At 48.8% G+C, this 122978-nt stretch overlaps 1 protein-coding gene and 1 non-coding gene across 6 annotated transcripts; both read right to left on the bottom strand.

The window, feature by feature from the left end:
- Positions 1 to 13736: 13736 nt before the first annotated feature.
- Positions 13737 to 101397, bottom strand: trc (Serine/threonine-protein kinase tricornered). 5 transcript variants are annotated; one of them, XM_077661170.1, is made up of 10 exons: positions 101035 to 101397; positions 45432 to 45677; positions 44794 to 45000; positions 37930 to 38053; positions 34248 to 34402; positions 30455 to 30557; positions 27244 to 27305; positions 23830 to 23947; positions 22202 to 22513; positions 13737 to 18667 (listed from the first exon to the last, which is right to left on the bottom strand). In XM_077661170.1, the coding sequence occupies exons 2-10, from the start codon at positions 45618 to 45620 to the stop codon at positions 18534 to 18536; spliced, it is 1404 nt and encodes a 467-aa protein (XP_077517296.1). In that variant the 5' UTR covers positions 45621 to 45677; positions 101035 to 101397; the 3' UTR covers positions 13737 to 18533. The 5 variants fall into 5 exon arrangements, with proteins under 5 accessions (XP_077517296.1, XP_077517293.1, XP_077517297.1 ...); XM_077661167.1 differs by lacking the exon at positions 101035 to 101397 and adding an exon at positions 61791 to 61942; XM_077661171.1 differs by lacking the exon at positions 101035 to 101397 and adding an exon at positions 54853 to 55067.
- A 5906-nt stretch (positions 101398 to 107303) lies between these two features.
- LOC144130749 (U2 spliceosomal RNA) lies at positions 107304 to 107492 on the bottom strand. Its single transcript, XR_013314190.1, has one exon. It is a non-coding gene; the product is annotated as a U2 spliceosomal RNA (small nuclear RNA).
- Positions 107493 to 122978: the final 15486 nt, after the last annotated feature.

Below are 122978 nucleotides of genomic sequence, written 5' to 3'. Positions count from 1 at the left end.
CTGCGCTGAATTCTTGGCTGCGAGGTTTGGTGAGTGCGGGACTTTCTTCTTCTGAGTTTTGCCAGGCTTTTGTTAGTGTCAGAAACAGAGCTGGTAATTGTGGTTGTCGTTGCTGCCGGGTTAGTTTGCGGCAAGACAATAGTAGGCAGTAGAGAAAGCAGCATTCGGAGCAGCCATGGATTTGAAGTCGTTGCGCAAACCGAAATTGCTGGAGCTTGCAAGAGAGTTGGGTCTGGATGTCTCAGACGAACTCAGAAAACCAGAACTGCTAAGGGCTATTCTTGAGTTGGAGGTTGAGGATGACGAGCTGTCGGAATGCCTTGAGACCATTGAGGAGAGGGAGCAAAAAGAGAAAGACGAGCGCGAACGTAAAGAGCAAAAAGAGAAAGACGAGCGCGAACGTCAAGAACAAAAAGATAGAGAGAAAGAAAAGCGCGACCGTCAACACGCTTTGGAAATGAAGCGTCTCGAGGTAGAGATGGAACGCGCTTGTAATGGAAGTCAGGCACACGGTGCAGGAGAACGAGTATCGTTCAAAATGACTGACCTGATGCGGCCGTTTAAGCTTGGAGAGGACATTGGTTTGTTCCTGGTTAACTTTGAGCGAACGTGCGAGAAGCAGGGGTTCTCTCGGGAAACGTGGCCACAGCGCTTGCTCACTTCGTTACCCGGCGAGGCGGCCGACGTAGTCGCTCGCTTGAAGAGAGAGGAGGCAGAGGATTTCGACCAAGTGAAATCGAGTCTGCTAAAAAAGTACAAGCTGTCAGCGGAGGCGTTCCGTCGGAAGTTTCGGGAAAATGAAAAAGGCAGAAGTGAGTCATATACAGAGTTTGCCTACAGGCTTATGTCAAACATGCAGGAGTGGCTCAAAGAAGAGAAAGCGTTTGGTGACCACGAGAAAATTCTGCAGTGTTCCGGGCTGGAACAGTTTTATAGTCGGTTACCTGAGAACGTGCGGTACTGGGTCTTGGATAGGCCAGACGTTAGTACAGTGGCTAAAGCCGCCGAGCTAGCCGAGGAGTTAGTGACGCGTCGGGCTCGCGGAGCTAAGCACGGTCAAAAGGGTGAATTTGGCTCCAAGTCTGAGAGGCTGAAGTTCACACCCATGAGAGCAAGGGGGGACACACGTAGTGCGGATGCGAGTGAAAGCAGTCCGACCGAACGTAAGGAGACGGCGGCAGCCGAAGCCGAACGCAGAAAGCGGTTCGAGACGAGGCAAGCGCGCGTGTGTTATACGTGCCAGAAGCCGGGTCACTTTTCGGCGCAGTGTCCAGAAACAAAAACAAAAGGCGTGTTTTTGTCATTATGCAGCACTGACGAGAACATGAAGCTTCTCGAGCCTTACATGCGAGACTTCCTCGTGAACGGGAAAGAGTGCCGAGTGCTTCGTGATTCCGCAGCTACAATGGATGTAGTTCACCCACGTAGAACCCGATATGTTCACGGGCGAGTGCGCATGGATCAAGCAAGCCGTGGAAGCTCATAGCGTGTGTCTGCCCGTAGCAGAAGTGCTTATTGAAGGACCTTTCGGAGCAATTGAGACGGAGGCCGCAGTGTCATCTATGCTGCCCCGCCAGTACCCGTACCTATTTTCGAACAGGTCCGATCACCTCCTGCGCGAGAAGGGGCTTTTGTTTGGTGAGGCTAGCGTTCAGGCCTTAACCAGATCGAGAGTTCGGGAGCTCGCTGCAAAGGCGGTAGTTGCAGGGCCGACGTTGTCGAACAATGAAAAAGGGTCGGAGGCGCAGCAAGCTGATATGCAGAGCACGGCCGAACTGAATAAAATTGAGCCTGTAGCGTTGAAGGCACCAGGTACTGGAGAGGAAATGCCCGTCACGGGAAAGTTAGAAGAGCTATCTGCAGATTTGCTCATCGCGCCTACGTCAGAAGGACTTAATAGGTTGCTAAAAGTCAGCCGGTCGGCTTTGATAGCCGAGCAAAAAAAGGATGGCAGCCTAGAAAACATGCGCTGCAATGTCAAGGAAGGTATCGCCAAGAAAAATGCTCGTTTTGTGGAAAGAGGTGGGGTCCTGTACCGGAAGTATCTAGACCGCAGGGGAGTGGAGTTCGATCAGCTGATCGTGCCTCAGTGCTACCGTCAGGATCTGTTGCGCTTGTCGCATGGCGGTTCGTGGTCCGGACACCTAGGAGTTAAGAAGACTAAGGACCGTCTCTTGCAAGAGTACTATTGGCTAGGGTGTTTTCGTGACGCAGAACACTTTGTGAGGACATGTGACACCTGTCAGAGGGTTGGCAAACCAGGGGACAAATCGAGGGCGCCGTTGAAGTTGGTACCTATCATTACGGAGCCTTTTAGACGGCTCGTTATGGATACAGTGGGACCTCTGCCGGTAACAGCCACGGGGTACAGACACATTTTGACTGTGATCTGCCCAGCGACAAAGTTCCCTGAAGCAGTGCCGCTTAAAGAACTCAGCTCAGTTGAGATAGTCAATGCACTACTGTCCACATTTGCACGAGTTGGTTTTCCTGCGGAAATCCAGTCAGATCAGGGCACAGTGTTTACTAGCGCTTTGACGACAGCCTTTCTCGAAAGGTGTGGGGTAAAGCTGTTACACAGCTCAGTGTACCACCCACAGTCGAATTCCATTGAGAAGCTCCATTCCGTCATGAAGCGCGTGTTGAGAGCATTGTGTTTTGAACAACAAAGTGATTGGGAGCTGTGTCTGCCTGGGGTGATGTTTGCATTAAGGACCGCGCCGCATGCGGCTACGGGGTTTTCGCCAGCTGAGCTGGTGTACGGTCGCTCGCTGCGGTCTCCGCTTCGCATGCTTCGAGATTCGTGGGAAGGCAGGGGCGACGACCCAGTCGTGGTCGAGTACGTGCTCAGGCTCCTCGAACGCTTAAGAAGGGCACAGGAGTTGTCAGGTGAAGCAATATGGCCAAGGCCCAGCAGAGGGCCAAGGTTTATTATGATCGGACAGCCAGGGCCCGTCGTTTTGAGGTGGGCGTGAGGTAATCATATTGCGCACATCGCTAAAAAACACTCGACGTGCAGTGGGAGGGCCCAGCACGGATTGTTCAAAAACTGTCGGACGTTAACTACGTGGTGAGTCTGCCAGGAAAACGGAAAGCACAGCAAGTTTACCACTGTAATCTGCTCAAACCCTATAGACAACGGGAAGCAGTGGTGTGTATGATGGTAAACGTTCCCGAAGAGCTTCCGGTCGAGCTTCCGGGACTAGGCTCAGTGACGAACAGGGAAGACACCGATCAGGTCATTAGTGACTTAATCAGTAAAGCACCGCTGTCGCCTGAGCAGAAAACCGAACTACACCAACTCTTACAAGAGTTTCAAGGTCAGTTCTCTGAGAGGCCTGGTAGGACTTCTGTCCTTACTCATGAAATAGAACTTACCTCCCCAGAGCCAGTACGATCCAAGGCGTACCGGGTGTCACCCCGCCAGCGCGATATTATGGAGGCTGAGGTAAAGAAAATGCTACAGCTCGGTGTTATTGAGGCGGGTGAGAGTGATTATACCTCCCCTTTAATTTTATATGATGTACCGGGCAAGGAACCTCGTCCTTGCGTCGACTACCACAGGCTTAATTCCATCACTAAGGATCAAATTTATCCGATCCCTAACATCGAGGAGCGCCTTGAGAAAGTTAGTAGCGCTCAGTTTATTTCCACCCTAGATCTTGTCAGGGGTTATTGGCAGGTTCCACTTACAGAAGAGGCTCGTAGGTATGCGGCGTTCATTTCACCAATGGGAACATTCCGTCCTAAAGTTTTGAGTTTTGGTTTGAAGAACGCGTCATACTGCTTTTCAAGTCTCATGGACAAAGTGTTGCGGGGACAGGAAGAATTCGCTTTACCGTATTTAGACGACGTAGCGATATTCTCCGCATCCTGGTCTGAGCATATGGCACACTGGTGGGCAGTGCTAACCCGCCTGCGCGAAGCGGGCTTGACAGTCAAGGCTCCCAAGTGCCAATTAGCACAGGCCGAGGTTGTCTACCTCGGTCACGTGATTGGACAGGGTCGTCGCCGCCCCTCTGAAATAAAGGTGGCCGCTGTGCGAGACTTCCCGCAACCGCGCACGAAGACCGATATTCGGTCGTTCTTAGGTGTCGCCGGCTACTGTCAGAGGTACATCCCCAGGTATGGCTCCCCTGACGTATGCTCTAAGAAAAACAGAGCCCCAAACAGTCGTCTGGGGCGAGACAAAGGAAAGAGCTTTTAGCGCCCTAAAGAGCGCCCTAACAAGCCGGCCTGTGCTACGATCGCCAGACTACACAAAAGGGTTCGTTGTTCAGTGCGATGCTAGTGAGCGAGGCATGGGCGTTGTACTGTGCCAACGGGAAAATGGAGAAGTGGAACACCCCGTCCTGTATGCTAGTCGTAAGCTACCTGTCGTGAGCAGGCGTACAGCGCCACCGAGAAAGAGTGTGCGTGTCTCGTGTGGGCCGTTCAGAAATTTTGATGCTACCTAGCCGGCTCGAGGTTTATCATTGAGACGGATCACTGCCCTCTCCAATGGCTGCAGACCATCTCTCCCAAAAATGGCCGCCTCCTGCGCTGGAGCCTCGCTTTGACACAATATTCCTTTGAGGTGCGTTACAAAAAAGGGAGTCTCAACGGTAACGCCGATGGCTTAAGTCGAGGCCCCTAACGTAGGAATCCGCCTCAAAGTTGTTTGTTACTGATGTTTTCTTCCTGAGGCAGGATTTTTAACATATTGCTTTTGTTTAGTGTTTCTAAGTGATGACGTGCTTTCTAGTGCAATTTTCCCATTTGTGGACGCGTTCTGAGTGCTGCTTGACTACTGTAAGGAACTAGGCAGTAGTATAAAAGGGGAAAGAGCCTGGCAGAGCTTAGTGAGGGTTGTGTCGTGCTTGCTGACTGAGCGGTTGCGTTTCGGCGTAGTTCTAACGCTTGCTGGGAACGAGAACAAAAATGGCAACTCTCCCGAAGTCACTTTGCAGTGTCCTGTGTGAACCTGAACCTGAGAACGAGGCCTTCTCTGTGCGCTGCGCTCAAGCAACGCCGAGGGACGACCGATTTCGATTACGAGCATCATCGAGCGACATCCCTCCGGACAGCGGATGCAGTCCCCTGACCATCGGGATCTCCTTCTCCCGGCGGGGCGGTCTGTTACGTTTCGCCTACGATGCGCGGTATAGCCGGCGCGGATGCAACGGACGCCGGGGCTTCGTTCAAAGTGGCGGTCATTTTGGCCCGTTCAGTGCTGCCGCAACGCCTCCCGCCAAGCGCGTCCAGGCAGGTTTCAATGCCACGTGTCTTCGTGTGTGCGTGTGTGTGTGTGTGTGTGCATGTTGGTGCCCACGCTTGTCAAAGCGCGGCAGCCGGTGAGAGGAGCTCCCCAACTGGGAGGCGAGGAGGTCTGACCGGCGCCGGCCCGGCGGACGCGTCACGTCACGTCTCAACATGTCCGTGCGTCGCCGTCTCGTGCGCCTCATCCCGAGCCGTTCCTTCTTGCCCTCGACTCCGAGGGTATAAAGGCAGCTGCCCCGGACGCCAAAGGGGGACTTCGATTTCTTCCGTCGAGTAACGTGGTCGCCCTGACCGGCTGCTCTTTTGCGATGCTAGAATAAACAAGTTGTTCTGTTGGCAGTCGACTCATCCTTTGCCAGGACCTTCGGATGTTTCCAGCTGTGCCCCAGGCCGCCAGGCCGACGCTACCCTTGGGGCTTGCGACCCATTTGCAACAGAGGGTGTTAAGGCACAAGGCTGACCGACGTCTGACTGTATGATAGTAATTGGCCTGGGATTCACCACGGCTTCTACCTCGGTTAACGCTGTCGGTAGCTCATTTAGACTGGCCTTCACAAAATCTTCCTTAGTGGAAGGTTTATGGTTCTCACCAGGCGCTCCCACCTGCCGCCCCACCACGGGGCGTTAGGCACAATGAACTTCCACATTACACCGGTGTTACAAAGGTGTCCAGCTACAACCTCGTTCAACCGCAGATGATGTAAACGGTGGAGATCGCAAGAGGTCTTCTTAAATGCCTTGGCATTGCCCGAGTAAATGACATTAGGTAGACCCCTTCGGGCGACGAAACGGCGAAAACACATCAGAAATGCCTCAGCGGACATGTTAGATATCAATTCCAAATGAACGGCCCGGGATGCGGCACATGTGAGCAGCGCAATGTAGCACTTGGTTTCTGCGCTGGGCACCCACACAAAAAAAGTGCTCCCGCGATGTCAATGTCGATGACCTCGAAGGGGTTCGTTGAAGCAAGACTGAGACTCGGGATAGGCGGAGCGGGAGCGCTGCCTGCTCTGTTCGTCAAACGTTGGCATAAAAAACAGGTCCGGGTCACCCGCCTCACTAATGTTCTCGCGCTCTCGTAGCTGGGTCAAAGTATCGTGGACGCCACCGTGCAGCACCTGGCAATGTGCTCTAATCGTGAGCAGCTCCGAAAAGTGATGAGGTGATAAAAGGATGGCAGTGTTTGCGCTCATATATTGAGGTTAAGCGTGACAGACGTCTACCAACTCGAAGGACATCTATGCTGTCCAAGAAGGGGTTGAGATCCTAGATACAGAACTTCTTGTAGAATAGAGCTCTCTCGGGCAAGCTGCTGATCTCTGCATGGGAGGCTCCTTTTTGAACGCATATGTCCCAGTGTCGCTCGGCGTATAAGAGCTCTTCGGCTCTCAACGGACCAGTTTCTGTAATTCTGTGTCGACATCGGTTGAGAAATCGAAATATCCACGCCATGACCTTGAGGAGGTGCTGTATCGTACTACAACGTTGGCCATCAATCACCTAACTCAGAACCTCCACGAGAGCAGCAGTATGAACCACAAGCATCTCAGTCTGACGCATTCTTCACTGTCGACAGAGCCAGTCGGTTGCAACAGCGTCTGTTGGTCCTTGAAGCCACTCAGGTCCGTGCCACCATATGGGGCCGGACAAGATCTTTTCAATGCACACTCCACGAGATAGGAGTTCTGCAGGATTGTCCGGTCGGGGACAATGTTCCCATTGCGATGGTTTGGTCCGTTCTCTAATTTCTGTTGCCCTGTTGCGGATAAATGGCTTCCACGTGACTGCATCGCCTCGTATCCCGGTGAAAGAGATTGTAGAGTTCGTCCACATGTGGTAGTAAACCTTGAAACTCGGATAGCTGCTGCATACATGGTTGAGCAACTACCAGTGCTCCCAGCAGCTCTGAGCGAGGCAAGGTCGTCCTCTTAAGTGGGGCCACACGGGACTTCGTGAGAAGCAAGCTTGCTTCTCTGGGAGTGGTCGTCATAATGTAGATCACTGCACCATATGCTAGTGGGCTTGCATCACAAAATATGTGTACTTCTAGTACGCTAGTACCTTTGCGTCCGCCACCGATGTACCGCGGGATTGAAAGTGCTTGCATTTTCGGCAGCTGCCGGACCCACTCATGCCATTTGTTCTGAAGGTCTTCAGGGAAATCCTCATCCCACACGACACCACGTGACCAGAGTTTTTGGAGGAATATTCGTATGGAAATAGTAAAAGGGCTAAGAAAACCCATGCGGTCGAAAATTCTTGAAGCTGCTAATAGGACGAACCGCTTTGTGTCCGACGTTGTTTTAAGAAAGTCCAGCAGACATGATATTGCAAAGCTGAAGTTGTCTCGTTCGGGATGCCAAGCAATGCTGAGAAATTTGACGTCTCTCGGAGGACGACCATGACTTAATTGCCAGCTGAGTGTTGTTCCTGCTCCAAGTCTTTTATTAACCGGTGCGATCGAGTTCGTAGTCCATTTCCGAAGGGTCATGCCCGCTTCTTTCATAAGGTCTTTCGCCTCATGACACAGTTGGAGAGCTTCTTCGAGACTTATGAGATCATGGACATAAAACAATTCGGCAAGGATTTTGGCAGTCTCAGCTTTTTCGATGGGTGCTTGTTTCAAGTAGTGAAAAATGGTGGCAGGTAGTAAAAACGCACTACAAGTTGCTCCAAACCGCACGCGTGTCATTCTCCACCCCTGCATGTAATTTTCAGAATACTTGCAAATGGCGCCTTCTCTGAACCAAAGGAAGAGAAATGCATCTCGATCTCCCTCTCGAATGGAGATCTGTAGAAAAGCCTTTTCAATGTCGGTTTTCAAAGGATGCGCTGTGTTCGAAAGCGCAGAAGGATCTTCACTAGGTTTTGATACAAATTGTCCCCCTTTTCAAGACAGTCATTAAGAGAACTGCATCATTTGGCATGTGAAGGCGCATCAAATACTACCCTTACCTTTATAGTCAGGGCGTGTTCTCTGAGAACTTCGTGCGGCATGTAGTAAAGCTTTGCGGGGTTTGTAGCAAGGCTGTCAATCACTTCTGCATGCTTGTCGTAAATATCGAGCAGGTGACCATTGCTCGAAAGGCGACATAAGAGCTTCTTATGTCTCGTGACTGCTATGTCTCGCTTGTCGAAAAGCTCGGGTGCCTGCTTCAACGGTAGTACGACTTTATATTTTCCATCGCACAGTCGGATATTTCGTTCAAATTCTCGCATGGTCGCACTAGTTTATTCACACTTTACATCAGGATCCAAGATTCCCAAGCTTTCAAGTTCCCAAAAAGAGCAGAGCCAATCGTCGCTTCCTGCTGCGTTCTATCGCAGCACACAAACCATCAACCGTGACGCCCCTCGCTCTGCTCTCAAGCACGTTGCAATTCCTTGGAAAGTTCATCCGAGCTTAGACTCTAAAGCTATTAGTGACACAGTCGTGTCACATCTGCAGACTGGGCCAGTCATAACAGTCCATATCTGGCATGAGCCAATATGTACGCTCACACCATCTCGCGTGACGATGTTTGGATGTAGCAGCTCGTCTGCGACGGTCTTGCCAATCTGCTTAAACGATGCTACAAAGGACGAATCCGTGGGCGTCCCTTTGGCAAATTTGAGGGATCTCAATGGCGCGTAAATTGATTCCAGTTTCTTAAAGCTAGCTTTTGAAACAGTTCTACAATGCGTCGCTTCTTAGCCCTGGTTGGAGATGACTGCAAACGTATTAAGGGCGATGGTGATATATAGCCCACAGGCTTCAACTGCAAATGTCTCGACAACGCTTCAGTGACGAATGCGCGTTGACTGCCACCATGGAATATTCCTCCAATATAGCGGCATGCGTTTCCACCCACTGCCCCCACCCCCAGAAAAAAAAATCGCCCGAGCAAAAAAAAAAATTGGTCCAATAGGGCATTCTAATTTGCTCCAATTGCAATCAAATGAACTCACTATGTCAGCCAATTGGACTCATGAATCCAATTGTGTAGCCCAATTGGTTACCTTATTTAGTGGGGCAAGTCAATTGGTTCTACGGTTTCTAATAGATCATGCAATGAGGTCCAACTGGCACTTCTGATTGGAAGTCAATGATTCCCAGGTGAAAATGTCCAAATGGGATTCTTAATGCTTCCATTTCAGATGGTTTATTGGCCCATTCCCTGTAGCAACTGGGACCCGTATAGCTGCCCGTGCTAGTACGAACATTTCTTTGGGTAAACCCTTTTAGTGCCCTAGCACTAGAGCTTCCACTGAATCGTTGCCTGTGCTGCTCCTCTGCGACCTTAAAGAACTGTGTGGCTGGTGCCTGAGGGGCAAGTGGCCCATCTAGGCCACGTGACTTTGTGACGTCATCACTACCTGTCCATCAGGTTGTGAGAAAACCGCCCACCGTGGCAGTTCAATTAGTGATTAGTCGTGAGGGGTTGCTCGAGAAGAGCAACGTGGGTCTCACAAGCCCCACCAGTGACAGCATCCGCCATCGCAGGGCAGTGGCGCATCGCTTAACCGCTGCACCACTGAGCAAGGAGTGGTATGAGGACTCCCAGGGATCTATGAATGCAAAATATAATAATGACCAATTCCGCATATTTGGGCATTAAAACTCGTTAAGCCACTTGTCCCCTTCAGTTTTAGTGCACTAACACGAAGGCCCCCACTCTACTATTTCGACGATCTTTGCTGATGCCTGCTTGACCTTAAAAACCGAGCCTCGACCCGAAACCGAAGTGAAAACCAAACTGCTATAGAGTGCACCTAATTTGCATTTGGCCTAACCACACTAACCACACTAAATCGTCCGTCATTTTTTGTAATGTCCTTCGTGTTCCTAACCTTTCTGAAAAGCTACAAACGAGTGTTAAAGCAAGAGTCGCTGAATGTTAAGCACACTCTGAAAATTAAGGTAACACACATATAGAAGCTACCTTAAAATGTGACACCCTGCAGTACCACGCAGATCTGCATATAGTGATTGTGAACACACAGGTTTAAAGCTTGCAAACACCAACAAGAACAAAGCACTGGAATAGACACAACTCAAGATTATAAGCGGTAACTTGTACACTCAAGTTCAAAACTATTACCATAGTTACATACTTATATACTCCCTCATTAGGCGTGTCTACATGTGTTAGTGCAGAATGGTCAACAGCAAAGGTTTCTACATACATTCTGGTAATATTTATGCAGGAGATTTAGCTAAACTTTTTTTGTTGAAGAACATCATTACAACAGAAGCAATGGAAAAAGCTTTCAATTGAATAACAAAAAGCTGGAACCAGCAGAACTCATTTCAGAACCAGAGGAACCCAAGACCAAACCAGTTGATGCACTATGGGACCATAAAAGCCAACAGAAAGCCAGTAGGCTTCCTTCTGGGACCAGTATAGATCCCAGCAGAAAACCGGTTGGTACCATACAGTGGCCATTTCAACCAGCAGCAAACCAAAAGGTTTCCTTCTGGAACCAGTAAGTCCCAGCACAAAACAGACTGGTGACCTGCTGGGACCAGCAACAAACTAAGCTTTCTTCTGGGGCCGGTATATAGATTCCAGCAGAAAACCGGTTGGTGCCATACAGCAGCCATTTCAACCATCAGCAAACTAGAAAGCTTCCTAGCTTCTGGGACCAGTAGGTACCAACACAAAACCAACTGGTGACCTGCTGGGACCACCAACAAACCAAAAGGCTTCCTTCTGGGACCAGTACAGATCCCAGCAGAAAGCCAGTTGGTGCCATACAGCGGCCATTTCAACCAGCAGAAAACAAGAAGGCCTCCTTCTGGGACCAGCAGGTCCCGGCACAAAACCAACTTGTGACCTGCTGGGACCAGCAACAAACCAGAAGGCTTCCATGAGGGACGAGCATAGATCCCAGCAGAGAACCGATTGGTGCCATACAGCGACCATTTCAACCAGCAGCGTTACACTAATTCAGGATTGGTAGGCAGAAGTCGTGATGGCACTCCACAGTCAACCAATGAGAGGGAGACGCCACTCACCAGTTGTCAAGGCGGATAACGGATGAGAGGTTGGCGTGGTGCCAGCCCCGCAGCAGTCAGTGTGTGGAAAGTTTCTGCTGCTATCTGGGTGGCGCGTCGAGTCACGTGACAGGGTGCGTGGTGTGGCTGTGGGGTGTTAGGAGTGGGGCTTCTGTCCTGATAGCAGGCCACCGGTGTTGGGGGATTGCGCTTCGATCCCACCGCTGCCACCAGTTGTTAGGTGTGGGGCTTCTCTCCCGTAGCAGGCCACCGGTGTTGGGGGATTGCGCTTCGATCCCACCGCTGCCACCAGTTGTTAGGAGTGGGCCCCTGGTTCGCCTGTGCCGTCTCTCGCCAAGGTCGGTGTCCCCAGGTTCCGGATCGGGAGACTGCTGTTGTGGGGGTGACGAAGAGATGAGAGGGCCTTCGAGGTGAAGAAGAGACTGAAAGGGTTTATTTACATTTTTACATAGTTCGAAAGAGTGAATCGGGAGCTGGCTGATCACACGCCAGATCGCTGCTTAAATAGGGTCCGCTGTCCCCAGGTCCCTATAGTTGGGGAATTTAGTTCATTAAAAATGCGTCGAATCACTGTGATGTAGATCACGTGTCCAGTCTTTAGGGTCCGCCTTCCAGGACGCCCCCAACAACACTCTTGCCACTTCTGGCAAGTTATGGTCCGCGCTGTCCAGGCAGCAGTGATGAATAGCCCCAAGCGGGTCCCAAGCAGGGTCAAAGGTCAGCCACCTACACTTCACAGCGGTAGCGTGGGAACTATAGGTTGCCACTGCAGTTTGCAGAAGGTTCCACGTGTAGCGTGGGAACTAAAGGTTGCCACTGAAGTTTGCAGAAGGTTCCACGTAAAAGGAAAAGCACTTAGTCTAAGACGAGGTTGTTTTTGAAGCACGAGGACTCCGGCGACGTTGGCTTAGTCAAACATGGCCGCATTTGCCACGGCTCATTTGCAACCCCGCCGCTCGCAGGCTCCCCCCGTCGCCCCCTCCGGGAGAAAGACGACATGTTTCGGGTAGGTCCGGCGTTGAGAACAAACGACAGGTTCACCAAAGCTGTTCTCAGACAGCGGCGGGCCGTTTCACCCCGCAAGGGGGGAGGGGAAGGTCCTTTGTAGACACCACCACCTTCACTCGTGGCGCTGCAACCACGTCGACGGCCCTTTGAAGCCTCTGTCGATTGATGCTTCTCAGTGGATTGAATATTCTTGGCATGTTGGCGTCTCCAAACGTAACAGGGGGTAGAGGCAGGGTGCCTCAGTGCGCGCGCCCTCGAGCGCATCGAGGCACCCTAGGTAGAGGATCGGCGAAGGAGCGCTGCTCAGTCGTGTCAGCAGTCCGTTTGCCAACAAAGAAACTCCAAGATTGATGCGTGCGTAGCATGTACTCACACTGCCGAACCACCGAGTGTGCACGATCAGTTGCGATTAGAAAACCTCGTGAAAGGGTTGCACACCTGGAAGAGAAGGAATTTCCAAGCAAAAAGCGCAAAGGAGCCGGTCGCAGCATGAAACGCCTCTGCTTATCCACATCTCTGAGCACGCGCGGCAGCCAAGCGGTTCGTAAACATGGGCGCCGCAGCAGCAACCTCATTGACGCAACATCACGGGTGAACTGTGTATAATAATTATGCCAATTCTTTGTAGCGTGTGTTAGAGCCCCTACCGCTTTGCTTACGCGCATGATAAATTTCAAACAGCTCTAGCGCATCTTTTGAAATCTGCAGCGCTGCACCAAGGTAGTCTATTAGGCAAATCAGCAATGCATATGTGAAAAAAAATTCCCCCGATTTACCCGGTCAAGTTTAATAAGACTTCGGTGCTCTAGCATGTTTGCCCTTGTTTAGCTTTGCTTTATCTTCGTTTTGCTTTCTAAAGCTTGAAAATTCGAGTTGCATCAAGATGTTTTTGCGGTCATTACTCGGCTTTCGTCTTGCGTTAAGCTGCCCAAGCTGCGAGTTGCGATTCGAGTTGCCGTCCCCTCTGTTCGGCACTTGTACACTCCTCCTGACTGCACATTCCTCCGGCGACTTCATCATTTGTCTCTTCTTTCTCGCTCTTCATCTGCTTCTGCATCCTGTTTAGCAAGGTAATACTGCCTTCGCTGCTCCGCTTCGGCTTGGTTGACTCGCGTTGGTGCTCTTCTTTTGCGTTGCTGTTCAGCTCGCCGTGCACGTCATTCGGCCTCAAAATCTGTCGAAGGGCCAGCTTCATACATGATTTACTATTTGCTGCACTGCACGTTCCTCCGGCGAGTTCATCTTTTGCCTCTTGCGTCATCTGCATGTCGACACTTTTCTGACCTTACCCAAGTTACTCCAAGACTGTCACGACGCTCCTCTGAGCTTACCCGAGGCTTCACCCATAGACAGGATGGCTTTTCCGCTAGAGAGGCATCTTGTGCTAGCGCACCAAAAAAAAGGGGAGAAGGAGGGCCAGCTTGGCCCCCAACAAAGGATATCAACAATGACAACCACAACAATGGCAGCCTTCTTCCATGAATGATCTTTATTGTCATTTTTTTCTCCTAAACTAGAACGCTATGTAGCAATCATAATTTTAAAAATCAACTATACTTGTAGTTTTGAAGACAACCGGTACTGTAAAGGGAAAGTTCAATGCGCTGCTACAAAAGCAACGCTACCTTGCAGAAACGCATAGTGTCACAGCAAACCAGTTACATCGACTGCTGCTTCTAACGATAGGCAACGGACAAAAAAAATCTCTTCAGGGATAAGGTACTGTACACAACACCACACAAAATAAAGGAACAAGTAACATGCTTTACAAAGTAGTATACAAAAAAAGTTGAAGTAAACACAGTCTATGCGCTATGCAAAAATTCATAACACCAAAAACAAAAAAAGAATTAAACAGTGCAGCTGAAGTTTTCAGCCACAGGGAACAAGTTGAACGCTATAACGCGCTAAAATCAATACGACTCGGCACAGCCAAAGAAAAATTTACACATTCACAGAGACATTCAACACCACTCAACGTTGTGTGCCAGCGGACACTCAATCAACAATGCTGCAAGTACCACACGGCAGCAGCGCCTAGAAGACAGTAGATGCAATTGTTAAGAGCAATGGAATTAGTTCACATGTCGAGCAACATTTGCCAAGGAGTTCTTACATACCAGAGTTAATTTCATTTTGAGATTATATTTATGGCCAACCTGCAATCCAGTTCAATGTTTTCATGAGTAAGTGGCTTTGAAGCCATAGGGCTCACTTTGCTATGTTGTTTCTATGTTGCTATGTAGAAAAGTGGTTTAAAAAAGCCCATCCAGATAGACTGCCATTCCCTGCAATCATATATGCATATCTATTAGCCATCACACTGCAGATCTGCAATCAGCTGTAGCCTCAGCAACAAGTCACAGGAGCAAGGAAGGGATCTGCTCATACTGCAGAACTATGCAGCACTGCTCATTAGGCAACCGTCTATGCACACATGAAAGGAAACATTTGCAAGTACGTTAAAAACCATCAAAAGAAAAAAAAAAAGATGCGTATTTGCAAGGTATACCTAAACACAAAGCTACATTCAAACACACTACTTTAGAGAAGCACAAAAAAAGAGGAAATCATGAACATGGTTAACGGGAGCACAATCAATAAATAATACCACCACAGAGGGAAAACGTACATTGCAACCACAACCAGCAGGTGTTGCAGCAAAGGGACAACATATGTACAACTCTTCCATGCACCCAGCGGCAGTTTATTAACGCTTCAAAAACTTTGGTTGATGAAAGGAATATTCGAAAGCAGCCAGGGCATCGGAAAGTCCACAGTGGCTCATCAACTTCCAGAAGTGCATGTCCTAAAACAGCTCTGGCTATCTCAGTCAGCAGTGAATGTGGTCAGTCTCACCACAGCCTACCACATGCAAAATACAAAGGCCACTGCAAGGCTTGAAGCCACTTTGAAATTCCTGCAGGGCCCGCAACATTACGAGCATCACCATGCCACAACACTCCCTGGCATCATTATTGTGCCTTTCAAGCCACTGCCAACCCTTGATGACCATATAATAAAGGAAAGTGAGGGAAGTCTGTACAGACTAGTAACCGCAAATCTACTGCTGCTAATTTGGATGTCTTTTATGCAAACAGGCAAGACTAATATCAGTGCCCTAAGAACATTTTCAAGGTAGCTTTAAAAAGCCTGTTCCTGTCTATCATTCACATAGTTTGTAGGCCATGTGAAGTTTCTGCAAGTGCTCAACGTAAATCAAATGAGTTCCTAACAACGCTGCCTTGGCTTCTGCAATGCAATCCATGTATGAGCTGCATAACTGTTCGGGCTGATCAAGCTAATATTTCCGCAAATTTATTCTATAATTCATGCAGAAATGGACATCACTGGACTGAAGTCTTCGTGATGATAGCCAAAGTAACAACGAAGAGGCGAGTCCAGCCTTGCAAAGTTACACTTGCAAAAGCAGCTGAGTTGAAGGTAAACAACTACCCAGAAACAATACTTTGAAGCTCTCTGAAACTACAATTATTCTAGTAAGCACTGCACCTTTGAGGCTTTAGTATTGAATGACCTAATGAAATTATCAGCAGCTACCAAGTTGAGCTTGGTGAAAGCAGCAAATATCCAAGCTACCACTACCCTAATCCATGCTCTCCTGCAAAGTTGACTTCAATTGGCAAGGGATCTAGGCTTTAACTCGGAGGCAAAGAGTGGCTGGCTCAAGCACCAGCCAACCACTGCCTGAAATATTTTATTTTTACTCCCACCTCTTCTCTTCTTTGCCTGAAACACGAACAGAAAAATGGCATCGTTAGCAGGACATGGTAACCACAGTCTGTGGCAGGCAGCACATGTCATTGCTTCTGCCTGCAGACGTGCCCAAAGCACAACTCACCAAAAAGTATGCCGTGCTGTGATTCAGCAAACAGGAAGAACCCAAAAGGGCTCACAAGAAAGATTCTTATCCCCTCCTGAAAAATTACTAAGTTTGATAGTCTGCACCATCTACCAGAAGCAAAATTTTCCTCCGTTCCAAAAAAAAAATAGGCAGCACCGGTACATAAACAAGTGCTGACCCACAAAAGATTTGCATGCAAGATTTCATAAACCTAATATGAAGGAATGAAGTGGTTCTCTCCGTTCGGAAAGAGCATCTCTCAGAGATGCTAAGCATCTCTCTTAGCTTAGCATCTCGCGGAAGAACCAAGAAGCAGGAATGAAGTGGCATAGCCAGTGCAAGATACAAACACATGGCCATAGCAATGATTGTACAGCCATCACACAACAGAAGCTGCAGAAAGCTGATAACATCACTCTAGATAAGTGCCTTTCCCCAAGCAGTGCTTGTGATATCCAAGCATTGACTTCTGAGCCTGGCATGCACTTAAAAATTGGTAGACAGGAATAAGAATACCTTCACTGCACTATGCTCAGCTGATGATGGCGTGAAATACTTGGTGTTAGTGTGCAATGGCCATACAAGAAAAACGTAGCTATCACACCTTGCCACACTGGCAATTTCAGATGGAGCACTGTTTCTGTGGTAAAAACTTAACTCATGAGAGGGCATGCTATGTCATGTATGATAAGGCTGCTACAAAGCAATATAAGTATATTACACTATGAAAGGTACTGATACATTCCAGTGCAAAGCATTCCTAATGCAGCACGTAGACTTTTCTGTCTTCAAGCACATAACTTGAAAATGGTGCATGCCGATCTTGAAAGTTCCAAGAAATGAGGTTAACCCGGAATGAAGCCTGTGGACTTTCAAGGATAAAAAAGCATCAGGACTGGCTCAAGAAATCTTGAGTTGGCCTGCTGACTTTCAATGCTGACTGCTGACTTCAATGAACGCCTCCCTTTCTGCTGCTAAACACGACAAAAACTAGAAATCGGGACATGCTCTGTCATAATGTGACTCACAGCTAATCACCAAAAGACACCCAGAGCGGAACGCTGGACGCCTCCATAATGTCCAGCCAAGACTACTTACATGGCAAATGTGTCATTGTCATCAACCGATGCATGCCGATGTCAACACAGGCTCTTCACAGCAACATAAAAAGGCAGCACCAGGCAAGAGTAGGCTTCAAACGAAAGAGGCATGGCAAAACGCGTTCAAGACACCACCACTGCTCAGGAAAACAATGGGCCTGTTGGTACAACTAAATGAGGAAAACGTGGCACAAGAGAGTGGCAAGGTATTCACCACACCATTTACAATGTAAGAGAATCTGCTGGCAACACTCCACTTCAATTTCTAACAGCCTCTAAAGAGACATCCCTTCCCTCCATCACCTGCCCTGACCAATAAAGCAGCTGATGACGACATTAAAAAGAGCATGGGTACCCACTGCTCGCACTCAGTCCACCCGCGAGCTCACTGAAGTGAAATAACCTTAGCACAGGGGCACGCGAGAAAGCTTATTGCACTTTGTGACAGGCACCGCATGTGCGGTCGGGCAGTGCACTGCGTGTGGACAGACCGTTCACCTCATTTTCTGCGGACATTTGTTCACCAACTTTCTAGCTGCCGCCTTGCAGTTCCTGCATCTGTAAACGACAGGGGGATGCAGAAGTGCATGCAAACAAAGCACCTCTAGCACTAACAGCGCCGCAGAAACACCTTGCCAGCAAAGCTAAAGGAATGCAGGAGTGTGCATGGCTGAGTCGAGAGATCGTGCAGTTTTACTGCGCTTCGGTCCACACCAGATGCGCAGCTGGGCTAGTTCAGCTCCCAACCCTAGTCCTTTCCCTGCCACTCTTTCATTAGTTAAACGTGCCTGCTTTTCAGAACATTTCTTCCTAGGAATATGCATTTTCCCTTTCACTAGCGCCTTCGCCTAGACATTGGTGTCACAGGCTAGCCCTGGACATGTGCATCTGCCAACTTCCTACATCTGCCACTACGGGACTCCTTTTCGTAGAACTTACACACCCTAGTCAACACATTTGAGTGGCCAACACCTACAGTATCACCCTGCCTAACACACACACATACACGCATACACACACACACATGCATAGACGACTTACACGAGTGTGTCCCAGACCACAGCGGACCAGACCACCTCCACAGAGTGACGCTCGCACAGCACACAAACGCATTCTTCTGCGCCCCAACAAACAGATCCACGAGCGGCAAGCAAAACAAGATGGCGACGACACACGCAGGAGCAATAGCACTTGCACGCCGCAGAAAAGGTCTGGGATTCGTGCAGTGCACACGTCACACACCGCTCTTCTTCGAGTGTTCGTGCACGTTGCTCAGCCCGTCGTCGCACGGCTGCACCGGTCAGCACTTCTTGGGAGGCTTGACGCCACGCTGTGTGAGCCCTTCGAAGCGCTTGAATGTGTAGTTGATGAAGACCCAGTCCTTGTAGCCGGCTTCCGTGTGCTCCTTGTTGGGCGTTGCAGGAGGAGCACACGCTGCGCACAAGGAGGCAATAAAAAAGTTACCAGTTATTAACCGTGATAATATGGATTTCATCCAAAGCTCCGGTTTTGCAAAATGCTGGTGCATGTTGGAGTGTTTAGTGAGTTTTGAGTAGAGGTGCATGGTCGCAGTGTGTCACGCACGGTTGTTCATCTATCGATACAAGGCACTAGTGTCTGGCACAACAGGCACGATGAGAGAAACGGGCAGGGGGGAAAACAAATCAGTTTAATGCACTGCACCTGTCGCCTTTTTTCTCTTCCTTTCCCCTCGCACTCTTTCATATTAATACGCCGACAACAACGATGACAAGTGGCCAGGAAATGTACCCTCAACAGCTGACGTCGTAAAACAGTGTTTGGATGCATACTTGATGCGCAGAGCTCCACATAGCTCCGTGTGTTGTAAAACTGTGGCACAGTGCCGGCATGCGGGTACCATGCACACTAAAGTACCCCTAATTTAGCGTAATCGGAAAAAAACAACAAAAGACGTAGAGAATTCTGTGAAGTGGGGCTAACAATCGGAACTATCCAAGGTAAAAAAAATGCTATTAGCACATAGGCAGCTCTAAATGTTGTTCAAGTGAATGGCCAGCTAGGCCACCAGCCAGTTACCTATAATTAGCTTCCCTTGGAATTCACTCGGCTACCCTGACAGACTGTCAGTTATCTGTCCTCTGTGTTACACGCACCATGCAACTCCATTTTCTCCTCTTTGGTTTGGTTCAGTTTATGGGGATTTAAGGTCCCAAAGCGGCTCAGGTTATGAGGGACACTGTAGTGGATAATTTCGACCACCTGGGGTTCTTTAACATGCACCGACATCATAAAATACATGGGCCTCTAGCATATCGCCTCCATCGAAACGTACCTGCCCATGGCCTTCCTCCTCTTCATTTAAGAGCAATACCACTAACTACAGTTTATTCTCTAACATAGCACGTTGCTCTTTCTGTTCTTTTTTTCCTTTTATGCTGCCCCTGCCATCTTCTTTTACACAGCTCACTGCATAGTCCTCAATTTAGTTTCACGCCTTCTTTCTAGGCCTCCAAGTCTTTGTCTCCAAAGGAGAGTACTGCCAGGATACAACTGTTATGTACTTTTCTTTTGAGAGATGCTGGTAACCTACCGTAAAATTCCGAACAAGCGCCCCAACCCATGCAAGGGCCCCCCGAACTTCACTGTTAATTTCACATTTCCGCGCCACTCCGGGAAAGTGCCCCCCCACCACCCCAACCCCCGTCCGCTCCTTGCCGTTATCACGCACCGATCCCAGGCGACATTGGCGTGCCCCATCCAGTTCAAGAATCCAATCCAATTCAATACTGCTTTTCAAGCCATTCGCATGCCCGTTCGTCATGCACCATTTGTCTTGTTTTGGCGTTGTCAAGTCGGCAATACACTCGTGCACAGTGGTGAAGAAACTTGAGGTCATACAATGGCATTGGGAAAACGGAAGGAACATTCACCAAACGTCTCGAGACTTCAAGTTCGACCGGAAACAGATATGGGAATGGGACAAGAATTTTGAGAAGTTGCTACAGCAAAACAACAAGAAAGCAATACTTAGAAGAAAGTTGAGTAACAGGGCACCGGTGTTTAGTGAACGCATGGACGATGTGCTCTTCAAGTTCTTTGAGCGGGAAGGAACAGCAGGATGTTTTAAATCCATGTGCAATGCGCTTTTTTTTTCTGACGGGAAAATGTCGCCGCCATCTTGAATTTCAGCACCGTTCCGGGATAGCGCCCCCCTCTACTTTGCCAGTAATTTCAACATGCGAGGGCGGGGGCGCTTGGTCAGAATTTTACGGTTGTGCTCACAACTTGAAACAGCTTACAAAATGTGCTCCAAAAAACGAGAACAAAACAGAAAAAAAATGATGCATTAAATAAAATTTTCTTGGTGACATTTGCCTCTTTTAGTATTTTCTTTTGCCTTGCCCAGCCTTTGATGTAACAAAATTTAAATGCACACTGCCTGAGAACAGGTGGACTTCCCCGTACGTAAAGCAGCTGCTATAGATGACAATGACTGCATTGAGCGTGAACACCGAAAGATTTAAACAAATTAGTGCAGTACACTCCCTGTGAATTTGAAAGGACCATGAAAATCTGTTTGACTTATCAGAAGTTCATCTTAAAACAGGCGTGCCCCCAGAAAGGACATGTATGCATGCAAGGAGTGTCTAAATACACTTTACATGAAAACAGGGAATACAATGGTCTCGCAGCGGGAGGATAATTGCAAATGGAATATTTTCTGCACTGTGCACGAAGTGAGCTCAAAATTTAGGGCATGGAACAAGCTCACATCCTCCTGTTTCAAAAAGGCACCACTAGTCTGGTTTTTCCTTTCACCATTTCTTTTTCTCTCTCTTCCACAGCAACCCATATTTATGCCCCATTTCTGATTTTCGCTTTCTCTCCAGCTCTCCCAAGGTGCCCAACTGAAGGTCATTTTTTTTTTTGTCTTGCTCCTTGCGCAGGATGACTGTTAGTACCAACTCTACAAGCAGGTGCACCATCCGCCTCTCCATCTACAGCAGCACAGATGTCTGGCCACCTCTGCACAGCGATAATGTGTGTTGTGACATCGCTTTGACTCCCAACTGTTGAAGCCAAGTTAATGAGGGTGTACTGCGTGCACCATCCTTCGGTGGCAACACGTGACATGTAACGCGAGTCCGAGGACAGGACCTCGTGAAATCAAAACAAAGCATGCAGGCAGAAACAAAGGTCCCCTGTCCTACGTGCACCAGCAAAAAACCATCCCCCCACGAAAGTGCACCCCTACAAGAGGTGCACGTAAACTATTTGGTGCAGGTGCAATTTCTTGTGAGGAAGCATTTTATTACTCTTCTAGCAGTATAGTCCTAGTTCATCTGGTGAAAAAGCCACGGTCCATGTGCATGAGTGAAGCCTCCACCCCACACCCCGCTGGCTATGCACCCACCAATAAAAATGTTTCTAAATTGAACCCATGGCCCCCCGGATAGTGCTGATGACCACCGAGTTTTATTGCTGGGTTTCCCCCAGCCCTACACTCCAGAAAGCCTCCACCCACTACAGCCCACCTTCCTGCCCGCTCCCCATTACCCACCTCCACCCACCAGAAGCCCATACAGCAGCGGAATGAAAGAGCAAAGGAGAAATCAAATTCAAAGATGCAATCGGAATGCAATCAATGTAGAAGCGAAATGTCCAACCAGTGCTGCTATGCAAATCTGTCGCATGACGTCATGCAATCGCATATGCATTTTTGTTCTTTCCTTGGCAGTGCTGCATGAATTCTCCGTGGGTAGTGTTGCAATGGGTTGTTATGTTTTGCAGTTGCTGCAAAAGTTTCTATTACCCCAACGCCATGTGAAAGAGTTTGCCTCAAGCGGATTTTTTTTCTTTTCATTAAATTCCATGGCAAACCAACTAAACGTTTTCACAATGTTCAACTTAGCCAAGCATTCCTCATAACTGACACAGCCCAGCAGCACGGTGGGCAAGCGCGAGCAAGGTTGAGAAGACACCCACGGATCTTGAGGTCCACGTCGGGGAAGTCGTCGAAGTTGGAGGTGTCATCGATGCTCTTGACCTCCATGGGGATGGCAGCGGGCCGCTCGCGGATGTGCTCCCAGTCTACCCCGCGAAAGAAGGGCTGTGCCTGAATCTGGGCCAGGCCCCCCTGAGCCCCAACGCGCCTGTCCGCCTCTGAGCAGAAGCCCTGGACGAGTGCCCGCGCATCTTCCGAGATGGGCACCTCGGGGGGAAACACCAGGGTCTCGCGCCACGACATCACCTTCCGGTACGTCTCCTGGGGCGTCTCCGAGCAGAAGGGCGGGTAGCCTGCACACATGCACAGGAGGGCATGGAACACTCGGCCCATCATCTAAGCCACCAAACTAAGGAAGCAGTTTTCTTCTGCATAGAACGTGTAGCTGGAGATGCTACAGAAAGATCCGTAACCAGATATTCATCCAAACATGATGTCGCAGAAAATCCTGTACAGTCTTCAATCAAATAGAATCTGGGTTTTTCAATCACTACTCAGGACACACCGGCAGCCACGCTACAGATACCATGGCATTAGTCAGGCACTTCAAATGTAGACAAATGTTGGATCTACTGCTTTCACTCATGAAAAAGGAAGAGCCACAAGCAGACACAGCGGAAACACGCAGACACAGAGAAATACACAGAGAGCACCCAAGAAAGTTGTGACCCTAATTCCAACAAACAAGTGGCTCAGCATTTTCCCCATGAATAGAGCTTGTTTTTTTTTTTCCCCCATGAACTACAGTGCCTCTTTCTCTCTTCCTTCTTTCATTCTGTCCTTTATCCCTTCTCTCATAGCACAAATGAGGTGTCCACCAAGAAGTGAGCCAGTTCATCCACCTTTCCTTTCTCTCAAAAACAAATCTTTGAGGAAACTACTGCCTCTTTCCTCATAACCAATTCTCTTAGCCTTTCCTTTTCATGCATCTCCCTTTCCCATGCCTAGGACATTGTCATGTGAACACATGCAGTCTGCTAGGCTTTTTTCCCATATAATGGCTGTCCCCATAAAAAAAAATTGACATCCTCCATCCTCATTAAGTGCTGTTCGCTGTTTGTGCAGTAAAGCCCCCTTACATGAGATGCCTTATGTGTAGAAGCTCCAGTGCTACTGCATCACACACTGAAAGAAGTCATGGAGACCCTTGTAATTATGGAGCAGTTCTGCTTGACACTCCTGATAGTGTGCACGAATTCAAGCATTTGATGAAACTGCCAAAAAAAATCATCACTGTCGCACAGTTTTTGTCCTAAAAGCACACGATCCCTGTCTTGGTTCTCTCCAAATGAATTTTACGTTCAAGCGATCAGTTTTTGGCACTTTTGGCAGGCCATTCAATATTTTGACATTAGTTTAAATCGGACGTTTTTTCCACTCCCTTGAAGTCTGAATTGACAACATTTTACTGTAAATGCTCAAACTGAATATGAATCGGATTACAAAAATATACAGTTGTATTCAGAGCCCCGAGTGTCCACAAAACCCAAGGTGCTGAAACAACAATCCCGAGCCCACAGAGCAGTAGTCTCACAAGGCACACCAACCCATTACTACTGGTACCCTCGTTGACAGCACCAACTGCTGAGTATCTGAAGGAGAGACATACCAATGAGCATCTCATACATGATGACACCCAGGGACCACCAGTCACAGGAGCTGCTGTAGCCCGTCTGGAGGAACACCTCGGGTGCAATGTAGTCGGGTGTGCCGACTGTGGAGTATGCCTGCACACACATTGGCACGCCAGCAACATCACACGCTCTGCTGTGTGCACAGCATACATGCATGCACGAAAGGAGATGACGGTCCTACCCCACTCTATCTCTATTGCAGGGCTAAAATCACAGAGCCCACCACACAGACATTCTGTTCCAGTCCAAATGGGCGCTTCTGGGAAGTGCCAAACCCTACTGTAAACCAGACAGAACCGACAAAAGAGGAGCAAATAGGCGCCGATACCACGACTACATATCAGTGAAAAGAAAGTAAAACATTTGCCGCCAGACGTCAGGATTTTGATATTATCGTCCTAGCAAAAGACAGCACACCATTCATAGCATGCCTAAATTCCAAGATAAACTACATGGCACATATTTATTTATTTTGGGCAAAGGAGTCCAGTACTGCAATTAAACGCAGCATGTACAGCAAGTTCCGTATTTATCCCTTCAGGCTGTAAAAAATTATGCTGCGTAAGCTACTGGCATATTTGGGCTCAAACACTGATGTCACGGCAACTTATGAGGGTCTATGTTTTTATCTAATATCGGAACATGCCTGGATTGTCCGGAAATGGCGAAAAACTGTAGTCGGCTGTGACATAACTTTTCTTCAGGCGAGCACAGCAGCCGATTTGAGAGGCTGCACAATCTGGGGAACTGGGAGACCCATCCCCCCTGCAAGCAAGGTCACTGGTTGCCTCGCAGTTCACCAGGGAGCAGCCGCTCAAATCAGTAGCTCCGCTCGCCTCGACAAAAATTATACCGCAGCCGACTGCAGTTTTTTGCCAATTCTGGACAATCTAGGCAAGTTCCAATGTTAAATTGCTTACCAAAAAAAAATTAGACCCTCATAAGCTACCTCGACGTCGGATATTTCGAATTATTGGCAATTTCAAACACACACATTATCCTCTTGAAAATCCTGTGTAAAAGTACAGGCTGCTCTCCTAAATAAAAAAAAATTTGACATCTTATGATAAGCGGTGGCTAGTTCCAAAGCATCCTCCCGCTTCTGCTTCGATGCGTGGCAGGTTAGGCCTAGCAATGCCTAGCAAGCCCTGCGCTGCCAGCCCGCACATCGGTGCGAGAAACGCATCATTAGCATGGGTGCATAACATTCTTGCTTCTAAGCTGCAGATAACCTCATAACCTGCCATATTTTATGTATCGAATTTTCACTATACTGAACTATTTTGAGATCCTCTTCGAGATCAATATATCCGGGTTTGACTGTAGTTTGAGCAAAGAATTTTTTAAAACCTAGACCGACAAATATGGAATGCGCTGCATTAAGCAAACCTTAATATCATTCCGCATGAGCAAGTTGAAGCACACATGAGCAAGCTGTTAAGAGGGCATTTATGCATAACTCCACTGGTAATATACAATGGATGCTACAGTCACCAATCTAACTTTTGGACAAATTTTTGGACAGAAAAATTTTGACCGCACTGAATTTTTTGAAAATTTAACATGGTGCCATCACACACTCTGTAAAGCCAATGTATAACTGCAACTGAAATTTCAGATTAATCGCAGCTGACCACACAATTTTTCAGGCCTAACTAGCATTTCCTCCTACACCACCACCAAAAGCCAAGTTGCCATTTTGTTTGTACAGTGGAAACACAATAATTCAAACATCAAGGGAAACAAACAACTGGCTTGAATAAAGAAGTGTTAGAACTAAAGGGAGGTGCTTTAATTGCAGGCCTGACATTTTCCACTGATTGGCATACAGTGACTGTGTTTCACATACGTGCATGCATAACACTAACAGCCAACCCTCCAGATTATTACATATTATCGCAAGCTCATATTGTTGCTGGGCATTCTACACTGCACGAGCTCAGATAGTACGGTATATCTTTGCAGAACTGCCCTGAGCCCAGTCTTTTCATCCCAAATATGCGTAGGGGAACCAACAAGGTGCTTGGGAGGCAGACAGCTGTGCCGAGACAGCGAGCACAGGAACTATTCTCTTCCAGGCAAGGACCACGTACCCATAGCAAAATGTTTCAAAGTCCAGAGTCTTTTATCATGACACTATAAGTTAGATATAAGCAGTTTGTCACTACTGCTGCCAGCATGTTGGTCCACATCTGTGCCAAAATGTGCATTGCGCTCAGGAGTGTTACACTGTGGGGTTGTTTTTTGCCCATGAAGAAAAGCATACTCTCCAAAAGTTGTTTACAATTTTTTTTTTTTCATACTGGATGATGTGTTGGTCCCTAAGCTGCAGGGCAGTGGTCATCTTCAGCGGTAGGTATACAAGTGTGATCACCTGGAGATTAGAAACATGCATGCGGTGCAGTTGTCTGCTACTAACAACACCTTATGTTTCTTGGTCCACTGGTCCAGCTCTTGCAGCCAGTAGCGAAACATTTCAGAAGCTATCCGTGCCTTCTGATTTGCATGGTAGTCGACAGGACTATAAAAACATCTTGGTTTGAGTGCCTCCCCGATGACAAGAAGAAAAAGACACTCCGTGCCCCTCAAGTTGGCCACTAACGCACGGTCACACGCACCTTATTCCTCTTCCCGCAGTGCAAGGGTCCCCCCTTGAAGGTAATCGTCTTGTCAGGCAGCACTTTAAAAAACAGTGCGTCTCATCCGTGTTGCAAACATAGTTTGGGTCATAAGCTGCAATGTGTTCCTAAGGTTTGACATCCTGTCAGCCCTTGACGACTTTTTCATCCACAGCACCTCTCTCTCCGCACACGGTCTTGCATACCAGACCATGTCTTTCCATAAAGAACGCAAGCCAGCCCTCCAACGTTTTAAAGGAATCAGTGTTCATGCAGAAGGCATAGCTTTCTGCTTGCTCACAAATTAAATGGCGCAAGTAGTGGGAGCTACACATCCTGAGCAGCACCAATCCAGTGGAACAACGCTTCTTCCAGTTTAAGGTGTGCTGCGGTTCGCATAAACTTGTGAGCTGCATGAAACTTTTCGTTTTCGAAACCTTCCAAAATTTGCCCCTGATTTTTACAGAAGTTCCCGCGGTCAAACCAGGGTCAAACGTCAAACCGGCGCATCATCTCCTCATGGGAGATGCCCTCCTTCAGTGCCTTCAGGGTTTGCAAAACCTTAGTCCCCAAGTTTTTGGCCATGTACATAACCCGCTTAGCAGACATTGCCATCACTACAGCACCGCATGCATGCACGCAGGGACAATGCAACACCAATGACAATGTGCTGCTTACATCTTTTGTTCTCTCAATTACTGCACCAATGTTTTCCCACAACACAGCAATTCACTGCTGACTCGAAAAATAATGCATGAAGGCCAGACATACCAGCTGCCGCCGGTTCTTTTTCCAACTCTCTGCTCGCCGTTTGGAGTCCATTGGATTTGATGCTGCAAGCAAGAATGAGAACAATTACCTCTTGGCAGTTGCCAGTTATGTCACTACTGTGACAGGGGCACAATATGTATCCAAGCCATGGACCTGAGACAGCTGAGCATTCTGGGAGCATTAATGATAAAACACATTGAGATAAAATTCATGGAACTAATGAAAGAATTCTTCATCATAAAACAATGCCACAGAAAAACTATGGTTTCCTGAACCAAACAATGCATAAAAGAAAGAGAAAGTGGTGTTCGGCACATCGTTTCTTTGATGCTGCCACCCTGACATGAACGCGTGCCTCCAGCATGCTGCAAGTAATGCACCGTTGGAAACCACTGTAGTCAGCTTATCTGCACAGTGCAATCTCTCCACCAAAGGAACATTGTGGAAACTTCAAGAAGAACTTGGGTGCAGCAGTAAAATCATCATCATCAGCCTAACTACAGTAAAACTTCATTAATTCGGACTTGTAGGGAGTGGGAAAGTCCAAATTACCAAGTGTCGAAGTGTCGAGGGGATAGTACCCTCGTTGTATTGTAAAGCCAATCCCTGCATTGTCACGCTGCCCACGCTAGCAGGTTCATGAGAATCAGCTGACAACATTGACTGTAAAAGTCATTTTTTTAATTGTATCAGACTATAGGACATCATTACGAGCCTGCCCCTGAATTCTAATTTTAAAAAAAAATGATGGTCAATTTGCGCAGTTAGGCGAAATGTGAATTAAGTGTGTTAGCACATTGGTTTTCACTTCGGTTCCAGTGTTCACGTTCAGAGTTCACGGGTGGAAGTCGCTGGGTAGCGATATTAAGTTAATGCCCATACAGTCAAACCCACTTATAACATTATTGAAGTGGCATGCAAATACCATTGTTATAACCGATAATTGTTATAACAGGGTTTTGCCGATAAAAAGTAAAGATGACAGACTTTAGTCAGACTTTAGAGCATTTAATGACAGGAAAGACCTCAGAGTCGCTTTGGGACGTTAAACCTCCATTAACCGACAGGAAAGACCTGCAGGAGGTTGGTCGTTATAATGCCTGCAAAAGCTCGTTAATTTGAACATCAGGGGACCGGGAGAAATGTTAGAATTATTTATTATCCTGAAAAAGACAACAAGAACCACATGCATCGTGGTATATTTATCTGGTGAAAGACTGGACAACAGCTGGAGGTGACAGCTGCCATGGTCGCCTCGTCGGTGAGGTCTTCATTTCTCATGACTGCATCGTCAGTGTGAAAGAATTCTTCGACTCGACATGCCGCAATCATCACTGATTACCAAAGCACCGTCATCACTGCACCGGCAGGAGTTTCGCGCGCCTCCATGTCACTGGCAACGCGCCCGCTTCCAGAAGCAATTCTTGACTGGAAATCCAAGAAGCTTGCAGAACCGAGGGAACGATGACAGCAAACGGGAAAAACCATGCTAGCAATGCACGTGCACTGGACCGACTGATTGAGAGTATGCATGGCGCATGTGGCTGGCGCAGCAACCCAACAGTGCCAGCAGCTCGCCTGACGAAGTAACGCCTGCCCTTGGAGCAAGCGTAATCCACAATGTTACCGAAAAACAGGAGAAGATGAGACAGCACATGGGCTCTCGCCTTTCTCGCTGCCAGTCGTCGCGCAGAATGGAAAAAAAGAAAAAACACACTGGCTCGTTTTCTGCGAGCAGCTCACCCCACAGAAACGTTAATAATGGACAGCTCCACCAAGGCTCCCTACTTTCTTCTCTGCCTGGTTGCAAGGGGGAACGCATCCATTGTTTCTCCTTCCTGCGTCACCGCGATATGCAAGGAACCTTGGTGTGCCTGGCATCCTCAACTGCATGTCACGGATTCTCTCACTTTCTCTGTGTCGCTGCACTGGCTCGGTCCGTCGGTCGGCTCCATTCACGCGCGCTTTTGCACTCTAAGCGCCATTTGGCTGCTATGGTTGCAGTGTCTCCATGCTTTTGTTTGTTTCAAGGTTGACTTTCACTGACCAGATTGAATTGTTATAACCGATTATGTGCTATGACAGCATTCCTATAAGCAGTTTATTTTACCATACAACAACACATGGTAAAGTTGACAGTGCCGCGATTGACCATTGTTACGTCCAATATGTTGTTCTAACCGATATTGCTATAAGAGAGTTTTGACTGTAGTATATGCGAAATTGATCAATCTCTATTTTACATTCACACATCCCTGGGAGTCCTCATACCACTCCCAGTGCAGTGGCACAGCGGTTAAGCAATGCGCCACTGCCCTGCGATGATATGGCAGGTGCTGCCATCGATGAGACTTTTGCTCTTCCCAAGCAACCTCTTGTGATTAACTGCCACCTGCCATGGTAGGCAGGCTGCGAGGTATGTGTGTGTGTGTATATACACACGCATGCATGCACACATACATGCATGCACGAATGTGCGCACACACGCTTGGGCATGTTGCCCACAATCTGTTGACAAACTAACAGACAGACAAGCACACAATGGCTAAATGTGGGGAATGCCCACTATAAGTGCTAACGCACTAACAGGTGGCAGCACCATCAGCAAAACTTGCAAACTGCCACTTTGTAATGTACGGCAGCACTCACCATCATCATTGCCAGTGGCATCAAGCAAGGTGTTGTTCATTGCATATGGCCTCGAGTGGCCATATGCAAAGTTGGACATCATCTCGGGACAAAAGGAGCAGAACTGCTACGCTCGCGCGCTTTTTTGCACGTTCACAAACACATTGGCACTACATTTATGCAATTTTACTCCTTGGATTTTGAGACAAAATTTAGTTTTGCTGCTTCAAAAAACAGTCGAAGTAAGAACTAGAGAAAAGTCATTAGTTGTGGCAGCAATTTCCACGCATCTTTTAATCTACAGGACATCACACAATTGAACACAGACCAAACTCCAAGCACATCAGACACTCAAAAGCAGTTAACGAGGGCCACAGAGTCAAAACACTTGCCGCATACAAGCTCGTGCCCACAAGAAAAAAATGAGCAGTGACAAAACTTGAATTGAAGGCAAAGAAAACAGAATGGCAGATGATTGATAGGGCTTGAGTCTCATTTGTTCCAGCACACATAGTTATGGTGATTCTTAGTACCAAATACCCTACTGTGCTATGCCTCAGGAAGCACAGGAGGGGGCACTCACTGAAATCCGATGGCTTGGCTTGTGAGAGGTCCCGGTAGAATTCCGTCCGGTGAGATTTTTTCAGGCCCGTGCACAGCCCAAAGTCCGAGAGCTTTATGTGCCCCTGGAATACACATGCAGGCAACAGAGCGAACAATGAATCCCATGCATCACGACCACGAGGCAGGCACGTGTGCCTGGCACTGCAAACTTCGCACTGTGAGCTGCAATGAGAGCATTTTGCATACCAGGGTACCTTCCAATAAAAAAGATGGCAGGCCTCCACCCCACTGGAGCCTACTGATGTGGCAGCATCTTGAGCAAGATCACTAGGTGTTCTGTGATGCAATCCAAAGCAGGCAAATGAGGCTGCCAACGTGGATACGAGAACCTACAGACTGTTCTGTAATTAAACGCGCACCACAGAATGCTTCTCTCAGCTAAACAGGTGAATTGTTTGAGCTCAACTTTCGCACAGAAATGACATTTGATCGGCGGAATTATTTTATGCTACATTTTTTTGCAGTACTCGCTTGAATCAATGAAAAATGTAAGATATTCGCATCGGCTATGGCAACAACAAAGCGAAAAAAGCCCTATCTCAACGATTGGACCAGCGGCGCCATCTCATTTGTCAGCCATGGAGATTCTGCAAAAAGAAGAGGGGTGGGGATGTTTTGCGAGAGGTTTGAAGATGCTGTTTCAACTGCTTTATGAATTTGCTTGACTATAACTGCACTAAAATTCAAGTCATTCATGAAAAAGCGTCTTCAAACCTCTCGAAGAAAAAAAAAAACACCCTTACCTCCCTTTTTGCCGAATCTCCAAGGGCAACAAACGAGATGACACCCCTGGTGCAATCGCTGAAAAAGCAGCCTTTTTCATTTTGTCATCGCTGCAGACGATATGAATACCGTCCAATCCCACTTCAACAAAATTCACGGGAACCGCGAAAAATTTCGTTGAAGTGGAAGCTTCTTGTCATGAAATCGGCCCGCAACATTGACAAATTGGACCGGATAGTTCGTGAACACCATTTATTTTACAAAAATTTGTCAATTTTGATCTTTCGCCATTTCAAAATCGGTGTCGTGGTGATTTTCATGGCACTCTGAAAATCTTGAAATCGCGTACTAAACGCACCTGCTACATTTGCTATCAAGACTAATATTTTTTTCCAAAAGCATTTTAAAAGCACCCTTGCTTTCGTCATGCGAGAACCCGTACTTTGACCACGCTGCCTGGAGGCATTTCAGCATGGAGTTAGCACGCGTGCACCCGTGCGCTGCGCGTTGAGTAGCGGTCACATTCACGTCGAAATCTATCTTTTAGACGACGTGCCAGAAATGCAGTTGCTCCGATTCTTCGAAGACATTTTACGTTTACAGAGTGTCGTTCTGTTGAGACATCCGCCAAGATCCACCGACACTCGCAGTGGCTGTATTCTGTCAGTGCCAGAGTGCACCACACCCAAAATGCAAAACTATCATGATGCTCACTGGCGGTGCAAAAGTGAGACAAGAGTGGCCAAGCCGGTGTCAGGCTTCTTGCAACGATGTGCCACCCACCGGCACACTGGGCAACAGTGGATCGTTGCACACCGCTTGCTAAGCCTAACGCTTAGACCTAACGTGCTCCGCAAAGAAACCTCGAAAAAAGCGCTCTGGAACTAGCCACCAGTTATATAATGTTTAACATTTTCACCGATTTTCGTTGACATGATTGCTTCAGACTGAAATGAACGCTGTAGAACTCATTTCCGTTACGCCTTCATCAGCAGAGCAAGTGAAAAAGTCAAAAGCTGCCTTGCACCAATGACCGCAGTTCACAAGCGTGGAGTCTGGGCCGTCGGAAAAATCATTGCAGGCAGTCGTGCGTCACATCGCATCTTTATGTGTACATGACTGCACATTAATTCCAATTCTCCATCGAATGTCAGCTACGCTATTGAAAGTGCAAACTGTCTACGGCAGCCGTGTTTGGCGAAGCCTAAAACGAAATAGAGGCATGTGTGGAAGTGCGAAAAAAATATCAGTTGCTCACTCGGAAAAATTTCGTTGACGTGAAACCTCGCTCCGAAAATTGTTCGTTGTGGGGAAAAATAATTGCATTGCCTTGTATGGTATGCTGACAGGGAATCGGAAATACTTCATTGTGGCGGAAATTTCGCTGTCGCGGCATTCACTGTAGCGGGATTTTACTGTATCTGACATTTTTGATTGATTCAGGCAAGTACCCCAAACAAATGTAGCACAAAGCAATTCTGCCGACCAAATACTATTTCTGTACGAAATTTGAGCTCGAAGCTCAGAGAAGCATTCTACGGTGCGTGTTTAATTGTGGAATACCCTGTATTTGTGATCAAAAATGAAAGCACCTTCTTTTCTTGATGTTATCACAGTGGCAAGAAGTACACACAGTGTGCCAAGATTCCTCGCATTCTAGAAAACCACTGACAAATCAATGATAACCCCATCCAATACAAGAAAAGCTCATTAATTCTACCTCTTTTAATTCGGAAATCCGGGTAGTTCAAATATCTGGCACAGTGTCAGCCAATGCCCATTGTAAGCCCATGGAGTTGGACGCTCATTAATTCGGGTGCTTTAAGTCTCACTGGTTAATGCAAACGGCTACCCAAAGGGAAGCCACATCCAGGTAACACTGATATGGCAGGCAACCATCAAAATAGCCCTACATGTTACAAGCTTGCCCGCTCACCTCTTATGTGTGTGCAACAGCAGGCTTGACCAAAAACCTGCAGCCCCATCTCCAACAATGCAGGACAGCTTAGTTTCGCAGCAGCCATCAGCTACACGAGTCTCAAAACCACAACTCATGCTCAAAACCACAATCCAAAACTCCACTACGTCGATCCCGTATATATATATCTCCCCGTCCTGCAGGCGTCGAACTCGAGCCACTTAGTTCCAACATTAGTGTAAAATTTGTGGGCCAACCGTACGCTGTAGAATGTTCTGGATGGTATCATAAGATTCAGCATTTCGTACAGCATAAACTTACTAGTGAAGTTAGAACCTAGCTCGTGGCAGGGACTCAAACCGGTGACCTATGTGCCCCCAATTCCACGTCTTTACGAATCTTCATATGAACATTGTGGCTCAACCGCTTGTCACAGAGTGTTCGGCGCTGTGTTTCCCCTACTGCAAAACATATCCTAATGTGGCTTTTCTCGCTGCATTAGCTTGTTGGTTTTGTATATCATCAAGGCACTTTTGGTCCTTTGCGGATAAATGTGAGTTCAGCAGCCAACAAAGTGTCCTCGTCACGCTCACCTATTCCTTCTGTAATCAAAAGTGACATTATTCTGCAGGTTGCAAACATACGTGCAATTAACTGTGCAAATGACCATAGTGCTGCTATCTGTGGAGCGTATGGTGAATGCTAGACCGTCGAGTTGTGGTGCCATTCCACGGATGGTTTAGGATCCATGCAGTACACACGATGCCAAGACTCTTTTGCGCACTTGGAACATGCGGGGTGGAAGCTGAGAATGCATTTCCACACTGAAAGTTGGTGCATCATTATCAATTTTATAGTTAGATACAACTCAAGAACAAAGTGGCAGATGCCCCTCAAGGAGGCCTTCCAGCCAATAGCATTGACCGATTAAGCCGTGGTTAAATCCCCTTCCATCTGCCACCTCCTGTGATGTCATGCTAGCCGGTACAAGGGGAATAACCTCCTCAAGTCAATGCTTGCCACCAAGAGTGCACAGATATGGGCACACAAAAGAAGTGAACAACCAAAGCAGCTGGGCAGAGAATGGCTGCTGCCAGACCCCCTAACTCACCCTGGCGTCCAGCAGCAGGTTGTCTGGCTTGATGTCACGATGGATGAAGCCCAGCTTGTGGATGGAGTCTATGGCCAGGGCCGTCTCCGCAATGTAGAACTGCGTGCACTCTTCCGACAAAGTGTCCTTCTTCATTAGCAGCGTCATCATGTCCCCTGGGAGTGGCAGACCGGCAGCTGAATGAAGCCAGCCTCACTCATCCAGAGGCATTCAATGTTACTATGCAAGGCAGACACGTTTAAAGGGAGACGCGGGTCTTGAAATGATCAGAAAAGTGAAAAATTTCGATTTTGCAAAAATGATTTCGCAAAAATGGGATTATACACTCTAAAGTATCTGGCTAAAAAGCTGCGAAGCCTAATTCGACGTCAAATTAATAAAAAATTACATTTCGCTCCTACGAAGAGGGGAAATGGGCCAAATGCCATCACTCCCCACGAGCCCATCACTCCCCACAACCACGTCCCGATGGCAGTCATCTTGTTTTGTTTCAAAAATTGGGGCCCTTTCCTGACATACTGGTATTACTCACTGCCATGAAATAATTTTGGAACGTTCGCTATCCACTGCTTTTTGAGGCCTCTACAACGACCTCCAAATAGCTGGCGCACTCACTTCAAAATTCGATTTTCTCAGCTTTGTGTTTTCTGTCAACGTGACTAGATTTATGGAAATTTTTATTATGTTATTATCGTGTAATTTCAATTAATCTTATACCGTTGAATTAAAAAAAACTAAACTGTGGAGCTATACTATTTTTTTGGCTGATTTGAAGTTTATAATTTTTGTGAACCATAATGTCATCTAACTACCGTAAAAACCGGAATATAGGTCGAACTTTTTTTCAAAAAACCATGGTGAAAAGTCGACCCCCGTCTTATATACCGGTCATTGGCGGAAAAAAATACGGAAGTCTTGCAACAATGGGTGGATGAAGTCAGCAGCCTCCATCGCCATCAGCAGCAGTGCCGCCATTTTGCGTTTCAGTAGATGCAAAGCGGAAGCTAACGGCAATTTACCGTCGCCTTCAAGAAAAACACGACTGAGTACGAGGAAGCTCACGGGAACCTGGCGGCACAGCGCGAATTTGGAGTATCCGAAAAGAGCATTCAGTACTGGCGGAGGCAGAAGCTGCGTATTACAACTTGCAGCAACCAGAAGAAAACATCATTTCGTGGGCAGACCGTAGTGTGTCGAGAATAGAAAGGAAACGTTGCGCTGCGAGCAAGATCGCTGCCTGTGACTGCCGAATGCATCCGCGTGAAAGCGGCAGAGATCGCGCGTGCCTCTAGACTCACGAGGGCGCAACTCAAAGGCTCGCCATGCTGGTTGCGGCGATTCATGAAGAGGAGGGCTTTGCTCTACGGCGCCGTACTTGCCTGTGCCAGAAACAAACACGCGGGCCGATTGGTGCGCGATATTGTTAAAAATTTTGCCGGGTGTACATACAAGCAGCATTTAAATGAAATTAAATACTGTCACCATTGTGCAACCTCTCGAGTCGCATTTGTTTCAAAGTAAGGATGTCTTTCGGTACTTTTCCCATTGAAAAAGATCTTTTTCATTTTTAGAATTGGTTAGTTAGGGGGTCGACCTATATTCCGGTCCGACCTATAGTCCGGTTTTTACGGTATATTTCATAGTTATGGTACTTAAACATAATTGAATATTTTTATAGATGATCTATGACAAAAACAGTATAATTAGCATAGCTCCACATGGCAGGTCTTTGGCTGTGGCTCCATTTCAATCAAAAAAAAAAAATGCTGAAAGAAAGTGTCTTAATGACCCGTAAGAATTTAGCTATCTAATAAGGCTTTAGTTATTTTCATATATTATGAGAACTAATTGAGATGTATTGAAACTAATTGTATTTTCGAAAACAGGAAGAAGAAACACATACAGTAAAACCCACTTATAACAATATTGAAGTCCCACAGAAATACCATTGTTATAACCAATAAATGTTATAACAGGGTTGTGCCGATAAAAAGTAAACATGACGAACTTTACAGCATTTAATGACAGGAAAGGCCTGCAGAGGCTCAATTGTTTTAATGCCTGTAGTAGGCCATTATTTCAAACTTCAGGGGACCAGAAAAAATGTTCGAAGTACTGAATGATCCCGAAAAGATAACAAGAACTGCTTGCATCATCGTATATTTATCTGGTGAAAGACTGGAGAATGAGAACGGCGCGACAACGATTATTTTTCACATTTTCATAAATACTGCATGCATAAAGTCGGTAGCGTCGAAGCAGAACTGCTCAAAGGCCTCCGGCAACCTTCATAGCGTGATGCAGTACCACTGGAACTCCACCACTACTGCGCCACATCCCTCACAAGCGGCAGCATTGTATGTGAGGAGGCATCACTTCACAAACAGTGAACAGCACATGAAGAGCGCGCTGTTTTGGCGCACTGGAAAAACCGAAGAGAAAAAAACCATGTGGAAGAAAGCGCTCGCACCAATCGGTGCCTGAAACGGCGCGCGGCTGGGCTCAGTTAGCTGGCTGATATGGGCTTGCTCTTTTCTAAACCAAAACTATGCGGTCTAACTGACTTCAAGACGTGACGATATGTTTGTCATCGTGCCTACAGCTGCATGCACATTGAGGTACACAGATGACCCTGCAGCATAGAATTCAGGTTTGTGCCGGGCTATTTGGATAATCGCTTGCCATGCCAGTCATACCTGGACACAGCCTCCCTTCGGGAGCCCGTTTGAATTAACCGAACTGCTACACCAAAGCTCCCTACTTTCTTCTCTGCCTGGTTGCAAGAGGGAATGCATCCATCATTTCTCCTCCCTGCGTCGCCGCGATATGCAAGGATCCTCGGTCCACACGGTGTCTTCCGAGTATGCGTCATGGGTTCTTTCACTTTCTCTGCGTCGCTGTGCCGGCTCGGTCCGTCGGTCGGCTCCACACGTGCACGCTTTTGCGCTGTAAGCGTGGTTTGACTGGCGTGTTTGCAGTGTCTCCATGTTTTTGTTTCTTTCAAGGTTGACACTCAATGACCATTAATTAATTGTTATAACCAATATGTGCTATGACAGCATTGCTATAAGCGGTTTATTTTACCATAGAACACATTGTAAAGCTGACGGTGCCATGACTGACCATTGTTACATCCGATATATTGTTATAACCGGTATTGTTATAAGTGGGTTTGACTGTATGTGCACCCAATTTCATTAATATATCTTTAATTATAAAAATTTCCATTTCAAGACCCGCGTCTCCCCTTAAATGTAAAGATAGCTAGAACAAACCTGTGTAACAGTCTACAATAGTGTTCTGAATCAGCCTCCAAGACGGTGTAGGAGCTAACAGCTACTCACAACCGAATGCATTCCACGAAACAAAGCAGCGTGGCTGCACAGTGAATGCCTCTTGGTCTACAAACATGGCACAGGCCAATAAGAAGCAGCTCATTCAGCTGTGTGCCGTAACAACATAGCCAAGCGCCAAAGAGTTACTTCTCGCAAGTATGCTTGGAGTCACCAATGGGTGAAGAGTGTGAAAACATCACTGAAGCAAAATGACTGGTGCAGTTATGTAAACATCAGCCAGTATGGCACCTCCATGTGCTTTGCTGCAAGAGCTTGCTGAACAGCCATTTTCTCACCAGTGCACGTGTGCCTTCAGCACACATCTCCTGTTCAGCACTGCCACTCACCCCCTGGGAGGAACTCCATGATGAGGTACAAGTTCATGGCATCCTGGAAGCTGTAGTACATCTTCACTACCCACTGGTGGTCGGCCTCCACGAGCACATCACGCTCAGCACGGACGTGTGCCACCTGTCGAGGCACATGAACAACAAGAAAGGAGGCATATGTGAAAAACCGCGGCAGAACTGAGGGCACACTGCACAACTAAAAAAAAAGTGCAGGTAAAAAGGGGGTAGGACCGCTCTCAAAGTCAAACTGCAGAAGCAACTGTCTTGCCTGCAAGTACACTGGCAGTTTGATAACAGCACTTCAGCAACTGACAAATTACTTATTTTAGCCTGCCATTTTTTTAGCACCCTCTTAGAATCAAATTATTATTTGATGCGAATCAAAATGAAACGAAGATGACAAATTACTAGCTTGCTAGTCCAGTTGGAGTTTAGAATACTATTCTAGGCACAGCAAAGACTATCTAACTGCCCCAGGTCACATAAACAACCGCATCTCCGTGGTATTTCTTAATACTCATACACATACACAGATGCTCCTTAAAACTAATTTATTTTTGTAACTCAAGGCTACAGTTCGGGTGTGAGAAACAAATTCATATGAACTACACACGTTTCCCCCAATAAGCACTAAAATCTCTGCCATGCAGAAAAAATTAATACTCCTTTCAGGCACAAATTATTTTCCTCCGGGGGGAAAATTTTCACATTTCCATATTTTCATTAGCAGCTTATCAAGAATGCAAAGGAAATATTACCACCTTCTCTAAAGATTAATTACACAACTCCTGCTGGCTCTTCATATATCCGCGTTGTGATTCAAAACTGCTTTCAAAGTATCCGCAGCAGTTCATTTGACTGATTCCGGTCATATGAAGCCGTTGTGTAAAGAAATCAGGACATTTTGAGCACTCGTGCTTGCACTAATAAAATAAGAGAACAAAAATATATGCTCCTGGCACTGCATCAGAGCTGCAGTAAACATGAAGATGTTCATTTTAAAAACAATTTTCTATGCTCATTTGGCAAGCCCAGCAGGGTGTGCTTATACATATGATTTTTCAAGTCTCAGCACATTTTACTGCATATACATTACAGGTCGACGCACCTTGCATACAAGGAATTTAATAATGTTCAGGTTGCTTTCAGAAACGTGGGTATGACAACCTGAAGGTGATATGTTATCGCCCACTAAAACGTCTTTGCCTTAGATGGCATCACACCAAAGGCTTTCTTTCCAGTCACTATAGCGGCCACGGACGTTTCCCAACGCTATGTCGACCTTAGTTTAGTCTCACTTACCCCTCGTACGTGAGCACATAGCGAGATGCCAATAAGGGGGATGTGAGTTTTAAAAATTGTTTTTTTTTATCAGCATATCATGTTGAAACTTAGCATGCAGGTATATCACAGAATGCTTACTTTGCATATGCATTTAAATTTAAAATCTGCAACTTGAAATGAGAGGGAATGTAAGTCACAATAACATGTCCCAATTAGTCTATTTCTTAGGAGCATTTATGGCTATTTCTCAGTTAAAGACATTTGCAAAGGCCCACTGCATATCCTAAAGCTAACAAAATGCCTATAAAGTCATTCTGTTGATCACAATTAACTAACAAAGTCAGAAAGAAAAACAATGTGGCAGTAATTAGTCCAAAGAAAAACAATGGCAGTAATTAGTCCACGCCTGACCTAAATGCTAACCTATCATGTTTAAAGGAAAAAGGTAAGCTTTAGGATATGCAGAGGACTTTGGGAAATGTCTACATAACCTTAGAAAAGCTTTTTTTTAACTGAGAAATTTTCATAAAGGCCTGTAAGAAATGGCCTAATTTTGATGTTATTTTGCCATATATTTCCTTTCAGGTGAGATATTTGAAATCTAAATGCATATTTGAAATCAGCATTCTATGATACATCTATATGCCAAGTTTCAGCAAGTTATGTTGACAAATAAAAACGTTTTGAAGACCATTATCCTCCCTTAAAATGCATGAAAGGCCACAGGTCAAAACATAAAAAGTTATTGTCACCTCCCTCAGAGTATGAGATGTGACATTCTAGATATGACTAACACTTTTCCCATTCTCGGTAATGTGACAGGAAACCTCCAACTGTGCGCCTGTTCATAACTTTTCTTATCACGCTTTTTTTTTTAGCAGATTTTTGCCACTGTGCCAGAACGATGCCATTTCAAGTGTGTCTCCAGCTGGTGAGAAAACCAAAACAGCCAAACAGCCAAGTCTGTGATGAGAGATTCATATTAAAGGACTGAAATGTATTTTCAAGCCAAAGCATCTCTGACAGGCAGTTGTGGTAAATGCAGCTCAGTGTGTTGTCGTGAGAATGGATCCATGAAGTGGCTCATCAAACAATCAGGGGCTTCCAAGTAAACCTATTCGTTGAATGTTTGGCCCACTAGTATGAATGGCCAGTGCGAGATTCCTTAAAACTAATAAAATATTAGCACTGACTTCACTCTAGATTAGCTCATGCAAGCTTTCTTGGAGCAATCTGATAGGGCTGTGTACTGTTCAACACCCTGCATCTTCGCCTTGCACATAGAGACTGAGAATTCGTCCCATGTGACTGTTTACCAAGCCAAAAAGGCCCACTTAAACAATCCAATATCTACTGGAAAAGTGGGTCAATAATGTTCTTTCTGATAAACTCAGAAGCCTATCAAAACAAATTCTGCGTAAACTTTCTTCAGGTTTAGCTACTCTGTTTTAAATGTATGAGAGAGTTACACTAGCTTCTCACTTGCAACCATTCTGACACTCAGTCAGTACCTACAGTTCAGTACAACACACTATCACGCATTCTTGATGTGAACATGCATTCCCAGTGCTGTCTTCACTTTCTCGATCATCCTTGAGAGCTCTTGGCAGCAGAAAAATTTGCACTGCTAACAATAGGGCAGCCGGTAGGCTCTCCACCACATCTCAATAGGTGCCAGTGCCCGTTATCTATATTAAAACACATTTTCAACACATAACATTGCTCTACACTAGCTTGAACCCTCTCTGTAATGAGTTATTCTGCCATGGTGTCCCAATAAGAGAACGTTTCAAGGAGGATCCAAGGGAGCTGAAAGGGCGGCATCCTAGGAGAGGAAACCTTGTTGCACTCCTCCCCAAGCCAAGCCAAAATGGGGCACAACAATCTCATTCTCTTTACTCTCTGAACATACCTTGCAAAACATGAGAAATGGCCCATGCACGGAGCTAGGAAACTCGGCTGGCACAGTGCAATACAGACCCAGAATGACCGCTCAACCTCGGAAAAGTTGACGTAAACTTTCCCTCTGAAGTGACTAGGCAAAACGGTCCACCAGTGGTTTCTCATAATACTTCTTGGGCCATTTTTCAAGAAATTTGAAAAGGGTACAGAATGCCATTTCACCAGCACTGAAATCAAGTTCGTAATTTGCTTTACATGCTGCCCTCCATTAATTACAGCCCTGTTAATCAATCGTTGCTCAATGCTTCCAACAACCGATGCTAAGGTGCCACAATAATGACATACCAGTTGAGCATGAGAATGCAGTCTGCACTGCTACAGAGAATCAAAAAAGTCATGCCAGCTTGCTTTCAAGTTAGTGATAAAAAATACAAGGCCAGACACCTGTAAAGCAGTAGCTCATTTCTCATCATAAAACCTGGATGTACACTGTCTGCCTACCTTCAAACCTACATGAAAAAAAAAAAAACAACAATTTGAGCACTCTTACAACACCCTAAACACACAGTAAAGACTGACCGCTTGACCGAGCACAGCCCTGGTTTGAGGAGAGCATTCAGTATTCACTTACACCATTTATTTTATGCCCTCCTTCCTAGCAAATTGCTCAAATATGTGAAATAGTGCATCACAGATGACAACAATAAAACCCATTTTGTACAAGGCTGCAGCATTTCAGACAAACCATTCTCTGAAATCTCATCCTTTTAACTTCGTTTCACACCTGCTGACTGGAATGTTTCACTGTGCATTGAAAAAATAAGGAATCTGTACTGGTCCAAGAATTCACTGGTTCTGCACAATATCCAGTGGTGGAACTAACAACTAGGCTTCTTGTAGCAGCTTTTGTAGCAGACGAAATTGCAGTTTGTAGCAGCAATTTCAAGTTTTGTAGCAGGAAAAATGGCACTTTCTAGCAGATATTTGAGCTTTTGTAGGAGGAAAAAAAACTGTTTCTTAGCAAAATTTCATGTCTCGAAGCATTTAAATAAAGGAGGCTTGTTTTATTTCTGGAGCAGCCAATTGCTCAGGTGTTTATGACAACCATAGCCATGCAAAAACAAGCTTCAAGCCCAAATTCAGTCTAAAGTCTGTTCTTTCCTTAAAAAGCTGCAAAAATATGCAAACAGGAAATTTTGCTAAAAATAAAACCGTTTTTATTCGGATGGATGACATAACGAGATATGCCACAAAGCTATAAAAATTTATACCATTCTTAAAACTGCAAATTTAAGGTACTATTTCTTTTCTTTCCTTGATGACTCCAGCTCGGACAGCGCCGCTGAGAGCCTTTCCTGTCCATTCTTCAGAAGGGCTTGCAACATCTGCAAAATTTTTCGACTTGACGCCTTTTGCGAAAAGCAGCTCAGCATTGGCGATCATATTCCTGGCCAGCCTGATCTTTTCCGGTACCTTCTCTTCATTCTGACCTCTTTTCTGGGTGTCCTTGTCCGGTACCTTCTTTTGCTTGTCTTGCACGTGTCTCTTCTGCTGCATCTGCCTCCAACCACTGCAGCTTTCACTTCCGCGATACTTTCAGCGCTCTGATTAATCGTGGTGTCATAGGAATGGCAGCTGAATTTTGGCCGAAACGCTGGGATTATGTCATTACAGACCTAAGCCCATTTACAATTTGCATTGAAGAGGACGATCGCCCTCTCAGCACTCGCCGATTTTCACTGAAGCCCCTCTCCCAATGAGCATTGCTGTGCGAGAGGCACAGAGGTGCTTTTACGAGTGCCGCCAACAAGGGATATTTTCGAGCCCCATCCTCTTGCTTGAGTTCAAAAATTTTTTGCCAGCAGTCATCAAGTCGTTCGGATTGTCTGGCTAATATCTTCTGAGACACAAAGACTAAACTCGTCCATCAGGGCGGAGACCTCGTGAGCTGCGATGACCTCCCGCAGCGATGACCAGCATGGATGAAGATGGACGTTTTCTTTGCGCCATTTTCTTCCAATCAGCACAGGTTTTGAACAGTGTTGCCGGCAGATGTCGGGTTCCGCGACAGTGAATTTCGGTTTTGCTCTCGGCAGGGTTATTCAGCGGCATTTTGGCGCAGACGTGGCACAAAAGTCGGCAAAAAATCGATTTTGTAGCAGCACGTAGTAGGATTTCTGATTTGGCGCAATCCGCCGCGGCGGCTGCGTTTTTATGGAGGAAAAACGCTAAGGCGCCGGTGTGCTGTGCGATGTCAGTACGTTAAAGATCCCCAGGTGGTCGAAATTAATCCGGAGCCCTCCACTACGGCACCTATTTCTTCCTTTCTTCTTTCACTCCCTCCCTTATCCCTTCCCATACAGTGGTTCATGTGTCCAACGATATATGAGACAGATACTGCGCCATTTCCTTTCCCCCAAAAACCAATTAAAAAAAAAAATTGGCGCAATTGGCGCAGCAGTTCCACCACTGCAATATCTTTCTTGCACGAGTCAGCCCGCTGGTTAGCAGCAGAATGAGTGGCTTGAAAGCTAAGCTATTTACATGAGTTGATGAGTAATTCTTTTTGATCAAGAGAATTTATATTCAATATGCAGCAAATGCAATCAAATCTTTGTGAGAACAGCTACAGCCTCCTTACCTTTACATATGAACTGCCAAGCAACAAAAGCTGCATGCAGTGTGTAGACCAGTCTACACGCTGCCACATGGAGGACCGACTGGCCCATGTTCAACTGCTGTTCACATGGAACCCTTCTCCACTTCAGCCCTCAAGGCATAGACGTTGACCTGATCATGTGTTCGGGAAGTTACCAGCCACAAACTGCTTGAACCCTTACCTTACCGAGTAGAATAGCATTGTCTTGCTTGCATGCTGCCCTGGCCATGTCTTGCCACTGTCTAATATCCAAGAGCTTTACAACTCAAATTCTAAGCTGAGCAAGGCAGGCATCCCCTCTGACATGATCACACGACAGCCCCTGTCTCTGTCTCCCAGAACAAGAGGCCAGCCACGATACCATACGTCCTTGAGTTGTCCCACAGACTGAAAACTCATCTGTCAAAACTAGCATTATCTACATAAAGTGCCAGCAGGCCTCGATCTTTGGTCTTTTGTAGCAAAAGCTGTGGGATAAAGTTGGCTTTCTTTTTTATTCACAAATAAAAGTGAGCTGCGTTTGTGCACCAGTATAAAGTCATGCACAAGGTTGGTGCAATATCCTTCCACAAGGATATCGAGTAATACACAGGTGCCTATTTGCGCCGCGGAAATGTGCTATGGTACACGAGAAACCATTGTACGAAAAAGGTTTCACATACAGCATGTTGGCTACTGTGTTAACACCCATTTAAATATGCAAAAGAGGCTTACCAAATTTGTAAACAGGGAGAGGTGTGTGAGCCAGCCCTCAGTATTCTTGAGGAGAGGTTATGTTCCCAGAGAGCACTTAAGGTTCTTTGCTTGGTGTGATATACGCTTCTTAGCTCTTTGTTCCTTACTTTATTTTGCGCATGTATTTTACACTGCAACAAAATCTAGTTTACCAGCGAGTCAGTGCATGTTCTGTGAAACTTCCTTTCTTGTAGCCCTGCCAGTCACACAGTTGATCAAATTCTTTCTTAGCTGGTAGCCCTTCCACACTGCATTAAGCACATAATGGCAAGTATTCATACCTGTTCTTTCTCCAGCATGTCAGCCTTGCGAAGAATCTTCATGGCATAGACGTGGCCCGTGTCACGCTTCTGGACCAGCCGGACCTCACCAAAGGCCCCCCGACCGATCACCTTGAGCGGCTCAAAGTCTTCCACACCTAGCCGCGAGCGCTTGAGCCGCAGGAACTCAGTCTCCTTCAACGAATGCTGCATCCGCTTCTCTTTCTTCTGCACTCATTCAGGAGGGAAGAGGAGCCATTAGCTCAACTGGCGCAAGCCTTTTTGCATGTATTCAGACAGTTTGGCAGGTTTGCAAACCATGTATAAATAGTATGTCATTTTATTTAGCTGCATAAGACAGAACTTTCCGCAGTTTTACCACATTTTTCTGCACACATTCAATTACATAACACAGGCATTTACAAAGTTTTGAGGCATGTAACTTTATCAGTACTTTTACGATCATGTTATAGTATTACTACAGATTCCAGTGCCACTGGTAACTTGCATCTTTTACGGAACACTAGTCCTGAATGCTAGTCCTAGTCCTGAACACTAGTCCTAGTCCTGAATACTAGTCGTAGTCCTGAACGTTAATCCTAGTCCTGAACACCAGTATTAGTCCAACTCCCCAATTACAGCTATTCTGTGCGACTGACCTGTTCTTCGGAGAGTCCCTCCTCGCGCATGGTCTCCTCAAGGCGCTCATGGCGACCCTTCCGCTCCAGGTGCTGCGTGACGAGGTTCGAGTAGTAGTTTTCCAGGTGCACCTTGGCCTTGGTGGCCTTGTCCAGTGTGTGGCCACTCAGCCGGACACCCGCACCCGCGTCCGCGGTGGCCGCGGCCATTCCCCCCCGGTGCTGCTGCTGCTGCTGCCGAGACTGGGGACCCGAGCTGGGCTGCCGCTGCATGGAAACAAACAAAGACCGACAGTCAGCAAAGCACACACTAGGCGGAGTACACTGGAATGCAAAGAGAACAGAAAATTGTGAACTGTGGAGTTTAACGTCCCGAAACAACACATGGGCTATAAGGGAGGCCATAGCGGAAGGTTCTGGATTAAATTTTACCAACAGGGCTGTTAAACATGATGCGCTAACATTTCACAGCACATGGGCGATGTTGTATTTTGCCTCCATAGAAATAGAGCCGCAGCAGCCAGGAGTGAACCTGCGATGTTAGAATCAGCAGCCAAACACCAAAGAAACTGAGCCACCATGGCAGGTGCAACAAGAACACCTGTCACATAGCAGACTTCGGCAGGGATGTTCTGCACTCACTTCTCCATTTACAAAGGTGTTCAGCACTCCACTGGACAGGTGCTCAACACCAGTCCCTTCCCTAACCTCACACAGTGAATGAGACAACAAATGTACTTCAACTGTAAAAAAACTGCTTTGACCTTCAGTACATCTACAAAGCGAAGCTGAAATGCCTTAATATAAAAGAGAAAAAAGAAAGGCACAATGAATGCTGTGACATGCTTGTCAAGACACAGTTCACACGAGAAAAAAGAAGCTTCGGGGTAAATGTGGCGCTCTTTTCACTCCAAGTTTGACGAAAGCTCCTCTCTGCACATCACAACTAAAAGGAGACTGTCTCTGCTAAGTGGAAAAAGCAGTATGTATGTTTGTTTTCCTGAGCGCACCTTCTTGGGAACACCATCATTGTATACATTTTTCGTCAACCCCGAACTTTCATCCATCACACTCTTTCAGTCTTCTTTTGCAAAGTGCACCACCTTCAGCTTAAACTCTTGGACACCGCAGTAGATGACGATGCCAAACTTCTTGAAATCATTAGTGTAGCTTATACATGGGCAATCTTAAATATCTTTTTTTCTGATATTCTTTACCAACTTAGGGGTGCAGCTATTACATGAATGCAGTCATTACATGCGTATATACAGTAGCACAAAAGCAGAAATCTTTGGCAATAAATAATTTGTATATGTGGGCGCAAAAGCTTCAGGTGAGCTTCACTATGGACCCACTTCAGATGACACACATGCAAACAAAGCTTGAATGCACTAAGAGATGAAGCAAAAATGTCAATAGCTTTGCTACAATCAAAGCTAGCTAAACTATCAACAACTTCACTATACTACATAGAGTTAGTAAGACATGTTTTTGCTGAAAGAAGACTTATACCAGAGCTGTTTTGTCAGTACGCTAAAACAAACTTATTCCAAAATGTCACAGCAATCAGTCAAGTCATGTAGACACATACAAAAAAAAAGGCCAATCTTCTTTTCTTTTTTTTACAGATTAATCTCTAAGTTTCACTCTATAACAATTGTTCAATATTTTTTCTTTTACTGACTCTCCTACCTAAACAGCTTTAAATGCCAGTAAATAAATAAATTAGTAGAACAGCAGCCAAGCCACTTATCATACGCCATAGAAAAAAAAGTGGGGAGGGAGCACTTAACTCCTAATTGTAGCTACAAGCACAGCGTCAATATAATCCCATACTAATGCACGAACACCCGAAATAATCACATTAAACAATGGGGTCACTGAACTAATGAGATGAATGAAGAAGGAACCATAGTAATGTAGTCAGCATGTTAGTGAAGACTCGAACAATAGCCTATCCAAACATTGATATTCTGACTGCTGCATTATCTTTGAGATATCGCAACCAAGAGGGGACGCACCTACAGGGACCCACTTCTTTGCAACTGAGATAATGGTCCTTTCAGACAGGTTCAAGAACGAAACCATTTGGAGTGCACCAGCTCTGTGCAATTACCTGCCTTCTTTCTCTATTCATCACTGACAGAGTCATTTATTAAGCTACATTTCCCACTGCTTGGCCCGACCAGAGGACACAGACAAATAAAACTGTGAGCTAGACATGTGCAATGTAATCAACACTGCCCATTCGACACCCACAGTCGGATATATTTTAGCACATATAAGTTACGGAACCTCAGAGTGAAAGCAGCCAAAAAAAAAAACAGGAGAACAAGTCTGAACTTACAAAAGTGGAATCTCAGCTAAAAGTACAGCTTGGAAAAAAGAGGAGAAAGACCAAGACAAAGTTGAATGAAATTAACTTCAGTAACGAATGCCCAGCAGCGCAGCGCACTTTGCGACACAAGCCTGACACAAGCCACACTGACAACAGACAATGCATGCAATAGATAAAAGAAGCAGCGTGTAATATGCACAGGGCCAACAGCCAGAATGTGCACAGTTTTAGAAGTCTCTGCTACAAGACCTACAGCACAAGATAAAAATGAGGGATGAGAATGAGCTCAAAGATGAATAAGATTGTACAAGTTATAAAGTGCAAATTTACAATAAAATGCGACATCCCTGCTTTTCTGTTCCTCTTCCACATTTACTGCAGTTATTCCCTATATGCCACAAGCCGCATAAAGCACTGAGAAGGCGTGAACCATAAAAAGAAGAAGGGAAGATGCTAGAACAAGTACTTACGCGCCACATCTAACATGAAGAGTAGAAAACAAGCGCTGCCATCAATATGTCCTCTCAGCTTTTGGAAAAAACGAAGACTGAGGCTCCGAAGTGAAGCGACTACAATGGTTGCACAACACTCGCGCCTTACGACACACTCCTCACTCCAGCCCTTTGAAACAGCGCATTGAGAGATAAAACCGTAGCTCCAACAGTAGTAGTGTCCTCCAACCACTTCCCTGTACAGAGAGAGCCAATAGATAAGGGTCTCCCCACCGCAGAAGCTTCAACGCTAGGTGCCAACCCTTCACGTTGCCATGACAACGGATATCCACACCCGCATGGCATTCAGGTTGAGGTGAAGACAAGGTGCAAAAGGAAACTTCCAGAGATACTAATCTTGATGTGCTGCTCACCACCTTGTCGGTTAAAGGACTACAGACAACAAATTTTTGCTTGCGTGTTTCCTTCTTGCAAATGATGCATTCTACATTAACATATGACTGCTGAAATGTTTATAAAATAAAATCATTTAATTATAAGTGAAGACAATTTATAGAATTTATAATTCATCAGCCATCGTTCAGCTGAGGATATTGAAACAGCATGAGAGAAGAAATTAAGCTATAAATTATTTAGCAGTTCCAGGTGACTACCACATGGTGGTCCATGTTTTCTAATGTCTCACTCAACATTACAAACAGGAAAACATGCAACTAAAATAAGGTGTTTATAGTCCTTTATTATTACTTAATTTATTCTCCACTGTTGTAGTGATATCTGAGTTTTGCCTAAGCCCTAAACCAAGACAGTGTGTAACACAAGGCTCAAATCTCTTGGTAAACTGCTCTAAAAGAAGGGAAAAAAAATTAAAGATTGTCTCCCTGCTTTTATTTTAGACAAAACGTAAAGCTTGCTGTTTAAGGTGCTCGATTCTGCAACATTTTTGTTTGTTAGAAACGCTGCAGAAAATTTCGACCAAGGATCTTCCAATCAGCGTATGCATCAGTTTTTAAGTAGCTTGATGCTTTTCTGAAAAACATGATCAGCAAGCGCAATGGTGATTGCATGTTGGCAAAAGTGATGTACCAAAAACTAATGGAAATCTCACCCACCAAACAATAATTAGACATTTTTAGTATAGAGCAGCATTCATTTTAGTTTGCACACCCAAAGCCGTTACGGCACGGTTGACAAAAGTTTTAGTACACCGTGGTTACTGCTCCTCCAAGAAATGCCAAACACTGTGGTGCCATCTAGTGACAAAATCTAAGAGCACATCATCAGCAATGCAAAAGAAGGGTTGTTTTTCATTGAAGGGTGCACTGGAGAGAGTGCGAACTACAATGAAATATGGTGAAAAATCCTGAAAAAAAAAAAAAACACTGGGCACTTATAACAAACCAGCAGCAAACAAATCACCAATATTTTACCAAGATGTGGACAAGTGGTGGGATACACTGATAATGGCAAGGTTTCACCGCAAGATGGCACTTCAGTTTGTTTTATTAGATTCTTAGTGCAAAGTTAAAACTATAAATCCTCATTTCTTTGACACTGCAGTGCTAAATTCTCACAATATGATGTATGATCTTTTCATTTCCATCATAATTTCATGGCCCATTTTGGTCAGAGGTCAGTCCCTTTCAGAAAACTTAAAACTGCCTCCTGATAACACAGAAACAAGATCCATACGAGTGTGCTGCCCTGACTATGAAACAGGGCATATCTTTTTTACTCGCCAAGTGAAGAGAAGCACCTGCTGGGTTACAGGAGCACAAGCTGCATGTGAGTCATGGACTGGTTCATCGCATAACGCGAGTGTGCAAACACCTGTGGCCCCAGTGACACATCGTTGCGGCCAGACCCAAGAGCCGTTTTCCTAGCAGGGCCTTCCCTTTTTATGCCCCCCCCCCCCCCCCCCCCATTTCGTTTTCTTTTCTTCTCTAGTTCCGTACTTTGCCAGCAAGTAAGTGCTAACTCGAGGTGGCCCACAAGTTTCTGCAATGAAAGGACCAGCAAAACGAGGAAAGCAATGTGCAGTGTCTCAAAGGTTACAGCGTCTTTTAAATAAACACTGAGGACAACACCAGTCAATTTCTGTTCTCAGTAAAAAACGATTCTGCGATTTCTTTTGGGTATGTTCTAGCAGAGAAAGATGTATTTATGTCCGAGAAAATTGGATTTCAACCTTTTCCCGACACTTGATTCAAACTTATGACATCAAGACCAAACTGGCCTCTGTTTGGGAATGAATGGCTGTGTAGGCCAGCCTAAAGGACCTCCATGCTATAAACTGTCTCGATGCTCCACAGTTTTCCTGCAAAACCAGCTGGTGATGGCGACACCTGTATTTCATTTTTTTATTTATTCTAATGTATAAAAGTTCCTCTCAGTGAAACTAGCCTCTTTGTCACTAGAACACAGTAGTCTATCAATACAGGCCAACATAAATTTGTCCACGGTGTCCAACACAAGAGGCAAGAAAAATTTAATTCAGTCTCAGGAAAACATTGATTTTATTCAAATGCCATTCACTTTATAAAGCAATAAGTGATTGCATTTTTGTATCTGTTTTGGCTGCTAGGAATTTTGAAATTTGGCAAATGCATGTTCTATTCTGTTTCTTCTTTATGTAAGCTGTTTAATTACACTGTTATGCTTGATTGCTTGATCCTGAAGTGTCATGACAGCTGCGGATGAGAGCTACAGCTTAATATTAATTCCTATCTTGTTTTACATTTGGTCTCATTTTGCTTTCAGTTTTGTATTTGCCCAGTTTACAGCGTGACACATGCAAATGCTCTACACATTTAGATTCTCTGCTGCATGGTGGCCATTTCCTCCTCCTCCATTGCGAAAGTTTATTAGCAAGAATCAAGTGTCCCCAACGAACGTTCCACTCAAACCTGCCCCAGCAAAGTGACGCTGACTGGCAGCTGCATGCAGCCCTAACTGGATGACAGCCAGCAAAATAAACACAGACACACACGAAAAGAAAAAGGCTACGTTGTTAGCTGCCCGGATGGATATCACGCGCAGCTCACCTCAGCTAGTTTAAAATCAACAGACCCGAGAGCACTTCCCTGTTTGCGACACAGCGGTCAATGACACGCATGGTGGACAGACTCATACAAGCGCACATTTATACACACAATCATATCCCCTCCATGCGCTGCATCCATGCTTGAAATCCTCGCATAGCGGTGCGACATTCACGCATGTGCAAAAATGCGCAGAATTCCGAAAAAGCTTGCGTAGAATCATCTCAAACCAGCCATGTAAAACGACTCATAACAAATCATTTTTAAGGTGTCAACATCTGTGCATTTTCCAGTAGTTTTATCGTTATATGCTTTCATTTGCTTTTTTTTTTCCAGGCATGAGCACTTCGAAAGGCCTAAAATGTGCTGATTAAATATTTACACAATAATTTATGATGACAGGAATCAGTCAAAAGAAGTATAACTAAGACCCTGAAAGTAGGACCTGACAAAAATCACAGTTGTCAGGGGGGGCAACAATCTTGTGTGCATAAACTTGGCATGCTGCTCCCAAAAAACAATAAATTGGCATTGCTAAGCACAGAATATTATGCGAAAGCAGTTTTTTACAGGTGGACACCACCACCGCATACCTGAAAACATAACTGAGGTGTCCACTTATCCTGGGAGCCTATTGCTCCAGTGCCACATTTCTGCCAAAACATTGTCAATGCAAAGGCAAGCAGCGCACATCTCTGTCACTACCACCAAATAGCTCAAACCGCAATTGAGGTGTCCACTGACCCAGTGAACCAGCTGTGTGCGTTTCCTTTCCTTTCGTGACTTCTTTTGTGCACAGATGGACCTTGATGAAGACAATGACGTGTTATGCACTGTGTGAGAGTTTGTTGCAGTTTAACACGAGGCGTGATCGGATGCGGCGATACAGCCTAGTGCTCTCATGCAGCGGCCAGCGAAGCTCATTTGTTCGTGCTGCTGCGTGTTCGAAACCCAGTCGCGGCAATATGTATTTTACTTTCGCAGGTTTCTGAGCGGCTTTAGACAGACATCAACATTTCCTGGATCGCTAGTGAAGTGTTGCTTTCACACTAAAATTCGCTCCCCAAATGGACAATGCTAACCAACAGAAAGGGATACATGCAGGGCTCAAAAGCACACATATAGACAGAGAAGACAACTAAACATGTACAGCTGGCACACATCATGGTTCACACACTGATATGTTTTCTGAACTAGACCGCTACCAGTCTTTAAAGCCCTCCTAAGGAACTTAACACGAGTGTGACTGTGCAGGTGGCCCTCTCTTCCTCCCATTCACACTTATAAGCACGAAATCTGCCTCCTCATAAGGGCTGGAGGGGGTCGATGATTCAGCAGCCCATGGTATGAGTCGCACACTTACCCACCTATGATTTCTCACAAAAGGAACTAAAAGCCATCTGTAATCAAAATTCCTCTATCGCTGATTTTGCATTCAAAGCTGGGAGCTGCTAAAGTTGTTTCAGTATATGCTATGTCAATGTGACGAAACAAAATCTTGTGCAAAACGAGTGCAGGAGACAGAATTAAGAAGTACCAGTGCATGTCACTGGAAATCTCTTTTTTTACTGCATTTAATAATTATTATTACTTCAAGCTAAATTTAAAAGAAGGCACAAATTTGCTTTCACTGCCCATCAGGAAAGAAAACTGAAGCAAAAACAGTTCAAATATATTGAATGAGCCCGTCGCGGTGGCTCAGGGGTTATGGTGCTCACCTACTGACCCAAAAGATGCATGTTCGATCCCGGCAGCGGCGGTCGCATTTCGATGGAGGCGAAATGCTAGAGGCCCATACAGTGCGATGACAGTGCACGTTAAATAAGCCCGGGTGGTCAAAATTATCCACAGCCCTGCACTACGGCGTCCCTCATAGCCTGAGTCACTTTGGGAGGTTAAACCCAAAGCCAAACCAAATTTATTGAGTGAATTGCACCAAAAGAAGCTCTTATAGTCTAAAAAAAAATGCTTCAGCTCAGTAACTTTAGCATGTTAGCCAAACGAAAGAGAAAGCATTATGTCCATACCAGACACCCAAGTTTAGTGTAAAAGGTGTAAAAATGTAGAATGCACAGGATTAATGTACTAGGTAGCAACTTGAGCGAACCAGGCACATCCCACAACATTCTTACACCAATCTGTCAACAAAAGATCTAGCATGTGCTGGCTGTAACCAGAACATTAAAAAATAAAACGGATAATTTACTTTAACGACAAAAAAAGTTATTTACTCGCCAGAAGGGAAACCAGGCAAGGGGAGCACCCTACCCTTCCTTTTGTGCCGAGTGCTTTGTGCCACAGCTCCTCATGGTAAGTTCCCACTGCTACTTCATCATTGTGATCAGCCAGATTATACCAGGATAAGATGGCCTCTCCTAAAGCTCCCCAACTAACGCTCTCCTGCGCCTGCCATGGCCATCATATCCCAAATAACTTCGCAGTCTAACTTCGGGCCAAGCTTCGTTCCCCTCTGAATGCACTCGTGTTACCATGAAAGATAATCAGCTATCTCTTCTCCACCTCACATGTCCAACCCAGGCACATTTTATTTCCTCTTAATTTTGACTAGGACATCATGAACTCCCCATTGCTCTCATTCTGTCTCTCAAGCTCGGCCCCTATCAGCCTCATTTCATGGCAGGCTGGTCTGTCCTCAATCTATTTTCAAACTTTTCGTTAGCCTCAGTGTCTCACTCTCACAAATGAACAGGACACAACCGCGATGTGCTTTTTTTTTTAATAATTTCAGTAAGGGGTTGTTGAATTCGGGGATACATCAAAAAAGCTGAGTTCTCCGAGCCCTGATTTTTAAAAGGGGGACAATTTTTATGCTGCTATGTACTGCATCAGTAAAAATGAGGCAAGCCTTTTGCAAACACCCAGCGAACTCACAAACGACACCGGAACACAGGCGCCCCCAGTACACCCGACAAAAATATTATCTAAATCTCTTGCTAACAAAGCCTGTGTAGGAACGTCCCCCCCACACACCACACACCCAGTGCACCTACACGTGGCCCCAAAGCCATGCATCCATTTTCAGCAATGCTTTACTTGTCGCCACGGAACAGACTGCTGTTGCCGAGTGCCAACGGATCAGTCACCACACCAGCCAGGTGAAAAGGAAAAAACAATCCCAAGTTTCAAGAACAATAGAAATGGAGACATTTGCTAGCCAATAGACTACGGTTCGCTTCCAGTGGAGGCTCCAGATCTCCAAACTGTTGGAGCTGTTTTCGACTCACTAGAGACAGGAAGGGTTTACTATAATAAAGTCTGCCCATGGCATTCAGTGGACATGTGATCTGCCACATGCAATCACCTGCATCACACTAACCGCGTTTTGCTCTCGGAATTGACAAGCAACCTTCTCTGTACCAGAGAGGCAGCTAAAGCAAAATCGTCCAAGACAAAGCAGAAAGGGCACCTACACTGCCAAGCTGCCTGCCGAAGAACATGGCAAGGAGGCGGCTGCACAGCTTCGCACGCACACAAGCTCACAATATGGAAACCCAAACAGCCCGCACCGGCACTGCACAACAAAGCAGGCGGTGCAGACCAACGTGGCCACAAAGCCCCCGGGAAACAAAAGAGTGCGGCGCGCTCCTCACAAGGCAGGTTGGCGACGATGCAAACATGGCATATCCCAGGCGGCCAGCCTTCTGACGAGAGTAGCGGAGGCAGTGCCAGCAATCCATTGTTGTGCACACTCGCACACGCGGCGACGACGTGCGCTCATTCGCTTCCTTCACTCGGCAAGCATGGATGTGTTTTGTAGCGGAGGCGACAGCAGCAGCAGCAGCAGCATGGAGAGACCGAGAGAGGGGGAGTGAGGGGCAGGGTGTATTGTCGAGTACCTTGCGAAACACCTGCCTCGCGCCCCTGACGCACGGCTTCGACTCCTCCACCCTCTCCCACCTGCCCCCTTCCCCTACCGGCAAGCAGCTGGTCGCCACGCAGTGTGTGCAGCAGAGAGAATGCACTGCCGCCTGTCGCCTCCCTGTCGGCAATGACAGCTGCCGTGAGCGACTGTGAGCTTGAGCCCACTCGCTGCACCCCCCCCCCCCCCCCTCACCCACACTGTCGCAGCAGGCACACAGGAAGTGCACGAGCAACGAGGCAGCGGTCGGGAGGAGGACAGACAGCAATGTGAGGAAATTAGGGCAGCCCTCTAATGCAGCATCAACATTGACAGCAGGTCACACCACCGGCTGAGACTGGATCAGAAAACCGAGAGGCTGCGAGAGAGACGGGGGTTTCTGAGCAACGTGGGTCAGCCTGGATCATGCCACCTGTTGCAAATCTAAGCCATGGCTCTGCATCAGCCAAATGCACTCACAGGATTTAGCTTCTTTCATACTGTTTCCTGTGGCCTCTCAAGAGCCCTTAAGATTCTCACAGTCTTGATAAGAAATAGCCCAATTTGAAACTGGGACGAAGGTAGACATACAAAGACGACCGCACGTCCTTGTGCGGATTACCAACTCACCTAAGCTTCTGTCTCACACTCTAACACTTGAATTTGCAACACCTACGCAGCAAAGTCTATGGTTACCAAGAGGGTAGCTAATCTTGCACCACGCTTACAGGATCAGATACCAGCGATGGTCTTGCAACATCAAAGGCAATCAGCCAACTACGGCACTTAACATGAAGAGTGCAGTTTCTTTTAATGGAGCAATTTTAATACTGTCAACACTGCTTTTCCACATACAGTGCAATGCCACTCACATATTTTTTTCCCAGTCTAGAGACACTTTTCTTTTTGATGGGATGCTAGCAACACAGATTCCTTGTCACAATGCTTTGCAAATGTTCCTTTTTTTTTTTCTTCCCACCAAACAAGCTACTCTTACAGGCTTAAATATTTCTTGCAAATACATAGGTTTAAATGTAAAATTCTGAAGTGAGCACACTGTAAGGGAGCACACTGATGCCACTTGAAGGTTTCTGAAATGCACACCTGACACATGTGCACTAGTTCCATGCAAGTGCTTTCATAGAGGCATTCTGTAGCTATACAGCTCCTACAAGGCCTGTTGTGGAATACTTATTATGTTGCAGCTACATATGCAGACTGAGACAGGCACCCAGACCGCCTAGTCACAGTTCTGTGCACGCTCAAAGAACAGGCCGGCAAGCCTTGTGCAGAGGGATCGCCAAGATGTAGCGAGAGCATAACGACCAGCCCTGTACACCAAAAACACCACAAGATTTTGGAGACAGAAGGCTTTAGAACAATGAGCTGCTTGTCAATCAAAGCCCTGAGAGCTAACACAATGAGGCAACTGCAAGACGGGGGGGACGCACAGGGGCTTTGAGAATGACAGAAAGGATCAGGAAAGCGAGGCAGAACTAGAAGACAGAGAACAGAAAACAGTTGTTTGTAGCATAGCATCTGGCTCAACCACACGAATTATGAGCTCGTCAGCACTGTCAAATATAAAAATTCACATGACAAAAGTCAAAATAAGAAGAGCCCAGGCATACTTACAGAGCGTGTGAGTTACTGTGTATACTGCCCGTAACTGGCACAGTCAGCCTATGGTATGTAACAATGTGAAAGAACTGAAGAAGAAGTGCACAGTTACGTTACGTAACTGTGCACTTTTCTACCGAGAACCTTTGTCATGGACACTTGCACACATCAACGTACAGAAAAAACTCCATGACAAATGGAAGTGCTGCTAGCAGTGCTGGTAGGGCAGACAGGTTCCCTTCTGTAAACTGACTGACCAATTAAAGGGACACTGAGGAGAAATTGAAGTTAGCTTGTATCGATAGAATACCAGCTCCTGATCACAAAAACGCCGCTCTTACTGAAAACAAAGCTCTTGTAAGGTAGAAAATAGCAAGAACCAAAATACAGGTATCGCCGCCACAGGCCAAACTCGCAAGTACAATCGTGGTGACATCGTAGGACAAGAGACGCCACCTTGGAGGAATTTTCCTTCCTAAATGTGGCGGGAATCTCTGAGGCTGACAAACGAAGGTTGCGCGGTTCAATATTGAAGTAAATTTTGTTTTAAAACCGATAGTGCATTTTTATCACATAAAGAAGGCAGACAAAAGGCAACCTGAATGTTGGAAGCAAAGAAAACCGATGCTTGGTGGCACCACAGGCGGCCAGGAGAGTTTCGTTTTGTTAAGGCGCTTCGCGTATATGAGCTTTGCGTGCCCCGTGGTTTTGTTTTTGACGCTCCTCGATTTACAAGCGCCGAACAGCAAGAGGAACTCCAAGTGCCGGTTCAAGTGCTAGTTAACCTTTGAAGGAGCCTGTTAAGGCTTGTCAGATGATCGCCACGGTCGATGAAAAACTATGACGGCACGATGGTCGGTAATCGTACAAGGCAGCACTTGTGTCTTCGCACGCTCGCCCGGCGAAACATTCCCGGCTGTGCCGGTCAACTTCAAACTACTTAATGGAAATCGTTTATTAGGGACGGGAGACAAGGTACAAGGCAGTTCATGAAAATTGCTGATGGCCTAGCTCTGTTAGGCCAGGATATACATAGCGAAAGCGCGGAGATTTCTGCATAAGAGTGCATTCACTAGATGTACCTTTATTGATAATTGCTGCTTGAGCCGTTGTGGCGGAGTGGTAGCGTATCCGCCTCAAACATCACAGGCCCTGGTTTGATTCCGAACCTCGCCATAGGATTTTTTTTTTTTATTCAGTGAGTGGGCGGGGGGTTTCCGTGGCTCCCATAGGTGCCGCCACCGAATACGTTGGTTAGCGGTTAAGCGCAGGCTCTGTTAAGGCGCGTTTATGCTCGGGCATAACACGCGCGCGCGAGCGCGCTGCACGGCGCCGTCACGTCGGCCAAAGCGCGACCCTACACTGCGCTTGACCGCCGACGCGTTCGGCGGCTTCGGCGCACTCTGACCGCACTGGCGGAGATACTTGGAGCATGTCTCTATTTCGCGCCGAGTGCGCCAGCCGCCGCCGGCCCGGCCAGACTGATTCGGCTCCGCGGCGAGGTGCGCGTTGTGACGTAATTCAATAACTTCGGCAGTTGGGCGGAGCTGTTCTTTTCGAGCTCTCGGCTAATTTGATCCATTCACGGTACACATCTGAAGGTACATGCAAGTGGGCGAGAGAGCCCGATCCAGTGGACCCGTTGGATCTAGCGGAAGCCGTTGAAGCGTCGTGCGTCGGCTTTAGTTTCAAGGCGCCCACTTTAAACGCGACCGCCCTTGAGCACCTATCCGTTTTTTGTGGCAATAAAATAAATAAATAACTTGGCCCTTGCAACCGTGGGCCTCGACGCCGCCTGCTGCCCCGTGCAACCGCGCCGTTTAAGGAATCCCAATCCGTTGGCCCCAAAGCCCCGGCCAGCCTCCGATGGGCGCAACGCGCCGACCTTGTCCCGGCGCCTCGCGACTCCCCGCACTGGGGTTATGATATTTAGTTTGCAACGGCTGCTCACTGAGGAAGGGGGAAACGACCCGCCGGCGCCTAACCTAACCGTGCTCCCTCAAAAGCATCGCACGCTCTGTGGGGCTGAGGTCGCTGAAATGCAGGCCGGTGATTTTGCGAGAACTACGTCGTCGGGTTCGGGAACGGGATCCATCGCAACGCTGGCAAGACGCCGGTGCAAACGTAAACAGAGCGACGGTAGCGACCCCCGATAGATGCCTGCAACTTGCGGCGGCGGTAGCTTTCATTTCGGCAGCTGCTAGACCGCACCGCTAGCCGCCAGAAATCACGGAGTCTCCGTTTACGTCACGTTTCACATCACTCCGTCCTGTGACGTCATAAGAGTTCTCCGTGTCGTCATAAGAGTCGTCGAGTTTGAATCGGAGCGGCGGGAAAAACTTTTGCAACTTCGAATCCAAATTTCTTTGAAATAGATGCATCTTTCGCTGCCGGACAAGCGGCAACAAAGCCATGAAATGCCGAACTATCAGATTTTGCTAACGAAAAAAATTTGACAGGATTCTCCTCAGTGTCCCTTTAAGGAGGCAATCAGGCCTGAGTGATGCATCACAGGTGCTGCGCATCGCAAAGTAAAACAAATAATTTGTCCCACTACCTACGGCGCCTTGTATACGCAAGTGTACGCTTGTGAAGACATGGACGCTCTTTGGAATTGCTATTATCCAGGTGACACTGGTCGCGATCTGTGGAGTACAGGTGCAAAACTGTGCAAATCGAGTGCAAGCACTTTGATTAAAAAGGCTCGGGTGGATCGCGGAGCCGGACGTGAGCGCAGCTCATGCTGGTCACGCGTCTGCCGGCCTCCCACGATGATCGCGTGCTCGACAACCCCTCCAGCGCGGCCCTCGCTCGACCGAAGCCTGCAGGGCGGTGGCGGCGACCGCCCGCTGCCGGCGCGGACCCGATAGCACGGCGACAGACACCGCGTGCGCGTCCTCCCCCCGATGCGGCGGCGGCCTTGCCACCTGCGGCGCGCAAATATATATCGGCCTGGAAGCGGCATCCTGCCACCTTAACGCCAAACCGCGGGTCGGAAGTTTTTAAAAGGCGAAAAAAAGAGAGAGCGCTGCCGCATCCGCCCCGGGCGCACGTCGGCGGTCGGCCGAGCAACGCGACACCCGCCGCAGCAGCGCGGCCTCGATATCTGCAGTCGCGGCAGCTCGTGTCGCGCAGCTGCACGCGGTGCCGTAAGTGAATGACGCCACAGTGCCCGTAATGTGGGGCGTTGGGACAGGCGCGATCGAACCTCCCGACCATTCTGCACAGCAGTGGCCGGTGCTCCGACTGCGGGAAACGGGAACCCAGCGACTGACCGCGGCCGAGATCATATTGACCGCGGCAGAAAAAAACGTCAAGGAAAGACCTGCAAATGATAACCTACTGTGCAGTCTACTCTGCGAGCCTAATATTTTAATGACACAAAGTAACCACCCGTAACACGAACATCGTGTCTGGGCGGCCTCGCGCCGTGGGAAAGTTCGCTGTAACGGGTCGTTCGTTAAAACGGGTTCGGCGCGACTCCTGGCGCGAACTGCGGGACAGCGGCCGACCACAGGCGACAGCACTGAGCGAACTCTTCGAAGCAAACAATAATGCCCGCTTGAACGCTCTGTTTGGCGTTGAATGACAAATTAAATTTATGCAGGATCGCAAAAAGCTGCGATATATCATGAATCGAACGAAGGTAAACTTGGCGAAAACGTCGACAAGCAATCCGCCTGGGCGGCGCATTTCCCGACACAACTTGTCGCCACCACTTCGCTCCAAAACGACGAAGGCGGGGCAATTAAAGAGCGGCAGGAGTAGCGAAATCACCGCCAACAGCCACCGGCGCGGCCGCAGAGCTTTCGCCGCAAAAAACGCTGCCGCCTCGCGTACGTTCGCGCCCCTCGACACGCAGTCGCGGGGAGTTTAACACGACACGTGCGCGGACATGAATAATGCGACAAGCAGCGCCGCGTCAACCGCCGGGAGGCACCTTTCCTAACGGGGCAGATGGACAGCCGGAAAAACATGCCGAGCACAGCATGGCGACGAATGAACGCGTAACCCCTGGCTTCCACCGCTTGTCACCGGAGGCCTGCTAAACACAAAAGAGGGCGTTTTGCCCACACACGGCCTGCACTGTTGCTGCTCGGTGGCGCGTGCGTTCTTTCGGATTTTCCGAAGCGGAAAACACCGCGATGCATACCGATCGGGTAACCGACGGTGCGTGGCAAAAGAGAGAAACTCTGAGAAGAAAGATAAAAAGGCGAGGGGGGTACAAGTATCGACACGTTGAAAGGCGGCGTAGATGAATACGGTGGACGGCGGCGAATGCGAGCTGTGCAGGGCGGCGAAAGAAAAAAAAAAGAGATAGGCAGAAACCGGCCGTCGAAGGCGCATATCGACGCGTCGCGCGTTTTACACCTACGCTGCAGCCTTCGAAAATCGGATCGTCAATTTGGACAGCGCCCCAGCACACTGCACGCGGGGAATAACGTCGTCGACGGATCGAGCTGGCGCGGTGTCCCGTAAGGGCTGAGCGTTATTTATACGTGCCACTCTGACGCCGCACGACGCCGACGAAAAAAAAAAAAGTGTGAGCAGACGAGACAGAACACCGCAAGCCGATGCGCGGCGTCTTCCGCTAAGTTAGCTGGCTGGCTGCAACGAAAGACAAAGTAACGTTTGTTGCGGCTTAACGTAACGCCGCTACGCCGTCAAAGCGGGCAGTCGCAAGCGGAGAAGGCGAGCCGCTATCAGAGCGGATGCAGCAGCTGGTCCACAAGGTTGTTTATAGGGCAGCAGCCGAGGTGCAGACGACAGGCGAAGGCCCCGCGCTCGGCGCCCGCAGTATGCCAAGTAACGCGCTTAACACACGCTCGAGGAAATCGCAGCATTTTTTTTTCTTTCTTTTCTCGTCCGTTCAGCCAGCATGCAAACATGCACACGACCGCGCACACCAGCTGTGAACGAAAAAGCTCGGCGTTATCGGGACGCGCTCACGCTCGCCCCCATCAGCTGCCCCGTCGTCGTCGGGCGGCAAGGCACGCGGCGAGCCGCGGCGACGACGGCATTGCTCGCACGGGCGTTGACAAAGACGCGGGTTAGAACATCGCTCTTTACCTGGTTCCGGGCCTCGAGCATCGCGAAAACCTTCATCACCGGTCGTCGCGAGGACCTCGGCAGCGCACACACCTCCGCTACAGATCACGTTTCGGTCAACCGTCGCCATGGCAACGCGCGCAGCGCGGCCGCGCCGAGACGCCACCATCGCCGCTCGCTGTCGTCTGCTCGAGCAGGCGACGCTGGCGAGAGGCGCGAAGTCCGCAGACAAGGACGTCGCCTCCGAAGGGGATTATTCATCGCCGCCACGGCCACCGGCGCGGAGATTGAACCTGCCAGCTATCTCATCGAGAACGCTGCCCGCCGCGCCTCCTTTGATTTCTTTTTTCTTCGAAAGTCAAAGCACGGAACGTACGCTGCCCCCGCATGCCGGCGCAGACGTGGTCGAGTACAAACTAGCGCGAAGACCGGCTTGTCAGCACCGCGCGCCTTGCACAATACCTCCTCCTAACGACACCGGGGCCAACCAAAGCAGACAGACCCTGCGCGTGCATGAACGCGATCCGGCACGCTCAACCGCGCAGGTGGAAAGAAAACCAGAAGGCCGCGCACTGCGCCACTTCGATTCCCACGAACTACATCAGCCGGGTGAAGGTCGAACCGCTTGCAGCGGAGACGCCGGCCGATGCTAATAGACACCTCCGTACTGGCGAGCGCAGTTCGCGGTTTTCCACAGGTACGTGGAACCTTTATCAAGACGAGCTAAGGGGGTAAACCAATTTTTTTTAAGTTGTCCGACGGGTGTATGATTTGCATCCATTAAACAATCCACAAGCAAGCTGCAGACATGCGACGTAGTCCCCCCCCCCCCCCCCCCAAGAAAAAAAAAGCAAGACGTTACGCGGCCTGTCTTACGCACCTGGTGTCTTCGGTAGCTACGAGAAGGCCCGAATGGCGTTCAGCCTTCGGGAAATGGCCGCTTCGTAGCCAGACAAGTCTGTGACGGATGTCGGTAGACGTCCAGAAATTGGGTTGAGTGCCGCTCCGCTCCATTCTCGTTTCTTTTTTTTCTTTGCTTGTTTTTTTACACGAAAAGCTACGCTGGCAGTACCGTAGTGTACCCATAGAGAAAGAATGGTATACCGCAATCTAAACCAGGCGTGTTCCCCTGGTGGCCAGTGAGAATGTCATCCAGTTTGGCTCTGTGCAGCAGGGAACACAAACTCCGCAGTGGGCACAATCATCTGAGGAATGCGCAGCACAGCTGTCCCAGTCGGTAGCTACTACATGAGAGACGATGAAAAACTCTGGCAAATGATGTTTTCTTCCTTTTTTTCACCCCCTCACTTCCACTCCCACCACCTCCAGACGTGGCCCGAGTTTTGAGGAGCGGCCCTTCTATTCGGCGGAAACCGAAGCCGCGTCGCACCGCTGCCTTCGGTGGCCTTCCCCAAAGCCTCTGCCCAGACAGCATGCACTAACAGCAGTCCTGTCACGCCTGTCCGACTCCGGTGCAGGAGGAGGCGGCTCCCATTGTGTGGCGCGAGCCACTACTCCGCCGGACACGCTGGCTACACATGAGACCAGACGGAGACGGCACGATACGAGAAACCCGGTACGGCAGCAGGTAGGTAAATAACAGATTAAAAAAACATTGGCGGACGCTTAAGCCTCGCCTTTAAGAGTGGAACGCAACAGCGTGCTGCAGCACTGCCAGGGAGTCCACGGAACGCCATCGCACTTTCGGCGCGACGCCTTGCCCGTTAGACAAATCACTCTGCTACGTACGGTGAAACGGACGCGCGGAGCGGCAAACCACGTAGAAGCGCTGCCAGGCGCCTTGCCGAAACGCGCGGGACTCAAGCTGCAGCCGTAGTCCGTCGGCACATCGATCGCAACGAACCAGATGCCACGAACGCCAGCATAGCTTCCGCGCCGAACGAACGGGCAGCAAGCCGGAAGCTTCGTGGTGAACGCGCCTTGGATGTGCGCTGCGTTTTTCGCCGCTCACCGCGTGATTCCTGCGTGCCCGCACGGCCCCACTGCGCCCGAACGAGACGAGCCGGAGGCGCTAAAGTCACTGAGGCGCTGCCGTCGCGCGCCATCTTTTGGGGCAATGGCGTACATTGCGAGGAGGAGGAGGAGGAGGAGGAGGAGGAGGAGGAGGAGGAGGAGGAGGGATTTTTCGCACACGGCCGACGACACCGGCTTTTCTGCGGCACGAGCTCCTTAACGCTGTCGCGTTAAAAATTCGGCTGTGGTTCAACTCGACTGAACCTGGTTAGTTGGGAGCGAAAGGTAGGTCGCGCCATCTGTTGGGCCATGGTCATACATTGCTGTGGGGCTTCAGTGGGTGCCGCATGTTGGCGCTTCGACTGCACGCCATGCACGAAGGAAATTCATTGGAAACGTACTTCGCTACTGGCTTAACTGGGATATCTATAATTTATATGCTCATAATTGAATTATTCATGCACGCCTCAGTACATATCTCGAAGATACGTTTCTTAGACATCGGTGTATTCACTGGACGCGCCTTCATTCACTTCCAAGAGTCGAAAGTGAGAGCAGGATACTGCTGCGATTGCGTATCACGGGTTGCGGAATGCGCCTGGTTCAGTCGGGCTTGAAGCTTGTCAGGGTGGGTGCACTTCCATGCAATAAAGAAAAAAAAAGTGGCGCAGTGCAAGTCTCCATGCCGGAAGCCCAGGTTGGATTCCCACTGCCAAGACTATTTTCTTGTTTCTTTATTATTTGAGGCCGCTTCAGGGCCATATCTGCGCCGTACCATAACCTTCAAGGTTTGTCCGCGAGAAGTGGAGCTTTCATTAAAAAAAAAAAGCACCCAGTCTCATTGCAACCTTTTCTCCCAAGGTGAAAAAGCGGTAAAGACAGCATGTAGCTCTCGTGACCTTGTCCGCTTGGCGGATATCAACACTATATTTTTTTTCACCTCCGAATTTCGAGGAGTGGGCGAAGAGTCTACAGGTTTCTTTTAGGTCCCCCAACTTCGAACTAAAGTAAAACCGGAAGACCAAATCTTCACGAGCGCAGCAGTTTGCCGCACATTAGCATGCGACACTTTTCGGTCCCCTCTAGTCGAAGCACAGTTTTCATACGTAGACCATTGCGTAGCCTTTCCCATTCGGCGGAAATTCCAGCGTCGGTGTGAATGAAAAATCCTGTATGGTCGAGAGGGTAACGACGTAGAAATGCAGTTTTGCTGAAAAAGAAAAAGGTGGGCTGTGCGACGTCAGTGCACGTTAACGATCCCCAGGTGGTCGAAATCATTCCGGAGCCCTCCACTACGGCACCTCTTTCTCCCTTTCTTCTTCCACTCCCTCTTTTAGCCTTTTTCTTACGGCGCGGTTCAGGTGTCCAACGATATATGAGAGAGAGATACTGCGCCATTTCCTTTCCTCAAAGAAGCCGCCGCGGTGGTTTAGTGGTTATGGCGCCCGGCTGCTGGCCCGAAAGATGCGGGTTCGATCCCGACCGCGGCGGTCGAATTTCAATGGAGGCGAAATTCTAGAGGCCCGTGTACTGTGCGATGTCAGTGCACGTTAAAGAACCCCAGGCGGTCGAAATTCCCGGAGCCCTTCACTACGGCGTCTCTCATAGCCTGAGTCGCTTTGGGACGTTAAACCCCTCCCCCCCCCCTTTCCTCAAAGAACAATTTTTCAACTTAAGTGGAATCGAATAATAATAATATTAATAATTGGTTTTGGTGGAAAGGAAATGGCGCAGTATCTGTCTCATATATCGTTGGACACCTGAAGGGTGACATAAGGGAAAGGATAAAGGAGGGAGTGAAAGAAGAAAGGAAGAAACAGGTGTCGTAGTGGATTCGTCGAAATTATATCGGAGCCCTCCACTACGGCACCTCTATCTTCCTTTCTTATTTCACTCCCTCCTTTATCTGAATCGAACCGCTGTACGTCATTTTGGTCGGGAGCCGGGCACGCTACTTCCACACCACTGAGGAACCTTCATTCAGTGGGATAAATGGATATTACAGGAACACTCATCAGCGTCACCAATTAGTATGAACTACTATGTGCGCGAAAGGGTGCGCCACAGGAACTGCAAGCGATAGTAGGGACCCTTTAACGCTATTGCGTCATATTCTTATGGTGAAGCGAAGTATCCCCCAAGGTTTTTTTTTTTCTTCTATTTGGGTGTGCTAACGCGAGCGCTCTTCTGCCCGGCCGATTCGGTGGAGGGAAGCACGTTTGCACCCACGGCGCCTTCTGCTCCGAATCCACGGGCTAAATATTCTACCCTCCAGCGAATCGGCCGGGCAGACGACCGCTCTCGAGTTTCCTCTGACTGGCGGAGCACGCACAGCGAGCAGAAACAAAAGGCGCAGCAAGCAGTCACCGCAGACCGGATGCTCGCGGCGGTGCCGCGCGTTCGGCAGAATGCATTGCGGTGCACAGGAGCGGCGTTCCGAGCCGCCGAGCAACGGCCCAGCACAGCGGCTACTGCAGACACACAGGAGGAAGAGGAAACGCTGTGCGCTGCACACCTTTCGAGACTGCGACGAACTTCAGCTCGCAAAGTCAGCCTCACTCATCTGTGAACAAGCTACCTCTTGTACAGGGTACTCCGACTCCCGTGCCGCATGGGACACTCAAATGGTCTGAAAACTTCGCAGTTACACGCACGAAGCGCTGGGTGCAACTACCGCGCTATTCCATTGTCACCGGTTGCCCATAATAGAGGCCCCTGTATTCGCCGAGGCTACCTGCGTGGCCGGCCGCTTGTGCACTTTACGCAGGAAACGGGTGGTCTCTGTTTCTATCGCCGTAAGCTGTGCAGTGCGGACACACCAGCCTTGTCGCGAAGCGCCGATGCAGGAGAGGGGAAACTCATCGAAATATTGGAGAGTTGGGCTGTCTTCCAGGCCGGTGTCAGGACTCCTGTGGCCGCGCCTGTAGTATTCATCAGACCCTGCTGGCCGGAGGAATGGTAGCCGAAAGAGCTGTCCCCCCAGACGAAACGGGTGTCGCGGGTAGGTGTTGCGGGGACGCGGATGGGAACGCGAAAACGGGTGAAAATCTGGCGTGAAGCCCTACAGAATGGACATCTGCACTGAAGGACAGAGGGCAATAAGCGAATCGGCCCAACAAGTTAAAGCTATACCACCGCTCGTCACTAGCGCGCTCTGCCCACTGCTGCGCGGCCTATAGGAAAGCGTGGCCCCATGTACTGCTGGGACAGCTGGTGCATTACTGGTGATGGCCGAAGATGGACTCGGGTGAAGTCTGCACGTGCCAGGAGCAGTTGGTGTGCACTTCGTGGGCGTTGCACTGGTTCTGGTGTGCGCGTATGCTCATCGTCGAGGAACTTGCGCCAAACAATAAAGTCTGTTGTAAGCCAGACCCAGTCCTGCAAGCCGCTTCTTTTATTGCGTTGCGCCCGTCTATAAGCCCCCCAACTGTGTCCTCTGGCGGACGCCTTTTCGCGCACGAGGAAGTCTACTGACCGTTCCAGCTGCTCAGCCAATAGAGCCCATAACGCGGCGTTGGTAATACGGAGATGCCACAGTGTCTACGCCCCGCAGCTCGACGCTTGCGCGCTGGTCAAACGAGTCTGTCCAGAGCCACGCCTGACATTCTCCGCAGGCTGGCTGCAACTCCCAACAAAATGGGACGCACAATCACGAAGCTTGTCTAAACGCGAGCCCAACATGGCTGCGCCATAAACCGCGACTAAAACTGTTTGCACTGCCTTCACGAGGCATCCGGAGTCAATGTATTCGCGTCGAACGCGCAGGGACGCCACGCCTGCACAGGGTTACAGGAAAAAAAAAAGAAACACAAGGCCCGGATTGCACCCGACGCCAACGACTGAACGGGTGCAAGGTCCGCCCGCCCTGCGCTATGAAGGGAAGGACGAATCGGCGTGGAGTGTGCCGATGCAGAAACCTCGCCTTAAATACAACAGCGGATGCGCCGTGGCTGGATGTGGCAAGCATTAGTTGCGATCACTCGTCAATGCAGCACGAGACGAGCCGACAGAGTGGGCGAGGTCCTACGTGCACCAGCGCAGACGCGGAACTGCATTGAGCGGCAACGTTCGGATGCTACGACTGTAATGCACCGCGTTCAATTAGGAACGTCATCGAGGCATCGTGTCAGACGGTCTCTCCTTGCAACTGCTCGAAGAACGTTACTCTCCTTGCCGTGTGAGGCTAAGTACTGCATAATGGCGCACAGCAAATGCAGTGATTGAATTCTTTACAGCAGAGTCCTCGACCGAGGTTAAACCAAGGCTACTGGACGGCGGGCAACTCCAAGCTTATGGGCGTCCTCAGAGATTCCGAGACAACCGTTCAAGAAGTGCTCTCTATCACGATTTCGCTCTTCATCCTTGGTCCACAGGTCGGCGGACCAGTCCATGGGACTTCTTCGCAACCGCGGACACGACGTATTTATCGTGCCCGCTCTCAGTAGCTTCGTGGTCAGTCCGGGAGAGTCCAGGAAGCGCTATACTTTTCGAGGTTAGGGCTGGACTTTTGAGGACCAAGTGGTAAGGTCCACATCACGGATGACGTTTCTTCTTGTTGCAAGCTATATATACAGAGAAACCATATGAGATATTTTCATCCAGTGTAAGGCCGAGCAGCCCTCAGTGCAGGAGGTCACAACGGAGATATAGAGATGCACTGGGGCTTAGGAACAGCCGCGGCGTGCCCAACCTTCAAAAAGTACAAGCAAGTAATACCCCTGTCACACGGACACCACAAAGGCCTTTGCGAATCGGGTCCTTATGTTCAATGGCATAAGAAACGCAGGTAAGCGGCACAAATGTTGCGCCTTTGCCGCCAAGGGCCTTGGAGGCGACGGCACTCGTCAGAGACCATTGGAGCCAAAGGCGCGGCCTTCCGGAGCCTGTGATCGCAGTGCCTTCCAACGTCAAAAAGTAAAAGCAAAGAAAAAATATATGTAGCCTGAAAGATGTTTGAAAACATATTTTAAAAATATGAAAGGTTTGTCTGGTTTTGCTTTTTGAACTGGTGTTCATATTTTATGCCCAGAATGCAAGACAGTGAAATTGTTGCAACAACACTGAGTTCTCCTGGTGGCCAAGGCAATACACAAAACCTGCCGCTGCTGATGATGCAGTTCCTTTAAAGGTGCACTAAAGAGGAATTTGAAATCATCTTTTTACCGCGGGAACTCTATCTACACGTTCCGGGCACTCTTAGAAACTTCGGATTATTGTCCTGTGCAACCGATTGCCCTAATTAAATCGGATTAAACGTCCCGGCTCTCGCCCTTTTTTTGAACTCAACGCGGTACGTAGGAGGAGTCAACCAATGCGTCAGCCAGCCCCGTGGCGGCTTGCCGCTCTGCCATCGGCGGAGTGATACGTAAATCAAAGAGTCCACGTGTACTTTTATTTCCGTGGGCCTAATTCGCGACTACATTGTCTGTGACTGAAACTGTTTATTCACAGAAACCTAAAAACAAAATAAAGCCGAAAGCGAAGCCGCCACTAGACTGGCTGAAAGGCACTCCACGCGTTGGTTGACTCCGCCTACCCACCGCATTGAGTTCTAAAAAATGGCGGGAGCTGGGACGTTTAATCCGATTTAATTAGGGCAATCGGCCCAACAGGACAATAATTCAAAGTTTCTAAGAATGCCCAGAACGTGTAGATAGACTTCGTGCGGGAAAAAGACGAGTTCAGATTCCTCTTAAGTGCACCTTTAAAGAAGCATCAAGAATAACAAATTGTCTCAGCTCAACGAATCAATAGAATAACTCATTTTCACTATAAAAACCTCAGTTCAGCCACCTCATGCGCAGCAGCGGGTGCTAAGCCTCAACGACTGTTTCACCTTTGGGCTGCACCGTATAGCTACGTCGCTGCTCACTTAGCTTCCACTCCTTTGGTGAAAAGGGGTGCCTTTGCTGGAAAGGCCTTCGAGGAGTGCTGTGTGACAGAGGTCTAAAAGAGGCCTTCAGGGGATTGGTGGGGAAGGGCAATATTTTAGATAAGGGAAGAAACTGGCATTTAATGGCATTGAAGATATTTGGCAAGCTAGGAAATAATGCTGGGTGACAATTATCCCCACCTCGAAATAATTACCCATATGTCCATCTGAGTGGTACGTGGTGGTGGTCGCTTTAGCCTTAAAAGGGCCTGTCGGCAACTGCTCCACCTGGGTCACTGATTTGAATGAAGGAGTCTCTACCACTGATCCATAAGGCCAGTGTCCTCCAATCACTTCGACAGTTATTCTGACACTAGTCACCGCTCAGATCGGAAGTCATCAGGGTACACGATGCGGTTGCCCACAGGTGTGTCACGCTGCTCACAGAAGACTATGGAAACAGTGGAATGCGATAGCATTAGATTTCAAATTTGTCGCAGCTTATGTTGCAACGTGTGCGTGAGTGTCTGTCAGTTTCTTTGGACTTTTCGGTCCATCAACCACCACATTCGGACTGCTATAGCTGCGGCATAGCAGGCATCCGTTATGCTCCGACCGTGCCAACATTTGCATGATCACAATTTATTGCGATTTTTTTTATTTCGACTCTCTATCCACGGTTGCTGTCTATAAACTAGGCTGCTCATAAGCATTGGGCAGGTTGTTGTGACGTCACAGAGCCACGTGATCTACCTCTCGACCGCCTTCCTCGGTGGGCAGGTTATGACGTCACACGGTCACGCGATCTCTCTCGACCAATTAGTTTATTTCGTCTCGGACGTCGGTGGGGTTTTGGTGCGTAAACTGTAATGCTATGGCATTAAAACGCGGGCACGCTAAAAAGAAACCTGCCTGTATCTGTCTGCAGCCAATTCTCCAGTGAGTTAAGCGGTTTCGGTTCCAGGCCCAAGCTCCGCTTCATTGTTCCGCACTGGTCGCGTGGTAACGGAGGCCCCAGCACTAACGCCTCGAATTTGTTACTTCTACGAAGCGACAAGGAGACCCCAAATCGTCCCCTCCCCCCGTCCACCCCCCCCCCTCCCAAAAAAAAAGGGGGGGGGGAAGCGAAAGCCGCGCAGCACGCGTCCGACGAGATTGCAACTCGATCGCTTGGCTTCCCGCTAGCCGGCACGCCTTCTGCCATGCTCACATTCTCGCCTCGCCGCCGCTGTCGAGGACATGCTAGGCGTTACGTACCATCTCGGCCAATGGCAGCGTGCTCCAGATCTGATGCTGCCTTCGGCGTCACAATGGCAAGAGAAGGCGCCCCGCGAAGAGCCTAGTGGCACCATAGGTGGTCGCGACATACACAGTTGATTCAACATTCTCCAGCTACGCGCAGGGGCCTCTCCGTGAAACGAACAGTATTCGCCGCGACAACATCACAATGCTTTCTATGAGTTACACGTGCGGTACGTATCACGGTCGCACAGTGAGTACCGACCGAGTCTTGACCCCGTCCAACATACGCAGGTTATACGGGAGCAGACATTCTCGAGAATGCACCCTGGGCGGCCATGCGATCCACATGGTAAGACACCGCCGCCCACCCTGTACTCATCCTGTACCCGCAGCCGCAGAAGAGGGCCGTACGGACACACGGGCGACGTCAAAACAAAAGTCGCTCTCTGCGAGTGACATCACGAGCAGCGATTGAAACCGCCGCGGGCTCACTGCCGCGCCTCGTGCCTCGGCGGCACACGTCACCGGGCGAAGACGTCGGCGGCCAGCAGGAAAGGGCTTTCCCCCCGCTGCGGCGCCGTGGTCTTCCTCCTCCGGGTAAACAGACGGACAAGAGTTGCGCAAGGGGAGGAAGGAACGCGCGCGACGGAGAAGAAAGTCGGCCGCACTCACGACGGCGGCGGCAGGCGCACCGTCCGGCTTCCGGCCGCCAAGCCAGCCCGTGCAGCGTCAGCTGTGGGGCGCCTCGCAGAACTTTCCGCCGCACACGTCGCGGGGAGAACAAGCGACAGTGATACGGTCGTAGTGCACGCCGCCCGTCACTGTACCTCACAAGTGCTGCGAAACATGCCGGGGTCAATAGGGTGCAACGACCTAGCGCAGCATGAAAAACATTCACAAGTGAGACAGGTCAACGCGCTACCCTCGCCGAATAGCCCAGCAGAGAGCGTAGCTAAACTGCGTTACCCCTAAATGATTCCCGATTCAGGCTTACCGGGATATCGTGCATGTGACTCCAGATGACACACACTCTCAAGAGCACCTGTTCTTACAAATGGCTCACTAAATGGCACTCTTCACGGCAAAAAGACAGGGCGAGAGTATAGTCACGCTACTCTAGACTGCGCGACGCGTGTACTCCAAAGGAGGTTTTTCATAACGTTGTGAAAAACATCCAGGGCTAATTCGAGTCACTGGTCAGTTTGCAGAACCGGTGCACATAGATAATGCATGCACGAACTCTCGTTTCAGCAGGTCGGGCCACGGCTGAAGCCACAGTCCGCCGCCGTAGCCAATATCATCATCATCACCCGGATTAGCCGCAGTGCAGGCCAAAGTACCCTTCCCAGTGGCATTTAATTAAGCCCGCCTACAGCGCCGACCGTGGCCCCAGGAAACAGCCTTGCTTCATCACTCCAGCTGTTTTCGTAGCGCCGGTTTCCTGCCCTCGCGTCCGCGCCAGCGGTGAACTGTCGAGCACCCTACCTCCATAAGACGGAAGTCCATAGTTCTGCTAGACTATATAGTATACCGATAGAGATTTCGCCCAGAATGCACCGTCAGCCCGCTTCTGTCCTCCAATGCGAGCTAATCTGCGCCGCGGAAATTGCAGAGCACTTGTTTTTCTAAATGGGTAGCAGGGCTATACATACGTCCACTAATCGCTGAGAACTAGTGGGCCCCGCTAAACGTCGGCTACAGACTGGGCCTCTGCAAAATCTCCGCAATGACGGAGAGAGGCAGGCGAAGCGCGACGCAAGACTGCCGTCCCCAACGCGGCCCCATTTCCTGGGAACAAAGACGGTAAGGCAATGCCCGGTCGCCTGTGGAACAGCACTAACCATTCGCGATCCCTCTCACCTCGGCGTGCACACACCACGAGGTCTGTCCCGCGAAGTCGCGCAAGCAGTGCCCCCTCCCCCCCCGACCGCTCACTAAACATCGGCGAGAAGGAGGGCAGACACGAGCTTCCCCTCCCGTTAGTCCGGCCGCCGTTTCGAAGCGAGGGAGGTTCCATACACGCGTCGAAAGCAGCGCGCGAGTGACAAACGGACGCAATCGGCGCTGCGGGCCGCTTTTTCCGAAACCGAGTGGCTTCATTAATGGTCGCCGATAATATTAGCGCGCGAGCAAACTGGCTTCAGGCCCCTCTTTCTTTACGAGACGGGCGGATAGTGGCCGCCGACGGCATTTTCCCACCAAATATCACGAGCCTCGACAAGGCTTGACAGGCGTCTATTGCAGAAAAGCAGGGCTGGTGATTGCCGCATAGAGGCGCCGCCGCGGGGCATGACGCGGCGACGGCGGCGTTACGCGCGATCGCCGCGATCCCAGCTGCACTCTCCAAAACTTGTAAGGCAACACCTAATCACGTTTTTTTTCTTTCTTCCTGGAGAGCTGCGTTTCCCCTAAGTACTCGGTGCTGCCATCAAGCCGAGACTTCTGCGCACCGCTCGCCACAGACGAGAAAATACAAAGGGCTGCCCGTAACTGCAGCCATAGCTCCTGCTTGTTAGTTAGTAGTAGCGCATATAGCAGAGCGAAGGCAGCGTGCGCTGCATACTTGCAAACACGGAGCAAAGAAGAGACAAGGGCGACACAGAACAAGACGGCACTGGTCCTGTGTCGTCCTTGCCTGTTTTCGCGCTCTGTTTACAGGAAACTCGAACCGACTAGCCCGAACCAAGCTGTCGTTGAACTACAATGGACGATGGACAACCCAGGTGTCCTCGTCGAGCCCGCGCTGCTCCCATTCAGCCACAAAGGACTCCGCTTCCCTTCTTCGGCCCGTTGCTGGGAAAACCAGGTGTCATCTGGCTTGGCACAAGAAGGCAGCCAACAGCGCGACTGAGAGCACGTTATAACCTTCGCAACCATGCTCTGTATAAGCGCAGTGCAATATGCGGTAAATTTCATACTGTACTCAGCCTTACGAAAGGGCTTCCCTTTAAGCACCTACACGCACAGCAGAAAGCACCGATGCTGGGCACTCGCTATTTTCACAGTGCAGCTCAAGAAAACCTGAAAGCCCCTTTTGCTTTTCTGTCAGTTCGCGTACCGCAAGGGTACAGGTGCGGCACGTAGGGCAAGCAGCACCGCTTACCAGCACCGTAAGCGCGCTGATTTCGCATATCGCAGCACTCGCAGAATGTCGACTGCATGCTGCTTTATCTTCCTTGAAGAGTCCAATCTTCACCTCCGAGGCGTCGATCTCATCCGAGTGCCCGTTGGCCTGGCTAGGACTAGCTGGCGTCGGGTGACTGCTTTTCCGTTGCCGTTTTCTGGTGAGGTTTGCGACGGCATCCTCGGTACGGGTTGTTCGTCCGAGACTTTCGAGCTCGGAAATGGCGCTTTTGCGAGCTGTCCATCGCGAATAAAGAAATGCTAAAAGGCCGCAGAGCTCGATCGAGACGCCGTACTAGCCGTACAAAGCGAGAGCAAGAAAGGAAGGAGGTAGACTTCGCCACAGCATCGCATCAGTCTTGGCCAATGGCGGCCTCGCTAGAGCACCTCGTAATCAGTAGAGCCGCTGGAACATGCGAGAAAAACGTGTTTTTCCTATTATTTTCGGCCAGATACAAAACTGCAAGAGGCGCTGTCTACGAGAAAAAGGCTTACTCAACCTCTCCCACCAAACGGCAATGGCGGGCAACGCGCTGTTTTCGAGATGCAGGCGCTCGAAAGTTGACGATCTGCACGAAAAACAGCACTTTCTCGAGCCACCGTGGTTGAATAAAATAGACTTTTCACTAATTTCGCGATCGAATTTTGCCTTGATCTTATGGGAAGTTGTAGCTGAATGTCCAAAGATAATTTTACAGGCAAAAACTCAAAACTGAAAAATTACTCGGAAAACTCGCTTTTTCGACGCGCATCTCCCCTTAAACAGGGCGGGGTGGGGGTGCTCCCACTTGAACCGTGTATTTCTTGGACTTTTTCACGTACAAAAGTGGGGTTCGGCATGCTTTTCTCATGTAGAATTTCTCGCTTGACTGCGCGCCCCCTCACCCTCCCGCCCACCGTGCGCTTGTCCGACCATTTTACGCACGAATCGAAGCATTCGGAGGACCGGCCGAAAAGGGGGAGGCCGGAGTTAACGGCGCCCGTAATCGGCCAGAGCCCGGCCGGCGGGACACTGGCCGCGCGATGCGTCCCGTGGCTCCGGAGACGCTCTGCATCGAGGAGCGGAATGCGAGGCCCATTGCAACCTCTCGCTTCACGGCGGATAACTTGGCGGCAATAGTGGACAGGCTCTCTCCGTTTTCTTTCCTCTTGCTTTAAACCACAAGTTCCTTGCGCCAAAAGGCCCAATTCCTTCCTTCCAAGACAACTGTTCGGCGCGTAAGAACCCTCGTACCAGTTTTTCAGTACGTGGACGATCCCCACTTACGACGAGATTTGTGCGCCCTATTTTAAAGCGTTAAAGGGGGCTTTACTCCACGACAACGGCACGCCACGCGGTCGCAGTGGGCGGCAAAGGCGGACAGCGGACTTCAAAAGCTGACCAGAAATGCTGCACCGGACCGCTCAGTTGAAGCTTTGCGCTTGATGAAATATCGAACCATCTTTCGCAACACACTTTGACGCATCTTTAGCGCTTCATATTTCGCGAAATCACTAGGGGACAGTGAAGAAGAAAAATATGAATTAATGGGGACGGGGGGTGGAGAGACGTGATTGTGCGCTCTGCCGAGCGCAGACGAAGGTCGAGCACGCACAACGCAGCAATGCCAAGGACACGGCACGCACGACTTCCGCCCCTGACGCCACATCCGGCCGCCGGGGAGAGACGGAACGCCGCAGGTCACGACACCTCGGGAGATTTCCGGGCGGCGAGTCGCTTTTCGGAGAATTTCGCGGCCCGCATCCGCACGACACTGGCATTGCTGAAGAGCAGTGCAAGCAGGAGCCACGTTGCTATAGTAAAACCGCCGGGGCCGTTTCCGGTTTGTCCACGGTTTCTCACGGGTACATCTCACGAAACCCGCCCGTCGTCTTTGTCATCGCCACCGTCGATAAAATATTTGGTTTTGTAGCTGAGAGGCAGACCCGCATGATTTAAATAACTAAAACAATCTACTTGTTGGGTGCGGAGGGCTAACAGCATTTGGAGCGGGCTACGCGAGCGGGCGTACTGCAGGGAGAGATGCGTGTCGAGCCTCGGGTACCGGCGCTCGATCCACCGTGCCGCTGCGCTCCAACTGTATATACGTGCAGAAACACTCGTGGCGCGCATTCTCACTGGTATATTATAGTTTGCTCACTTACAACCAGATTGCGGTGACAGTTCATGGGAGTGTATTTACTAAGCCGGAGTGCACAGGCACCGAACGAAAGCACACCTCCCCCGTGAATCCGTGATGTGACTTCGTCTCCGCAAGCACACCGTTGGTTATCTCCACTGCCGCTACACCGCTGTCGTAGAGGAAATGTTCGTTTGGCCCTGACTATGAGGCACACTCACAAAATTTTAAGAGAGAGAACAGGTTACGGGCGTGTTTCTAAGCTAGAGTGCGCAAAGGACGGAGTCCGCTGCGCACGTCGCGGGTTCGCGTCGCCTGCCGCCTTCGCTTGCATGGGGGTTGCCCACAAGCGACGGTGCGAACGCCAGCCGCCGCCGCCGCCGTCGCGTTCGCGTGAGTTTTCGCGTACATGTAGTCCAGGTGTTAAGCGCACGTTAACGAGACCACTGCAAGCCCTAGCAGTCCTCGTAAAAATCTGTCTACATTTTGCAGTTAGCGGTAGAACTGCGTCTAACGTGTTGGTTAGGAGTGAAGACGGGCTGCGCTGCTTGTTTCGTCCGTGGTTCGGCGCTTCGGGGCGGAATGACGAACGCTGAGCACAGTCTGCCAAACAGAAAAGCCCACCACCGTCCCTAACCACTGCCCTCTTTTTCCTTCCTTTCTGTCGTGCGAGTCGCGAGTCAGAAAAGGCGGCGCATCGCCGACCTACAAGGCATCCCGCATGCAGCCAGGAATCACGGGCGTCAGCGGTGCGTGGCCTTGACCGCGAGTCAGCGGCGTCTCGCGGCCGTACGGCACGAATTCGCGACGGCGCGTGCATGCCCCGCCGATGAACGTAGGCAGCGTTTCGAGAAACGACTCGCAACTCATCCGCGAGGCAAACTTTCGGAGTCTCCCCGACTTCCTGCGTACGGTGAGCCTGGATCGAAGACTTCCTGCGTCCGCGCGTATACTGTTAAAGCGCAGAGTTCAGCTTGGGACGAAATCTGCGGGCCGCGCGGGTCATCGTTCCCGCGGGGCAGCTGGCAGCAGCGAAGAACGTGGACGACGACTTGGCGCCCCGACGTCGCCCAAGGTCACGTTCGATCCGTCGGCCGCCGGCGCCCGTCGCAACGCTGGCGACAACGCCGCGCCTGACGCCAGCGCGCGCGAGAGCAATCACAATCACGGGACGGCGTTGGGCAACGGCGCCACAAGTTCGATCGTCGGGTGGCCCGCTCTGCGACACCTCAAGCGGCGTCAGCGGCACACAGCTACCCACCCGGCCACCTGCACAAGCGACAGGAACGCATGATGCGATGCAATGCCCCCAGATGGCTCTTGGAATATTTGAATAAATAAGTAATAAACGAATAAAATAAAAATTTATTTTCTCTTATTTCCGATACCCTCGTAGCCCTGAAAGCATTAGCATTAGTGGAGAGGAGCGTGGTATGGTAAGGCGAAGCTATGTAAAGACAAAAATAAACTGTCTCTGTCTGCGCCACAAAGTATATAGCAGGCTAGAGGACAGGAGCACCAAATTTGCGCGTAGTTAGAGGTGCGGATAACGCAGAAGAATAATTCACGGTGACGAGAAATAAAGAGGGCGTGCCATTCTACGCTGACGTCAAGCGACGACATCGCAGCCTTTCCGTACGTACGCCACACGACTAAAAGAAAGCCTCCTGCTGACAATGTCGACTGCGAAACTGGCCCCATATGGGGCAGTGTTTCAAAATCCGAGCTTTGATTCGCTAAAAACACGCAGCTTAGTCAAGCGCCGCGCCACCGCATCGACACTGGATGCAACTGCCGAGAGGAACTCGAACCTCCTGATCTCCTGTCCGGACCGCGGCTGGGAATTTCGTAAATGCAACGATTGAAGAACTCCGCTGCAAGCAGTATGCACAATTGCCGCTTGGCGCTCGTCCAATCCGCGACCAGCGGCTGCCGGCTGATTAACGTACGCCATCCGGTTTCTCGACGTGCTCCCTCGGTGCAAGCGCGCCTTTGGGCGAGAAAAAGCTCCGGAGTTGCGAAAGCACGTTTAAAAAAAGATAGAAAAAAAGAAAACGGCATTGGAATCAATGACGTCAGCAGAACGGGACCCAAGAAACATACGGGTTAAAAAGAAGACTCCGGCGAGGAAGATGTACGGGGAATTCGTTCGAAAACCGTGCGATTGCCAAAAAAAAATGTGGTGGGGGGGGTGGGGGGGGGGGGGGTGGCCTTGCAGGAAGCGACACGCGCAGTAAGCAGCCCGAGCAGAGAGGAGGCCTGAAACATGATGCACGGTCGGTGCAAAGGGCGAAGCCCGAGCCCCGTTCTATGTGCGGATATAGCACGTCGCTTTAGGTGTATCCAGACGGCGGGCCACGGACAGGCCCGCGGACCGGTCACGTGGGGTCGACCGTGCGTGGCCCGGCCGGGTCTGGCCGGCGACAGCATCCCCACGACGGACCAGAAGAGCAGACGACAAGGCGGGCCAAGACTCTGTGATCACCCTGCAGCAACGCTCGTCTCACGCTTCGACATTCGGTGGCGAGAACAAGCGGAATCCGCGGCCGCGGCAGGCAGTGATTCGGCCTAAATACCCAGCGGAAAGCTCGATCGGTACGGGACAGATTTATGCCGCGGTGAGGAGGAGGTAGCATTCCCACGGAGGCAAATATGGCGGCGTGCTTCCAAGCTGGACCACTCGCTTCGGACTGGATTCCTCGTTGTTACTGCCTTTTTTATTGCGTTCACTGGTAATAAATGGCGCACCCATTTCTCGCTTGGTTTCACCTCGCCTATATGAAGACGTATGAGTAAAATATTTGCTTTATTTTTTATTTAGAGTGACGATTGTGCCCCTTCTAGGCTTAAGCGGAGCGTATGTTTGTTGACTGAAATAGGTACCCGTCCTAAAACTAGATGGCGCCACAAGGCTGAGCGTATCCTTCCGTGTGTGTTTGCATACGCTGAACCAAAAGTGGGAAATGTGAGAAGTGCTGTAGCGTGCCAAAGAATACCTGCATTTAGCGTACATGATAGTGCATACGATTATGGCTCGTAGACCGCGTCAATTGTTCTTTTCTAACCATATCTGTGTACGTCGCGAGCGCCGACGTTGCTACTAATTTCGCTCGCTGTCGCCGCCGAATGCCCGATTATGAACGAGCCATCAAGCTGTACTAAGGCTAAAAAGTGAAACGCAGCGTCGTCCGACCCCGTTGACGTGTTAACAGTGGAAACAAAACTACTTTCGCTGGTGTCGCCTCGACTGCCGGGAGCAGCGAGCTGGGAAAGACGAGTGTGGTGTAGTTGCCAGACTCGATGTGTGCGAATAGGCTAAAAAGTCCGTGGTCCACCGCCAGAAAAAATGCTCTCGCATTTCTCGCGCGATCCGGCCCGCGGACCATGCGCGGACCTCGCAGACCGGAAGCGACACCCCACGTGATCGCTAGCCCGCGGGCCAAAACAGGTCCGCGGTCCGTCGTCTGGATACACCTTTTACGAAGTCAGCCGTCCCGCTGCGCGCAAAGCCCACACGGGAGAGCGCATGAGTGGCCTCGCTTACTATCGCAGCATGCTTAACAGGACCGCGAGGGAACAGCGAGTACGCACATTTAGAGCGCGCTGGTAAGTACGCGATGATCACCCAGGCGCCCCCGTGTTCCCGCTAACCGCGATCGGGATAGTACAACGCGTATAGCGACCAAATGCATGCGCGTGGACAGGGGACCGCGTCTCCCTGTGCAGAGACCACTGGCGTGGGCGTCGCGGTACAGTTCCTCGCTGCCTGCTGGATGAAAGGCGGGCCTCCGCTGTCTGAACACCGAGTAAAATTTGCGTTCGGGCTAGCTGGTTCGTATACTTCGTAAGTTCGCAATCATAAGAGGGCAGCGCTAAAAACGGCACGGAACACAGGACGGGCGCCGACTACCAACTATCACTGTTTTGCCCATAACCTTATCGCTGAAGCAAAAAAGAAATGACGCCGCGTTAGAAGAGAGGACCAGGCGGGACAGGAACTGAAGTATACAGTAGAGATCGTAAGTACGTGTGGGCGGGTGTCAGTAAGGCACCACACTAAACTGGCAGGGGGACACCACACTGCGGACTCTCTCTCCTCCGCTTAATTTTATTCACAGAAATTGAACAGTGTGTGTACCGGAACGGAACAAGACGGAAGAAACAACGAGAGCGAAATAAAAACAGGGGGAGAAACACGAGTACGCGAGGGAGAAAAACCATACTCAGGTTCGTCCTTGCCAATAGAATGTTGCTGCAAGTTCAGAGCCCGTCCTGTCTACACGGCGGCCCCGAAGACGACAGCGGCCATGGAGATGACCGAAAGGCGCCTGCACCCTCCGTCGGCGAACTCACCAGCGGGACTCTTGTTCCACGTTGTGAGTCAACAGTCGCATTACGTTAATTGCAGTCCCGCCGCCTCGTTGCAGCAAACCGTTCCTAGAACCAGTGAATAACTAAATCGGAGGCTTAAGCTCCGCCGTATGACGCGATAGCGTAATGGGTCAATTCCCATGCATGCAGTAGGTGATTCTCTACTTCACATGCGTAGATCCCTGGTTGTCCTCACACCCGTCCAGGCGCAGTGGTGCAGCGGTTGAGCGATGCACCACTGCCACGCGATGGCAGGCGCTCCCAGCGGTGGGCCTTGTGCTGCCCAGGTTGCTCTTCTCGAGCGACCAATCATTAACTACCATCCGCCACGGTGTGCAGCTTTCTCACTATCAAGGTCACGTGACCTAGGTGGCCCACCTGTCTCCTAGGTTGCTCTCTCGGAGTAACCTGCCAGAGCCATGACAGCGATTTTTCGCTGACAACGCTGACGCCGGATGTTCTGGTGAACGGGGTCTTTAACGCTATCGCGCTGAAACAATTTTATAACAATAGCAAAAAAAAAATAGAAATGCAAGCTGAAACCGAAACTCGGTTGTTGGACTGGAGGCGGTGCTTTGCGAGACCCCGCGATGCCGGCACAAACTTTATCGGCGGAATCCTAGCCGGAGCTTTCGAGTGCCGAAACCAGTGACTGCGAGCTATGATCCCGTTCATAAAACGCCTGAAATGACCGATATGGAGCACGCCTTCTATTTTTTAGCTCAGCCAGCGCCTATCAACGGTCCGACAACGCACGAGGCGCAGCAAACGCAACGCCGCCCGTGCACGGAAAACGCCAGTGCATCGACGTCACAAAAGCGGCCAACATCAGAAGCGAGTTGCGAAGAAAGGAAATGCCGCACGATTGCACGATTCGGCGGGAATGGCGAGTTCAGAGGGTGCAACCTACACTAAAATCATCGCTGACATTTCCTAGACCTCGACAAAAACCCCGGAGTTGACCTTCCAGCTCCCAGCAATTCGCTTGCTGTAGGCACTCGGTCCCCGAGGCCAGATCTTTTGGCACCCTCCTTTATCGGGCTACAGCGATGATAAGCCGCCTGCATCAGTCAAGAGCCGCGCCCAAATGCAGTGAAACTCGCTTCACAGCCGTATATATCGGTCCGGCGAGCTGCTCGCAATAGCGGTCCTGGCTTCTTGCGTGATGTGCAAACACACGCACCCACCATGCGTACACACAAGCGGGGAGGGGGGAATCTTCCTGATAACGCCAACGACCACCACAAAAAGAAAGAGAGGTGGTTGACAGCCTCTCCCCTACGTGTTTCGCGCTGCACTCTTGAGCCTCGCAGGTAGAAGTTTCTTTTCCGTAAGCTTTCTGCAGAGGTTCGAAGAGCTGCTTTCAGGCTGCACACGGGCGTTTTACGCTTCCACCTGAGCGGGTAACACTGGAAACCTCTAGTACGCAACTTGCGCACAAGAGCCAATCAGACTTTTTCTCAACATGTGGCGCCCTCTGGGCAGTGGCGAAAATTCTTCTGCTGCTGGTCGAAAACAAACGCACGCGGGAGACGCAGACGCGCGATCTGGTTCGACGAGGCACCAACTGCGCCTGTGAAATGGCAAGTGTATGCTTGACAGCTGCCGCCACCTGTCGCGTGCGCCTGTCATTAACAGCAACTGAGCATGCGCAGTAGAAGCTGGTGGTTTGTTTTCCACCAGTGGAGCTGGAGGGGAGGCCTGCATGTGCAGAGTGGCCATGTGAAAAGGCGGATTAGCACCTCCTCCCCCCCCCCCCCCCTTCCTTTCCCCAGCTTAGAAAGAAACGAAAATGGGAGAGAGGGCTAGGCGAAAGATGGGGGAGATAAGGAATGTGCTATTCCGAAACTACGTGCTAGACGTGCCACGTGACAGCACTCTTCGCACCAAGGGGCCGACAATTTTCATCCCCCCACCCCCTTCACTGGCCGCGCGTTCGGTCGGATGTCCTATGCAGCGTTGTGGCGTGCACATCGGTGGCGCGGTGCGCGGTTTCATTCCCAGAGCGCACGACGAGAGTCAGGTCCGGTGAGGTAAGTTTCAAAAATCAAATGCGCGGGAAAATTCGCAGCTACGTGCTCAAGATAGACGTCGCAGTAGTACTTCATTCTCCTGTTTCCTTGGATCAGCAAAGCGGCCCTGCGAATAAAACAAGCAGAGTGGAGGCTGCTTCGCTCACACTGGCTTAAGATACCATTCAACAGTATATACTGATGCATACATACGCATAGAAACGTGTGTACTTAGTGATATGACTTTCTCTCTCTCCGGCTGGTGCATGCAAAGCAATCCGAAAAGCGTCCTCACCTGCTGTCGCTGTCTTGTGCTTATTGCGCCAAATCTGCCGTTTCCCGTTTGATTAAGGGGACCAGGGAAGGGACTTGGATCATACATACGCTCGGCTTCTAAGCGGATAAGCGCACTAAGCGACAGCTGCTCGCATTTTCGTTTCGGTTTGCACTGCGAATATGCGGCACAAATGAGCAGAAGCGTACTTTCTACTTGAATGTGCCGCTCTATGAACACTCTGCAGAGGCTTCCATGGAACCTTGATCCGCAGGTTACGCTTGCAAAGCTTAGGCGGTATCTTGAAAAACCAAAGGTACACATTCTCAATAATGCACCTTCTGCTACAAAGTATCGCGTTGCGAATGCAGTCGTCGCGGCGATTCCGCAGCATCCAGCCGTCGCTTACGTAACAATGAGAAATCGCACTGCAATATTTCAGATCTGTAAGCGCCGGAAACACTGCCTGCCCGGGCGATAAAATCGGCGCCATGCTTCCACGTTCTCGCGAAGCAGCGCGAAAGACGACACACGGCGCCAGCAGCACCAGTGGCGCCATCTGGAACAAAGCCCGGCGCACGCTCACTCGGTCCGAAGGACGCGCGTCGTATGCTGCAGTGCAGCCTTCAAGGTCGACGCCAATGTGGCAATGCCGGCTATATCTTAACGCCTTCGTTTAATCTCGCCTTATATGAATGCGGTCTTCGTTTAACTTGATCTTAAACGAATGCGGAAATTTGTTTGGCAGAGAAGTTAATGGGTCAGCCGCTGAATACTGATTCCATGGTGTTTTCAGATAAAATCATTGATGCGAACCGTGGCTGGTCGTCTGCATGGTTTACCCAATATAAAACATTGCCTGATGAGGAGGAATAACCAATCTGCGAGACGACAAGTTCGGAACAAAATATTCTTGGCCACGAAGAGATGGATAACCACGTTGACGCGCACTGCTGTTTCTGCCAACTATGGCACACTGAGGATATGACCGATATACCGGAAATAATTTAGGGCGAACTTATGAAGGCCGCAGAGTGCACCCATTCATTGGTGTCAATTTATAGAATTCACTCTTCTTAAGTTCGTCGAATTCGGAGCACAGCATGCATTTATGCTATATTATATAGGTCTTGTCTTCACCTTAGAAAAGAAAGTAAAAACATCTTGCGCAAATGTACAAGTAAAATTCCCAGACAAATGTTTTACAGCTAAGGAAATGCATGTTATTGCGCAAACTTCAAGATAGTACAGGAAAACAAACTCTTCGAACAGCGATTGCAAAAAAAAAAAACATTTTCAGAATTTCGGGTAGGTATTGTACTTTAGATGAATACTGATAAGCATTAAAGACGTGCTAGAAAATACTGCTGGTACAGAATTGGACGCAGTGGGAGGACTTGCCAAACACCAATGTGTCACAACCTAAACGAGAAATCCAAGAATATATCATTCGGGCAGCCAAGAGCACGAAAACTGTTTTATCCATGATTATGATGATTATGGCGCAAGGGCAGTTTATTGGCCATTGCTAACGTGTCGAAGGCTGGAAGTTTTACTGCCCAAACGTTAACACAGTTACATATTAATAAATCGAGGAGATCCCAAAGTCACAGACTGATCTGCTGCTGCTGCTTGACCTACTCTGCACAGGTGGGGTCAGTCGATCGGAATTCCCAGGAAGCTCAGTGAAGACAGACCTGGACAGGACAACCGCTGTTCCGTCCTCCCTTGAGCTTCCACATGATTCGCAATGGATTACCAACTAGCCCGAGAGACAACTATGCGGTCCGTCAGCTTTCACAAAAAAAAAGGGGGGGGGGGGCGCACACGCAGGTGACGAGTCGCCGTGAGTCCGCGCCGCAGCCGATAACGGGCCACTTGTGGTCGTTATTGCCCACTATCAGGCGACGCACCAATGGCGTCCCGAAGGCAGTCGTGTCACGCTAATCGAACCGGTGAACGGGCTTCCGAGGCAGCCTTGCGCCGGATGGCAGACGATGGGCAATATGTTCCACTCTCCACGGCTCTCCGGGGCCCCACGCACACGCTTACGTCACCTACAGGCACGTCTCGGCAAATTTTCAAGAGGTTCCCGCTAGGCGTCAACGACAGGGAGAAATTTGCGGGGACCAAGAGTGAAATTTTACATAGTAAAATCATGCCGAACTCCATTTTTCGGCCAAATAAGTTTAAGGCCCGCTCCCCCCAGCCGCCCCCTCCAGGAGTGACCCATATTTACGCCCCCGGTCGACGATGTGAACAGCTGCTTCGGAGACGGTGCCCAGCCGGAGGCATAGCAAACAACGAGGAAGGCGATCGAACGCACGCTTTGGCGCTATATCCTGTTCTTTTTCCGCCCCATCAAATGTCCACCGGTAGCGAACCACCGCTGTCGTCAGTCACGCCGCCAGCTCGGAGGGCTGTTGGTCCACAGTTCGAAACAGCACATCACCTGTTGCACTGCTGTTCTCCACGTGCATTGTGCAAACCAGCAAGTTCCGGCACCAGGTGGGGCTCGGTGGCACACGACCGCGAAATGAGCAGCACAGCTCCGACTTGAAAGACCACGGGCACAATGGGGTACAAAAGGAGGGGTACAAAACCGCGGCGTTCCGGCCAGGCGTCCAGCGAGCGAGGGTCCCGTCGCGCAGCTACAGCGAACTGCGGCCTTAACACCGACCGCCGTACACAAACATGCAGAGCTCGTCCACGAGAGGGCACTGGCCTTCGTACGATCGCTCCGCGAATGGACCGCGCGCGGCAGTTTTACGACGCAAACGCGCAAACACGACGTCGGCGCATGCGCACGTCAAGCTATGCATGTAATCAGTGGCCGTGTAATGCCAGGAACATCAGCGGGCCGTCTTTGAAGCCCCCAAATACCAGTTGACCCGAGTTGAGCGGCGGCTGGCGAGTGGGCAAAAGGTGGCGCCGCTCGTGGCAGACACGCTTAGGGCGCGCGACCTCTTGACCACGGCCCGGGGCGACCGGCCGTAAGAGGAGGAGGATGGGCACGGAAACCGTGCCTTGTTTCTCAGCGCCTCCAAGGCAGGCAGACCACGGGGCGCAGTGGAAGCTCGCACCTACACGGACACAAAAGGACGGAGGAGTGGCCGCTCCCATTCACAGGGGAGAACCGGCTGCGTCGGCGGCCGGGTCAGCAGCGGGCGCGGCTCCTCCCTCGGTGGGAGCGGAGCAGCGGCGATTGTCTTCTCCCCTGGCCGGCCTTTGAGACCAAGTTCGGGCCCCGCCTGGCCGCACGCGCCGCGTCGAGCGCTCAACCTGCCGAGCGCGCGTACGTGCTATGCAGCGGCGTGTGCAGCACCTGCCCACTAAACTTCCAGGAACATGACAGGCACAAAAGAAAGCCGAGATTTTTCGCATCCAAATAAGCTTGAAGTCACCTACAGACGGGTCAAGTAACACACCTGCGCGCCTCACTCTCTCTGCGCATATTGTGTCTGACCGAGAGGGTTCTTCACTTGGACCCCACTTAAGGACACACGGGGTTCACATGCTGCCGCTGGGACTCGTCGTACCAAATACGCCAGGAGGATGGGATCGCGCCCTGCCCACCCAGCCAGGTGGGTGATCCCGGCAGTTAACGACGTCCTAGCCAAGATGTCAGGGAACGGACTCGGCCGGGACACGCAACGCAGAGAACGTGTAACCGAAGGTCCGGGAGGCAGAGCAGATCCCGAGGAGGAATGGTGGGGACACAGGGAGTTAGGGAATCACCGGAGCAGGGCATGGCCACGGCTGCCGCCGCACAGGGTCAACAATGGGAGATAAACGGGGGGACCTTTGTTCTGCACGTGGCTCATAATTCACGCGCCACTTCGTCCAGCAGGGCCGCGGTTCTTCGGATATAAATGCAGTGCGAAGAAAGCACGTTCACACGACACAAGGCGCACACAGACAGACGGACGCCGTCCACACGTGTGCGTATTCTATCACGTGAGCGTGCTAGCTGCTCTGCACTTATATGAGAAGAATCTAAGCAACTCGCCGAATGGCTTCCCTTACTTCGGTATGGCGATTTTTTTTAAGCTTCGAAAAAATCCACCATGGCGCAAATAACTTCACACAAACAAAAGAGAACGGACAGGCGCCAACTTCCAACTGTTTATTGCACAGCCAAACCACATAGATTTATAGCCTCAGGATACGTCCACTTTTTCACTCCCCGTGCCTTATCACAGCCGTAACATATCACCTCGCATTATCGTATATGCCAAGGTGGATTTTTTCTAAGCTTCAAAAAAAAAATGCTAAGCCAACCAGCCCAGCAACATGCCTTACCGAGCGGTATTGCGACTACAAAGCAAAACGAAGCACACAGCAGCGTGCCAGAGAGGAACGCGCACCATCCGAGCTGCACGCGAATGTGCTACGGGTCTCACTCGACACGGGAGCGGGATGTCCTTCGAGGCACGAGAAGAGCAGACTCGCGGTGCTGCGTGCTGCTCACTCAGACCGCGAAAACAACGCCGCACGAAGGGGCGGGGCCATCTTTTTGGAGTCTGTGGCCACACCCAGCTTTAATACATGCCCGAGCGAGGCCACACCTAGCTTCAGCGACGCATTCAAGTCGCAAAGGAGTCGTCTTTCGGCCCGCGTGTTGGTCGGTTAGGACTGCGTTCGCTTACAGCGGTCCTTTCGCCACCCCTGGATGTTGGTGCCAGCGGACGCAGCCTCGTCCCGCTTGCTGGCAAACCGACAGCTCTTCCAGACCTCCGGGAGCATCCAGGCCCGCAAGCGGAAAGCGTGCCGATGAACCGCAGTGCTGCTGCAACCACGGCAAGCTGCTCCGTTACGTGCAGCAGCACTCCGGGAGGCAGCAACAACAAGAAAAGGAAAAACAGCAGCGAAAGGGCGACCCCGACGGCGCTCGGTAACCGGAGAAGATGACGGCGACGACGAGGCCACCGGCGACGGGGCGACGCGGAATAGACAGAAGAATAAGGACAAAGCGGCGGCTCACGCGGCCGAAGGACAGTTTCGGGCCGGCTGCCAAGCGTACACACGGCGGCAACGACCCACCGCCGACGACGACGAGGGGAGTGTGGGGTATACCGCTAGGCGCGCGCTGGAAGCGGTCCAAGTCGACGGCGCCCGCGAAGGCGGCCACCGGAGGAAGCCCCCATACTCGACGGGCAGCCGGCGCACACCCGCGCAGCCAAGACGGAAGCCGCGCGGTGGTCCATCTCCACCGCCATCCGCAAACACGGCGTCCACACCGGGAGTGCGCGTGGGCCGCCGGACGGCAGCCAAGGCCACGACGAGGACCAAACAAGGAAGGGGCAGCGGTGCACGCGCGTTCACCAAGCGTCGACACTCGCGGATTGCATCCCCGGCCGTGACCGACGGCGACGACCTGAGACGCGGAGAGTGGGCGAAAAGAGCCGAGACTACGGGGTCGAAGGTGCAGGGAAACTCTGGCCAACGTATATCTGGAGACTTCGGCCCTGCCCAGTCCAGCCGATCCAGCACTCGGGCCCATTGGGCGACCTCGCTCTGTGCGCGTCCGGCGTGAACCGTTCGCAGGGATGGGAAGGAAAGACGCGGAGGCGTACCGCGCCCACCTTCACCCCACACACACACACACACGAAAGCAAGGGCCAGATGCCAAACTGCCAAAGAGCCACCGCAGGCAGCGTCCCGTTCTCGCGCTATGGGCTACGCTGGTCACGTGACACATTCTCGAAAGCGTCCACTCCAACGGACGACATGGAGGCAGTTTCTCCCATCGATACAAGGCTCTCCAAACCCTGTAAATGGCCAGGCACCGAAAACGGCGGGCAAAAGTTATGAACTTCCAGGATCTCATCACTGAGGGTCCCCCCCCCCCCCCCCCCCTTCATTGCGAAAGTAAACAAGCTGGGAGATTTGTCTTTAAGGTAAATCTGATTTCCGAATGCCAAAGGACGAACGATAAAAAAGCGCGCAAATGCCCAGGTGCACACAACAAATAACGACCTCAATCTCCCGCCACTTTTAGGCTGTTTTGCCTGCATGATTAGCTTATGCATGAATTCCATCTTTCTCTTTGCGTTGACAAATATGTCGCAGAAGACCGTTACGTCAAGTGTGCTACCATTTCAAGTACTAATGCGCGCAGAAATGAAAATTGTTGGCAATTTGTTTACATGCTCTATCAGGGGTGATACGCTGTGCGTTCCTGAGAAACAATGATTTCAGCCGATGTTTAAAACGCGCTACTCAGAGCGTCGCATGGAGAAGGGTTTTTGGGGGGAGAAAGTCACGGTCACTACCATGGTCACTATACTGCCAAACAAACTCCCGCCCTTTTCGTCCTCACCAGGGGCGAAAAAGTGAGAGCGATAGCTACGCCATCCGCACCCCTCCCACTCTCGCAGAGAGAGCCAACTGCACGTCAAGAAACGAGAGAGAGGATCACACGATCCCAGATATGGCAAGCAGCCGCTGAACGGAGCAAGGAGATTGCTACGCTCTCACTGGTCGCAAGGCGACCGCGTGGTCTTCAAGTTGCGACGTCAGCGAGTCGCTTGATCAACGATGACGACCACCTTACCTGTCGCTGTAAACTCATATCACGAGTAGTGCGCACCACACGCGAACAACGCCGGAGACAAGCGTACTTTCGTCCCAATCTCAACTGGCGCGGTTCCTATACTGAGTGGGATTAATGCACAGAGAAGCCCTTCGAGCAGCGGTCTCGTACACGCGGCCTGCTCACACCACACCACCAGCAGCTTGCTCATCGCCTCTCCAGAGACAACGGCTAAACATGCTCTCTGTGCAGGGCGAGGGGCACTACTCTGCCACCTTCGCACTATCGTCACCATTTGGATTTGAAGCAGCGCAAGCACGTACGTTGTCGTAGGCGTAATCAAGGGCTATCCCCTTTTTCGTCCTGCTAGTGCGGCGAGATAAAATTGATACACCTGCCTTTGAGACGCACGACCTCGACGCTCCTAGAGGAGGGAGGCACCTGCAGGCCGACGCGAAGTGGCCAACGCCAAAGACGTCAAGCTGCACGAGGGATGATCGGTACAACAGGCGCCGACGGAAAAGGCCGCCGCGCCCTCCAAGGCGACTCGCTCGGTGCAGGCGCGACCGGTTGTCCGCTTTCCGCCTCGCGCCACAGAATGCGCGAGTCGAAAAGGCTTCGCTAAGCCACCGCCGTGGGGGCCCCGGGATTAGCCCCCACCGCACTCGAAGCGAAAAAAGTAAGGAGAAAGCACAAACCGAACGCGACCCTCACAACCAATTTCGCCAGATTCAAACTCGCAGTTTCCGCAGAAAAAAGGACAATCTAGCGTGCTTAGATTAAATACGATTTTGGTGCGCTCGCACTTCGGTTTTCGGCTCGAAGTTCAGTTTAAGAGGGAAACGAGGTAGCGGTGTGTTCTCGAACCATGGATTGAACCTGATGAAGCCGACAGCGCGCGAGCATGTTAAACGCGGGAACGGCTGCGGCGATGACGTAGTGATCTTCCAGGGTTGTTTTGCCATAAAGTGTTTTGCGTAGCTCGCCATTAAAGCGTGCTGCAGGTGGGCCACCTGCCAGCGGCTTCGGACAGCCAAACACCGGCGAAATCTCAAGTTTTTTTGGGGGGGAGGGGGGTTACTTAAAACGCCGCCAGTTAGGACTGCCGGTCGCAAATGTAGCCGGAAGCGCGCACTATGAATACCTTCTCCAAAAACCTGCACATCTCGACCGCTGGGACTTTGTGGCACGGCAGAGCTCTTGCACGCCACTGTGGCGGACGCCCGATGCATACTTCGAGCTGTCTTCGGAATACTTATTTTTCTTTTTTTTCCCAGGAAAGGGAGCAGAAACCATAATTTCTCGACACCTCAACCACGCCGTGAGGGAGGGGATGAAGGGAAAGAATTAAAGAAAGAGGTGCCGTAGTGGATGCTTCGGTAAATACTTTCGGCCACCTGGGGATCTTTAACGTGCACTGACATCACACAGCACACGGGCGCCTTTTGCGATTCGCCTTCAACTAAACGCGGCCGGGATGGAACCTGATTGCCGGCGCAACGCGAACTGCAGAAAATAGCACTCGGAGCGAGATGAAACCGTGCCCCGGAGAGGTTCACGAATTACGTCATCCAGAGCCCGAAAAGAAGGCGAACAAAAGGCCATTCTCACGACCGGCCCAGTATAATGGCACCTAAATCCGTGACGTCACGAATGCACGCTCGCCCCATTACCAGTTCCCCGGCTGAAACTAGCAGCAACAAGCAAACAGTGGGCAAGGTACCCCACCATTCGACTGCACAAGAGAAAAGAAATTTCCACAACGCCCTCTGCACGAAAATACGCACTCTCCAGAAGAGTCCAGGGCAGGTCCACAGTGTTTGGTGCGCAACGATCTTTAGAAAAATCATACGACACTCCGAAATCAACAACAACGAAACACGTTTTTTATTATTTTCGAACGTCGGCAGAATATTTGGCGGTGCTCCGAAGCGCAAAGTTCTCGGCGCGTTCTGAATGTGCGAAAACAGCGGACACATCTAGGCCACGTGTTCTCGCCCCCATCGGTCCACTGGCATCATTCCACACTGCGCCAAGACAGCGTGGGACGCACTCCGCTTTTTTTTTTTTTATCACGTTCAGGAAAACGTGACGTTCGACACTGCAACCGAGGCTTAATATTAGAAATGGCGTGCGCAAAAAAAAAGCATTCTTGGTTTCCTCTAAAAAGAAGTACGACCGCAAGATCTTACAAAACGAAATTATACGTTTCTGCTTCTCCGATGACTCGTCAGCCTCCGCTCTGTTTACAACTCGGTCTGGAAAGCCAACTGTCTCTAACGTGCCTCCAGTCGCGACAACGCTGCCGGCGAAACGCAAACAACTGTCGCTGTAGTTTTGTGACTGCCACCGGTGGGGGCGTCGCTCCCTTGTGTGGGGCAGACTGAACGACCGGAGAAGTGCGACAGTTGCGCAAAATGCACTTCGACGTCCCCCGAGAATTCACCGTCACAACACCGCGGGCGACTCGGCAGCAAACACGCGATGTCGGGCCACTGGCCCGCCGCAGCAGCGCCACATCTCGTTCGGCTGTTGAGGAATGCGAAGCCGTGCCGCGTTCGCTGCCCTTTCATTTCGTTCCCTTCCGCTTTGATGCCCGCGTACGGCACTTACGCAGAAACCCAGAGCTCACGAATGAGGAATGCTGCGGGCAAGTTTATTCCCATGCAGTAACCGCAGTCTATTACTCCAATGCACACCGCGCCGAATCAGTTGCGCGATCACCGATGTGCGTCGTTTCCCCGTTTGCTGCGCAGGTATGTACGCGCTAACCTTTACCGCAATTACCGCCCCTTGACGCGTGTCCCGCACGCCTACGTAACTGCTGCGGCCGCACGACAAGGGCGTTCGATTCGCCGCCCTTGTCCGAACAATCTCCCCGATACGCCTGCGGCACAGGCCGGCCGTGCTAGCACTATTCCCCTTTATTCTGCACGCCACTTGTCTTTGTTTTCCTCTCAATGTTTTCATTTCGTTGGTGTTGTGGACTCGCACTTTGGTTCTGCTAAAGTCTTAGCTTCCATTTTGCTGAAGTAAACCAATTCCTCAATGGAGCATTTCACGCTCAGCGAACAAATAAACGCGCACTCTTGCAAAGTACCACGTACGAAGTGTAACAATACAATATAAATATGAGCTATTTAGGTGCCCGTGCGACCCCCCGCTATAGCCGCGAACGGCACCGCGGTGACATCGGCACCACGGCGGAGGAGGCGGCATTGGGATCGAAGCCCCCTCCATAAAACTGAGCAATTTTTTTTTCCACAGACGTTAGACAATCGGCGAAAGTTTCCCAAGTTGTTTCGTACACCATTTCATATATGCAATGTCTGCTGAACTGACCGACCAGCTGATCCCGCATAACGCGCTGATGGCGAACCTAAGCGACAAAACCGTCATGACAGTGCACGGTGTCGGACAACACTTTCACATTCTGTCCCATGCAATAAGTTCACAAAGGTTGTTTGAGTTGCATAATGTACACCACAACGTTATGCCGCGTGCTTGATGGGCTGTGTATTCGCCAGTTGGCCTCTGCATTTTATTGCAATGCAAATGATACACGGATAAAGCTCAACAATGAAGTGGCAAATACCCCTCAAAGGGCGCCCCCCAGACAACGGCGTCGACCGATTGTCATGATGTCACACAGCCAATCCGTGGTTAATCCCCTTGCACCTGCCAACCCCTTGCGATGCCACGCTAGCAGGTCAAGACAAGGACTTCATTTGCAGGAGGGTGGGGCCCCTCTGAGGGTTATTTGCCGCTTCGTTCTCGAGCTGTAGCCGACTCGCGGTTTCCATTGATCCCGCAGCCACTCAAGCAAACATTTGCCTTTGAGAGGCCCGTAGGGCGTACTCTTGCACTATAGTGAACTACTTGTACAGGCGAAGGGTAAAAGATATGATGATAATGATAATGGTCCTCCGGGGCGCCCTGCACGGTACGCTCCTGTGAGCATACTGCACGGTGGACAGCACAGCAAATCACTTCACGCGTGCCGCCCACATTAGCTGACGAAAGCTTCGATCCCCTTCCTGGCATTCTGTACATCTGGCGTGCGCCCAAGGTAACGCTGTCACGTGACGGTGACAAATGCCTCCGATGATGCAGCCTAGCAGACTGAAAGGCAGGCTGGCTTCCTTGCAACTTCACGCTTATTGGGCGAACGCGCTCCCCCATCTCGAGCATTTTAAAAATGCTCGGTGGCGACGATAGGCTGACGAGTGCGCCTGGCTGTCATCATAGACACAATTACCTGCGGCTGTCCGCAGCGCTCTACTAAAACACGACGCTCAAATTCCGGGACAAGGCCGTATGTACGGTGTTGACCCCGTGTGGCGAAAATGATGCACGAAACACGAACGACGCGGGCTAGCGCCCGTGTGTCATTTCGCTGCCTATTTTGGGCCGATCAGCCAACGCCACCATTGACCAGCCAACCAGCCTGACCAGCGTGTACGTCGCCGCGTCTCGAATGTCGTGTAAACAGCCCCGCGTGATCGCGACCCTTCCTGAACAAGCCAGTCGCCAATATGGGCCTAACGGAGCACGCGGATTCAGTGGAGTGGGGAACCACTCTTTGTGGTGCACTGCCAGCGATTCACATGTGCTCCTCCATTCAATGCATCGTGCAAAAATTGGAGGGGACACTTAAGGGTATGACGTGATAGTGTAATAAGTTAATTCCCCTATATGCAGAATGTAATTCTCTACTTTACATTCATAGATCCCTGGAAGTTCTCATACCCCTCCTGGTGCAATGGTGCAACAGTTGAGAGATGCGCCACTGCCCTGCTATGGCAGGTGCTCCCAGCGGTGGCATTGTGTAGCCGGGGTTGCTCTTCCCGAGCGAGAAATCAATTTAACTTCCACCTGCCATGGTGGGCAGTGTGCTCACTATCCAGTCGGCAGGTTGTGATGACATCGCAAGGTCAAGCGACCTAGGTGGCCCACCTGCCTGTTTGGTTTCTCTCTGGGGACCACCTACCAGAGTCATGCCCATGATCCGGCGACACCGCATTTTCTGGTGAGCGGGGCCTTTAACACTATCGCATTAAAATCTTGAAGCGATGCAGCCGACAAATGGCACAAGTGATACAAGAGAGGGCATTTGCATTTCTACAAACACCAAAAATAGGTAAGATCGTCCCAGTCCCAAAATATGGTTAATCTTTTTCATGTAAAAACTACCGCCCCATTTCCCTCACAACCATTTGTTCAAAACTAATGGAACATGTTATTTATTCTTACGTCATTAAATTTCTAGTCTCAGTCAACTTTTTTCACCCTAACCAACATGGTTTCTTAAAAGGACTTTCCTGTGATTCCCAATTAGCCCTTTTCATCAATGATCTTAGTTCGCATCTTGACTTAAATATTCCTCTTGACATGCTGTTCCTTGATTTTGAAAAAGCCTTCGATAAAGTACCACACAAAAGATTACTACTAAAACTCTCGCGTCTGAACCTTAATCATTTAGTGATGAACTGGCTTCAAAATTTTCTGACTAACAGAGAGCAATTCATCTACGCTAACAAATCGTCGTCCCCTCGTTCTCCGGTTAATTAAGGTGTTCCTCAAGGCACAGTGCTCGGACTCTTGCTTTTTCTCATTTAAATGAACGATCTTCCTTCCAACGTTACCTCTAACATCCGATTATTTGCAGATGATTGCGTAATTTACCGCCCGATTTCTACAAGCACTGACGACGACACCCTTCAACAAGATTTAAACTGAATTGAAACTTGGTGCAAGCATTGGTTAATGTCCCTTAATATCGCTAAAACATGTATGATCTCTTCCTATCGCAGGCAATCTCACATTCCCTCTAAATATGTTCTTTTTGGTTCAGAAGTGTGTTTCATTCTTACGTGTAAGTATTTGGGCATTACTTTAACTCATACCCTAACATAGTCTTCACATATAACGAACATCGCTAATGATGCTAACCGCACCCTTGGCTTCCTACGTCGAAATCTTCGTTTTGCTACCCTTCCATCTAATTATTACTTTACCAAACTTTCGTCCAACCTAAACTAGAATTTGCTTCAGCAGTGTGGGACCCTCCTCAGTCCAACCTCTCAGTAACGCTTGAAAAAATACAAAATTGCGCTATCTGCTTTATTTACTGTGATCATTCATATTATACTAGTGTGTCTTCTCTAAAATCTAGAGCCTCTTTGTCTAGTCTTGAAACAAGAAGAAAAATATCTCGGTTATGCTTGTTCCATAAGTTTTATCATTCATCTTTAGGAGCATCAATCATATCAGCAGCAACATAGCCTCTCTAGCCACATTCACCACAGCAAGACCGTGTACCCTCCCCCTGCAAGAACTCCCATCTCATTTCTGATCTTTTTTTGTCAGATCATCTCAGGACTGGAACGGTCTGCCGCCAGAAGCCATACACCTTACCAACCCCATAAAATTCAAGAAAAAGATTGTGGCCATCATCTTGTAGTCTGTCATGCCCATCCCTCATGTATTGCCCCATATCTGGGGTCTTTGAGGTAATAAATAAATAAATAAACACCACCTCCACATTCCCGGCCCCTGCATTTAAAATAAATCATTTGTCTATCAAGCCGATACCAGGCTTCCATTCTCCCCCTCTTTACATTTTTTTACCTTGTTCAGACGCCGTGTGCCAGTTCTGTTCCCACATTAAAAAAAAAGTTTTCTCTGGCTAAATGGTCTGTGCAGGCCTAAACAAAGCCAACGAACTCTGTAGTGCGAAACACCTACTGTTAACTTTCAGCAGACATATACCAAGTTTTGCACATAGCATCATATATGGTGGGAAATAGCAACACCGAAGCGCCAAGATTTGTCAAATAGTCACCGGAGTCACCCAAATAGTCATATCTCCACCAATTATAATAGAGAAAATCAAAGAGGGTAGATAGCCGTAGTCTTTATTAAAATGTTGCTGTTCCAATAGACCGGCATTCCTGAGAGAGAGAGAGCACGAGTCTAGGACCGGTGCTCATCTTCCTCTTTTTTTGATGCTGGCCAAAAGTGCTTGAAACACAAAGTGTTTCTGATACAAACATATATGTTCTCTGGGATGCACATGACAGCAAAAAACCACAATGCAAGGTTATCACAAAGTGTGCGAGAAAATCTGTTCGCATGGCTATGGCAAAGGACGTGCTGCGCAGCTCATTCTTCAAGAAACATTAATCACTGCATTTACTGGCTGCAGAAGAAAAGCCCCTCAGTTGCGATTTGAAGTCAGCTAAATTCACCCGAAATAAAGAAATCGCTACCAGCTGTAGCACTTCCTCAGAAAAAGCTGAGAGCTCTCTGCGTGCACAACTGTACACACCATACCTGAAAAAGTTAGGGTAGTACTTTATATATAATGTGTGCACTGACAGCACTGATATATTCAGTTGCCAGAAGCACGTATGCGTGTCTCATCTATTCGCCCTGTTTTGTGTGCTGTAGTAGCATCCAAAGAGCACATACAAGGTAACCAACCTCAGCACCATGTAGCACTCTTAAAAAAAATTGCATTTTATTCCCTTACCCACTGCCTTTAGTCTGGATTAAAGTTGATTTCCATACCATCATCTAAGTACCTTTGTACTAGTTTTTAACAAGACATGCCCAGTAATGCGATATCTGGTGTTCCTTTAGTTGGATCCGGCCTTATTTAACAAGACATCTCATGACTTTACTGTTTTCTGTTGGCCTTTTTTGTGAATTTTTCTTGCGCAGTGTGCCAGGGACGACATCCTGAGGTGCATGTGCGACCGACTAATAAAGGTTGCTGTAATATTAGGTGCCCTGCTCATAGCATGTGATTTCGTCCCCATGAATAAAAAGTTGGAAGTCTGTGCCTGTGGTGCTGTTTTCATTTTCTTTGCTCTCCTATCCTCATCTTGTTTACACTACTTTAACCTCCCTTGACATAAACCAACAAGCCTGCAAAAATATTTTGATACACCAAAACATTCTCTGCAGTGTAATTGTCTTACATACAGGTTACACGGAGAGATTGCTCTTTATCAAATTTTATTCTGGGTCTCAATTTCCTTCTGGGTTCACAGTGTAGCCTAGTAACATAACATAATGAACGACCCACAGTTCTGCTACTGCTACGACTACTAGCGTTGCTTACCCAAGGAACTGCCAAGGCCTATTTTTTCTCTCCAAATTCGAGCACTCCAATGAAACTGCCAGACTTGCATGCTGTTTCCATTTCATTAGCTACGATCAGCCAGACCTGAAGAAGCCCTTCCTTTCATGCAATCAATCATTTACAGTCAATCAACTGGTTAAGTATGGGTTAAATCCAGCAAGCAGAGTTTGCCGATGTCAATGAAAGGAGATGCTTGTGCAAGAAAATCATCGAATACATTTTACAACTGTCCCGTTGTGTCTGCCCCTGCATGCCTAAAGCCTTTTATATTATGGCAGATCACTGATAGGCTCCACTCTGAAAACATCCAGTTCTGAAGAGAGCACAGACAGGCACAGATTCCTGGCAGGACAAGGTAAACAGACGCGCTCCCTGCAAACACGCAAGAAACTCTGTTCAGATTCTTGATATGTATTCTCTCTGTAGTGAACATGGGTCCAACGTGACATTGCAAGCATTCCAGAATGGCTTTAACGTGCCGGTGCTGTAACCATTTGAAGAGACTGCTGGAAACGGCATCAACAGCTACACGTGTGTTTGCTTTGCTTTCTTGATTGTTTGCCCTCTTTATATTCCTTGCTTCCTGTGAATAAACCTTTAGCTGCGAGTTAGCGCTAGTCCTGTTTCCTTTCTTTGCTGTCCTCGTCTTTTGCGCTATTCTCCCAGAAGTATGTCTCACCAACTCGCCCGTCTTGCCATCGTGTTGAAGGTCACATAACTGCATCTTATAGCCCAGAGTGAAATCTGCAGAGTGTGGACTGCGTCTGGGTCTTTGCTGCCAAAGGGCATAGGGACCTCAACGGTACCACTGCTCAGTATACATTTTGTGCACATGGGACAAATGCTGCTAGCTGGTCCCTGGCATCCCAAGTCACACCAGAGTGATAGTGGCTCTTTATTTATTTACAGTACACAATGTAGAAATTGGTTGACTAAGACATGCATTTAGTTGAATCTCTGTACGGCACAATATTTAGGACAAAGCAAGCTCATTGAAAACTGCAGGGATATTCGTGGACGAAAGTGTGCGTGTGTGTGTGTGTGGGGGGGGGGGGGGGGGGTTCCGCTAGCTGGCGATGGCACCGCATTGCCCCCTTACAGTACAAAAAAGTACACATTTGAGCCAAGGAGGAGGTGCGGGTTCTCATCTTGTAATCATTATTTTTCCTGCCACCCTCCCGTGCATAAGTTGAGAGACAAAAGGAAGACTATCATTTTTTAACCTCCAATAACTCTGGTGCTACATAAGCTAGAGCAGAAATATTTGCGGGAGGATGATTCGATAGCAATCAATTTCTCGGTTTTCTTGCTCCCGGTGCAGACCATTTCAAGGACCCTTTGAGATACCCAACAGTGACTCTGGTTACTCCTTGTCTTGGAGGTCGACAAAAAACGTGCAAGATCTGACACATCACTTCGTAAATGGCACGTCATTCGGCTATACGACTTCTTCTGGGAATACTGTGTAAATGATATATCACTTGAGAAAACAATAAGCCGCTCGCAGGCAGACAAAGAACCAAGGGCGAGTCAGGCCACCGGCGTTCTCAACTCATGCAGCGACTTCATATGCGTCCACCCATGGGCGGCAGACTGTGCACTGACGAAGGGCCACCAGGAGAGAGGCCACATCCCAGCGTCGGCGGCCGGCCGGCAACACCACTTCGACGCGGCCGGCCGCACACTCTTCCCGAGTCGACGAACTGTCGACGTCCCCAACGCTGGCGAGCCCGCGCACACTTCCTCGTCGACCTTATCGCTTGACCAGCGGCGGCCAGCGCGGAAAAAACGGCCGGCTGCTCGCTTCGCCCTTCCCCTTCCTCCTCCTCTCCCTGCCACTTCCGCCTCTGCTGTCGTGAGTCGCTCAAGCCCCCCCGCACGACACGACAGACCGCGGATCACCTGTGCGCCGCAGTGGCTGTCAAGCCACGGTCGCGGCTGAAATGGCCTCCGCCCACACGCTCGACCTTCCAAACTCGCCTCGGGCGCATCGAGCAGCGCGAACGCTGTGGTGTCCAAATGTGGCGTCGAGGGCGAACAAACAACCCACTCGAGTCAACACGTTAATACTTCTGCCGAGGAAGCAGACGACGACGAAAATCGCTGCTGCCGCGGCCTAGAAGGCAAACCTGGGCAACGGCCCACTTTTGCAGTGGTAGTAGCGGTAGCTGCCGGCGCGACGGCAGACGAAAATCCCGACGACGCCCGCGTGTGAATCACTCCGCCCGTTCTCCGTCTAAACAGCCAGGCCCGGTCCTCGCATTTGCAATGCACTTATTCAGATTCCGACGCTCGCGCCTTCGGAACGTGATGTGCGTACGCGCGCGAGGGCGGGCTTCAAAAAAATGCGCCAACGAAAAACGAAGCGCGCAGGGTGAAACGGAAAACCAAGAACACGTCCCCAGCATGCGCCAACGTGCTGCTACACAGCGCTCCCAGCCCGCGCAGCTAAAGGCTGCACACGCATCTCGCACCCACCACAGCAACACCCCAAGGGTAGGCGAGAAACAACACACGTGAACCTGAGAAGAAATAAAGGGGTGGGAGAGGGGACCCGCGGGGCAGGCAACGCACCAAAAGCGCGCCCTGATAGGTCTGCATTGTTCCCGAGGTGACTGCTTTTGTTGCCCAACGCACGCAGGGCGCTGAGCGTTGGGAAAGGAGTCGAAACGCAATGACCTGTGTCCATATGACCCCGCCGACGAGGTAGAGGGTTTATCCTCCGTTCCCGATCACAGCACCTCGACGGCACACGGTGACTGACCGTCCGGTCCCTGGCTTTGACACGGAGAGCAATGTCATGCGGCGCATCGTTTAGTCGGGGCTCGCTTGCTTGCTTGCTTCCGCGCAATAAATCCTCGAACAGTCAGCCTCGCACCTCGGCCACGAAGGAAAAGCGAAATCTGCCGCGAGGAACTGCACGCCAATGCGTCCATTTCCAAGAGAGCCAAAAAAAACCTGCCATGGTCTAGGAAGAATATCCGCGCTTAACGCGCGCGTCCAATACTTGCCTTTTTTTTTCTTTTTTTACCTTGAGCGCTCACTTCAAAAGCGTGATCATGCCCACCAGAAACAAACATAAAGAAAAGGAGTCTCTGCTGGCAGTGTTCCGAGTGGAACGCAACCAATCGCGGAGGAAATGGAAATCACTCCGCAGGGGCTTCTTCAGCTGCCCCTTGCGTTGCCGCCCGGCCGTCCGGCAACCGATAGACCACGGCCGCTCGACAGCGCTCGTTCGACTGGTTTACGAGCCGTATTCTTTCGCGATCTGCGCTGAACCCACGGGGGCCACAATCTTCAAAAACGGAGGCCGAGCGGCCTGCAGTGGTCAAACACAAACCGGTTAACCCCTAGACAGTCTTTGTTCAAGCAAAATCCGAACACTTTCTGTAGCTTTCGCAGATCCTTTTTACACAGCAGCCCTGCTCATCATCGCCGCACAGTGGATCGTAACAGCGGAGGGGGAGGAAGACAACATCGAATAAAAAAGAAAGGTAGCACGCGCACAGACAACCATCGACGCCCCATCACCTGTTCCCTCAATTCGGATGGCAGGAAGACGCGTTTTGAGGGCATCAGGCAGTCGCACTTACCCTTGCTGCTGTCAGGTATCCGACACTGTCGAGGTGCAGCGGTTAGGAAACACCCACGACGACATCAAGCATTTCGGACGGCTCTCGGGCACTTTGAAAGCTGGCAAACGCCGCACACAAGCGATCACCGAGTAACCAGCGAGCGCGGCTCAGCCGACAGCGTTATGCGGTCCGTCCGCAACTTTCTCGACGGCCATCGCTAACGAAATAGTCCTGAGAGACGATGTTCCGATTGGGCGGTCGCAGTATATAAGTGAATTTCAGATGCACCATTAATGTTAAATGTTGCGTTTTCAGCGGTTTAATACCGTGACGATGCAAACACAGAACTAATGCACGCCTGTAAACAAAGCGCTCTGTGACGTTCACTTTGTGTCACTCCGCCGACCAAAACAAGATTGGATTGGCATGACTTGGCAGCGTCTGGATTCAAGTTTTGGCTTTTTCTAGTTTTTGTTTCTCGTCAGTATGGTGGCTAGAAGGGGTAGGTGACGCGACCGGGAGGCGAGCGCCGCGCTTCCATTTCATGCCATGCGTAGGTGGCGCTGCTGTCCGTAGTGCGATGCGGCGAGCGCGCTGCGCGCAGGAAAGGCTGGCTGCGCCGGGTTCGCCGCGCGTGCAGAAAGCTGGATTTTTTTTTTTTTCGCGTTCACGCTGGATGCACCCGCGCAGATTGGTCTGAAACTGAGGTGAAGACTTTACAGCCTACAGTGATCATCAGTCTGCGTACGCTTTTAGCTCGTGAAAGCGCTCACTATAGAGAGTAATCTTGCGAGTCTCACACGATCTCGCAACTCTCAATAAAGGAGCGCCACAGAAATAAGCAGTCCTGCGCAAGCAAACCAGCACGTGAATATGACTTTTATTACACACTACGTTCAGGAACTTATCACGGAGGCATACTGCACAAATGGGAAACTATAAAAGTGACTCGATCGTTAAAAAATAGAAAGCTTAGAGGGTAAGGATATCATGTATCACATAGACTTACTGCACGTAACAGAAAAAATAAAGTGACTCGTTGAAAAATAGCTTAGACCATCGTCAGGAACATCATGTATCACAGAAACATACTGCACATGTACATTATGACTGAAACTATAAAAGTCGTTAAATAAAAAGTGGAAAGCTTAGAAGGCACACTTCAGAGCACTCGTCGAAGTTTTAACATTTCCATTCGCTCCCGCGTTTCGTCCCGTTTTGCGTTCTGAGATTTCACGTAGAAATGAAGCCTTGTGAGCACATAAAACTTGATGATTCTGTTTGTGAGTGCTGTTTTGTGTTCTGGGCAGCCTACAAGATTCAACTTTGTAAGCTGAAGAAAAGATACCAAGTCCATTAGGCTGTCGCTTCTTACTTGCTTCACACTGAAGCAGTGGGTGAATGTGTTTTCTAGTGACGTCACTAGTGCGTTCAGCTGGTCAGATGGATATAAAAGTCCTCCTCTGTCAACAGCTGCCGTGAGGGCTGCTTCAGCTGGCGGACTACCACCCTTATTCTGCAGAAGCTCCTGGCAGCACTCAGCACACTTTGTGGTCGCAATGCTTTTCCGCGCGACATAACCGGCCACGTAAAAAATCAGCCTGGAATCACTTGCTTGAACACACATCGCCCGGTGACCAAGGTCACAAGCACTGAGGACTTCATATGCTTCTGTAAGGTCCCCAATATCCAGAAGCTCGTCAATTCTCATCTGAGAACTCGTCTCTTTTGCGCTAGAAGCATCAAAAAGGCTCCTTATAAGTCCCGAAGAGACATTGCTTTTTGCTGGTGATCTTGCTAAGTTTTGAAAGCTTAGCGTGTTCACAGATATCAAAAATTGGCTGGCAGTCGGGTGATCGTTACAACCAGACATTTGTCGAACGATGCCAAAAAGTCTTTCGATGGGGTCCTGGCACAAACGACTTGTCATGAGATAACGGAACCCCACCTCGGTTGTCAAATACTTGAGAAGATGTAGTGTGCTGGTCAGAGTCACGCGAAGACCTTCAGCTGTGCTACTGCTAAGGAAGCCTTTCGATCCAGCTGTATCTTCCCAGGAGTTCATGTAGGACAAGAAACTTCGAATGACTTCTTCGTGGTGATCTCCAGGTCTCAGGGCATCTGAGATGCACCGTGACGTCATCGCTTTCATCAAGCTTCTCATCGTTTCGATAAAACTGACGATCGCCGCAACGCTGCCCAGCTGTGTCTCGATTTTATCTCGGTAGAGGAAAAGACCTCTCAGCGTCTCCTCACTAAGGAGCCAAAATGCATAGTTCACTCTTTGTTTTTCGAAGCCAGAAGGACGAACAACTGACTTGTTTATGTGGGGCATTGCCTTGAGAGTGGTGTCATGCATTTCATCGCACTTTCGAGCAATATCGATGTGATCGACAGTAGCATGTCCTTCTGGGATTTTCACGCCTGTCTGAACAAACGTGTTCCTCACGCATTTTATCAAATGTGGAAAATCTGATACAGAGTAGAGGAAACGACCCGGTTCAGTAGGGTGCTGCGTCCTGCAAGCAACCTTTTCTTTTCTTCCATAGATTCCAAAAAAGCGCCACATGCTACTGTTCCATGTAGCTCCATCGCATGTTATGAAGTCAACATGCAGCCCTGCATTCTCACACATTATCACGGCTTCCGTGACAATCTTGGCTAGGATATCCGCCTTCACATTGCTGTGCGAGGCAAATACACCAATTATCTGGTGCCACTTCCCTGTGAATGGTTGGAACAAAAGAACGAGGCCATGATCACAGGTTTGCGAGCGTTGGCTTTCTGCAGTGAATTTCCCCAGATCAACAAATCCTTCAATTTTTCCGCTCGACGAAAAGTGAAGGTTCTCGGCAAGTTTCATCTCGTCAACGAGGAGTCCTCCGTGGCACTGGAAGCGATCCATGGTTTTGGTCTTCTGAGCCACAGCAGCAAAAACTTTGTCATTCAGGCCGAACCCACTCTTGTAATTCTTCACATATCGACGCAGAGATGTACGTGATGGCAATATCATAATTTTATTTTTCCTGATATGCTGATAAAGCCGAGGACTTTTCATGTACATAATCAAGCATTCTAGAGCCCATTCGTTTTCGTACTTCATTCCATGTGTGCTTTTACGTCTTGAAGCAGCGAAACATGCCCTCACTTGTTGTTGCTGCTTTACCGGTAGGACCTTGATTGCGCTTTCAAGCACTGACGCTTCAATTTTAGAATTTTCTTTTTTCAAATTCTCAAACATAGACTTCACCTGAAGCATGGCTAGCCTGCTTCGCTTCAGCTGTTCTGTCCGTAGCTTGAGTCTGTATGAGAGTGTTCCAGCCCTGGGCTTTGCTGCCCTTCTTTTGTATGATGCCTGATTAATTAGAAGTTTCCTTACATACCTGCACTGTGGGCACGCTGCTCCGGGCGCCTGGGCTATTCCGGGACAGGAAGCACTGAAACTTTTCATCCCACAGGTCTTCTCTCGGTGCTCGGAGTTGGCTTCGAACTCTCCCTTTTTTCCAAAGCCTTTGCATGGAATAAGGGAGTCTACCTCTAGAAGAAGATCTTCAATCATTTTAGCATCGGTAATCTCGACGCTTCTGACTTGGGTTGCTTGCACGAACACCGTCGCTTGAATCGCGCTGCTGTCCGACATCACGAGGACTACCTTTTCAAATTAGAGATTGTGGTCTTCTAACGCACACACAGTGAAAGCCGTGACGTTATCAGAACCAGCGATCTGGTGTCTGGACCAATACACGCTTGGTAGCTCGCATCTTTGAACGCAAAATTGAGATGCAAGAACCTACTGATCTGAAACACTCCCTTCATCATTTGCGGTCTCTACGCCTTGGGAACAGGCACCCATTTCGCAACGTTGGAGCTTCGAGGGGAGGCCGCATGTCGACGTTTTCGATTGCCTCTTCTGAGGGGCTTTCTTGGAAAGGTACGACGGAGCATTTGGGTAAATCGTTGGAACCGCGTCGCTTGTAAGCACGGGTCGATCACGGGGAATCTTGACTGTTGCTTTGTTGATCACGTGCGTGAAGTGCCGGACAATATACTGTTCATCAAAGTGAAGTTCACAGAGGGCTGAGTTCTCGTCGAGAGCTTTGTCAGCCCGGGGCACGGCTCGTCGCCATGCTTCAAAGCGTTCGGGGTCCTTTGGCACAGAAAACAAAGAGACACGCTCACCCGACTTCCTTGACGATACGTAGCCAGACGTACAGTTAGGCGCAAAGCAGTGCGTTTGTCTCGCTTTCTTTGCACGATGATCCATTTGCTGATCCAGGACACGGACCTGAAGCATGCATGCCAACAAGTACCCCTTCACAAAATAAACACAGCGAAAAAAACGTGGGAGCACCGTCGAGACGAGCAGACGACAACCGCACGTGCGCACGCATGAGCAGGGAGCGCGGGAGGCATCGAAGTGCTGACTGCAGCGCCGCTGCGGCCACCGCGGTGGCGGCATGAATTGACGGCGCGCCCTTTCGCCGCGAACGCGCCGGCGTTGACGCCACCTACCCCTTCTAGCCACCATATCGTCAGGGTCGATAAGAAAAATGTATTAGGTGTATAATATTTTTTTAAACTATTCAACCTCGTTTTTATTATATACAGAAATGAATAAAATGAATAAACAACCTTGGAAGTTACTTCTGGTACACTGTAGTTAAAATAATTGCAGACGCAGCAGAAAGCTGGCTCATCACGGGTCGTCTGCTACTGTGTGTGGATCGGTGTTTTGCTCTTAAGACCTATCTAGCCTTTAAATAAATACTGAAATATTTTCCCATGAAGAGTTTAAAAAGCTGTAATTTTCTCTAGTGGTTAGCGAACTGAAAAGAAAACAATGTTTAAGCGGCATAAAGTATGTTCACAGCCATGCACCGAATCCAGCGTCCAGCGAAACCTACAGACAGTTGTCCTGTACGCATTTGCGTATTAATGCGAAAGCATTACTAGTCCTAAAAGCATTACTAAGCCGGCGGGATGCGTTGGTGTACACGCAGCTTTGACTCACACTGGCGGAAAAGAACTAGGAAGCTAACCAGTAAGTATACCAGACGAGAGGACGAAGAAAGAACGAGCATTAAACGACAGGTTTAAAACGCGGAAAGTAAAAATTGGATAGATTCAATAGAAAAGAAGCATAGTGTAAAACTATATCGATACTGGAAAAGGCAGATCAGGAAGAAAGCGTTTTATGATAACTCAAGAGGCAGTGCCCTGCTCTTTGAAGCTAGGTCAGGATGTCTTAGAACGCGCAGCTACAAAAATAAATTTAACGAAGAAGATGACACATGTGCTGTGTATGGTAAAACTGTAGAAACAATAGAACACCTCATACTAAAATGTGATGGTATCCATCCCGATGTCAATGCAGGCGCAGTCACTCTTCCTGAGGCCTTAGGGTTTAGAAATAACTATAGTCATGTAAATAAATCTGCGATGGAAATTAGCAAAAAGCGATTGAAAGATTCATGGCTAAAAAGCAGAGAGGTGACATAAGGTTAAAAGTGTAGGAAGACGTATTTAAATAAAATGGCGAATTTTAATACCGTACAACACAGTTAAACAAAAATAAAGGAAAAAAGCTGACCATGGTGGCAACTGCCATCACCCCGTTTCAAAGGGGACGCTCCTACATTCATTCCATCCATCCATTCATGGTACAGAAAACCCCAACGATGGCGAATCAAGAGAAGTTTATTGCACAGTGAAACAATGATTACAAATGGTCTTGATTGACAGGCAACACAGAGGGGCAAAGAGGCCATGCACATATATACATATACGTACACACATATAAAATGACCGACCATACTGCCTCAACTGGTTGGGTCGAAGAAACAAACAACAGAATGGCAAGACAATCCACCCGCGGTACACGGTCGGTGCGAAGGGGTGAATGCTACACGTCGCACAAATACCACGCTAACCCCAGAACCACTCTGTAAAAAAAAAAGGGGGGGGGGGGCAGATAAAGGGGAGGGGGTTGACTACCCACATAGTTATGTGGACGTGATCTAGCGCTTGATTGTGCATAAAAAACTGCAGTTATCAGTAGAAGCAACAACCGGCCTCTTTCGATAGTGACGTCATTAAGCGGCCGTTTTACGCACACGTACAGCAAGCCTTGCTTGCTTGCTGTTGTTGTTGACAGGAAGAATGAAAAGGAAAGTGCACGGGCCTGCCCACTGGCTCTAGCTGAGCCACAACCGCTGCCACGTGCTGAAATTAGGATAGTTAAAGGATAGGAGTGGAAAGAGTGAAAGAAAAAGACGCGCCGAGCTAATATAACCCGGGCCGATCCCGGAGGCAGTGCAATACCGGGCCAACCCGTGCCGGAGTGCTTCGAGTACTCCGCCATATTCCAAAAATAAGTCTAATCATCTTGGGTCCTAATAGGATCCTAAATCGATCCTAAATAGGGTCCTAAATCGATCGAAAAACAGCAAGTCTGTCTGTTGTTGCCAGGAAGAAAGAAAAGAAAAGTGCACAGGCCTGCTCACTGGCTCAAGCCGAGCCACAATCGCTACCACGTGCAGATAGGAGAGTTGAAAGATGGGATAGAAAGACCGGATAGTTAAGACGCGCTAAAGACCAGGCCGATCCCCGAGGTAGTGCTATACCGGGCCAACCGGTGGCGGGAGTGAAGCATCCTTCAAACTCTCTGCCACATATCCAAAAATAATTCCAATTTACCCGTAACAGATACTCTACGGGGTCCGGACATTTTTTTTTCTACGGGATCCGGAGAACCGCAACTACCACCCACCACTGGCCGACCTCAATGTGGCGTCAGTTTTCCCTATATCCGTGCAAAAATTTTGACGCAAACGTTTGTCGCAGAGTGCTCCGGGTGGCGTGGTGCGATTTCTCGTTGCATGTAGCTTCCATGTGCTAGTCAAGTTGGAAGCTACCTTGTGATATGAAAATTGTGATGCAACCGTTCGTCGTGCAGCCTTTGGGTGGCGGCATACATCGAGCCATCGGAAACGGCGCAGACCGTAGAAAGCACTGCCCGCGGCGAGCCATTTCGTCCCTGGATTTCATTGCGGCCGGTTGTCTGCAATGCATATACAAATACTACGCTCAAACAATCACCCAAGGCGACAGAAAGTTAGGTGGGCGCGGATGAGATTAAGCTTGCGGGGATACGGCGGCCGCATCTGGCAAAAGACAGAGTTAACTGGAGAGACAGGAGAAAGGTCTTTGCCCTGCAGTGGGCGTAGTCAGGCTGATGATGATGATGGTGGTGGCGGTGATGGTTGAGAGTTATTATGTTGTAGCACCGCAATACGAACGCACAGTAGAAAGGACATGATGAAGTGCTCGCTATCGACTGAACAAATTTTATTAGACGTGCAGCGTATTTCTATGCATACCGGCACTGGCGGTGGTACCTGCCTTCAGCGATAATCAGCCATCGCAACGCGTCGCGAAAGCGTTGTCGGAGTTGTTGAAATGAAAACTGGCGCAAAAAAAAAACTAAGACCGTGTTTTAATAAACGATTCGGTTTCAGGTCCTAAGTTCTAATTGGATCGCAACGGATATCCTGCTCCTCCGATAGACAATTGGAATACGCCATATGAAGCAGGACTGGCGCTAATTACAACCTTTGTCCGTAAAGTTTCGAGACTGATTTATTTTCTTCCCTAGAAATGATTCCCCAAAACAAATGTTGGTGCGTATGTGTAGCCCCATCTTTTCGGGCTAACCTGAGCTATTTACGTTAGTTCCTGTGGCAGCCGCTAGATGCCACTACATGTAGAAAAATACGTTGTCACCAGTCGTCTGCGCGTTCTATCAATCAATCAATCAATTTTATTTCTGCCTCAAAAAAGTGACAGAGGAGCTGCAGAAAAAGCTGTCATAGACAGCTTGACTGAGCCGCAGCCCCCATTATACCGGGCAGCAGTGACAGGCAACGAGAAAAAATAACAAAACAAACAAAAGAAAACAATTCAGAGAAAAACACATTAACACCAAAAAAAAAATCTACCACTAGATTGTACATGTGGGCAATTTACATGTTCATCCAAACATCATTGCATAAGTATCTTTCAGCAGTACAACAAAAGCACAATGAATCAAACAATACAAATTAAACAAAACAAAAACACCTCTTAGTGCAGTTTAAAGAAAAAAAAATCATTTTGTAACACAGTCTATGTATAAGCAACGCAGCTCACGATTAGTACAGGTAGACAAGTTGAAATTGGCAGATTTGTATGTGTTTAGAAGAGAAGGAAGTCTATATTGCAGGCGCTGTTTACCGGTATTTATACGTGGTGTAGGCACCAACCAGGTTTCAGGCTCTCTAAAAGGGTAACTCGCTTCTTTTTCTTTCAAATTTGCCAGACGTCGAATATAATTTATGTTATTTTTGGTTTCAAGTTTAAAACGCACACTCAGTCGATATTGATATAAATCAAAGATTTTGATTATGCCCGTTTCACGAAAGAACGCTTTGCTGGGTGCTCCATAGTCCGCATTAAAGACGTAGCGAAGAAACTTTTTTTGCAGAACATAAATTTTTTGTAATGAAGAATACGTTGCAGTGCCCCATACAAGCTGGCAGTAGTTAATGTGGGCACAGAACAGTGTGTTATAGAGAAGTAGTTTAATTGATTTAGGAAGAATGTATCTAATGCAGCCAATCGTGCCTGTTACCCTGGCTAACTGCCGGACAACATGATTTGTGTGATCTTCCCAAGACATGTGCGAAGAAAATACTGCACCTAGGCATTTGAAGTGATCAACTATTTCTATTTCTCTCGAGTTAAAGGTAATACTATCGTGTGGGGTGATCGGTTTGTTTCTTGGTCGAAATATTACAGCTTTAGTCTTTTTTTCATTCACGCGCATATAGTTTGATTGTGACCATCTTTCCAGTGTGATCATTGTTGTGTTGCACATTTGTATCAGGTCATGAATGTTGCTTCCGGAGAAAAAAATGCTAGTATCATCGGCATATATGATAAACCTGACATTTGGGTTAATGTTCACAATATTATTAAGGTAAATGTTGAAAAGTAGGGGCCCAAGTATGCTTCCCTGTGGGACACCAGAATAAATTTCTTTTATTTCTGAATATGTATTATCTATGTTGACAGTTTGTTTCCTTTTTGACAGGTAAGATTTTATTAGTTCTGCAGCCTGGCCCCGAATTCCGTAGTGCCATAGCTTCTCTAGAAGTAACTTATGATTAACCAAGTCAAATGCCTTTGAGAAGTCTATGAATATTCCTATTACGAGCTCTTTGTGTTCAAACTGTGTCAGAATATATTCTTTTTGCTCTAAGAGTGCTAGTTCAGTAGACTTGTTTTTCCGGAATCCGAACTGATATGGTGTGAGCAAGTTGTATTTATCTAAAAATTTATTCAGTCTAGAGTGTAGAATTTTCTCCAATGCTTTAGAGAAAACAGGCAATACAGAGATGGGTCTATAATTACCCAAGTCATTTCGGTCTCCTTTTTTAAATAAAACAGTTATTTTAGCAATCTGCATTTTTTCTGGGAATACTGATGTAGCTAAACAAACATTAAAAATATGTGCCACAGCTGGAGCTATAATATCGGCTACATATTTTATGGGCTTTATCTGGATGTCGTCAATATCTCGACTGCTGCTATTTTTTAGGCTGAGTATGACCGATGCTACTTCATCCGTCGTGACAGGTTCAAGAAATATTGTATTATCGTTATGAAAGTCTAAGTAATCGCATGCATTCCGTGCAGACCCATCCGTTTTCTTTTTCGTGAAAAAGTCGTTGAAAGCATTTGCCAGCTCTGTCCCTGAAAGTTCTTTATCATCGATCTTAAGATTCCGCACTTGGCCATGTGACTGGTTACGGTGCAGCAATGAGTTTAAACGGGTCCAAACCACATCATGACGACCCTTCTTGACGTCTAGAAATGCAGAGTAATATTCTGTTCGTGCTGATCGCAATTTCTTTGTTAATTTATTTCTAAATTCTTTAAATAACCTCAAATCTTCAACTGAACGTGTGGTTAGAAATGTTCTATACAGCTTGTTTTTCATTTTTATTTCTTTTCGTAACTCATGGTTGATCCATGGTTTCCGAGTTTTTCGTGAGGCTTTATATGTTGTAGAGGGAAAATACAATTGGTATAGTTGTTTGAAAATACCAAGGAACTTATTATAAACTTCATTAGCATCATTGAGGTGAGCTATGTGGGCCAGGTCAACTTGTTTAAGAGCATCGCGAAAAGCTTTCAGTGTAACACTGGTTATACGCTGGTATCTAATACCTTCTGGCTCTTTCAGTGTAGGGGTTGGCTCATTCATGCACAAGAACACTGGGAGGTGGTCACTGATAGAACATGATAAGGCACCGGTCTCAATTTTTGGATGGGCAAGATTGGTAATGAACAAGTCTAAAGTGGATTGACTTCCTGTTGTAACTCTGGTAGGGACTTCTATTACACTAATGAAACCATTTGAAGCCAAAACAGTCCTAAATTCTCTCGTAGAGAAATTGTTACTGCTCATGTCGATGTTCAAATCGCCTCCAGCAATAAGCGTATAACCTCCATCAGCTACAAAAGACAAAAAGTGTTCATAGAATTTAAGAAAAACGGATAAATCTCCACTGGGTGGGCGGTAACAGACAGAGTAAATGCTTTTCTTTGCGCATAATGATATTATCTCGTAGTCCGGCGTAACCACACTGTATGGGTTTAACATTTCGCCAGTTACATTTTCATTCAGAAGTAAAGCCACTCCCCCGCCACGCCCAACGGGTCTGTTGAGATAGTAGGTTTTGTAATTGGTCATTCTGAAAACATTGTGCGCGCTGGTGCTCCATGTTTCACTCAGCATTATCACTGAAAACATAAACCGAAATTCGCTAAAAAATTCATCTAGCAAGACCATTTTATTTTTTACTGAGCGTGCGTTAACATGTATAGCTTTAACGGATGCGGATGAGAAAGAGGAAGCGATGTGGTTCAAGTCATGCGGAAGGTGATACGGGCACTGTGCCATTTTTCTTTTCCATTTTCCTTTGGTACTGAGCTTGCGCAGTGCTACGTAAGCTGGTCCAGATCGCTTGCTCCTTTGATATGTATTGCAGTCATTCCTTGATCTTTACGAACGAGAATTTTCCCATTCGTATACCAGACAAAACGATAACCTGTATCTTTTGCCTTCTGCTTCGCATTTCGAAGCAAGTCTCTGTGATACCGTGTCAGGTTTTCCTGAATGACAATGCTCGGTTCATTATCTTTTACCTTGCTCCTAGCGTTCAACCACGAATCTCTTGTCGTCTGTCTGGTGAAACGAGCGAGTATTCCTTGCGTCTTATCCCGTCGGGCAGGCAGTCTGTGTATTGTTTGAATGTCTGCTGTCGTCAGGGGTGGTACTTCAAGCTTCGGGGCGATGTCATTTAACAAAGTAAGCAGATTTTCATCGGGCAGAGCAGCAATACCGTGTATCTCTAGATTAAGTTTCCTGCTTCGGTATTCAAGATCATTAACATCTTGTTGAAGTTGCGTTTGCACAACTTGCGTCATGTCATCTTTTTCTTCTAGTTCTGCTACTCTTTTCTTCAGTACCTTGATCTCATTGTCCTGGCGGGAAACATGTCTTTCAAATTCATCAAATTTCTTAGACATATGTTGGACAGATTCTTCCATTTCTGCCACCTTTTTTGTTAGCTCTGGCAAGCTCTCAAGTTTCTCTAGTATAGAGGCAAGAGCTAGCTTAACATCTAGTTCTGATTCACTGTCTGCTCTACTACTCGTGTGCGACCCATTTTCCCGGCATGTGAGGCAGCGCCACGCTTTCTTTGAAGCATTGTTTTTTGCTTTAAAAGATTTCTCCGTCACCCCCGCACATTTACCGAAATGGTAAGCGCTTTGGCACTCCGTGCATGTCACACTCGGCACATTGACATGAATAGTTCCCTCGCAGGACGAACACACACTAGACATTTCTTTTCGTAGGCGGACACTTCACCAAACGACATAAAAGCACGCTTCACCAAAATACAATGGCAGCAGTGGCAGCAGCAGCGACAGACACAATGGCATGAACCACAAAAACTATGACAATTCAACGTAGTGCTGCACTAACCTGCAACAAGGGCGAAGCGCGTTACCGATGTAGCCGCGTCGCTGCCGCTGCTGCCAAGTGACCGCTGGTCCGATTGCTTGCGTTTATCTTGCAGGGCCTTCCGGTCGGCGTCTGCGCAGATTGTCCCCGAAGCGTGCCAAACGTCCGATGGTTGAGCTTGATGATGGAAAGGCGTAGCTTTGGCGTAGGCATAAGAAGGCGTACAGCAGAAGCGGTTGCCGGTTCCTAGCAGCAGGATCACTTGAGAACGGGGAGCTCGATCTGCAACAAGGGCGAAGCGCGTTACCGATGTAGCCGCGTCGCTGCCGCTGCTGTGGAAAGATGGACGTCCGCCTCGAACAGCATGTAAACATAAAATTCTGTGTGAAGCTTGGCAAGACAGCCACACAGATGTATGAGCTCCTTCGTGACGTTTACAGCAACAAGACATTATCGCGGGCGCGAGTTTTCAAGTGGCACAAGAGGTTCGTTTCGGGGAGAACGTCGGTGGAAGACAACACAGGGCATGGGCGCCCTTCAACCTCACGGAATGAAAACAACGTGTCTCGGATCAGGGAAATCGTACAGCAACACCGCACCATTACAGTCTGCATGCTATCAGACCAAATTTTGCGTGAGAATTCTTCGGGAAACGAAAGCTGAATGCCAGATTTGTGCCGCACTTCCTCACATAGGACCAGAAGGATACGCGGGCATCAGTGAGCGCTGATTTGTTTCCGATGGTGCATTCGTCGACAGCATCATTGCTGAACACGAAACATGGTTTTTTCAATACGATCCTCAAACAAAGAGGCAGAGCGCCGATCGATATGGCGGTCAACAAGCTCTCCGGCGTCAAAAAAGGTGCGGCAACAGAAGACCAAAACAAAGACTATGCTGATAGTTTTTTTAGATGCCAGAAGTGTCATACACCTCGCGTTCGTCCCACAGAGGTAGACGGTGAATCAGGAGTTTTATATTCGCGTGCTCCAACACGTGCGTGATGCACTGCGACGCCGTCGCTCTGACTTATGGGCATCTGGACAATGGAGCCTTATCCACGATAACGCAAGGCCGCACACTGCTCTCGGCGTGACAAAATTTCTCGCCAAGCACAACATTACTGTATTCCCCATCCGCCATATTCGCCTGACCTCTCCCCATGCGATTTCTTCCTGTTTCCTCGTGTGAAGAGAGCCCTAAAATGTTGCTGGACGGGGAGAGTGGAGGCCATTCAAGACGCAACGACAAAGGAGCTTGACACCTCTTCCAAAAGAAGCGTTTTTCATTAGACCTGTTTCCAAGACTCAATAACCATTGGAAGCTGTGTATAGACTGCAAGAGAGACTGTTTCGAAGGGGTGCTGCACAAATGATTTTAATATAAAAGGCCTTTTTTTAATGGACTCAGTCTCATAACTTTACAGACAAAGGTTGTACGACGAACAGGAAAGTCCGAGTGTAAAAATCCTTGGCTTAGCGATTCACCAATCAAGATCAGCGACTGCATGGCTTTCTCAGGCGAAAAGGCAAGCTATTCAGACTTTGGGTTTGATGAGAAGAATTGCTCCTGAAACGGATGGCGCAGGCTCGTTCGTTGCGCGGCAATCGGTGAGGGAAGTTCTGCAGCCACGTATTGTTTATCAAGCCCAGTCTCAACATCTTACAAGAGCCCAATGGGATCGCCTTGAAGGCGTGAACCGAGAGGGTATGAGGACCATTACGTGCCTTCCACGCATCACACCAGTCATAGCTTTACAAGAGAATGCGCAGCTCAATACTATCGATGAGCTGGTGCAGCAGCGCCGTGATGCGCGCAGCCTTAAGGTCAGTCTATCGCACTACACGCATGCACTGAGGACTTATGCAACATCACACTCCATTCTTCAGCCGCCAACGCCAGTTCTTCCCCCATGAAAGTTTGTACAGCTCAGCGACAACAAGCCAACAGATAATCGCTGACCAACATCTGCTAATTCGGCATCGTTGCTTCGCCAGAAATTTTAAGAACAAGATGCTTGCCTGCCTGAAGGATCCATTGTTGTCTACGTAGACGCAAGCATACAAGCCTGCGAAGCAACAACAGCAACCTACTACTCGTGCAGACCTGCCCTGAATCAAACCTCTTGGTTTCAGCTTACGGAAGCCCCTTCTTGTTTTTGTGCTGAGCTCGTTGCAGTTCAAGAAGCACTCTGCTCCGTGGCCGCCACAACTATATATGCTCCCTGCGGCCCGCGTTGTCATCCGCACTGACGCCCTTCAAATAGTCCGGTTGCTACAACGTGTTAGCTGCTGTCCAGCGATATGTCAGGACATCCACCGGCTCGCGGCACGCATCCCGCAGCCAGCACGTATTCAGTGGGTCCCACGGGATCTGCTGACCTCTCAAAGCCAGGCAGATTTAGCGACCCGCCTCGCGACTCCAGGCTCATCATTTCCTCGGCTCCTTCATTTGGGCAATTTTACCATCCTTTCATCAAGAAAGGAACGCCTCTGGCGCAGCACACCTGCTCTCATCCCTCCGTGTGCGGTAACCCTTCCCCGCGGTCTTACCCGTGCAGAGGAGGTTGCGCTTAGGAGGATCCGGGTCGGGGTTGCCCTCACACCTGCCGTCATTCGGAAGTGGCCTCAGTACCGAGATTTATTTCCTCGGTCTGGGTGTCCGATACGTAAACGCGAGGACATTGAAGCCGACACTCACCACTTTCTGTGGGACTGCCCTGCTCTCAAGCCTACAAGGATCCGGCACCTGAAGGTAGCGGGTCTTTTAACAAGCAACCCTGCTTCATATATTGCCCGGACGCAGGGACCATAGCGTCGCTATCTACTGGACTTCATCAAATTAGCTAGCCTTTTTAGATTAATTTAATAATTACTACATCTTTCATTACACCTTCGCCCATCACTGATGCCGTGAGGCAATAAATCTCGCTTTAAAAAAATTACTAAGAACTGAGTTTATTTGACTTAAGAGGAGCCGTTTATAGCCACAAAAATAACACACGAACGCACACGCAACTCCGCATCGGGTGTTAGAAGCGGCTTAACTTTCTCCCAGAATAAACAGAGATAGATGACAGAGCCCATCGATCCTGTCCCTTTACTGTTTGTGTCGTTGGTCTTCGCACCGCTTACTATTTCGATTACGCGACCAACGAACTGAAACGAAAGTTTTGGTGCAATATTCTCTTTGCTGTCACTTCCTCTCGCCTTCCATTCACCTGCTTCTTCTTCCCTCCCCTCACAGCAGTGTAGGGCAGATTTATGAAGGCGACTCCTGGTGAGACGCGGTCCTGATGGCTCAAATGCGCTCTTGAGCTGTTTGTTCGAAGAAATGGGGCCGTTGCGGTCTCCCACAATTGAAAACTTCGCTTAAGGCGGGGAGTATGGATACATAATTTTTATTGCGCTTTTTGTTTAGTTTAGAATTGTGCGTAAAGAATTAGTATATTTGAGTCACCATGAGGAATTTGATTGCATCCGGTGAATACTTTTAAGCCTAATTTATTTCACATGTAGTTTAGGTTTGGGTTTCAGCCAACAGCCAAATGGTGGCTATTACGCAGTAGTTAAAGACATGTGCAGGATACTAAAACTGCAAATTAATATCTTTTGTCCCCCCCCCCCGAAATTTTTTCGAACTGTCACGCACCCCTGACCAAAACAACCACCGGCGCCGGAAGTCATTCTGGATTTTGTCACCTACAGTGTCTTTTTCAGACTAAAAAAGGCATTCCGGCGCGAACATTGCTAACTCGGGTTGGATTTCGTGGCAACGCCCATGAACCTGGAGTCATGTAACGCAAGGGGCCCCATCCTAGCATAAACTTTCAAGGGCCTATCGATGGCTCGCTGTTGCGTCTAAAATTTCGGTGCAATTACTCGCAATACATGACCGGTGACAGCTGCTGCTGCGCAGAACACTTACAAAGGACAGTGTCATTGAGGTTTTTCCCTGGCCGTTGCATATGTACAAAAATGTAAAGGTTCTTGAAATACAAACATTCATTGAAATATTTGCCCTCTATGCTAATTTCATGGCCTTTACGTTTTTCATATGAGCGACATGCTCTCCTTTGCTGGTTCCGGACCGATATAGTTCTAGAATTCGTGTGATTTTTTTCTTTACTTATTAAATACGCAAAAACGTGGAAGCACTGGTATCAGTTATGTCTGCCACGAGTGAACGATAAGGGGATAGTTGGTATGACGTGATATTACGAGATATAAAACTCAGCAAGGGAGAAGACACAGACGAGAAGCAAACAGGACGACCTCGTCCTGTTTGCTTCTCTCCTGTGTCTTGTCCCCTGCTCAGTTTTATGTTTTGTAATCCTGTCTGCCACGATTTTTAAGACATACGAATATATTTTTATTTAAAAAAAATACATATTTCACTTGTCTAGACAGTGCGTAGCGTTATCTAATACACAATGGCATTGTCAATGGCAATGACAATGCATTTATTATTGTTGCATTTGATCCTTCCACAAATTCTATGAGGAGGCCCCCAATGGACATTAAAACTCCCGTGGATGTCTTGCGGACGTTCAGGACGTCCTCAGGACATCCAAGGGACATCCAGTGCCTATTGGGCCGCGCTGCAACATGAGCCCCCCCCCCCCCCCCCCCCCAACAAAATTTCTGGCTACGCCCCTGGTGCCGGTCTGTAACTTTCGTTTTTGCCGTTGCCTTGGGTATTCGCTGCTTTCCGAACCTTTCTGAATGTACCGAGTGTAGCGGATCAAGTTTTATCCAAGGCGGCCTGGGATCGACCTTAGTACTGCACCAACTGAACAGCCGGGTCGCCCAAGCAGTCCAGAGCACTTCGGGCAAGCAATTCATTAATTTTTTTTTTTACTGATCAGAAAGTTTTCCACGAAGAGTACCGTATTCCGTAACTTTCAATGCTCTTTTTAAGTCAATAAAAAGAGAACCCTGATGTGCTGCAATAGAGCAACATTGTAAAGAACTATGCACACCAAATGCTTGCGAGCGTGTTTTCTTCTTTCAAATTAAAATACATGGATCACCTCGTGGTATTCGCCTGCGACCACTAAATAATTCACAACCCAATTTCTTCTTTGCGCCCTTTCGGTTTAGATTTCATCCACCAAACGATGGCTGTGACGTGCACAGTTCACGAAAGAAACGACAATACACCGCTGATACGTCGTTTGTTGCCATTCCAGCCTTTGGAGCAGGCTGGTCTAAGTGTTGCGATGACTTTAAAAATTTTTTCGTGCCTCACGGGACCTAAGTGTGAACTACGTACGCGTCACAGCCATCGTTCGGTTGATGAAGACGAGAGAAGAAATTCATCTATAAATTATATAGCGGTCGCGCGTGAATATCCCCAGGAAATCCATGTATTCTGACGTTTAACACATTATTTGAAAGATGAAAGCACGCAACTAAAATTAAGCGTCTGTAGTTCTTTAAAATTAATGAGTGAATAAATTTTTTACACATACCACCCTGAAATTACGTTTACCTATGGTAAGGATATAGTTAATCTCCCTTAGCAGTTCATGGGAAGTTCTTTCGATATAAACCTTTAGTGAATTCGTTGGTTTACAACGTTACATTTTCCAATCTGACAGCAGTGCTGCCATCTCTCCGTGTCCGAACGAAAGGTTTGCTGCATTTCGTTTACAGCCGCGGAGGGTCGCTGTGATTAGCTAGACTAGAAGCTAGTGTTCCTGTATATGCTCCCGCAGGAAGTATGCTCCCGCAACAGGAACACTACTAGAAGCAACGTTTGCTAGAACCTTAAGCGTGCTTTAAACCTGTTATTTTCAGTACACACCACACTTTAACCAAGAAAACACATACTGAATAAAATATTATCGTATTGTTCGCAATTTTGCTAAAATATTCAGGACCCGCCGCGGTGGCTCAGTTGTTAGGGCGCTCGGCTACTGATCCGGAGTATCCCGGGTTCGAACCCGACCGCGGCGGCTGCGCTTTTATGGAGGCAAAACGCTAAGGCGCCCGTGTGCTGTGCGATGTCAGTGCACGTTAAAGATCCCCAGGTGGTCGAAATTATTCCGGAGCTCTCCACTACGGCACCTCTTCTTTCTTTCTTCTTTCACTCCCTCCTTTATCCCTTCCCTTACGGCGCGGTTCAGGTGTCCAACGATATATGAGACAGATACTGCGCCATTTCCTTTCCCCCAAAACCAATTATATAAAATATTCAGCCTTCAATGTAAAATGGCAGTGAAGTGTATATCTTTAACAAATGCTTTTGCCACCTATCAACTGTGATAAAAGCTATTCATGCAGCAGTTTGGGAATTTATTAAAAAGCAATATTGTACTCTTCAGTCATAAATAACGCGAAAGTAATTGAATGTTCATCTTTGAACCAATTTTCTTAATCAGAGGGGGCAGGAGAAGTTCCACAAAGTAGGTCTGCTCCAAGCGGTGCGAGGTTTTTTTTTAGTCATTGTGCAGCGAGAAACCGAGAAAACGCGTCAGGGTGCAATCTGCATTCGCGCAGGTGCTCCCGATGATGCGGGCGTAAGCAGACGACAAAGGCAGGCTCGCAATGCAGGTACCCATACCAGCTTATTTCCAGCTTTTACAATATTGGCAATGAAAACATTAGCAGTGAGAGCCTAGATTCGTAGAACAGCACAAATATGATAGCTGGGAGGTTGCTTTTGCTGTCGGTCCTTGCTGTGTGCTTCTGGAGTTATTTCGCATATATCGTTTAAAAGAAGCAATTGCAACTCTCGTAGTCATCTTTCCTAAAAATTTTTAATCCCATTGGTATTAAGAAAATTTTTTTCTTGTTTCTGATTGCTTTGTTCAGGACACTGGAACATCTATAAACATTGATTTTAACGGTGTCTGAGAAAACTGCAAACACAAAGCGGCCTCCATAATTCTGTCGCTCTTCACTGCAGAGTTAATCACAAATTTTTACTCAAGAACTAGACACCCACCAGGCCTGTTGAGTCAATTGCCTCTGATAGCGCTTCTCCGCAAACAGAATTCGTTCGTTGCACCATAATGCACTATGTTTCATCATCCCACCATCTCTTCGCCCTTCTTCCATGAGAGACTGCTCATGCTTTTCCGTGTACATCTGCCCTTCGTTTACCCATACCCCGAGATATTTGTATTCGGCCACTCGGGGTATTTCATGGCCTTGTATTGTAAGCACCTGATCAGTTGTGTCGTTGAAATTCGTATCTTCTTCAGCGTACATTGCCCTGAAAATGCGTTCACTGCTACCCGCCTTACCCGCCGCGGTGGCTCAGTGGTTAGGCGCTCGGTTACTGATCCGGAGTATCCCGGGTTCGAACCCGACCGCGGCGGCGGCGCTTTTATGGGGGCAAAACGCTAAGGCGCCCGTGTGCTGTGCGATGTCAGTGCACGCTAAAGATCCCCAGGTGGTCGAAATTATTTCGGAGCCCTCCACTACGGCACCCCTTTCTTCCTTTCTTCTTTCATTCCCTCCTTTATCCCTTCCCTTACGGCGCGGTTCAGGTGTCCAACGATTATGAGACAGATACTGCGGCATTTCCTTTCCCAAAAACCAATTATTATTATTATTATTATTATTATTATTATTATTATTATTATTATTATTATTATTATTATTATTATTATTATTATTACCTCGAGCGGGCCCAAACGATCGCCGTCCAGGGGGCGGCGCTGCGATCACATTACGATGACCTCGCGCGCGTCATCTTCTACCTCCCTGCTTGAGGCGCGTCGGCAGACGGAAACTCGCATTCATGGAAAAAAAAATTACGTAATAAAAACGCGGTTTCTGTCTCTGTCCTTTACACATTATTTAAACAAGATGTTTTACTTACATTTAAATTTGCATTTTACCGCAGCACTTACAGATGCGTCGTCCAACACTGCTGACATGCGCTATGCACATAAAGCGCGCATTCAGGAAAGTAAACTGCCTTAAAACTATATCGCTTTACTTAACTAAGCTGCTGCAACTGAAACTCCCCTTACATTTCTATCTTGACATACTAAAGATGCAAGGGATACAAACTAAAAAGAGCTGGTATTGGTTGCAAAATAAACAAAAGCCAGATAAATTGATCATCATGTATGCTTTCCCAAGTTATATTTGCAGGAAATATATTTACGGTGAACCGGTCAAGATTAGCCGGTTCCAAATATTTAAAAACACACATCTTATGGATCATTCGGACTCATATAGCGCGTCTCGATTCCGTTGCACGTTTTTGTTTTCAAGGCTTTAGGTGCTGCCTTTTGATTCATCCAAGCCACACATGTGCAAGAGCTCATGGGCGAAGGAAGGAGGAAACAGCATGCGCGGAAGCTAGCACCTCCGAAGGTCTTTTTAGCCTCTTAATAATAATAATAACTGGTTTTTGGTGGAAAGGAAATGGCGCAGTATCTGTCTCATATATCGTTGGACACCTGAACCGCGCCGTAAGGGAAGGGACAAAGGAGGGAGTGAAAGAAGAGAGGAACAAATAGGTCCGTAGTGGAGGGCTCCGGAATAATTTCGACCACCTGGGGATCTTTAACGTGCACTGACATCGCACAGCACACGGGCGCCTTGGCGTTTTTCCTCCATAAAAACGCAGCCGCCGCGGTCGGGTTCGAACCCGGGAACTCCGGATCAGTAGTCGAGCGCCCTAACCACTGAGCCACTGCGGCGGGGTTTTAGCCTCTTCATGAGAAAGCTTTACCGTAACGGCTTTTATTTTCAAGTTCTTATCACCAAATATTTACGACTTTCGCTCACACACAACGCTCACTCCCCAAGGTTTTCCTTCCTTTTCTTGCGTGAAGGGCATAGGCGTTGTTTTGCTGTACTAAACAACCTGAGCTTTCAAGGCGGCCTTTGAGGCTGAAACACCGCAAAAAATCTCATTGTGACTGTGCAAACTTTGAGGGAGCCTGAGGAATTGTCGCGTTTCGTCACTGAACATTTAAAGCTCGTTTTCGAGCTCGTTTAACCGTAGCTGCTTTCCGGGTCAAATGTCCTCTTGCATTCCAAAATTAGTGTAACTTTTTTGTGTGTGTGTGAATGAGTGCAAAAGGCCTTTTACTACTCCAGCCGTCGTCGGTCGAGCCCTTCACGTGCACCCTTCGCTAAATTTTGAGCATATACTACTCTTTCTCTCCTCCATCTTTTTAATTCTTCTTCCAAGTTTAATATTGAATAATACCGGCTAACCTGTCCTCCTACCTAAGCGGCTATGTGTGCAGTATACCTGTTATATGTACGATCGGCATGAAAGGAACTTACTTAGAACGAACGAACATAAAAATAGAAAAATATCAGCTGCTTCAAAGAAAATACAGACGAGGACTTCCATTAGGCGTTCTTCGAACCTCCGAAGTGAAATTCAGCTCCACCGGTATTCAGTTTCTTTCAGCTACCTCATCGTTTTGCTATTTGCGTTTCAGTTACGTGTTTTTTTATATCTATTCATGTGACCATTCTTCGTGAGTTGTGCGGAAAAAGTTGTTCCACGAATATCTTACTAGGAAAACCTGGAGTGATTTCTATATTAAAATAGAGATGAGATACATCCGAAAACTTTGAAAACTTCGGCGTAATTAAGCCCCTGGACACTGCAGGCACTTTCAAGGAAGGCGCGGCAAGGTGCTTTTTTTTTCGCCTTGGTTGCTTTTGGGGAGAGGTACCCATACCGTTAGGCAACGTATACGTGACACCGTGCGATTCCTCAACGTCCATGAATTTTGAATTCGTAGCCCCTGATCTTAGCAACTATTGATGCCCTGAGAAATAATGTTTGATCTCAGCTGCTTTGCACGGAAATGCATTATACACGCGAGGCATTAAATGCCACTGCAACGAACTAGCATAGCACGCGTGTATCCCGGAGCGCTACACAAAATTGGCATGTTCAA

This window comes from Amblyomma americanum, chromosome 4 (genome assembly GCF_052857255.1).
Source record: "Amblyomma americanum isolate KBUSLIRL-KWMA chromosome 4, ASM5285725v1, whole genome shotgun sequence".
In the NCBI taxonomy this organism is placed as follows: domain Eukaryota; kingdom Metazoa; phylum Arthropoda; class Arachnida; order Ixodida; family Ixodidae; genus Amblyomma; species Amblyomma americanum.
The sequence above is the reverse complement of the archived record's forward strand: the minus strand, read 5'-3'. Positions and strand labels throughout refer to the sequence as shown.

Coding starts and splice junctions, on each gene's coding strand:
- trc (XM_077661171.1), bottom strand. CDS start 54,939: ATGGATTGCTGGCACTGCCTCCGCTACTCTCGTCAGAAGGCTGGCCGC. Junction 45,678..54,852: donor CATCGTCGCCAACCTGCCTT/GTGAGGAGCGCG, acceptor GTTTCCATGCAG/CGGCAGCCCAGCTCGGGTCC. Junction 34,403..37,929: donor CATGGAGTTCCTCCCAGGGG/GTGAGTGGCAGT, acceptor TGCCACTCCCAG/GGGACATGATGACGCTGCTA.